Genomic DNA, 143,257 nt, shown 5'->3' on the forward strand with positions numbered 1-143,257 from the left:
TGAGGACTGATCATGTCTGCAGCAGCCACACTTGGGTCTCTGGGCTTTACTGCTGCATATGTCATTGGGCCGCCGTGCCCCTCCTGACTTCCCACCACCAGCACCCACCTTACGGCTGCCGTGTCCCTCACCCATGAGAGACTGCAGAATGCTCAGTGTGTTTCTACTCAACTTATGTCCTTGGTGGGTGTGGCTTTTGTGTCCCATGGGGCATTAAGCACCCATGACCTTGCGGACTGCTCCTCACCAGTGTTTGCTCCCTACAGCCATCCAGGCAGCTCGAATCTCAGGTGGAGGCTTTATGTCCTGCAGCCAGATGAGGCCCAGATCGCTGTCTGTGAGCACGTAGGATATTAGGCCACCACCCCTGCTTGGCCCCACAGTTGAGAGGATGGAGAAGCTGATGCAGAGCCCAGGGGAGGCTCGTGGTGCTCTCGCTCAGGCTGAATGAGAGCCTGTGGCTGAGACTTGTGGCAGAGTATGCGGGTCCCTCTTCTTCATCTTGTCCAGCTGAACTAGCTTTTCTGTCAGCAGATGTGACTTCCTGCTTGCGGCAGTCAGGCCAGCTGGAAACTGGGCAGCACACAGGCAAAAGGATGCGGCACTCTGCCTCCCAGAGCTGTGCTGAGCAGGGCCCTGGCTTCCCTGACAACCCTGAGCCCCTCATCTGCCACATCAAACTACCACTGATGGTGGTGCTTATATAGCAGAGATTTATTATCTCACAGCACTGCAGGCTGGAATCTGAGATCAGGGGTCAGTGTGATTGGACTCTGTAACAACCTTCTTACTGACTTGTGGAAGGCTATGTCCTTATATAGCAAACAGGGAAGCGGGAAGAGGTGCAGATGTTCTCTGACGTCTTCATCAAGGGCACTAATCCCATTACGAGGACCCCACCCGCATCACCTTTCTAACCTTAATTGCCTCCTAAGCCTTAATCTCCAGATAACAGCACAGTGGGCACTAGAGTTTCAGCATATGCAATGACAGGGTACTGATTCAGTCCTTAGGACTGGAGTTGAGTGCTTACAAAACACCAGGGGATGCAAGAACATCAGCCAGTATCCCAGCATCTCATTACCAGGAATTGGCCGGTTCTATGAGGACTCCAAGTTTCAGCTGGAGACGACCAGACCAGGAGGGCTTTGACTTCTGCGTGGAAGAGGCTTCACCTTGTTCTCTGGGGCTCAGGGCTGGCTTGGACAGCCCGGAGGTGCACCCTGGAGGGAGCAGTAGTGATGGGGCAAATACATACATGGTTAGCACCATCCACAGGTGATCGTCCTGCAAGTGCTGGTGTTTGGATTTGACCTCCAGAGGCAGGTGTGTAAAGGGAGGGAATGGAAGCAGAGGAGGGGGTGTACAAACTGCAGAGTGCCCTATGGATAGGAATGCATCATTAACATTCACAGCAATTGTATATTACAGAGTCCCAAGACTGGGTTTCTAGATCTATTTTTTAAAATAAGTGCAAATGAGAGATTTGTGCAACTTCACATCGGACACGTGTCCATGTGCCCGTCTCTGTGTACGGCAGACAGATACTACCTTGGCTTATGTGAGGTCCTGGCCAATCAGGTGCTAGAGCAGCTAGCCTGTGTCCCTCAGGCTGCCTGAGAATCCTGCTGTTGTGATCTCACACCCCTCCGATGGCTACTCTTGTTGGGTTCTGTTGACAGATAAGGCAGCTGAGGCCCAGGGAGATGAAATGACACACCACAGCCACACAGCAGGGAGCGGCAAAGCTACAGCTGAGGCCCACATTGGTGTACCACTGTCTCCCAAGTCTCTTTCTGGGCATATTTTAGTGGCAAACACTAACCCTAAGGCCCCAAAGATGAAGCATCTGGCTACTAAAAGACTAAAAACATCTGCTGAAGGGGGCATACCAGGCAGTGCCTCCCAGGGTCTGGTATGAAAAAAAAAAAAAAAAACCACAATCAAACGATAAAATAATTCTTTTTTTATTCATTTTGATTTGGATCATTGGAAATATTCAACAATAAATAAAACAGAGCAGGAGTTGAGGAAGCAGACTCACTAATGTCATTCAAAACCCATCCAGATCAGTCAACACTCAGCTGCGAAATAAACCAGAAGGAGGTACAGGGGAGGAGAAAGCAAACTTCAAATCACCAAGAGCCAAGTGAAAGAGATGGCAAGGAAGAAAAAGTGCTCAAGGAACTTTGGCTTTGAAGGGGACCGGGTGAAGGACTAAAATGATTGTGCAGGAGGGAGGGCTGGGGCTCCTGAGCAGGATGGGGATAAAGCTGCCACCCCCGGGCCAGACGCCTGGCAGGCGGTGAGCCCTGGCACCAAGGTAAAATCGAGGGACCAGACAGAGTCTGGATGGGCTGGGGGAAAAGAGGTGGCTGGCGGGGGCTCATTGCCTGCGAGTTTCAGGGTCCTTTGGGCGAGGAGGGAGGTTTTTGATTCCCCACTGGCCTGGCCCAGACGCTGCCTGCCTTACCTGTCCCTGCCGTTTGCTTCCTAAGTCAGTTTTCCTTTGCGCAGATGTCAGGTAGCGCCTCAGAGTACTGCCGAGGAACCGGAAGAGGAAAGCGCATCTTGATTCTCTCAGAACCCACCTCCCACGCCACAGAGGGGAGGAGCAGCCTGTTCTACATGGCCATGCTTGCTGCAAACCAGGTGTCCACAATGGGCACAGTGGTGTCCCTGAGCTCTCTGGAGGGGTGAGGACAGTTGCTGGTGTCAGGGGTCCCCCAGCTGGTTCAGCCTCTTTGACCGGACAGTAGCCACTTGAGGCTGGGCTTCCCAGGAGAAAGCATTTCCCATCAGCACCCGGTAAGGGGGAGAGCATTTCCTTTTTCATTTTGCTGGTTTTCAGGCTCCCTTGAAAAAGAACGGGCAAAGCAATCACTGAAGTCCTAAATGTTCTCTGTGGTTCTGTCCACTTCTGACCCAGAACCAGACTCGGGATTCTCACGGAAGTAGAACTGGCCCTTAGCCCACCCTTTTGGACACAGCAGGGATTGGGATTCCATCCCGGCCCCCCCAGTCTGGCCTGTGCCTAAAACAGCCCCCAGGTCTTCCCGCCCTCACTGGCCTTTCCTCTGGCTTCATTGTTCCTGTTTTCTGGAATCTGACTTCTCCAGCTGAGTTCAGCCCACAAAGTTTGTTGGATCACACCTGACAAAGCCAGAGTTTCAAAGGGCGCCCATTTGAGAATTTTGCCCCGGGTCCCTCTGGGCAGCAAATGTTACCAATCTGCCCTCCTTTCAATCCTAACAGTGGGTGAGGACCAGGGAGGTAGGGGTCGGTGATGCTGGCACTGGAAATTGTGCCTACTGGCTTACTGAGGGATTGAGGGCCAAAGCTCCGCTGAGATCTCCTAGGACCCCTCAGCGCCCCTGCCCAGAGCCCTCAGGTTCAGCTCTTTGAGACAAGGGCCCTCCACTTGCTGCCTGAAGCCCAGGGTGGGTCTCCCAGCTAGGGTACTCTCCTGCCTCCAGCACACCCTAGTTCTGTCACGCTCACCCTAGACTTAAACTAGTTGTGCATTTAATTCTAGCCACAGCCAGCAACTGTTTTTATTTGCTTAAGTATATCTTGCTAAGTAAGATGTCTGCTGAGATATGGAAAAGAGAAACACCACCCGTCCTCTCTTCCACCAGGAAGTATATGACATCAAGGAGCTTACTGAGAGCCACTCAGGAGGCCTGAGGACAGAGATGTGGCTGAGGCAGAGCCTGTATGAGACACCCACATCTGGTTTCTATCCCCCAAGACTGGCTGGGTGGGATCTTGCCAGGAAAGCCCAACTCTGTCCATTTTAAATGTGCAGCCAATACCATCCTAGTTTTGCTCTAGTTCTCTTTGACTTGTGCTCTCTGTCATATGGGATCACTTTTGCAAGTCACATCCCTTCTTTGGGCCTTGCTTCTCTCATCTGTAAAATGTAGTGCTGGCTCAGGGACTCAGGGGTGGGGCCCATAGCTGGACTATCTTCTCACAGCGGGGAGGCAGATGCAGGCAGACAGACTTCCCAAGCAGCTTCTAGCTCAGACACAGGCACAACTTCGCTTCTGAGACCTCTTCTTACACAGCGGACACAAGCAAGCCGATGGCTCCACCGGAAACTGTCCTCTCTGAACAGACTCAGCCTGTAGCTGAGCGGGCCACGGAGAGTGCGCACTGCTTGCTGTGCGCATGTGCACTTGTCTCAAGTTCGTCCCTGTGATGGATCGGACAGCTAACAAACATGAGCTGGGCTCTTCTCATTACAGGTGACTGATTTGTAACATTCGAGGACGCACATTCAGAATGAGGACCTCACAATTTACCCACCTTTATCAGGCATGAATCCTAAGTCTGGGAAGATTCTTAAAGCTGGCACAGGTACTACATTCTACACAAAAACGAAAACAAAAGCAAAAATACCTCTTCTGGATTCTGAATCTCTGAGACTCTTCTGAAAGCTACAGCAAAAATGCTCATCTGCGCATGCTCAAGGGAAAAACCAAACATGGCGTGCACTTCCCAGGAACTTTTGTGGATGGTCTGAAGCCCCCCATCTGTGGTCCCTGACTGAGGCCCCTGAGCTCCTGACCTCTCTCCCTCCTGGTCTGCAGAGGGTCTGACTCGGGGAGGGACCCAACCTTCTTTATCCAGAAACTGTCTCACCTCCTCGCCAAACATCTGCCTTTGGAAAATGTTCTCCATAGCAAGTGGCTTTTCTGATTGTCAGTGATTACAGCTAGCAGTCACTGTCCCTGTGCCTGCTGCTCTGCTCCCCCAGCCAGTGAGGTGGCGTGAGGGGGAGACTCCTAGCCTGAGAGCCGAGCCAGGAGGAGGAAGAGGGAGGAAGGTATGTCAGAGGGGAGGTGGCTGGGACCAGCCCACAGCGCACCAACCTTCACCCTGGAACCCGCCCTGGCCATGTCCAGCCTTAATGCCCTCTACCCGAAGTACGAGGATTCCTAGCAGCCCTCCTTTAAAATCCCTGCTCCCAGACACAGGAGACGAAACAGAAACTTAATGGAAACACCAGGGATGGTGGCACAGCCAGAGCACACACATGTCAGTTGAATTAAAAAATACCAATAAATAATTAGGAAGGCAGAGCAGGAGGGGAAAGACTGAGAGTGAGGAGACGAGGTATGTGCTGGTCACCATTCCTTGGAAGCCCCCACCCTGACCCCAGGACTCCAAGAAGGTAGCCCAGGGCTCAGGCACTCGGGGAAAACGCTGGCTGGGAGGTCCTACTTGGCTGGGGAAGGTCACAGGCGCTGAACCAAACAGTCCTGGGAAACAGCTGGATGCCACAGCCAGTGTATCCCCCCGTGTCATCTGAGCCTCGTTCCACTTCAGGTGCTGGCTCAGGAACCTAGCAAGAGGTTTCCAGCTGTGCAGCAGGGTGCTCCCTTCTTTGAGCGGGGGCTTTTGCCTCATCTCAGGCAGGGCATGCACTTCTTCCCCAAGCACAAAGGCACATGAAGTAGTCAGATCTGCTCTCGGCGCTAATTAGAGCCACGGAGATTGATGAGGAAAGAGAACTCGTGTAGGCAGAGGCAGCTGCTCCTGTTGGAAACATGCGGCCACATTTCTATGAAGACCTTGGGGTCGGTTGGCTCACCAGGTCATCATCAATGAGCCTCAGGAAGAAAGGGACAGCAGGGTTGTCACATCAAGCGAAGCCAGGCTTCCTGCAAACAGGCAGCAGCGTCTTGTCCCCATGCCTGCGCCGCCTAGCCTGGCTCCAAACTGGAGGTAACTCTCACTGACAAACATCCCAGTGAGAATGGGAGTTTCAGAGTCAGTGTTGGACCCTGCAGCAGCAGCTGGCCTCTGCCCATCTTTCCTGGGAACTCGTCTGTCTTCATAGAATCCAGGAGCTTTTAATATTGCCCTCCACTAGAAGCCAAAATAATTACCTCTCCCAGCATCTCCCCGCTACTCCAGCACTGAGACAGCAGTGTGGCGAGCTCTGCAGCCCGAGACAGGTCCTAGGACTTGCCGTGCAGCCCTGGCAGAGTGGGGTGACTTTGCTGAGTCAATGCTGCCTAAGGCGGGAGTGCAGGAGGCTATGAGCAGCACCTGGGCACCCCCGGGGCTGGCTCTGGAAGCTCCCAGAGGGGAACAGCTCTGGTGAGATGCCGGGGCTGAAACCGACAGGCGTGAGGTGATGAGTCCATCCTTGACCTTGCGGAGCATCATCTCCCCTTGAAGATCCGGATTTTGTTGATGGCTGCCAGGGTGGCCGTCACATTGGACTCAAAGTCACCATCATGCACTCCTGTCTTTCGGAAAGCCCCCGCAGAAGGGTTGTTCTCCCAGTAGTGGTGCCAGTTCCCCTTGCTGTCTGCCCCAAAGCCATACAAGTCCACCTGCAGGGGCGAAGCGAAGGTGAGAATTAGGTATAGAGATACAGTGGAGCTCCCAGGACAGGGAGCCTGTGGGCACCCCAACATCCTACAAGCAGGTCTACACCCAGTATTCAGACAAAACCCCTCTCCTCCTTCTTAGAGTTCCCAGGGCTCAGGGAAGTCAAGGCAAGTAGAGCAAAACTGAAGTTCCGCGCCAGCCCATAGGCACCAGGGAGCTGACTGCAGGTGGACGGACCCGAGGTGGGATGGCCTCTCTTGAGCCAAGAGCAACCTCTTCTCCAAGGCTGCAGCCCTGAGGCATGGGCAGCACTGGGATGGACAGCGGGCTTTGGAGCCAGGCAAATGGCCTCTTATGTGGCTGGCCCTGGTTGTGTCAAGCCACTTCTCTGAGCCTCACTGTCCTCATCTGAAAGTGAGGCCAAGAATCACACTCATAAGAGGCAGGCGACAGGTACTGATCCATTTCTTCCTAGAGGGCAATGTCTGTCTGGCTCAGTGGCCCTCAGTGAAGGGACCTGGGGCTTAATACGTTTGACAAACACAACAAAGCACTAATCAGGTGCCTGGCACTGTCAGACATGTCAGATACCGCCAAGACGGTGCTGGCGAAATCAGAAACACACACGGCTGGCCTCCGCCTTGGAGCATATGCTAACAGAGTGAAGCATATTCTTTTATATGGCCTTGAAGTATATTATAACAGAATGGAGTTGCTGCTAAGACTGAGCCACTCTTGGAGGAACAGGGGCTGAATTCAGGGCTCCATTCAACCACGAGGAGCTGAGGAGCTAAGTTAGAGGAGGCTCTTCCAAGCATGGGACACCAGAGTTGGGTCTTCAAGCGAGTAGACGGTGACCAGGAAGAAGCCATGTGGAGGGGCCTCTAGGGAGAACACATGCCATGGATTGAGGCCTGGAGGACGTATTGGAGGGCTGGGAACAAAGCAGAGGCAGGGGACAACTCCATGGAAAATGCAGTTTCTTAGTAAATGCCTGCATAGACACAGCCCACAGAGCAAGGACATCAGGCTGGACAGGATGAAGACCCCTCTTCTGAGACAGAACTCCAAGGGGTAAGAGACCCATGGGCTGGAAATTTTGGGTGGGAGCTGGGAGGGGATAGCAGGGGATGGGAGACTGTGGTCTCCCTTGCAGTCCCCTTGGCCTCGTCCGGGTTCTAACTAGGAGCCTGGTGGGGTAGGGGCAGGGATCTGAGTGTCCCCCGCTGAGCTCAGGCCCAAGGCAAAGAACTAGAGCATGTTCCTGCTCCTCTGCTCAGGTACCTGGCCTCGTGTACAACTTGGCAAAATCACCAGGAAGTAGTGGAATCCCCAGGTACCTGGTTCACACCTCCACAAGTTCTGGTGAAATTGGGCTGTGCTGTGGTCTGAGTGTTGAGCACAGCTAGACAGGTAATTCGAATATCAGTGTTACAACTGAGCCACTTAGGAGGCAAAGCATGCCCTTGAATGACTCTCCCTGCTGGAACCTGCTTTCATTTTGCTGCTGAATCTGAGCTCCCCCAGGCCTTGTCCTGGTTCGCCTTGGACAATGACCAGAGCATGCCAGACTCTTGTATCTGAAAACTTTCTCACAGAACACTGTCACTCCTCAAAATCCTATGAGGTGGGCCTCAGGAGGCCAAGGCAAAGACAGGGCAGCCGAGCTTCTAAAGAGTGGCAAGCCCTGGTCCGTAACAGTCTGCAGCACACAGAGATCACGTACCTCATCACAGACATGCATGGAGAAGATGACCGAGAGGATGCCAGTGGACGGATACCGCCCGTGGCCCTGCAGCCAGTTGTCGAAGACATACTTGATGAAGGCTGGGTGGTAGATCAGGATCTGCAGGAAGAGGATGGGCCCTGGGTGAGTCTGGCAGGCAAAGGATAGGGGATCCTAGTGGGTGCCACACACTCTTGTGGTCATGGGGCCATGGGGGTCCAGCCGAGAGGGACCCTGAAAGCCATGCTTGAACTGTAGGCTTCAGTGCTGGGGGAGAATGGGCCACAGCCTACATTCCACAGAGGGTGAAGACGAGGATGGGAGGAGCTGGAGGAGACTCAGATAGCAGCCATAGACAGCAGAGCAGGAAGGCTCAGGGGAAGGCAGTAGTTAAATGGAAATTCACAGAGGCCAGCAAGATGGCAGTGGGATCCTCTCTCTCCCTCTCTCTCTCTCTCTCTCTCTCTCTCTCTCTTTCTCTCTATCTTTCTATCTCTGTCTCTGTCTCTGTGTGTGTGTGTGTGTGTGTGTGTGTGTGTGTGTATGTGTGTGTGTCTCTTTCACACACACACACACACACACACACACACAGCCACTTGCTCTGCCTGGAACTGGTCATCTGTGGGAATCGGTTCTATTCCTCAAAATGGCCAACACTCATGCCCCCACCCTTGCTCTTGTCACCCAGGGGGGGCCCAGGCTCCGCAGCCCCTGCAGAGCTCAGGAAACTCAGGCCACTGGGCAGCACCACAGGGGCTGAGGCAGCAGGCCTGGGTGGCCTGAGGATTCCCACCCTACGACAAGTGCCTTCCCCACTGTGAAGACCTCTCCCATTGCTGACCTCTTTACAGGGAAGAAGCCAAAATGGGGACCACATCTTGCCTAGTGGAGCCCCTACTCACCTTATCCTGTTTCACTTTGATCTTCGTGGGGACCGGGACATAGGTGCTGCAATGAAGGGAAGAGGAGACGGTTAGTGTAGGGAGGTGTCTCTTGGGAATGCGGTGGGATGAGGAGGGGCCAGGCAGCAGGGCCTCCCCTCCTTACCCTCACTCCTCTTAATACATTCTGTCCCAGCCAAGTCCCTTCTGTGGGCGCCCCCTACAGACACAAGAGGGCAACCTTGACTCATTCTAGAATGCTACCTAGTTTGATGCCCCTCTTCCTGGAGATGCTGGGAGAGGTCCTGCTTAGCCCAGTTCCTTTCTGCCTGGGCTGCTCCCTCACTACCTTCCCACCTTCAAAGGCCCAACTGAATGCAGCCCCAGCCCCCAAGCTCCTGGGAAGGCCTGGCCTGACACCAGTGGCTCCATGGGAGCCACTCTTTTCTGGGAAAGCTGGGGACGAAGAGATTGGACCCGGATGGTTATCTAAGCTCTGGCTCAGGTTCAACCTTAGGCAAGTTGTCTGACTGGGCCTCCGGTTCTGAGAGCTACTGTACCCCCAGCCTCTCACCCCAGCCCAAACCCCTTTATACTTTAAAAGGCAAAGTTATTTCAGGGGGGCACTTGAAAATTAGGGGGGTTTTTGGGGAAACAAAGTCAGGGTCCATTTGGAGTCCTTAGTAGGAGGATGGTAAAGCTTGTGGCTTGGTAGATGTGGTGGGAGGAGAGGGGTATGGGTGTCCAAGTGGGGGCAGCAAAGCCTGTGGGGCATGGGAGGGCAGAGGCAGCCTGAGGAGGGGACTCACTGGGAGATGGTACCAGTGGTGGTGGCGCTGACAACCCACTGCAAGTCGATGGTCTTGAAGGGGACCAGGACCATGTTCACATTCTCCCCCAGCTCCCGGAAGCTCTCAGGATACACCAGATGATGCGTGGTCTTGCTTCCTACGTCAGCTTCAAACCCCACTGTGGGTGCCCTGTTCATCCTGGGAAGAGAAGGCAGTGACATACCACCCATGGCTTGGACACTGCAGGGTACTTGAGAGCTGCAGCTGGGCTGTGGCCCCAGGTGCGTCCCTTTGTCTCCAGCGCTCAATATACCACAATGGGGACAGGGGAGACACAGGCCGAAGCTTTGGGGTTTTTTTTGCTTTCCCAACTCATGTGAGTGTGATGCCATTTACCTCCTTTATGGGACCACACCTATAGCTATTATAGGATCTTTTTTAATGGTTCAAAAAGCTGAGCTGAGACAGGTTGTTCTAGGCAATGGAACTACCAAGTGCTGGCCTTGAACTTGAGTCTGTCTGACTCAAACTTGACTCTGGCCCTGGCCGTGGACAGGCACACTGAGAAGCCAGGTGAGGTGTCCAGGATATAATGTCAGAGGTACAAGGAATGACTCATAAGGGGTGATGGAGAGACAAGAGAAAGTTTACATATGAAGCAACTTATCACAGGAAAGTGACATTGCCGAGGAAGATGGGATCAGTGTTTAAGGTGAGGGGGAGTATTTTGACAGGGATCAATGGCAATGCGTCTTTTACTAGAATAAATTTTTAAATTTAAACATTCGCCGTGTTTTTTGATCACACTGGGCTGATCACACATGTATGGCAACTTCTGTCAAACAAAAACCATTACAATGTGTCCTTGTACACCTCATTCACCAGATCTGGCACTGTGAAATTTCTGGCTCTTCCTCAAAGTTAGAATGACCACGGAAGGTTAAAATGTTTGGCACTGATTCAGGATATCGAGGCAGCCACAGTAGTGCACCTAAGGACATGAGAGAAGACTTCCAGAACTGCTTCAGAGAGCAGCAAGAGTGAGGAGACAAATGCGTTTGAAGCGAAAGGAAAGATTCTGAGGGGGTATTAATGGCATTTTGTCTTTTACTGTAATATATTTTTATAAATGTAGACATCCACTGTATTTTTCTGTCACATCAAATAAAGTCACAGAGGTGGAGAAATGAAAGTCTGCTCTAGAAGATGGCGGGGGACATCCAGGGCTACGTCTGCAGGCCAGGTCCATGTCTCCACCCGGAGGCACGTGTGAGTAAATGGTAAGGACTGTCTGAAACCCAGGGCAGACCTGGGCTTCAGTGATGTCTGTGCTACTTGGAGGCAGAGTAAATACACCTCACAGTAAAAGCTCAGGCTTCTGTCATGGCCTGGACTGCAGACTGGAGGGAATGCAAAAGGTAGAATCAGAGTCTTCCCACAACCTTGCCCACTCTAAGGCTGACCGGACCACGCTCAGCCCACTGGGGACCTCTGTGCATCCAGAGAGGCCCTTCTAGTCCACCCCGTCCAGCAATGCAAAGATGGGGACAATGAGCCTGAGTGGGTGCCTGCATCCCTGTGAAGGTCCAAGGCCCCAAGACTGGAAGCTGGGCCTTCGAACCTGAGCCAGGATGCTTTCCATAGCTCCAAAGTCCTGCTGGGGGCAGTGAGGTGGGCTTGGGCTGAGGGCCGCATACTCACCTGAGCACAAAGTCATGGCTGTCTATCTCAGGCCCATACAAGGACTCCCGCAGATTGCCTGAGTTGCCCACGACTGCACAGCGACGGCAACCCACCGAGCTCTTCTCCAGCATGGGGTCCACGTTCCCCGGCACCACGCTGAACAGCTCCTTGATGGCATTGCTTAGGTTACTGGGTTTCTTCTCCCGCTGCAGCCTCTAGAGCGTAGGGGAGAGGAAGATGGTGGGCTTGGAGGGGCTGCCTTGGGCAGATGGGTGCCACTACCCGGCCACCAACAGCCAAGAGCCCTGCACTGTGCTTACTATGGCCTCACATGTGGCCTTTTGTAGGACCCTGGACACAGCGGCTTTGACACAGCTGTCCCACCTCCCCACCAAGGAGCCCAAGGGCTGCTCAAGAAACAGAAAGGACAGAAAGGAAAGCCTCATTCATTCACTCTGCCAATGTCCACAGAGCACCTACTATGTGCAGGAAGCTGCACAACTCTCTTGAGATGAGAACATGGCCTCACACAAGTTGGACACGTGGAGAGGGGTGAGAGGCCCAGCTGGGAACCTCACTCCACGTATGGCTCCACAGACCCCTCACACCGGGCATATTCCAGCCTGTTCCTCCCTTGAGGATCTCTCTGAGAGGCCCCCAGCCCCTGGGGATCACAGCCAGAACCTTGGGCGGGGCATTCACTCCCACTGGGCTCCCTGGGTCCTTGCAAACCCACACACAGCTCAGGGCTGCACACCACTATTCACGTCTGCACAGGAACAGCAGGGGGTGGCTACAGTGTAGTCTCTGGCTGGACCCTGCCTCCCACTGACAGCAGCAGGACCCCCCTCCCACCCCTACCTCCAATGTTATCACCTTCTGTTCCTCAGCAGCCCAGCATCTCTGAGCTCCAGCCAAGGAATCAGCCCTTCTCGGGATGCACAGAGGTCTCTGATATCTGCCTAGCAGACACTTTGCACCTTCTAAAATGCAGTCCAAAGGTCAGCGACTCCAGAACTCCCTGCCAGGCCCCAGAATCCTGCTTGCTTAAGACCAAGGGGTCCCTTAGATGCAGGAATATCAATGCTAAGACCAGGATGACTGGGTCACCCTACTGGTTGCTGCCCTAATACCAGTCTACCCAGTGTCCCTGGGGGAGCTCTGGCCAGGCTGTGAAGTGGCCCCTTGGGAAGCATAGCCTTTCTCAGCCACGGTGAGTTCTGGAGGACTCTGAAAGAGTCTGTCATCATGCCATGGTGTTGTGTCATTTCAATGAGACAGCTAGGTTCAGGGACTTGTCCTATCTGTTGACCAGGATCTGAATCCTGGCTTTCAGGAACAGACCTTAAAGTTCCTCCCAGAACACAGCCACTATCTCTAGCTCTTGGGCTCCTAGAGGAGGTGGGCTATAGGGTGATTTCCCTCAGCTACCCCAGTCCAAGGGACAGGGGAGGTTGGGAGAGAATGAAGTGGCTACAGGTGCCTTTGGGCAATGTTCATGGAGACCAATGACCAGGTGAGTGTATGGGAGATCTTTGCCTTGGATGGAAGGAATCTGAATTCCCTGGAAGGAGGCTCCCCAGGAGACCCCTCTGTTCTCTAGTTAGAACTATACAGTATCTTTTTTAGCACAAGGCCATCAGACATGTGGTATGGGTCACATGTGGGTTGAGGGACCCAAGGCCTCATATATTCAAATTTGATACCTACTGTGAAGTATTAACAAGGTGGGGAATTAATTTGATTATGATGTTTAGAGCAGGCTCTCTGATTAGGGTCAGAGGTCAGTGGGATAGAGCATCCTGTCTTCCCCACTGAATACTGGTAGGTTTATAAGGACAGAGAGTGAGAGAGAGAGAGAAAGAGAGAGAGAGAGAGGGAGAGTAGAACACACACACACACACACATACACACACACACGCACACACACACGGGCTCCTGTGCCTTGTCAAAGAAGGCCCCTCCCTCCTGGGGACTCTGCCAGTAGGAAGGCTATCACCAGATGCAGTCCTTCATCCATACATCTTCCAAACTGGAGCCAAGATTAACCTCTTTATAAAGTAGTCTGCCTCAGGTATTTCATTATGACAGTGGGAACCAGACTGATACAAGATGCTACAGGAAACACAGGGCACATTCTCCAGACCACACCTCACACCCACCAGCACGGTTTGCATCACAAATGGAAAAGAACTTGTGCTGGGAAGGAAGTGGAGGAAATGGAACCCTTGTGCATCATGGGTGGGAATGTACAATGGTGGAAAACAGTTTGGTGACTTCTCACAAGGGTAAGCCCAGGACTATCCTATAACTCAAGAATCCCCTTCCCAGGAATATTGCCAGAAGTGGAGAAATAATGCATGGCCCAGGACAAGGCAAACAAAATATATTCGGCACCAGCTTGGCGCAGCCACATGCCCACAAGCTGCCCTTTCTGTTAGACCAAAACTTGGCAAGGGCTAGAGCAGGGCACAGTGAGACTCTGGGTCCTTGTGCTGAAAAGGCAGAAAGAGAATCACCACAGGAATTGGTGCCTGCTCTGTTGTGCCATGTTCTCCAACGCTCTCATCTTGTCTGCCCCAGAGACACAGCCTACACTTTAGGAACTACATCTGCTCCTAGATCTGATGCCCAGACCTGGAGAAGGACTCTTCTGGGGTTCTCTCGTGACAGCATCGTGGTAGAGCCAGGGAGAGGCTGCAAGCCAGCCTGAGTTGTCTTTCTGTGGCTCAGCATCCTGATCCATCCACACTGCCTGCCTTCTTTGCATTTAGGTCTCAGCTCGGATTCTGTCTGCTCAAAGACCTCCTAATGACCCCAGTCACAGAGGCCAACCTTACACATTTCTCCTTATCCCAAGCTCATTTCGCCTTCCCAAGAGCGCTGCCAACTGTGCCCACCTTGGACACCCTGAGCCCTCTGATCTGTGGGCTTTGCACCCACCATCCACCATGTGTAAAGAACACTGTAGCAAACAAGCACAGACCTTCTTCTTTGCCATCCTTACCTAAACAAGTCAGTATAACAACATTTTCTTGGCACTGGAATTGTGTTAGATATTCTAAGTTATCTAGACATGATTTCAAGTATACACCAGGATGTGTGTAGCTTCTATGTGAATACTATGCTATTGTGATCAGGAACCTGAGCATTCATGGGTTTTGCTATCCAGAGTGACCTGGAACCAGATACTGAGGGATATTTACATTTGATTTGTTTCTTATCTGTATCAGCTGGCCAAATAAAAATTCCATGAGAATAACCTTCCTTCTGACACCTGTTGTAGGTGGCCAGGAGCCATTTGCAGAAGCTAAAAACATGGCCTTCCCTGGAGAAAGGGGCCCTGCAGAAGACACTGCCGAGGGAGTCTAGACCATGACAAGGTGGACCCAGAGATGCCAGGAGACAGGGGAGAAGGCTCTCAAAGGAGGAGGCAGCCAGGAGCTGTAGGATGCTAAGGATCACCAGGAACCAACCCTGGCCACACCTTCATTTTGGATTTCTAGTTTCTAAAAGTGTGATGGAATACATTTCTGTGGGTTAAGCCACCCAGTTTATGGCCATTGGTTATGGTAGTCACGGGAAACTAATTCCATACAACCTGCTCTGAGTTATACATAGCAGATGCTCAATGCACAGTTGTTGAGGGAAGGAATGAACGGTAGTCTAAAAGCTGCCAAATGCCTGGCATTCAGCTCTGGGCACCCCTGCCCCTGCCAAGTCCCGCCCAGGCTGCAGGCCTCACCAGCCACCACTGGTACGTGTCCTCCTCCAGGACTGCATTGTGGGCCGTGAGCAGCGGTTGCATGGTCTGGTTGAAGCGCTTGTCAAACCAAGCTGAGACCTTGAGCTGGCTGATGCAGTGTGTGCAGGTGCAGGGCCGGGACTTGATCAGCTTCCTGAGGTTCTGTGACAGCTCGAGGACCATCTGCTTGGGGAACCAGGCTGCGGGCACCGCAGTGTGCGAGTAGTTCAGGAAAAAGGAGGTGAGGAAGATGAGGAGCACCAGGAAGGTGAGCACTTTGAGGGTCTTCTTCTGTGTGGTCATCATCTTTGCTTCCTGCTGAGGGGTGGTGGGAGGGGGCCCTACTTCACTGAGTAGAGACACAAAGGAAATCTTAGATGAGCAGGCTCAGTTGGAGGGGACGGTGGATCCCCAGGAAGGCCTCAAGGGCAGCTTAGGCCAACTTCGTTCCCAGGGAGAAGCGGCCGGCCCTGTGTTCTGGATGTCCCTGTGTGGCACACAAAGGCCATCCGTGGTGTGATGGATTTGCTCTTTGGGATATAAGGTAGCCTGCCTCTTCTGCAATCCTGAAAGGGCCAATGACGCCTCTAGTCAAAGTTCTCATTAAACATAATAACAGTGATTTCCTGTCCCATTCAGTCTGGGGACCTTCAGGGCTGAGGACGTGGCAGGAAGGTCTTGGGATATGCAGGGACACCTCGGTAACACCCACTCCTCCGGAAAGTGTGGTGTGCGATGATCCTTAATTAGATGCTTGACTCTTCCATGCTGTCGCCAGGGAGGTGGCAGTTAAGCGGCTGTCTTGATGAGGACCATGGTCTGCCTGTGATGTGTATAGAAAAGAAGGAAGAAAGAAAGATAACAAGGGTTATAAAAGTGTTTCTCTTTCCATACTTCCAACCGTGCCTTCCACAGTCTCTTTCTCTCTATGGCTACCATTGCAGGAGCCAGGGGAGCCTCAGTGTGCAGTGTGTACGCAGCGGGGTGCTTGTATCTGTTTGCAAGGTTGCTAAGCACACACCCTATCCGCAGCCAGAACCCAGCATGGTGAAGCATTCCACACAAGTGTGGGACCAGTTAGCAACCCGCTGAGTTCAGCGTGGGGGCGATGATGACACCTGGGTCATTTGCCTCTCTGGCTCCTTTAGTTTCTGCTATATTTTGAATTTCACCACCAACAGCATGAGTAAGGACAAATCAGAGCCCTCCACTTCCGAGGAGATGGAGGGACCATTTGCCTCAAGGCAGCATCTCCCTGTGTGCAGGTGGGGACAAGGGGCTTTTATGGAAGGGAACAGAGGGAAGGAGAGTGCAGGGAGACGGTGCAGATCTCTACGCTTGGTTTATGGCTGTAGCCATCGTCAGCTTGTTTTCCTCCTTAGAAAGGACACTGGGCTCCTACCTTCTGCACCCAGCATCTGTATCTTCTGTCTCTGCTTTTGGGGTGAGGAGAGGAAGGGGTGTTGGCTTACGCATGCAGCAGAAGGAAGTCTGGAGAAGTTACTTATCTCTGTTTTGAAGTGCCGGGAATAACACTAGCCCATGGGAAGGACAGTGGTGCTGCATAAGGCCGAGATAGGCAGTGGGAAAGGCCCAACCCTAGCCAGGCCTGCAGCCAGCCCTGCACCTTGACTTTTCCGTTCCGCAGTCCATCTCCTGTATTGTGTACAGCATGTTGTTTGCAAGTTGAGGCAACATGATTTACCCATTGGTGGCAGCTGCTCCTGCCTCTAGGCCCCTGCCCAGGGTATAGCCCTCTCCAGAAAAACCATCCCACCTGGCACGGCTCTAATTCATGCTTCAGGGCTCACCTGGTGCCACTCCTGAGGCCTCCCTGATCCCTGAGGCCCTGGCTCTTTGGCCTGCATTGCTGACTCAACTCCCCTCCCCTCCCCAGCCTGGGAGCTCCCTGAGGACAGAAGCTGTCTCACTTGTCCCCTGGCACACAGGGCTAGTGAAGTTCCTGGTGGCCTGAAGGAATGCAGAAAGGAAGAGAAATCCATACCAGGCCTGCAATTCAGAGGCAAATCTGAGCAAGAAAGCCAGGACCGAGGGCCAGAAGATTTTCATTCTCAGCAGGCTGTGCCTCCTCATCACTGTGTGACCGTGAACAAGTGACCCGGCCTCTCCAAACCATTCTGTCCCATGGAGCTAACAGATTCTGATAGGAGCTCAGGCTATCAGCCCGTCAAGGTCACCTATTCCTCCAATTGATTCACTACTGATTTGCTGGTGCCCTGCGATTCCAGGTACTCAGCAGTGTTTGGGATCTTGAAAAGCTCTAAGTGAGAGCTTCTAGGGCATCCACAGGCCCCAGTGCTTTGAGAGAAGGGAGGCTGGTGTGGCATCAGGGACAGGATCAGGGAATTGGATAAGAACAGAGTAGGATGTGTAGGTGGGGAGAGAGTGTGTCAGGCTGTGGAAGTTCAGTCGAGGCTAAGATTTCTCCTAAATCAGACACAGAAGGTTAACTATCACATGGTCTCTCTTATCTGAGACACCAAAGTATAAATAATTGAGGAGCAAAATAAAAGATACAGTGATGAGAAAGGGAGATAGACCATGCAAAGATGGGAAGGGGAAGGGTCGGAAGACAGAGGCAGGGAGGGGAAGAGTAAGTAAAAAGGATTAAGATAGTAAGATATGATGAATGTGGTATTATTAGAATTTCTCTCTTTTCATTTTCATGAATGTATTTATCATGTATCACAGACCTATACTCAGAAAAAGAGGGGAGAGAAAAAATGGAAAGGGGGAAATTCTAATAGCTCTAAAACTCAAGAAAAGGAAGAAACCTGCTGGAGGGTCTGAGCAAAGGGTGATCTGCCTTCACAACATCTGTGTTTACAACGAGCAGGGCCACCTCCCCTTACTGTCCCTGTGCTAGTGCAGGGATGAGCTCCCTTTATAGGATGAATGCTGAGTGCAGGGACAGGCAGGAGGGACATCCTAACAGCATCCTAGCTTGGGAGGAGATAGGAGTTCTCTGGGCTGATGTGAACGTGGAGTGAGTATTGGGGATGGAGGGAAGGGTTGAAATGTCTGTGACAGTCCCCCCCCTCTGCATCCTGGTGGCAGCATCTCTGAAGCCCAAAGCCAGATATTCATGTGGATCCCACTTACCAGAGCTGCTGACCTGGTAATGTTTAATGCTTCTAAAAACCCTGGGGGAAAGCGCAATGGAAAAGCAAGCTCTCTCCATCCCTTCTCAGGCCCTAGGGAAGAAAAAAAGATTGTGGGACCTGCATATCTCCCTGCGTTCTCTCAAGTGCCAGGGAATCTGCAGACCTCAGGGTGGCCAGCCCTAGCTCTCAGAAATGGAACCCAGGCCACCTTGCCATGGAGCCAAAAGTGTCTATGTGCCCAACATGGGGTGGAGGCAGAACGTCCAAACACAAAAAGAAGGCAGAGAGCGAGAAAGTTCCCAGCTCTTTTCTGCAGAGTGACTGTCATCACCAGGCCACATGCTGGGAATACTGGGAGAAGCACAGAACCCATGCATGTGACAGAGCCCCCAGAACAATAGTGACCAAGGTTAGCTCTCTTCCCAGGACTTGGAAAGTAAGAGGTTGACACTGCTGTGAATAGGTAACCCAGGTAGGATGCCCCCCAGCTCTATAATAGCTCGGGGCACTTTAGCTCCTGGTGAAATGGCCCAGTGAACCGATCAGGCTGCTGCTATTTCTATCAGAGTGGCCACAACTATCCACTGTGATCCTCAAACAGTAAGGCAAGGTGGACAGTCACTCCACCCTCTTGAGATAAAACCACCTCATTCACCCTCTCTTCTTCTGTACCGCACCTACTGAATTTACATATTTAGTTCTTCGTTTCAGTGGTAGTTTTTAGTTCTAGAACTTCTGTTGGATTATTTTGCATAACTTCTACTTCTGTGCTAAATCTCTTCATCTCGTCACCTCTCTCCCAGTAATTATTCATCACAGCGATTTTAAGGGCCATGTTGGATACTATGTGGGTCTATTTCTGCAGTCTGCTCCCCCCGACCCTCTGGTTCATGTGGTTGTGCCACCTGCAGGGATGGGTGCTGTCCATACTGGGTGTGCCACAGATGCAGCAGCTCTGTGTGGGGCTCCCCTATGGGAGGATGGGCTGTGCTTTATCTGCCAGACACTGGTCCATTTCTGATTGGCCCTTACCCTGGGGGGGGCAGTCTCTCAAAGAATAGCAAAGTAATCCTCTCAAAGGGCAGCTCACATCTCCAGTGCCTGTCCCTTGCATGATGAGATGGCCGTTAGCTTAATGTTCCAGCTTTTTAGCTGCTGCTTCCTACTTGGTTTCTGAGGGTCTGGCCCTAGTGTACCTTGAATACTGGCAAATGCCTCAAAAGAAAAGCATGGCACAGAATGTGAGTTCTTCCCTCTGCGGTTTCCCTTGGGTCCTATAGGTGCTGGCTGACTTAGGTGTCCTAAATCCATTCACACACTCCATGCATCTCTCCGTCTAGCTCCATCCAGCTCTGTTCTCCTCCCCAACCTTGCAAGACTGCCACACTTTGAGCCGCTTGACTGCTTCTCTGGCCCTCTGCTTCCTACAAGTCAGTAATATGTCCTGCAGGAAGGGAGCAGGGACTTGTGGACTCGCCCCAATTTCTCTCCCTTCTCTCTGAAACCTTCACCCCTCCAGGCCTGGCTTCCTGGAGCACTTTCCATGCCTGCAGGAAGTGGGATTTCTGTATTTCCAGCTTCTAGGGGCCTTGGTGAGAGAGTTTTCTGATGCAGCATCTGCCATAGCCACATGTGGAAGCCATAGTGTGCCCCTTTGTTCCTCTGTGTTTCTGGGACCTGCAGTGGTATGCTCTACATGTCAGGGGCCTGACAAATACACATGAGGAGGGGACCAGAGGGGCCCAGAGGGTCTGAAGCCTATTTCTTCCCTGCAAGTATAGAATTATGCAGGCAGGAGGGGTAGAAAAACAGACTGCAAAGTGACCTTGTTGACCTTGTTGGACATCCTCTCTCAGCCCTAGAGGCCCAGTCCTAGTGGCCAGTTGTGTCAGAACATCCTCTGAACACACCAGCTCCAGACACACAGTCCACGACTTCTGGATCATCCCTTATGGGGATCTTGAGGTTGGCCTTTAAGGTCCTATCTGGTTGGCTTCCCATGGTAGTGTGGGGTGGCATGAATAAGAGCTGAGGAGCAGAGGGTCCTCGCACTTGCTGTGCAGAACAGTCTTTTCCCAAATTGCCTTCCACATCCTGGTCAACAGGCACTGGAATCCATCTAAAGAACCTGTGGATCTTTGTTGGACCACAGTTGTTGGAATGGAAAATGTCAGAAAGATTAGGACTCAAATCCCAGCTCTTCCTGGTCCTCTGTGTCACGGGCCAGTGCTTCATTTCTCTGATTGTTGGTTGTAGACTCTAAGACTAGGGCTCACTCATGTGCAGGGCTGCATAAAAGGAAGGATGTGCACAGAACGGCCCAGGTCCTGGGCAGAGCAGATGTACCCTGTGGGGCATTCTGTTCTTCCTCCCAGAGCTTCAGACTTTTCATCAGAGCCTTAGCATGCCCACTAGCAGGGTTATTTCAGCCAAGTGAAATCAGGCAGCAAAAAACACAAACCAGCATCATGGTGAGCATATTGATTCTCAGCGGCTGGACTCGTTGCCTTAGTTTTCATAGACACTGGGTGGCTGAGCCTTCTCTACTTTCTGCTTCAGTGGTCAGAATCTCTAGGACCTGAAGGGAAGTGGTCCTAATTCACTCAGGGAAGAGGAGGAGGGAGGTCAGGATTCCCAAGGGTTTTAAGACCCAGAGGGCTTAGCAGCATCCATGTCTCAAGTCAAGATTTGATTGGAACCAGGAGTGGGGTGTTGAGCTCTGGCCTGACCCTTGTGATTCTCTGTGACCACCTTCATCTCCTTAAGAGAACTTCCTCAAAGGGTCTCCACTCCTTCCAGTGTTCTAGTGCCTGATCACTGTAAGTCCCCTGCTACATAAGCCTGGAACTCAGGAACATTGCCTGCTAGCATCCAAACTTTACACCTCCCCAGGGAAGGGTGGCAGTGATGGGTGGGGGACATCCTGTCCTTTGCATTGTTCTTTGTAGTTTGCAGTTCATGACAACAATTTACCAACAATTTGAGCATGCTCTGTACACTGGATGAAGAACAGAACACAGGCTTTGGGGTTAGACAGTCCTGAATATGAACACTGAAGCTTCTACTTCCTAGTTGAGAGGTTCTGTGTAAGCCAATCTACATCACTGGACTTTACCATAAGATAGGGCTATGGTGTCATCTCTTCAAAAGAATGCATGAGGGTTAAGTGCAGAAATGCCTGGCATTAACAGTGGCTCAATACAAATTTATAGCTAGGACACTGAGGTCCAGAGTCTGTAGAACCAGGAAACAGAGCGTGGACTTGGACTTGGGTCTTTTATATCATATAGAATGTTTTTCCAGAATTGGAATCTATGCCTGGTTGCCTCCCTCCTTTCCTTCCTCTTCCTTTCCTGTACCCTGCACGTCTGCTCTGTGCTAGGCATGGATTTCCAGGAAAAAGAACTTGGCTTTGGAAACTGTGTACTTTGGGAAGAGTCCTTCTGGCCTACCTGTTATTATGCAGAGGTCTGTCTGACTTCAGCTTTAATCCCTCACCTGGAGAATCAGCCTAGCAAGAAACCACAGGCCAGTGAAACTGCAAGCTCCTGCCTAGGCACTTTGCTCGGCAGATAACAAGCACTTCCCCAGGGCTTCTGCTTCCTATGCCTCATACATTGCCTTGCAACTAAGAGTACTCCTGGTCTCAGGTGGCTGGGGCTGGGTGGCAAGCCTCCTTGCTGGCGCTCTTAATCCTTGTAGCTTTGTGGTTATCATACACTGGAGATCTTCCTGATGAGAGGCGTGCAGAAACCTTTAAGGAGAACACTGCAAACTGGTTGTTAAGATCAAAGACTAAGGCCCAGGCTAGGGAGGTACCTGCAGTTCTCATGATCCAAACTTCTATTCAAAGGCATAACTGCTGGTGATCAACTCTGTTTTTATCTGAGGCCTTTAGGGCATCTTGTTCCTTGTTGCCACAAGGTTCCTGGTGCTGGTCACTATTTACTGGAGTCAAGGTTTTCTCCTATCTCCTCCATTCTACCCTCTGTGAGACAGGGGCTGGAAGCCTGGAAACTACATTCCCCAACATTGGCAATCAGCCAATGACATTTGGATGAGCAGCAGGGAGAGGCAGGGACTTCCTCCTGCGTAGGTGCTGTGTGGATGCCCGGAGAACTGAGTTTTGGACTCCTGTTGGCTTTGGCCCAGGGAAGTAAAGGCACCGGCTGAGGGCAGCCAGGGACTGGAGGCATGATGCTCTTGCCAAATGGTCCTTGTTCCTACACTGGCTTTATCTTGGGGTCCCAGCAAGTCTTCTCCCTTGTCCCTACAGCCCAGGGTTGAATCATTCCCAGTGTTTCCATCCTCAGGGACTGTAGCACACTGTGATTCTGCAAGTAGCCCTTCCACCAAACGCTCCTTTGCTGTTCACCTTGGCGGTGTTGATGGGCTGCATCCTGCCACCAGGCTGGCCAGCCCAGTGCTGTTTATTGCATAACTCCAAGGGAACTGTTGCCGAGTGGTTTGTTCAGACTGTGCCCTGGAGGTGCCCCTCAGGCAGCTCTGAGTGCCTCCCCTGGCCCAGTACCATCCCTCCAGGGAACCAGACTGCTGTCCATCAGCAAGCTGTATCCCTGAGCCCTGCCTTTCCTCCCACCTTGTGCAGCCACTCTTTCTGGAATCCTCCCAAACCTCACTGCAGCTGCTGTAGACACTCACCTGTCATCAGGTAGAACTGCCTCGGCTCACTGATCTGGACAGAACCAGAGGCTCCCCTGTAACTCAGGGTCCCTCGAGGAAGAACTTCTCCCTTAGGCTCCTTGGTGAAAGCCACAATCTCCCCTCCAGCATGGTTTTCCCATAGAAACTGCAACCAACACCAGCATAAGCCACAGGGACTTTGCACTGGCTGCTCTGGGGGCTGACTGAAGCTGGATCACTTCCTACTTCTATAGTTTGATCACTCTCTCCTCCTGTAGTTTGATCACCCCCTACTTCTAAGCCCTGTTTACTGTGATCTGCCCACCCTTCCTCTCTAGTCCACTCTCACTCTAATTGGGCTACTGGAAGAATCCCACAGACAAAGTTTGGCAGGATATCCCTAACCAAATCTGGGGACCAGTGGTCCTATCCCTCCCTCCCTCTTTACTCAGGATCTAGCTGGTAGTCCCAACCACCTGCCCTTCTTATCCCAGACACTGTTACCATCTGACACAGCTCCCGAGTACCAGAGGGGTTGTGAAACAAGAGGATCAGGCCCAGTGGCAGACGTGGTGCAATCACCCCATTTAACAGAAGAGGAAGGGGAAGCCCTGGGACCTGGGGAGTTTACTGAAGGTCAATTGAGTGTGCTCCTCAGTGTGGCACTGTCTTTCCACTCACATGGGTACACAAGGCCAGCTGCAGTGCACCACTGAACACACCTGGTGCATGCCTGTCTTCTCTGCTAGACAGCAAAGCCATGGACTGGGCCAGAACCAGCACCTACCATGTGCCAGTTCATGTGTGTACCTCTCTTCCTGAGGAACCAGTGCCTCTGATTGCCTAAGTGATTCACAGGGAGCAGCTTAGTGCAGCTGATGGGAAAGCTCTGTGGAGCAAGTAGTCAGTGAGATGGACTTTTGCAATTGGGAAGCTGTGGTCTGGATGGGGAGGGTGAGAGAAGTAGGGGTAGCCAGGCAGAGAATCCCCTCCCAGAACACCACATGGTGCTGGTGATGGTACAGTAGGTACTGTTACGGAAAGACCACCCTTCAGCATGGCTGCAGTAGGCTACCTAGGAGTTGGACCTAGGGACAAAGGCAATGGGGAGCTACAGATGGTTTGGGGACACAGATGGTAGTGAATGCAGTGGCATATGGAGCCTGGACTGGAGAAGGGCATGCATGACCGCCCATGGAAGTCTGCGGAGCAGCCCTCTCTCCATCTAGGTGACTGAGCCTGGCATTTTGGGGCCCTCAACTTTCCAGCTCCTTCCTGCACCAACATTCGCCCATCTCCCCCACATGCACAAGGCCCCGGCACACTGGGAGAATCTTTGCGGTACTTACACACCTTCCTTGCCTGACCCTGGCTTCCATGCTGGGGACGCAGGAGACAAAACAAAGACGCCCTTGAATCCTAGTGGAAGTTCAGAAGGGGCAGCTGGACGATTGCCCCAGAGATCCTGAATTAACCAGGATTAGGGTCATGTGAGAAGGAGCTGGATATATTTTCATATTCTCCGCTTCAGAAGAGGAATTTAAATCCACAAATCTTCTTATACGTGTGGGCGGAGAGGTGCTAAATTAGGAGTCTGAAGGCATCCAAACAACATCAGAGTGTGAAATGTGACCAGGAACTTAAGGAGTCACACTGTGTGCATGTCCATGCTCATATCTGTCCCCCCAAAAGGAAGCACTTCCCTGCTTCAAGTGGTACAGAAATCACAACAAAGGGAAACCCACTGGGTGCTGTTAAGGCTCCACCCTCCTGCATCTTCCTTTGTGGGCTGGTTTGAAAGCTCTTAAATCCTGGCAGTCCTAAGCTGAGATGCAAAAAGCTGACGTGGCTGAGGGGCTCCTTTCTCCCCAGTCCCCTGACTGCCATGGAAATATTTCAACTCTGCTCATTTACAGAGGCACCTGAGAGGCTCGTGAGGGGGCTAGGGACAACCCTCATAGTATCTGCAATGGGGGTGTAGACTGCTAACACAGGAAGCTCCCAGCAGGTGCCTGGCATGAACCATGCTCAAGCACCAGTGTGTCATCATGGGCTCTCAGGACAAGGCTGCCCTGCCCACCCCCTGAAGAAGGGGTGGCTGTCATCACAAAGAATACCTATCCAGCTCTGTGGCAAACTGAGCCCCACATCTGCTTCAGCCTGGACAAGCTGCCTGATCACATCTGGCCACATCCCAGCCTTGCATGCAAAATAGAGACAGCCGCAACATACGCCATACTGGTCCTTTGCGAGTAGAAGGAGAGAACACAGGACCTTCACCTGTCTGACCCTTCTCTGGTAGGACCCACTGACCCATATGGTGACACAGACGTAGTGCAGAGCACAGTGCTCCTGCAGGTTGAGCAGGTTTATTCCTGCTAATTCACTGAAAATAGTAATGCACCCATTTTACAGAAGCCCAGAAAAGCAAAGCACTTAGCCAGCAGTGGCATCTTTTGCAACTGTGAAGCTAGAAGTGACCCATACAGTGTGGCTCCAGAGCGCAGGCTCCTTACGCTGCATGTTTACCTTCCAGCTGAGTGGACGGGCAGCCAGGGCCTGCTGGAGAGCTTGGCCCTGCGTGAGGTTACTCCGAACCTAGGGCTTTCTCTCTATGCCTTCCAAAGTGAGCACAGCGCTACTCACCCCCATCTAGCTGGGCGTACGTCTGGAGGAGAGGGGCGCCCTGGGCTGTTACAGCCTGGATGATGTGTGCTGGCCCAAGGTTCCGTGGGAGGGAGAGTCGTGTGCCAGCCCAGGCTCAGCTGGCCAACAAGCAGGGACGTACTCGACACTGGGAGTTCCCACCCACCCCACGCAGAGGTTGCTTCTGACCTGGAGGCAGGAGAACGAGACAGCTTGTCCCCGCTGCCCACCTCAGGGTCTCCTGAGTGCCCACACCGCACTTTACAACCTGTTCTGCCCCATTTGCTTTAAAACATACAGGTGTCTTTTCCCTGCCCCAAAATGTGGTAGGGAGAGGTGGCTGCTTCCCTGCTAGCCACAGGAAACACCATGTCCAGCAGGTGGGAGTTTTAGGGGTGTCCCTGGTATGGAAGGACACAGACAACACTGGGCAGGAACCCTGACCCCAAGTCCAGCTCTAAGACTTCGTCAGCTGGAGATCTTGGGGGGGTCTCCTCATCCACATGAAGGGTGATGTGGACCATTTTCTCTGAGCAGCCTGACATCGCAGCAGGGGCCAGGTGTGTGTGTGTGAGGGGCATGCACAGTACACATATGCTCTCCGCAGGTGTGCAGCTCTCCCAGGTGCGCCGCACTGCCAGGTGTACAGCACAGCCAGCATGAGGCACTCATGTCAACATGGACCAGCCCTCAGCCTTCCTTTGCTCTGTTCTTCCAATCTTTTTTGCTTTTCCTTCTCCCAGTGAATGACTAACACACCCCTTTAGCAGGGGAGACTCTGGCAGGCAAATTCTGCAAGTATTTGTGTATGTGTGTGTGTGTGTGTTGTATACTTGACCTCATACTAATTATTACTCTCAGTAAAGGAATCATCAAATACTAGATAGGGCGAATTACTAGGATGAACTATCTCTTACTTATGCAGGTAAAAAGCACAAGGTCTTTGGGCTCCGCTTACATTTAGGATGGTGTCCACGATACACTTGGACACCAGCATTCTTCCTGTGTGATAGACATGATATGCAGGCTGGGAATGAATCAGAGTCTCTGACAGGGTATCACCTGAAATCTGCCCATAAGGCCTTCACTCCCTTCTGCTTACTCAGCTCAGCCTCTGGGCATACTGATTGCGTTACAATCGCCCCATAAATTTCAGACTCTGCTCTGAGCTCAGGCTCCCTGCACTCAGGCTCTCTTGCACTTGATGGCAGTCCCTGGTTTCTGGCTCAGGATGCTTATGTCATGCGCCAGAACCGTGAAACACCAGCAGGCTGTCAGTAACCATAGGACAGTCAAGTCCCAGACTCATGTGGCTCCTTCCCTCCTCCACACTGTACTCTGCCCACATTCCTACCTACCCCAAAGGCTCCCACAAGTCCCTGCACAAAGTTCACAGCCTGCCTGCAAGGTCCTCCATGAACTGGTCCCTGACCACAGTCTGACCCCACATTCTGGGCTTTTCCTCTGTTCACTTTCTCGAGCCACAATGACCCCTCTGACATCCTCCAAGTACACCAAGCCCAGGAGCTGTGTACAATGTGCCCTGCCCAGGCTCCTCTGGCTACGGATGCTAAGATTCCTCCCCGGCTCAGTGTAGAGTGATTAGTCACATGCCCCTCCAGGGAGAAGCTTCCCAAGGACCATGAAGTATGTTACCCTGCATTTCCTCACCATTCTACAACCCACCAACATCATGGCTGTGCACAGAGCTGAAGGAGCTGCCGTGCAACTAAGTTTCTTGAAGCCAAGTGTGGTGTTGCATACCCGTAATCCCAGCACTCTGAGAGGCTGAGGCAAGAGGATTGAAAGTCCAAGCCCAGCCTTGGTAACTTAGTGACTTAGGGAGACCCTATCTCAAAATTAAAAAAGAATCTGAGAATATAGCAATGGAAGGGCCCTTGCAGGGAAAAAATAAACAACAACAAAAAAGCAAAAAAACCGTTTCCAGAAATTCCTTTTGCCAACTGTAGTGCTTCTAGAAGAGAGCTCACATGCTTTCCTTAACAGTCACCCAAAAGGGGGGCACTATCAGTAGCTCATAGATGGGGAAACAAAAGCTAAAAGAGGTCTGGCGGTAGCACATTGCCCAGCCTCACGTTAAGTAAGCATGAGGTCCAGGACCCAGATCCAGAGTTGTCTGATGCCTCCTGTTGTCAGCAGATTCTCATTTGTGGCTTTGCTCTGTGGCTTTCTGGGTCCCTGGCACAGCGCTCTGCCTCTGCACCTGGATGTTTGCAGCCATCAATGCTGAGATGGGAGGCAATGTCTCCCTCTGGAACAAAAACACCGGCTGCTTGCTGTGGGCTGCAGCGTGGCGGGTCCCCCAGGCGTGGCTGGGGTTCCTGGTCTACACTGCAACCTGCAGCATGAGCTGGCATCAGCGTGAGTTCTGCCTGGCCCCCAGAGGACCTAGAGGGCAGAGGGAGCAGTTCAGGCTTTTTGTAGCTCAGAGAGTAACGAAGTCCCTGGCCTAGGACCAGGAGTCTCATGCCCTCCACCTGCCTCCAAGAAGCATGAATAGGCTGACATGTCAGCTCCTAAGTGGGCTAAAATCAAATCCCAGGCTGTCCACTTCTGTTCCTGTCTGTGTATTTTCCAAGGATTTTATTATCAGTGAAGTTGCCCCTGCAGGTGAAGGGATTGTCTGTGTCGTGCCCCCGCTGCACTGGGACCTTTGTGTCTTAGCCCACCTGGCCCCCAGCCCTTGCTTCTTGCTGGAGTTCCAGGACGCACTGCATGGAACAGACCAGGAGAAAATGAGTTTGATGGAAGGAGAGAGTAGCCTGAGTTAGTAAACAAGTGAAACTAATAAATTTAGGGCAGAAATTGGGGAAAACAGGCAAGATAGAGAAGGGAAGTGTGTGAACATTTACGTGTGTGGGTGAGAGCAGGAGGCAGGCAGCTGAGCCAAGAACTCGCTAGAATTCGGCCAATAGAGCCCGAACTGTCCTTAAGGGCACACCCTGGGCCTTATTAGTGCTGTCTGTACTCCCAGTACTGGGCCCCTGCCCCTGCCCCTCCCAGGGGCCTGTGTAATACTGGACAGACAGACAGGTGGCTGAGTCAGTGATGTTCACTGACCGCAGGACGACCACCAGCTGCCTGCCCCTTGGGGTGGGAGGCAGTGCCGGGCTCCACGTCTCCCAGGCTGGACTTCTGCGGCATTCCTTATGGGAAACCTGCAGGCGCTCACAGCCTTGTATTCTGGCAGAATTGCTTTGTGATGATTATTTTTCCAGCTGAATGAGATTCAGTTAATGGAAGACTTAATAAGTCCTTCTGGGGCCTGGAGGAGAGAGAGCTATTCTGCGGCTCCCAGAAAGGAGTTTCAGGGTCTGCAGTCACAGGTCTGGGTAGGGGAGGTGGCAGGAGTTCTGGCCTGGAGTCCGCAGGTGGGGTGGCCAGGGTAGTACCACCTTCATAGCCATCCCTTTGTTAAGAGCCAGAAGCGTGCCAATCAAAGGGAGCTGGCCCCACCATGCCTGCTGCCTGTCTTGGAGGCAAGTTTGTTGCACTCCAGGATCGCAGGGGAACACACAGAGGAGTTTTTCTGCTTCATCTTCTGAGGCAGAGTGAGTGGATGGATGGGACCCACCAGGCTGTGGGTCTGCTCCTGGATCCTTGACTTCCCAAGCACTTCCCTTCCAGCGTGCCCAGCCCAGGGCTGCCCAGCACAGCACAGCAGGTGTCAGTAGCACCATATCACCACCATGCGCCTGATGTGGGGGCTATGCTCAGGGCAGGGAGCCTGAGCTTGATGCCCAGGCCAGGACAGAGGGCTGCCGGCCTCTGCAGCCCCTCCTGGCCCAGACCCTGCCCGCTGGGCCTCCCTCTCTGAGCTCAGTGCAAGCTCTGGAGCTCAGGTACCAACACCACTTTTTACTCTATTTTTGAATCTAGGCTCCTGCTCTGCTTGGAAAAATGGTCTTGTAATAGCAGATTATAGTGTGCTGGAAATTTACCGTCCAAATCATCTGGAGATCAATGCAAGGCAAAGGTACGAAGCTGTTTCAAATTTCACCAGAGCGGCATGTGCAAAAGATTAAAGCCAGTAGTTCCCTGTTAGAAACACATCTTTCCTCTGCCCTGTTCAGTTGTCTGATTTTTTTTGCTATACAACCTCAGCTCCTGCCTACAGGCACAATGGGGATAACAGATGGAAGAAAACGAATGGGAAGCAGTCCTGTTGGTGGAACAGTGGGAAGGACAAACACACAGAACCAAACTCGAAGAGCACAAGTGTTGGCCCACAAGTCCATCCGCTGCCTCAAGGTCTTAGCACACAGATTCCTCCTCGAGAATCTCCTTAGCTACCCCTGAACCCTACGGTCGCTCCTTCATGGCACTCATGACTCTGCCCAAATGCCCTCCTTAGCAAGGCCTGCCCTGGCCACCCTTAAGCAGGATTGCTGCCTCTCTCTCTTGCTCTATGGTATTTCCCTTCACAGCTTGTTATGGTTTATATCTAACTGTCCCCCCAAAGACTCATGTGTCCTTAGGTGGGGTAGGGTGAGTCCGCTGGTGAGTATATAGCTAAATATGCTGGGACATGAAGCCTGGTGGGCGGAGGTAGGTCACTGGGGATGTGGCCTGGAACCATCTCCCTCCCTCTTTCCTTGATTGCTCTCCACTTCCTGCCCGCCAGGCCATGATCTGTTTTTCCTCCGCAATGCCCCTTTGCCACACTGCCCTGCTTTGGAATGAGCTCACTATGGACTGAAACCTCTACACACGGTGAGCCAAAAGGAACTTCTCCTCCTTTGTGTCTGGAACTGTGTCTCAGCAACAAGGAAAGAAGCTAAGACACAGCTTTCACCATGAAATGACACTCAATTGCATATTGAATTACTTGTTTGTCTGCCTCCCTCTTCCAGGAGGGCAGGGAATTCATCTGTTTCCTGTCACTTGCCCTCATCATGCTGGGAACAGTGGTAAAGCCCTCAATAAATATTTGCAGAAGGGACAGAGACTTGTGACACAGTGGGGCCTTCAGAGCCCAGGGAACAAAGGTGTCCTGTGGTTTGTGCTACCCCGCAGGAGGGCAACTTAGTCATTCCTGGGCCTCAGAGGCCTCAGGTGGGAAATGAGTGAGTGACAATGGCGAACTCAAATCAGCCGGTATGGGGCATGGGTAGAGCAATGGCTCCAAACTTCGGCTTTTGTGTTAGCGAGTTTCCTGTCCCACCGCCCTGACTGAGCAGATCAGCTGTCCTCGGGGACGGGAAGGCAGAACTCAGCCTACACACTTCCGCTGGTTTTTGCAAAAACGACTAAACCCAAAATATACAAAATGCCACAGTGTAACTGCTCAACCACCCAGGGAGAGCGGGGAGTCCTGTGCCCTGGGCCTCTCTGTGGCCAGGGCAGGATGTGAGGCAAGCAGCACGGGAGGGAGGAGACACCCGGCCTGCTGTCTCCAAGACTCTGGTTCCTAGAGAGCCTGGACCCCAGAGAGGAGCCTGGGCATCCATCAGCCAGGGGGCTCATCCCTGAACCCACAGTGCTGGGACCCGGCGTCTGTCTTGATCAGGGCACCTATGGGTTTTTTCATCAAACACCACGCTCCTTCTCCATTCTCTTCCCCAGGGGATCTTCCCTGTGGACCCAAGGATTGGTGCAAGATTATCAAAACATAAAACAGTCACTAGAGTCCCCTAGAGAGCGCTCAAAGCCTTTGGTGCAAGAGGACAATCAAGTCAACACAGTTTCAGGCAAAGGAGTAAGGCACGTCAGAGCAGTTTCTAGAGTCAAAGAGAGCTGCGTGCAAAGCCAGCTCTGCCACTTACCCGCCATGTGAGCTTAGTGGCGCTCTTTAACCTCTGAGCCTCAGTCTCTCCATCTGAAAGATAAAAATAAATGCTCAGATTTACCACCAGGAGAGGGCATGAACAGCCAACAAGAGAGCTGCTGCAGCAGGCCTAGCTCAGACCTTCAGGTTATTAACGGCCAGAGTGAAGTTGCTTCACTTCATCACGCAGCTCAGTGCGGGAAGAGAATGCAGTTACCTAAAGGGCACCGGACGCGAGTGAGGGTGCCTGCAAGTTTAAACTTCCTGTTCTAAACCCCAACATGAAGACTGCACACAGACCTTTAAGATCATTTCCTGTTCTGAAATGATGAATTTGGAGGGCCTGCTCCGAAGACCTGCAGAACTCCAGGAAGTGAAAGAGAGGAGTCAAAGCTGCCCCGGGAGGATGAGTACAGAGAAACAAGAAGGGACACCCCTTTTTTGGGACCTGTCACACACTAAGCCAACTTTCCACTGGCCCTGGAACAGCCTCGTACCTGCCAGGCAGAGGAGGAAGGCCGCTCTGAGAGGCAGAGCTGGCCTGGCCCGGTGTGGGGGTAGGTGGGAGGGTAAAGTCAGAGGTCAGCGCCAGCCTAGAGCTGGATCCTAGGACAAAGGCCAGTCTCTCTCCTGACAGAGGCACCTGCTACAGGTCACAGATGGCACCTGGGTGAAACAAGCATGGGCTCTGACTCTGGAACATTCTTTCAACTGGCAGGAAGTAACCGGGCATTTGTGCAGGGAGGGAAAACGTGAATCTGAGAATTTGGGAGGTGGTATGAGTGTCACGTTGGCTCTGTCCTAAACAAGGGGAGGAGGGAGCTCATTAAGCAACATCGACACAATACTGTTTGTGGGCTTGCAGCAGCTGTGGTTACAGCTCCTGTCACCCGTGAGGCATGTATGATGCTTTCTCCCTGGGGAGGTCATAGGCAAAGAACTTTGTGAATACTGGACTTCTGCCTGTCCCTCTCCCTGTGGCTGTGAACCTGAGCTGGCTGTAGTCTGTGGCCAACAATGGACGACAGCCCAAGGATGCTCCTGTGACATGCGAGGCTAGCCCGCCTGGGTCCGAGTGCCAGCTCTGCCACTTGGTGGTTGTAAATCCTGCAGTGAGCCCCTCCACCTTGCTGCAAGCCCGCTTCCTCAGCTGTAAAGGAGGCATGACAGAACCTACTTCCTGGATGCTGAGCCAATTCAAAGGGTTAAAGTAACTGAAGCGCTCAAAGGAGGCTGGACGTGTAGTAAATGCTCTCTGGGGTTAACCTACCATGACCACTATTGCCAGTGTCACCACCACTGCCACTGGCATCACTGCAGTCACCATCATCATCATCACAACTGTCAGCACCACAACCACCATCTACTCTGAGCCAGATAGTCGCATTTTAGGGGAGGCATCTTTGATCCCATTTCCCAGATGAGGAGCCTGAGGCTGAGAGGGTCAAAACACTCTGGATTAGTCATCACACCAGCAGGTAATGAACTGTGAGCTGAGGAGAGGCCAGCAACTTTACATGATGCTCAACTCAAGCCTGCTGTGCAGGGCCATACCAGGTGGAGGGCTCAGAAAGGCCAGTTTGTCCTTACACACTCTGATCGCCCCCTCTCCAGCTGACAGAGGCTCTGCTAAGCAAACAGCCTCAGACACACCCGCTCCTCGGCAAGGCCAGCTGTGGAAACGGAAACATGAATGAGGATGGCAAAGTCCACGGAGGTTTCCAGCACTGCCATGGAATCCCAGAGCTACTGGGGCCAAGTGCTTCTGTGTCTGCAGGTAGCAATTTGAGTTCAAGAAAACACAGCCTCATGGACAAGGCTCCGACACTGCTGCAGACACTGGCGGAGAGGCGCTCATTCATCCCCAACCCTGCCACAAGAGTCATCACCACGCTTGATGAGGACACCATGTCTGTGGGAGGGGTCTTGGGGAGACACAGTCACCTTGGACCTCACAGGAGCATTTATAGAACTATCTCTGAGCTGCCTCTGGTCTGCACACTGCCCAGCTGCTCTGGAAGAGGCAGAGGGCCAGAGAACATGAAGTCTACAGAGACTGCTGTCAAAGCAACCTCTGTCCCAGCTAGCCTAAGACAATGATGTACTCTGAGTCACAAAGCAGGTCAGCAACCTGGCGGGGAGCACAGCCCAGGGCTCCGCCAATGCTGGCTGCCTCCTGCTAACTGCCTTATGCCTCACTGTATGAGTCAAGACTCTCTTTTCCAACTACCTAGTGTGTGCCAGGAGTTGGGATGGATTTCAGAGGATATATGAACTCATTGAGACCTCACCCATGCAGAGAGGGCCAATCAGTAAAAGGTGGGATGCACTGCAACCAAAGCACTAACTGCAGTCCGGCTTTCCTCAGTGCATCCTTATAGGCCAGATGCTGTCCTTTCGGCCTTACCCATTTCAATCAAGATGACACCTTAAGGAAAGAAGATCTGCTGTGCACTGTACTGCATCCCTCCTCACGCCTATATATTATAGGCCCCATCCCCAAAGTGGCCGTGTCTGAAGATGGGGCCTTTAGGGATATACCAGGGTTAAATGAGGTTGCAGTATTAGGGTTGACTCTGGTGAGTGGAGTCCTTGTAAGAAGATGAGACACAGAAGAGACCCCTGACGGTGGGGAGAGAAGAAAGAGACCTGTGAGGATGAAGTAGGGAAGGGCATCTGCATGCTAGAAAGAGCTCTCACCCTCTGACACCTGGATTAGCCTCCAGAGCTGTGGGAAAATAAACTGTTGTTTGTTAGCACTCCCCCATGGTGGGGTTTTGCTATGACAGCTCCAGTCTACACACACAGGGCTGTATTTATCCTCCCCATTTGCCAGGCAGAGAAACTGAGGCACAGGGTAGTGAAGCACATTGATGAGGCCAGACAGCTACTAAGTGATACTGCCTGAATGAGATCCAGGCATTTGTCTACTCAGCCCAGCAGTTGATAGTCTATTCTACTGTGCATATATTTATTTTCAGGGCCCTCTCCTTGTGAGAGTATGATACTTCTGCGCCCAACTCATATGGCTTGGCCATATCACTAGCTTTGGCCACTGAAGTGTGAGCAGTCAGCTGAGTGCCCTTACTGAGCAGAAGCCATGACTGTGACTGTGACTGTGACTGCATGATCCTTTAAGTCTGACCAGAGCCCTGGGGAGTGACTGCCTTCATCCTGAACATGGGCCCGAGAAAACTCACACCACAATGACAAGTTATAGCTGGCCTGTAGTAACCCAAAGCTTGTTTACCTGGAATGTGAACCAGATCTGCTACAACTCATTGAGCTTTGAGGATTGTTTGTTATGCAGCAAAGCTGACAAATACAGGGCTCCTTTTGCAATGACTTTACCTCCCACTAGCACATGTTTGATCTCTAAGAACTGAATAGGTGGTCAGAATACCTTCCTGCTACTGAGGCTTTGCACTTAATAAGTAGGTGGCCATGAACAAGCCACTTGACTTCTCTGAGCCTTTGTTACTGATCTGCAAAGTGGGAATGCTAAGAGTATCTGCATCCTGAGACTGCTGCAAGACTTTAGCAAGAGATGTAAAGTTCTTGGCACAATTCCTAACACACAAGAGGAGCTTAGTATGGGTAGCAGCCAGGGTGGCAGTGTGATGTGTGAGGGCTGAGGATGGACAGAACTGGATTGGAATCAAATGCCGCTCTTTTGGCACATCTTACAGCAGGCGTTCCCTTGGGCACGCAGCACAGGAGTTCTGCACTGTTGTGGGCAAGGGGCAAGGCTGGTCCCACCCAGGGAGGCAGCAGGAAGTAGGCTGGGGAGAAGCAGAAAGGAGAAGCAATGGGTTGTTGGGCAGAGAAGGCCAGGATCCCCCAGCCACAGTTGTACAAGCACAGAAGAGAAGGCAAGACAGGAAAGCATGTGGAGGGTTGCATGCTTCTCCCCTTCCTCCAGTCTCAGTTCTCAGTGGGGAAACTGAGGCCTGGGAAAGAGGAAGTGCCTTCCCCAAGACCACACAGCTGGGTAGTGACTTTGGGCTAGAACCTTAGTCCCCTGAGGCCAGCCTGGGCATCATTCCACTACCGCCTGCTCACTTGGCAGGAAATGAGACTCATCTTTTTGCTGCTTTGGAAGCCAATGTCAAATTCCACCACCCCCGTGGGTGGATTTACCAGATCTTGCACAATTCAACAGGCTTTTCTTTGAATCACTTCAGAACATCTCTCCTCCTCTCTGGGAAGAGTTGAACCTATTCATATACTTGCTAGATCTGGTAGGGAGTGGGTGGCAAGCCGGGAAGTCAACTGAAGCACAAATAAATGAGAACTGGTAACCCCTGCTTGTTATCTTGGGTCCTTCTCCCTCCCCAACCCTGTGACAGATGACTTTTAGAGAACATGGGCACAGCAAGCCCTGAGCTTTCCCCTGAAGACCCAGAACTCCATAGCTTGAGACAGGGTGCTCTACGGTAGAGAAGCTGGGCTGGGTGGGCCTGAGGGAGTAGGAGAGGCTGGCAGGACCAGGGAGGATGGGGAGAATTCCACAAGGCAGGGAGCACAGCAGTGAGGCAGCGAGGAGGACCAACACTCCAGGCACTGCTTTCTGCTTCTGTCTTGGGGAAGGGCAGCTGGTAATGGGTAGCAGAGTCCACGCCAGGAAAGTTGGAGGGGTGGGAGCAATAGGGCCTCCATTTTTCATGTGAAAAATGGGGGAAGTGAAGCTAGCTCCGCAGACTGCTGGGCACAGCCAGGAGACATCTCAGAGTAAGCACTGCAGACATGTCGGCCTCTGCTGGCCAGAGCACCTGTGGCCGCAGAGAAGGAAAGTCTTCAGAACAGCAGTGCCTGCGGTGGCCTCTTCCTGGACTCCGCTCTCCAGAAAGTACACAACAGCAGTGCACAGTGTCTCCCTCTGTAGGCTGCTCAGGCTTGCTCACCTGCTGCTGTAATTCTCCTTCCAGAGGACAGGCTGCATGAGTCTGCCGGCAGCCCGTATCAAACAACCCCACGGGATTCTGGGTAGCCAGACCCCAGCCACGGAAATGAAAACCTGAAACCTCCTGTCCAGTAAAGTGCCTCCAGAGGTTACTAGGATTTGCTACCCAAGGAAAGGGAGGCACGTGCCTCATGATTACTAACCCCTGCTTCTCTGTGCCACTCTCCGGCCCTTGGGCCAGCCAGAAGGCCAAACAAGAGCTGCTTCTCCTAGGAGGGGACCACTCCACCACCACCCACACCTGGATATCCCACAGACAGCGGATTGAGGGACACAGGGTTGCATGAGGCCCTGCACCTCAACATGAAATCAGCCCACGACCTAGTCTGTGCTCCAAGGTGGGATCTGGGTGAGGTCAACCCCAACTGGAAACAGCTGCCCCACCTTCTTCCCCAGTCCTTCTGGAACACATCCATGGGCACTGAGTCCCTGCCTCAGGCTCTGTGGAGAGGAACTGTGGCCCCTGCTTGAGTGTGTTCTGGGCAGTGACCATCAGCAAGAGGCTTACTCAACAGTAAGATCCTCAGCAAATACGTGGTCCACGCTCTTGGCTTCACAAAGGGGAACCAGAATCCTTTGATCATTCAGTAAAGAATCACTGGGCCCCCAATACATGCCGGGATCCATGTTTTAGATGCTGATAATACGAACAAGACAAAGTCCTTTCTTTGGAAGCTTATCGATCAAAATGGAGCCGTGAACAGTAAACACTTTTGCAGAAATCCCCACAGGACTTGGGAGGCAAGCAGAGAGGATGCAACCAGGAAGCTCAGGCTGCCTGCTGTGCTATGTGGAATAAAGTCTTTTGTCTCTGATCCAAGAAGCTCATGTCTTCTGCAGCATCTGCCAGCAGGCAAAATGTGTTAGCTTGCAAGGAAGAGGGCATCTCAGGCTTTCAGAGTTCTTTAAAGCCATCAGCCTCAGGTAGCTACTTCTAATTAAAATTTAAATTTAAAACAGTTGCTCAGGGCCACCAGGTAAATTTTGGGTGCTGAGGAGCCTTATGTCGTTAGTGGCTACTGGAGAGGATACTGCAGATACAAAACTCTCCCCTTACTGAGAAGTTCCACTGAAGAGCATGGGGCTCGCAGGTAGGAGTGCAGGTCTCAGAGCCTGGTCACCTAGGTGCAATTTTTTTTGTTCTTCAGACAAGGTCTCACTATCTCGTTCAGGGTGGCTTTGAACTCATTATGTAGCACAGGCTGGGCTTGAACTCATAGCAATCCTCTTGTCTCAGCCTCTTGAGTGCTGGTATTTCAGGTGCGCATCACCATGCCCAGCCCTAGGTGCAGTTCTTAGTCTGTAACTTGCTGCATGTGTGATTTTGAGTGGGTGATTTGCCCTCTCTGAGCTCCATTTTTTCACTTTTCAGAGAGCAAGAGGTCCAACTTTTCAGGGTTTGTGAACATTGCAAGGTGGGCAGGGCTCCTGTGAGAAGCCTGAATTCCATCCTGCATGGGAATGGGGGTAGGCAGAGAGCGGGCTTCATGGAGGAAGGAACCAGGCAGCACCAGGGCAGGAAGGCGTGTGGTGCCTGGCCAGCCTGGTACCTCCGGTAAGCAGAAGGAATGGTTTTAGTCATTGAGAGAAACAGGGTTGCCCAGGTCAGCTGAGAAGGCAGTGACTGCACACCCAGCACATCATTATCATGGAAGGACAGTCTCCTCTCACCCGCCCTCTCTAGTGCCTGCATCTGGTGACACTCTGCCCTTAGGGCACACCTGTCCTCCAGGCTAAGGCTGTCTTTCATGATGGATGTTTCAATGCTAAAGATGAAGCCTCATCAATAGGCCTGTCCTGGCCTCTCAAAGAGCAGCTTCACCTTGATGTCTTCACTGGGCTAAAGGTGAAAGCACTGAAGCCACAAGCACAGGATTGAACCATTAGCCCTTCATCTCCCGCGACCAGGAGGTGGGCAGTGGGCAAGAAGATGAACTTTCTGAGACACTCACTCCTCCCTGAAAGTAAGTCTGCTGTGACTCACTGGGCAACTGCAACCACACTGCAGTGTGAGGACCCTCAGGGGGGCCCTTAGCGATACCACCAGTGCCTGTGACAGCTCAGCCAGGGTGACTCCCACACCAGGTATGTTCTCAGCACTGCTCTCAAGCTGCCTTTCAGCACGCCAGGACAGTGTGATGGACTCAGAGGTCCCCTTAGGCCAGGGGGTGCCCATCACAAGCCAACCATAGCTGGGGACACAGGGAAAACCAGCCATGGGGAAGGACACAGACAGAGTGGGAAGCAAGGAGAGATGGCCAATCTCCAACTTTTTCTCCCTAAATCCTCATGCAAATAACCAGTGACCTTTCCAAATGGGATTTTAAGTGATAAACAGAAGCACTTGCAGCCACAGCAGATAGAGGGCCAAGAACCAGAAATCTTGCCATTTTCTCTCTTTAAATCTCCAGCACTATTATCCAGCAGATGAATTAAATCCTTTTTAAAGACTTGCACATTTTAGAAGTAAATACTCATTTCAGGGGTTTTAAAAGATTCACAAACACATTTTGCAAATGCTTATCAAGCCAAAGCTTGCTAAGAACAGAAAAGCAAGGTTATCAGGGCTTGGGAGCTTTAACTAACAGTGTTTATGGGGAGGCAGAGATGCATTAAGTCTGCAGTCCTAGTGAAAGTGGCATCGGTGAGTGGAGTGGAACTTGTTGGGCATAGCTCGTAGCACAGGGGGAATGGGTTTACTGAGCACTTCCTGTGTTCCTGGCCCCATTCACACAAGCGCTAATGCTCACTAACTGCTCGTAGTGTGCTACTTCACACACTAGGTGGATGGAGCCACCCAATCCTCCAAACCTAGTTGTAGGTGCCTTCTGTTACTATAGACAGCTATGGGAGGTGGAAATATTGTAGGGAGTCTGACAGGGCTTGGCCCTGGAAGAAGTCAGCGTCAAAGAGGAGAACACATCACAGCTGTGGCTGGAGGTGCATCTGTTGAAGGTCAGGCCTCAAGATAAAGACGGAATGACCATACCTACTTACTTCCCAGAGGGATAAACAATAATGATTGATATTCTAAATAGACATCAGTCCCCTGGGTGGGGGACCCAGACCTCTTTGACCCATCCTTTCTGGGAATGGTCCTTGTTCTTTCCAGGTGTGCTTGCTGTGTGACTTCCTGCCCCACTGGATCAACATTACCTAGGAAACTATACTTGTAAACATTGGCCGATTGAAGTTTTGTCGCACCTTATGATCACCTCATGATGTCATACCCACCTCATGATTTTGCTCTATAAACCTTCCTCTACAAGTAGAGTCCACAGCAACTTCCTGAGCACCCCTTTTCCCTCTCAGGAGCTGTATCTCTGCCCCTCAATAAATATTTCCTCCATTGTTCCTTAGAATTCGTTCTTCGATTTTGGGGAACACGAACTTGGCATACCGGACATTTAGCAGGTTGGGAGTTATAATGTTTCCCTTGGACACATCACTTGGAGATCCTGATATCATTCTTATCACACCATCACCCCACATTTACGCAGGCCCAGAAAGGTGGAGTCACTTGTCCCAGGTCACACAGATCATAGATGACAATGCAGAACTGAATCCAGGTCACCTGGCTTTGAAAGCGACAATGATACAGGGTCTCGAGTGGCTGCCCTTTGCCTTCCCTACAGATCTTCAGAGCCACAGTCATCATCTCCACTCTTCTGAGGAGCCCATGGTTGGTGAGTGTGTGCAGGGTCTGTCCAGCCCCCAGACCTGTTTCTTTAGACCAGTGTGACAAAAGGGGTCCAGAGAACCAAATGCCTCTCCCCACCTGGTTTAAAGCCAGTTGGGTGTTTGAGTTTACAGTTAAAATTCAGGATGGAAAGTTATCTCACAGGCACTGGGTAAGAACACCTTTGAAACCAGATCAAGAGAAAGGGGAGAGGAGTGTCTTCTACCCAGTGGAAAATTCATGAGTGATTCTCAAAAGATCAGGCCTGAGAACCCTGTCCATAAAGGGTCCAGACTCTGCAGAGGAAGAGGGAAGGGGTGCCTGGTGGCTTCCACAGCTACAGGCTGTGGGTCTTCCCTCATGGTTCCACTTGGGCTGCCAAAGACCAGATAGTGGACTTCACTGTCTCTCAGTCCTCAGGGTCCTAGGCCCAGGGTCCTCTAAGAATGCATCATCAAGGTCACTGCAACAGCAAGAGTCATGGAGAGGCACAAGGTGAGGGACCGGGGTCCAGTGATCTTGGCCTTGGCTCTCCTTGGCTCTGCCTCCCTCCCCTCTCCTCCTGGGAACTTGGGACCCAGCAGATGCAGGCCAGCAGGGACAAAAGCCTTTACCCAGAACTGTCCACCAGAATTCCCCACCAGGGGCTTGTCCCTGGAATGCTTTTGAGTATATTTTTCTGCTTTATTTATATTTTTCCTTTTTTTTCATTTAGTTTTGGGGTTGGGAAGGCCTTCTTCATTTACATAATCCTAAAGTTACAAAAACAGAAAACACTGAGTAAATATAAAGAAACTCAGTGGCTGAGATTGGCAAAGAACCAGCAGGCTGGTTGCGTGTTTGTGTTAATAAAGTTTTATTGGAACATAGTCCCGCATATTCAGTTGTATGGAGTCTATGTCTGTTTTCATGGCAGTTGAGTGTCCATAGCAGAGAAATGCTGGCTCTCAAAGCCCGAACATATTTACCATCTATCTTTGCCTAGAAAAGGGCTATGAGAGCTGGGTATGAGACTGATTTAGACGGAGAATGCCCGCAAAGCTCACGTGCTCAGAGGTGGAGCTTAGGGAAGATGACTGGATTGTGAGGATTCTGTACTTGCTGGTGGATTAATCCAGGGATGAGTTCAGAGCTTAATGTGCTGTTAGGAGGTAGAGCCTGACAGAGGTGGTTACTGCACATGTGACCTGGAAGGGTGTACCCTCCTTTGTCTCTCTGCTTCCAGGCCCCTAAGTAAGGGTCAAAAAGCTTTCCTCTGCCCTTCCACCAGGCTGTTTTTGCCTGGGAACCAGATGACTATGGACTGAATCCTCTAAAACCCATAGGTCAAAATAAATCTGTTCTCCTTTATGTTGTGTCAGGTGTTTTGTCCCAGCAAGGAGTGACTAAGATAGGGCCCTCTGTCCTGTACCCTCACACCATATCTCTCTCTGCTTCTCCCCATGTCTCTTTCTCTCTCTACCTTCCTCCCTCCTCCCCTCCAGTCATGTCAGCTCCATATCTGCTCTTATTTTAAATTGTTACTGCTCCAGGGCCTTTGTATTGGCTGACCTCTCTAGCACTCTCCTATCATTCCTGTCCCAGCTCAGACATCATCATTCAGGGAGAAAAAATATAAGGCCTAACACAGTCTACATTTCTCTAATCCTTTCCTTGGTAATTTAGATCCATCCACTCAGCTAGATGCTCACAATAGCTCTGCGATGCCAGCAGGGTTACAATTACTCAAATAGCCCAGCTTAAAGCCATAGCTAGGACATGATGAGCTGAATGTGCTCAGAACTGTCAGAACTCCAGGTCCAGGCTCCACTGCTACACCATGGGGCTGACCATACCAGAGAATATCTGTCCCTTCTCAGGCTGAGACCTGATCATTGGCAAGAGTAGGGCCTTTGATCAGTCTCCAGCATCTAGTTTGACAGACCCTTCCGAACGAGGTCAGAGCTGCTGTCTGCACTTTTAGGAGCAAATGCATTAGTTCTGCAAACACTCACCACTTTTTCTGGGCAGAATCAGCCACTGGCAGCTTCCTGCCCACTGGCCTGAGAGCCATTTCCTGCTGGTTGGTGGCAAGTCAGAATTTGCCCTGTGCCAAGTTCCTGGTTAAGCTTCTATTGTAACCATTAGGAGGTCATTTTTGGCAGCACTGTGGCTGGACAGTCTCAGGGATGAGAGCTCAGCAGTGCCAGCCCTACTCTGGACTGTGCCACCATAAACTGTGTGACTTTGAGCAGGTGCCTTTCCTTCTCTGGGCTTTAGTTCCCGCCTTGAGAAGAGGTGGTGGGGTGCAGCCCATCCAGGTGGTGGGCAGCATGCCTGGACTGAGATGCACTGGGCTCATGGTTTGTGTCCAGCACATTCGGTAACTCCCTGGAGACATCCGGCCAGACTTAATTCTAAGCCTCAGTTTCCCTACTTGTTAATTACTGGGCTAAATCATAGCTGTGGAAACCATGGCCGCATCAGCAATAGAGAAACTGAGTTAGCTGTAACACTGAAAAAGAACTAGAACATCTCACATAAAAATCTAGGCTGCTGGCTTCCTTTGGCAAAAGAAGGGCAGACAGGAGACCTGGGCTCACATTCCTGGGGCTCAGCACAGCCACCTCCTTGGCTGGCACGGGTTTGTTTTGAGGTTCACCTCAGACCCCTGCCCCAACAGTGCCCTATTGTCCTACCCAGACCTATGTACCCATTCCTAGCTGATGTGAGCCCTGTGCAAATGTGTCTTCCCACCCCTGCTGTCTGGATTTCCTGATGCAGTGGTCTGCCACTCCCAGGACAGATAGTCAAGAGCTACCAGCTTAAGGCCAAGGACTCTAGGACCTAGGGCACTGCCAGGATCCCAGTGCCCTGATCAGTAGAAAGAGGATCATCACAAAGGCAAGCCTGGTGATGCATGCCTATAATCACAGCACTTGGGAGGCTGAGGCAGGTGGATCCCTGCAAGTGTGAGTCCAGCCTGGGCTACAAGGTGAGTCTAAGACCAGCCTGCACTGTATAGTGAGATTCTGTCTCAGGAAAAAAAAAAAAAAAAGAGGATCAAAAAGGATCATCTGAGAAAGCACCAAGCAGCCACCAGGCCCGCCTCAGAGCTCCCTGCTGGCGTCACCACAGCCTCCTATAATTACCTGCTGTGTGGAATAAAGGCCCCATTTAGAAACCTTAGCAAGGCCGGAAAGGAGAACTTTCCCCTGGTAATTTCCTGATCACAGAATTTCAGAGTTGCAAGGGACTTTTAAAAAGGCATCCAGACCAACCCATCATTTGGAGCTTATGTCTCCGGCAGGGAGGCCAGCAAGGCTCACTCAAGGTCTTTCTGTTTGCCCAGTCCCTGTGGAGGCTGCAAATACAGCCACGCAGCTACAGCTCCCCGGGGCCCCAGACTCGGAGGCCAAGCAGGGAAACACAGTGACCACAGAGGCCTGTAAAGGCCCCCAGACCCAAGAGCTGCCATTTGCTAGTGGCCCACCTACCCCTGTTCACTGCTTTGATTCAGGTCACCTATGGGGACCACACAGGTGTGAGGCCAGAGGCCATGTTCTCTCTACACTCAGAGGCAGTAAAGCCTAGTGGTTAAACTCCACAGGCTGAATCTTTGCGGGGCACCTTGGGTAAGTCATGTAACTCTTTGTGGCTTCCCTTCCTCTTCTGCAGAGTGACAATGATAAATGCTGAAACTAGCACCTGGCTCAGGGGATGGGGTGCTGCCAGAACCATCCAGGAGTGCATGCCAAGCACTTAGAAGGGTCTCATGCAAGTAGAGGCAGAGGCAGGTGGTGGAGACCATGAAAGCATGGCCGGTTACTCTGGGTTATAGGCGTGGCTTTGACTCAGGGTGTCCTTGAAGGTCTGCAGGGAATCAGCACTGTCCCAGGGTGACAGATTGATGACGACTCAGAAAACATCTGCTGAGCTGTTTGCAGAGTGCATGTGTGTGTCAGGAAGTACAAACAGCACATTTTGCAGAGTCCTGGGAGATAGGCAAGGATGTCCTGATGGGGAACAACTACATCTGTGCTAGTGGGAAGTGGATGTGGGAAATGATAGAAGACCCATCTGTCGGGCGCAGTGTCTGGGTGGGAGTAGGGGCTGTGGATGTGATCCTGGGTCAGCAACACCATTGCAAAGGCTTCTGGGAATGCTGGGTGTGCAGCCTGCTGCTCTGGATAATCTCTGGTCCTGGTGAGCAGGGCAGACAAGAAGCATCCCAGAGCTTGCAGAGAGGCAAGCCTGAGTGACAGCCTAGGAAAGGCGCTTATCCCATCTGGGTCCTCAGGGACACCCCTGGATGCTGGCAGAGAAACTGGCTGCCTTCCACATGCCCAAAGCACAGGGGCCCAGGAGGCATTTTCAAGACACAAGGAAACACCTTGTTCATTCAAGCTCATCCATGTTCATTTTACAGGCCAAGGGGAGACTCTCACATCTCTGCTTTCTTTCAGGGCTGAGGGGAGAATCAAATATATGTGCAGTTCCTCACCCACAGCCATGGTCCTTCAGCATCACCTCCTGTTTTCCCCCAATGCTCCTGTTAATTTGGCTGTGATGTGCTTTGATTCACTTCAGCCAGAAGAAACCAAGGCTCCAAGGGCAGCTGGAGCTGGGACTCAAATCCAGCCCTGGATCTTGCCCTGAGCCTATAACCAAAGCCCAACTGCTTGTGCCCATTCTCCACTCTGCCATCCCAAGGCCAGCCTGCAGCCCTGCACACCAGTCTCTCCTCAGGTTGCACAGTCCAGGACCCATAGCTGTGGTGACCATCTGCTGACTGTTGACTCCTGCTCTCCCCTCTCCCGCTTCACTTGTCAACTGAATTGCACCTTACTGTCTTAGTGTGGTGTTGGTGAAAGCCAAGCTCATGGCTACCACATGAGCAATCCTGGAGCTTGTTGGAAATGTAGCTTTCTTAGGCCAGCCCCAAACCTTCTGGATCAGACACTGGGTGGGGGAAAGGGGCCACAATCTGAGCTTTTACAGCCCTCAGGGAATTCTAAACAGGTCACTGTCTAAGCAGCAATGGATTTCATGATGGATGGGCAAATATTTACTCCTGCTTTCACAACTCAGAAGTGGGAGTGTATTTCTTCACCTCATCAATGCTGTACTTGGTCATGTTACTTTCTTTGGCCAACAGAATGTATGAAGAAGTACCAGGGTTGCATGTAAGACTGTGGTAAACTTAAGGGGCTTGTGTGCCTATCTCTCTAAAAGCATTAAGCCTCCTTCACAAGAAAAATACCCTTCAGGTAGCCTGGGACCATAGAGTCTAGCCAGTTCAACTCACAGGCTAAACCAGAACCACCAAATGACACACAGACCCATAAACTCAAAAAGACAGTTTTATGCCATCTTGTGAGTAGTTGTTACTCAGCAGACACTGACTGATATACCCTCTCTGCTCCACCATGCTCATGTATTATTTTGGCTGATTGCTCAGCTTCAACAGTGAGTCAGTAGACAATAATAAAATGCTACCTTTTAAGCTTTGAATGAGGGTTGAGTAAATTATCTTTGCCCTAATTTTTCCAATGAAATTTTAAACAGAGAGCTTGCTAGTTCAGTGTCACCCAGCTAATAAATGGTGGAGCTAGGACACAAATCCAGTCTCCCAGACAGGCTTCTTGACAACCAGGGAACACGGCTAGCATTCTATGGGGAAATGGATTCCACCCCCATGAGGGCAGCCTTGAACTGGAAGGTTGACTTAGGCACCAAGCGGCCTGCATTTCAGCAAAGTCTCCAGCCAAGGATACCTTTCTGCAACATGACAAATCTACCCAGCCCTAGTCTCTGGGTGTCAGGACCTTCAAAATCTGTGTCCATTCTGTCCATACTCTTTCCCCAGCCAGGGCCTGCAGATTGCTCTAGATTAAGAAAAGAGGAAGTAGAAAGAGTTGAGAGGACCCTGCAGCTTGCTGACTATTCACGGCCACCAAATGCATTTGTGAGCCTCCTTGTGTGGTTGGTCTAACCATGTAGCAAGCTTCAGTCAGCCCTGGCTTTCCTTCCATCTGGGCCTCGTCTCCATAGAAGAAGCTGATGGCTTTAGTTCCCTGAGGTATCAGCACAAGTCAGAGACAAGCAAAGGGGATGATGGGACTTTCAGGTAACAGAGAAACCACCCAGAAGCCTGCAGTCACAGGCAGGAGTGGAAGAGTGAGCTCCAGGGCTCCTCCGGGTGGAAATAGCCCACGGGCAGTTTCCCAGACTTGGAAGGCCATGCAGGATGCTATCAGAGTGGCTGCCTGGCAGGGGGAGCTGTGGACAAAGTTTCCAGCTTGGGGCGGTGGGTGGGGTGCATAGCTGTGTCCTGGCTCAGAGTGCTCCAGGGAGCCAGAGGAAAGAAGAGGAAGCAGGGACAGGAAAACACATCTGCTGGGAGCCGCACGGGTCTTCAGTGGCTGCAGCTGGTGATGGCTTTGTTCTCAGGAAGGCTCAGGCAGGCCCTGTACCCCCAGGCGCCAGACGAGGAAACAGGGTCAGAGAGGTGGTCAGACTTGGCCAAGCCCGCCTGAGAAGTGGCTTTTGATCCCAGATTTGACTGATTCCAGGCCCAGGGCCCCATCTATGCTCACTAAGGTACATGACTGTATTATCATCTCTGGGTGAAAGGGCTGCACTTAAACAAGGGTAAAGGTCAGTTTACCCTAGGTGGAGGTGGGCAGAGTGGGAAAAGGGGAGACTTTGCCTCTGTTTGCCTCCAGGCACCAAGCCAAAGAACAGGCCTGGGAGTGTGGAGAAAGCACTGAATTAGGAAATCAGACAAACGACCCAGCTTCCAATCCTGCCTACACGATGCTGTGTGAACTTGGGTAAATTATTGTCATCTCTGTGCAGCGGTGTCCTCTTGTGGAGAAAGGGGCAGAAGTGGTGGGGTGACGTGAACCCAGCCCAGTTTCACTTCTAGCTCTGAATTCTTTCCACGCACATCAGCTCAGCATGGTGGTTTGAGCGGGGACCCCAGAGTCAGGGTGCCACGTTCAAATCCCAGTTTCCTCCTGAGCTGCTCTGTGTCTCAGGCCTATAAACTTCTCTGTGACTCAGTTTCATCTGCTAAAATGAAGATAACAGCTACACAATTAAATGAGATGATGTGAATGGTGCCCTTTGAACAGCACATACCCAAGCACCGCAGAAACTATTAGGACACGTAGAGCCCAGGCTGCCCCGAGGCCAGGACAACTTGCCCCTGGAGGTCTCAAAACTCAGCACCTCCTGTCCTACACAGCTGTCATGGCTTCTCAGGAAAGCTAATCCACATGGGCTCTGCACACAGCTAGTGATTTAGAAAGCTGAGGTTGGCGCCAGGAATGAGGTGTTTCCGGGTGTTAAGAGGCTGCAGGGCACAGCCACCCGGCCTTACAAGGGGACCCTCGTCCTCACCAGAGCTCATAAAATCACTCCAAAAAGATTAGTTTAACTCCCTGGGGACCACCCCCAGCCCCTCCTCAGTGTTTTGTGCTGGAGGAGGAGGAGCAGGGCCAGGTCTGGCTCACTGGGCGGGGCACCCACAGCATGCTCATTCACTCAGTCACTGATGCCGTCATATGCGCTGAGGTCCAGCCCTGCGGGCGCTGTGCTGGGCAGACAGCAGGTGCTGCTGACCACAGCAATGCCCTGAAGAGCTCCATCCAGGGAGGTGGATGCAGCAATTAGTGAGCACACAGGGCTGTTCAAGGGGCTCCCTGCACAGATGGCTGGCTCTGAGTCCAGCCCATGTCATAGGAGAGCACTGCCCACTGGCGGGATCTGGGGGCTGAGCTCCACCTGTTTTTATGAAAAGACTGATGTTTTGGGAACACAGTCACACCCGTTTGTTTATGTGTTGCTATGGTTACTTTTGTGCCACAGTGGAAGAATTGAGCAACACAAGAGGGCCTGGCCCATAAAATCTAGACTATTTTATTGCATGGCCCTTCACAGCAAACTGCTGCCCCTGCTCAGCTAGAAGGACTCCAAACTCCCACATATCCATCCTCTCCATCCAGAGCCCTGCATGCCTCAGGCAGACCAGACCCTCTAGTCCAGGGCAGCCCAGTGAAAACATTTCATTGAGACAGGGCACAGGGACCACTGGCCCTTGTGTAGAGGTGGTGAAAGCTAGCAGGTCACCTGGTAGGTGACAAAACAAGGCAGAGGCTTATGCGAAGGCACATGGACAGTTACAGCCAGTGAGGTAGGGTAGTGCAAAGGCAGAGTGGCCAACAGGGGCGGGGTGAGGACACAAGATGCGCTGGGTGCTGGGTAGGGCCACACTCTGTGATGCTGGGTCCTCACACTGACTGAACAGGGCCACCAGGAAGGCTGGACGGCTCTCTCTAGCCAGGGTGCCGTGGCGCTCCTGGTGACACAGACAGAGTGCACGATCGGTTTCTGAGGCCCACCCAGGCCTTGCGCTGTGGAAGTTGGTGTCTTTAGGGGAAAGTGACAGCGTGTGAGCAGACTTCTGATGGAGGGGAGAGATGGGTGCACTTGGGGCAGGATGAAGAGGCTGAGTTGCAAAGTGGCCTCCAGAACTTAGAGGTGAGGGGCTGGTGCTTCCCAGCAAGGTAAGAAAATCAGGAGCAACCAGCTGTCCCATTCGGCAGGACATAACACTGAAAGGCCTGGCTAATGGGGGACACAGGCTGGCAGCCTGAAGAGCTTCCCTCTGCAGGGGCAGACACGAGGCTGGGTCCACATAGGCTTCCATGGAGCCCAGGGCAGAAACTCCAGCCAGCTACGGGCTCAGAGGCAGTTCCCCAGGAAGTCACTGGAGAACAGCAGGTTATTCTTGCAGATGCAGAGTGTCAGCAAAGGCCACCAAGGCCCCTTTCACCTACCTGCCCTCTTCCTTTCTGACTCACCCACTTCCCGCTGCCAGAGGTTCCTCAGCTGTCTGCTGTTCACGTTTGCTAGGCAACTTCCTCCCACCTTAGTGCCACCAAGAGCAATGGCGTCCCCTCTGCTCCACTGCCCTCCCCTGGCACCCATGTGGATAACGTCCCCATCTTCCATCCCTGCTCATTTTCCCTTCTCAGTGTGGCCAACCCTAGTCACCCCCCAAATCCTCTCAGCTTTCTCTCCTCTTCCTCTTCCTACTTGTAGAATTTCAGAATGACAGAGAGGTCTGCCCCTCTACAACGTGGGTTTCACGAGGGATTTCATTCGTGACTTTCATGATTTCGTTCTCCAGCTCGCTTCTTCCCACTGGCCTCTGAGGCTCTCCAGGTTCATTGAATGATGAATTGAATTCAACCAATTGCTTGACTGAATTCATGAGTAAACAGAGCAGGTGTGACACAGTGATGGAGCACGGTGATGGAGCGCCAGCCTCCCAGTGTGCCTTCCAGGGGAGGGTCACAGAGAGGACCTCACGTCCAGCCAGCATCACAGGAGAAGGAGTAGCATGCAGACCTTCCTGCTCAGCTTGCACCAGCACTGCCTGAAGCCACAGAAGCCATTCTTCCTTCTTTCCTTTGAACCTGTGCATTTTCAGAGGCTGAAGGAGTGCATATGTTCTGTGAGTCTCACACTGACAGCTTCTCGACAAAAGTTTTTCAGGAAAATGCTCCCCTGTGTGGGATGAGCAGCCTCAGCTTTCTGGGGATCCCTGGAGACAGTGCTAAGCAGCATTCACACTCCGATTCCTGTGGTGCCTGTGGCCAGATGCTCTGCAGCCAGAGCAAAATGAAGGCAGTTTCTTCACTCCCAGAAAAGAGGAGGTAGTCAAGGTTGTCACCACAACTGGATCTGGGGCTCCAGGAAAGCAAGGGACAGCAAAGGGGCCTCAACTGCTGGCCCTTTATCTGGACCCCTGCATTTATGACCAACCGTGCAGCACCCCTGAATGCAACGGTGGCTGTCTCCTCAGAGTCCCTCAGTCTGGGGTGGGGACAGAGTGTTGCCTGAAAAACTGGTTCTTAAATATTCTGATTCTCAGAAATATGTGACACGTGTGACTTGCTGCAGTAACTCCTGAGTCTTTGATTGGCTTTGTTCTATGTGTATGTAATATATGTAGTATAAATACACAAATATACAGCATATGGTCTATATATAGTGCCTAGACATATGCACATATGTAGTATATGTACACAATATGTATATGTACATATACTCATTTGCGTGTATGTCTGTGTATGTCTGTGTATGCGTGTGTAGATACAGATCTATAATGCACACAGAATTTCTGGTATACCTGGCTCTAAGAGCTTTATAATGTTAACTCTTTTAACCCCCATAATAATCCTATGAGTAGGTACTACTACCTCATTTTATAGAGGATGGCAGTGAGCTACAAAAAAGTTAGTATCTGGCTTATAGTCATTCACGTCACTGAAGGTAGATCAGGAATGTGACACATCTCCACAGATCCCCAGCCTGGTTGGAAAACATTATTATTGTTATTATCATTATCATTATTGTTGTTGTTTTGTGGTGCTGGATATTGAACACAGAGGCTTTACACTGTGCTATTTTCCAGCTCCTTTCTCTTTTCATTTTGAGATAGGCTCCTGCTAAATTGCCCAGGCTGGACTCAAGCTTGGGACCTTACTGTCTCAGCCTCTTTGAGTGCTGGGATTGCAGGTGTGTGTCACTCTGCCTGGCTGAAAAGTCCTATACTTAACCACCGTACCTGTGGTTCTTAAACTTCAATCCTCAGCACACAACGACAAAGTAAAAGGTCAAATTACGTTCTAGGCACCTCAAAGTGCCATGGAGGCCTTCCTGGGAGTCCGTGATGTCAAAGTCACCTTTACAATACTGCAAGACATGCTTTTCTTCTGCACTCTCTTGAGGGTTAGGGTTAGGGCTAGGGCCAGGGGCATCTGATTTCACAACAGACTGAAGAGGCAGAGACACAGCTCACTGTGGTCCTTTGAGCCAGACACTGAAGACATGGCTAAGACAATACCGATCTTATTTTTGTTTCAGCTAAGCAGTTATTTTTTGTTAAAATGTTATTTATGTTACCATGTGATGGGTTTATTGTTGTTTTTCACTGGCTAGATAAATATTTCACTAATGTTTCAATGTGAACATCTGGCATGGTAGGTGTTAGCAGATGTGGACCAGGAGAACAAGAGATCTGTGAGTACAGATAGTTACGGTGGGAAGGGGTCATCCCAAGACCTTCAGGTTGGAGAGATGCTAAGTAATCACGCCACACTGCCCTTGATACCAATGTCCCTGGTGCTCATGAAAAGGGTTCCCTTGGGAAGTTGCCAGGGCTGTTCTTCCTCCCAGTGTAGGACTACTGCTGTGCCAGCAGGTAGAGTGGCCTCGGTTTCCACTTACAAAATGCAGAAAAGTGCCCCAGCACTAACACTTAGGAAGCCAGTGCACTGGGTGCAGGGGCAGGTGCTCTGCATGACTGAGAGACAGGCTTCCAAAGGGTCCCTTCTGCTGCACCGCTCCCTTCAGTCCTCATTCCCCGCATCCATCTTGCACGCTTTCATCACATCACCAGGGAGCTGAGTAAGTGCCAGGTGGCAGCTGAAATGGCCACTTTCTGGGCTACTTCACCTTCAGGGAAACTAGCTAGAGCTGCATCTTTCTGCAGTCCCACAGAATATGGTCACCTGGTCCCCTCTTGACCCAAAGGCAGCTCAATTCCATGGGGAGCTGGGATCCCTTTAAATCTGAAAGTTCTGCCAAAGTCTACATGGACTCTCACTTTCATGTGGACTTGAGGTGAACTGTAGGCTCCAGTATGGCTCCTCAATAGCGGCTGGGGTTCATCCCACCCCCAATGAACACACTGGAGCTCAAGGTGTGGGAGGCCCAAGAACGGACTCTCCTTCATGTCCCTTCACCAGGGCCTCATCTTTCCCAGCTCCGATTCCTCCTTGACCCAAATACTGGGGTGGTGGAAAGCAGATCCACTTGCCTGTCACATGATCTCACTGCTGCCGTGGGATCTTTGGCTTTTGCACCAATCCCCCTCTCTGCAGAGATGACGTTCCAACTCCTGTCCCCCAACTTCCTTGCCTCATTTCTTTCCACAACAAAGTCACAACTGGGAACAAGTGGCAAGAAACTCTCAAGACGTTCCCAGTGTCCCTCCCCTGGGAACTCATCTCAAGGATACAGTTCTAATACAGATATAGGGAAATGCTAACAGCAACCCAAGGTGGTAAACATTGACATTGATGTGTGCTACATAAAGACAGCGGCAACTGGGAGGGGTGGTCAAGGAGATATGCTGCTATCACTGGATGGAACAGTACACAAACTCACAGAAGAATCACTCAGGGCAAGTCCAGCACATTCCCCAAGTGGCCCTCTTTGCCCTGAGCACTCAGATTCCGTAGGGAGGCAGCTGGTCCTTATCCATGTGTCAGAAGGCTTGAAATGAGTGAGTGTCTGTCTAAAGATACTGCTAAGTGCACGGTGCCAATTCCTTTCTATCTGTCCAGCAAAAAAAAAAAAAGCCATTTCCCACCTCCAAGAGGCTTTCCATCCTTCTCTTTTTCTCATGGCCTAAGGATAGTTTTAGGGTCTGTGACAAAGTGTTAGCATGAAGATTGTTGGCCAACATGGTGACCTGTCTTCCCCCAGTAGCCTCTTGGATGTGAAGGGCACACAGCATAAGATCTGGCCTAAAGATTCCAGGCAGGCTGACTTTGATTTCTCCAGCCTTCTTTCTCCTCTTTGCCAGGCCTCTGTCTTCAGAAAGGGCAGTAGCAATTTGGGCCTGGTATGTTTGCATAATTTAATGCCAGGCATGCAGATGTACAAACCACAGGCATCCTGGGCAGCTCACAGATGAAGCTATGAATAACACAGAGGGGGCCAGTTCCAAAGTTAGAGGACCCTGAGCCTATAGATATGCCATCTTCCCATTTTTAGGTCTCCAAAAACACAGGCAGAGGTCAGAGGAAGTGCACCAGGCTGGCGGGGGCCTGAGATGCTGAAGATAAGAGAACTGATCCCCAGGGTCCTGCCCAGCCCCCCACTGTCCAGCTTACTGCACAGCATGTTTATCCATGTGGCTGCTGGGCCAGCTTCATGTGACTGAGGCAGGGAGACAAACTGTGCCTGCCTTTAATGGCTTCTTGGTGTTGGAGATGCAAAGCTGGACCTGGCCTAGGTGAGAGCTTGGCAAGTCCTAAGCAGAAGGAAGTGCGAGGCTGCCCTGCCAGGAGAGAGGGCTTGGGGATGACAGCAAGGCTTGTGCTGGGGAACTGAGGACAGGCAGAGGGAGAAGTCCTGGCTGAGGATGAGGTGGCAGAAATGGGAGGAGATGTTTATCAACCGGAGATGATAAACAACTCACTAGGAAGGCAGAGAAGGCCCTTCCAGGTCAGAGCAGCACAAGCAAATCTCACGCGCCACATCCCACAGATGCCATTTGGACGGGGGTGTTGTCAGGGCTGATGAGGACACGGACACTATCACATCTACAGCCACAGCCACAGCCACACACGACTACATATCCCATATGGAATGGTGGCTGTGGAGATTGCTGCATCTAGTAGCGTTTTGAGCACTGTCACAGTATGAGCTTCATTTAATACTTGAAGTAAGTGCTGTTGTTAACTATTCTGTCCATTTTGCAGATAAGCAAGCTGAGACCAAAGGAAGGCAGTGTATACAGGAGGGCACGATAAAGGGTAGAAGTGTGATTTGAATTTGAACCACACTAAATATTGCTCTGAAGATTACTCTGTGATCAGCAGGAGGAAAGGGGCAAAGCGCAAGATGACACTGGGGACCTCGGAGGAGGTGAGGTCTTGGTGAGTCTTGTCCCTCCTGCTACAGATCTTGCACAGTGACCCCAGGCTGTGAGGGCTGTCGACACCAAAAGGAGGAAGGACATGGACAGAAGCCCTTTGGAGGAAAGGTTATCTGTAAATGCCCAAGTGCTTATCAGCTGGGCATGATGAGAATACAGATTAGTCTTCAAGGAAGGACTGGATCTGGGAGCTGCCTCCTGGAAGGACATAGGAAATTTCCATGGCTTCTAGTGGTCCTCTCCTCCCATGATGTCTAAGCTGACCATGGTGGTCAACTTGGAAAGTCTGGTCTTTTTTGGAAGACCCTCTCTGCTGCAGCAGAAAGTGCCTGAGCTGCCAGGGAGGGAGGCCCTCCTCTTGACTTCACAGTTTACCCAAGTCCCCTGCGGTGCCACTCAGTGTAAATATCATCATAAATGTACCCAGACGGTACTTAGCATTCACTATGGGTCATCACATCACTTAGGAAATCCTGAGCAATGAGCCTTAACGTTTCCTTTCATACAGATAAAGAAACTGAGTCTCAGAGAAGTTAACTCTGCCCAACCCAAACTTGTGGAGAAGGAGGGAAGCAGGCAAAGAAGCTCACCAAGCTTGTGGAACCCCAGACCTATTCTGAACCCTCTGTAGCTTGTGCATCTGTCTCCCCTAGCAGCTGGGATGAGCCCCCAATTTATTAGGAAGACAACCCTTGCAGGTGAAGTTGATGCAGCTGACGAGTAGCAGAATGATGAAGAACCCAGTTCTCAGGAACCCGGGGTCCTTGCCTCCTCCCCTCCATCCCAACTAGAGCCACACCCTAGCGCGTGCAGGGAGGGCATTTCCTGCCACATTGGCTGCCCTGGCCTCAGCTCTTTTAGGGGAGGGTGGCAATGAGCAGGCTGACTATGAAGCCTCCGGCTGACAGCTGAGAAGAGTCTCCACTCTGAAGTCCGGAAGGCCTGGGGCCCCCAGGTCTGTTCTGCAAATGGTGGGGAACTGAGGACAGGCAGAGGGAGAAGTCCTGGGGAGGGCTGGGATGTTACAGCCTCTGGAAGTTACATCTGGTGAGACATGAATAGAGCAAGTAGAGGCAGAGAGCACCCGCAAGTTTAGGCACAAGCTCCACGAGCTCAGAAACACATCTCTGTTGTTCGCTGAGGGATGGAACAGGGACTCAGCAACAATCCCAGTAAACAGACTCAAGGGTGAAAGAGCCTGTAGTACCCATCCAGGAGAGGGCGCAAGGGCCAGAGGGAGCTCAGGTGATGGCCACACTCATCACGCTTGTTCTGTGTATACCTAATAGGGCATTCCACCCTTGCGCCTAAAACCAAAGCATCTTTCTGTCTTGCTAAAAACTCTTTGTACAGATCAAATAGGAACTATCACATTCCAGGGCTAGCACTGCACTGGTCATTCCCCTAATCCTGGCCATTCAAGATGTTTCCTGTATGCTGGAAACTGACAAGGAATTAGGTGGCAGGGGGACTGGCTCTGGAGATGACACTGTAACCTCAAAGCCCAGCTCCTCTATGTACTAGCCTTGTGCTTGTGGGTGAGTTACTCATCCACCTTGTGCCTTATATAACCAGAAAATGGCAGCAGCAAGCAACCAGGGTGATTATGGGGGTTGAATCTGTCAAGGAGTGTAAAGCTGTTAGAAGTGAGTGCCCAATAGCTGACCTTAGAGAAATACTCACCAACTCACCCCCAGCACTCAGCTCGGGTTTCTGGAGTTCCCCTGCTAGAGTCCAGGAAGTGGGACCATGGGGTCAGCCTGAAGCACAATGCACTGAGTGCCTTTGAGAATCTCATCAGCACTAACAGAAATAAGGGTCTTCATCCCTATTGGCCCAAGAACAAGGGCCCAGAGGACCCAGAAAGTAGGCCCACCCTCCCAGATCACTGGTATCCCAGCATCTCTCCAGCCAAGGGGATACCAGCATCCCAGCATCTTTCTAAGCATCCCGGACAGAAAGCAGCTCTCCTACAGCCTACAAACCCAGATAGGCCCATGCACAGGACACACAAGCTCCAGCCCTTCAGCTGCACGCTGGCATTTTATTTTAATTCATAACTTTGTATTTTTTTTCTCCAAAGAGAGCCTCCCTTTGCGTAAGTTTCAGGACCCAGAAAACCAGAACTCCACCTGTGCATGTCACTGGTCTATTTGTCTGTTTAGCCCACTAACGTATCAGCATCTTAAGGACAGTGCACTTGTCTTCTTGTTTTACCTCCAGTGCTCAGCTAAGTGCCTGAGACATGGGGCACTGATGCTGCTGGGTGTGTAAGTGAGTGCATAAATGAATGCATGTGAAGGAAAGGGAACAATAGCCTGACCTGAAAGCTCTCTTTCTTCTTTTCCTTCATTCTGCTTGGATCCCGCCTTCAAATTCTCCTTACAAGTTGATCCTTCCCCACCCAACAGCCATTCTACTACTGGCTCTCCCAAGCTCCCCTCTTCCTGGACACACCTCCTATCCCTGCTTTTGTGGCTTGTAAAGGTTATCGCAGGGGAAACTCCACCAGCTCTTCCCTGCCAGGTTTCTATCAGACAACTGCCAGCAGGTCCGCTTATCTCCTCTGCGGACCTGGGCTTGCAGTCTGTCTTTGGGCTTGCTGATAACACTGCTCCGCCCAAGGGAATGCCTGAGTTCTGAGAGGGGTGAGGGCAGTCACGTACGTGACTGTGTTACTCTGCCATGGGGAAATAAAAAACAGGCCTGGCCACAGCCCCCTGTGGGGAGGTAAAGTGCCCAGCCAGCCCTCTCCAACCCCTGCCCTCCTGCTTGCTCTCTACTGTCAGCCCACATACCTGGGCTTATCCTCCCCTCCCTGCTGTCCCCACTCTGCCACTCATGTGTATCGGTTCCTCCTCCAATTCGCACTCTTGGCTGGGATGTGATGCTGAGCAGCACCCAGGAGACGGAAGGCACTCAGAAACACTTGTGGACACACGAAGGGAGCTAGTAGTTACCAAGTATGCACGCTGCATGTGTTCTGCCAAAGGACCAAGGGTCCTCTGGACTGTAGGAAGCTGCGGTGCAGGCCTGTGGAAGCTGAAACCTTGGCACTAGTGTAGCTCTGCCAGGAAAACCCCAGGCTAGGGGGAAGCACTGGCTCACCTGGCAGAGAGGCCCCGTTCTGCAACCACACACCCCTCTAATCCAGGGCTTTGCCATGCGCGCCCCAAGAAACGCTCACTCCCACATGCAATTCTATGCATGTATGCCCACATACCTCTATGTATCTCACACACCCACTAGAAGAACATCAGGGAAATTCAGACCACACAGGCTCCAGGGAAGCAAAAGATAAGGAGCCCATCATCCTTACATTTCAGCTGCCCTGCTGCTGCAAGGACCAGAGACCTTTGATCACGAGGACAAACATTCCCCATTGTTCTGGTTTTCCTCCTGAAACTGATGTATTCTGGAGCTTGTGGTGACATGCCAATAGTCAGATGGATGCTTCCTGTGAACTACTATTCTGACCAGCCAGGTAACCTGGCCCAAGTTTATCAGCTCTTTAAGGTCTTGGTTTCTTCATCTGTACTTGGGCCCCTGGGTTGATGGCAGCAATAACAGCGAATAATGGGCCTGAGACAGTGCCGATCCAGTTTAATAAAGGTGGCGATTGGGCTGGTATTGAGCTGGGAGTGGGGTGACCGTTCAACATCAAGACAGACCCAGATTTCAAGAGGGTTCTAGCATCAACATGTGAATGCATGGTGGTTTTAATATATAAATAGGGCAATTAAGAAATGATCCAGAGATGTGTATGGATCTATGTATGGGTGGATGTGCATGTGATGTATACAATAAGGATATGTGTGTGGTTGTGTGTCCACATGTGTTTGTTCCACAGACATACACATAGTCCTTGGCTCTGTCTGCTCAGAGGGCTAGAAGCAATGCTACCCCAGAAACAATGAACTCACTGGGACCAAGATATAAGCTTCTAAATTCCACTCTCTCCTGAAAGGGACCAAAGTGCTTTGACAAAATGCTGATTGCACAGAAAATCTTGGTCATTTTCAGATCTAAATGTACAGAATAAGAAGTAACTGCATCTTTGCTCATTAGCTGACTCTCTTCTTTGTTCTTGTATCTTCCAGGGTAAGCCAACCACAAGAGATCCCAGCTCCTAAATATCCAACCTGGGAGCTTGTGCCTAGACCCAGTGCCCATCTAATCTCTTCTCTCTTCTGTCTGGGCTGTGACCAGCTTGTACAACGCCTCACTTATCTAGCTGTGCACCAAGTGCAACGTCTGGTTTTGCCCCAGTCTTCTCCCCTCCAAGATGGTGGACCACTGCCAGGGCCAAGGCTGGTCCACCTGTCTCTTACGTGAAACTGGCTGTGCTCAGCCTCCTGCTGAGATGTTGTGAGTTCCCAATCACTGATACATAGTTCAACAGGCTTTTTTCCAAAGTATGCCCATGACCGTGACTATGACTCCAGTTCTCTACTGTCTCCATCCTTCCTCATCAGTCCAAGGTTCACAGACACCTTCTCTTGGACACATTTTTCTCCCTCTCCTTGTTTCTACCTCTCTTGCTCATGTTGGAAGCACTGTGGCAATTGATCCCTTCCCATCACACAGAAGGATGCATCCAACACCTAGACTGCCTGTGATCACAGAACGACTCAGGCTTGTGTTTCTCTGTCTATTTTAATCTATAAAACCAAGAAACCCCAAGGCCTATGTGGTTTTATTTCTACATGAATTCATATGCAGAGACCATACGCCCCAAAGAAACTGTAAAAGTAATTCTATTTTTAAAGACAAAGGTAGGGGTTGTGATCATAGCTCAGTGACCATAAAAAAGAAAGACAGAGATTTTCACCAATAATCATGTCAAAAACCCCAGTTGTATAGATACTCACTCAGTCACTCACTCACACATACCAACCTTCTTTCTTCTTCTGAAATAGTTGCAGTCATCCCCAAGTGGGTTAAGGACAGGCAGGGTACAGTGACACATCCCAGGGTGATGACCTTCTTTCCAACCCACTGTTCTCTAATGATGGAAATATCCCCAGCCCCCTCCACCCATTTAGTAGCCACCAGCTCTATGGGGCTCCTGAGCACCTGACATATGTCTAAGTGTGACTTGAAACTGAAGTTTTAATTCTGTTTAATTTTAATACAGCGGCTCCAAGTGGATAGCTCAGCTCTAGACCACAGGGTACCTACTCCAGGCTCTGCAGCCACAGGTCTCTGTTACTATGACTGCTCTACTGCAAAGAGGTGGAGCCACCTGCCAGATGGGTCCTCAAATGTGGCTGTGTCAGTCAGCTTTCCCCACATAATAAATAGCCCAGACCTTAGTGCCTGAAGACAGCACACAGCCATGGCTGAATTTGGTTGATGGCACATTTCTTCTGGTCTGGGAGGCTTGGCTGGAACTCATGTGCTTTATTTGTAAATCCAAGCCTGGCCAGGTGTGTCCCAAAGGTTGGGGTTTAACTCTTGCTCCAGGACACAGCGAAGCATTATGCCTGGCCTTCTTCGGGGTGGCTGGCATCTATTCTAGAAGATTGTTCCTGCTCTAAGCGTCTGCTTATCAGTTTTCATGAGAACTTGACAGGCACTCCCTTCAGGATCACGAGAGGCTGCTTGAGACTTCATCAGAGCTGTCCTTCCTCTCTGAGTGACAATTCTCCCAGAGGAGCTCTGGCAGAACAGGCAGGATCACAGAGGGACCAAGACACAGCACAGCATCTCCCCTCTCCATGCAACATAGTCCATGGAAGAATGTGGAGAAGATGGTACATCTCACAGCACTCACCTCAGAAGGCTGAGAGGCTGTCCATTCCCAGTCACAGGTGGAATGGTCCCTTTGCTCAGCAAAGAGCTCGGACCTACTGATGGCCTGTCCCTGGCATTTCCAGCCGAGGGAAGCGGAATCTGAAAATGGAAAGAAGACAGCGCAAGTCAGCTTTGACATTTACTTCATCCATTGCCTTTTCAGTATGACTCAAGGCGAAGAAGATAAGCCACCCACTTGTCCACTCACTCGCCCCAACACTCACACCTCACCCAGGTCCTCTCCATGCACGGCTTCTGCCCCATGCTCAGAGTGGAGACAGGGGCGAGGCGCTCACGACTCCTGCTCTCAGGGGCCAAAGCCTGGTGCAGGAACAGGACAAAGCACAGATGCATCAGGTCACTAGACACAGGGAGTGAAGGTGTTTGGGATCATGGGGGAAGAAGAGGAAGGGAAGAGGAACATGATGAGGAGAAGATTTTTAGCCATTACTCGAAGGAGGTATGAATGAGAGGCCATTTGGCAAAAACAAAAGGCTGTAGAAAGCATTTCCAAGGACCAAGAAAAACAGGTAAGATGCGAAAGTGCAAGTGTGAGCCAGGCCAGGAACAAGCAGACCAAAGCCACACAGGAAGGGGTTTCAGAAGATTTCAGCTGGCAAGAGTAACAACAAAGCCAGGTGAGTTCTTGTGGCACCCAGGTCATCAATGCACAACTGTGCCTTTTCTCATGTCACATTCTACCAATGTCACAGAGATTGTCACCCAATCATTCCTTTATTACTGATAAGCAGTTGAGGCCCAGGGAGCTGCTGTGAACACCCCTACCCTGATGGCAAAGGTGGAAAGCAGCAGAAAACAGCAGAGAATAGTGCCACTGTGTCTGGATCCAGAGTCGCCATGATGCAGTAATGGGCCTGAATCACTTAGGCTGCCTCTGTGCATAGCTGTCTGCTGGGTGGCTCTGCCTCCCCTCTGACACGAGAGGGGTCTATTTCTCCATGCTCAGAATCTGAACTTGCAGTAGTCTTGCTCTGGCCAATGGCATAAGAGCAAGTGTGACATGAGTAAAGGCTTAGAAAGCATGTGTGTAGGGGTTCTGGTGTAGCTCAGTGGCAGAGCATATGCTTAGCATTTGTAGGCTCTGGTTTTGATCCCAAGCTCTCCTCCAAAAATGCTTAGGATCTAGCGTCCCGTTCTTGCTGCAGGGAATCATTCTGCTGCCACATTTGCAGGCCTGCCAGCCCCACAGAGTATGAGAAACAGCATGGAGAAAAGCCTGGAGCATCCTGCCAGGGTGGCCAAACCCTCAGATTGGTGCATGTGGCCATCACAGGCAATCAGACCCCAGCCAAGCAGCACAGACCAGAAGAAATGCCTATCAACCCACAGGGTCGGGAGAAATCACGAATGTTTGCTGTTTTAAAGCCCTGAGGTTTGAGGCTGTGAGTTCTGCAGAGAGAGCTAACTGACAAGACCACCAAGGTAGCCGTGCACCATGGCCAATGTCCATGTAACCCAGCCAGTGTGCACGTCAGAAGGAGGTCAGCCTGTGGTGGTGACTGGCAAGGACAGGATCAGATGCAAGGGGAGGAGTAGGAGATTCCAGAGCTGTTTCAGATGTAAGGTCACAGTGCTAATGACTGACCGAAGACCCCAGATTTATCTAAGGCTGGTTCTGGAAACTATGCACTGCATGATGTTGAGTATAAACAGATTCTATTGGGAGCTGGTTGACTGCGCAGGATGTTTACATGAACGACACAGCAGTGGCCAGAGAGAAAGCGAGGCCTGTGCATCTCAGAATGGAAAGCCACAAGAATAACTTGCTTGCTTTCTAGCCCCTTGCTGTTTCAAGGGAGGAGGGGAGGGCACCACAGCCTTCTGACCCACCCACCATCACCACCTCTGTGCTAGTCCTGCCTGAGCAGCAGCCCCAGGGATCCCTGCCACCTGTGACCAGACCTCCCTCCTTTATTCACCAGCTCACACGTCCCGTTTCCCTTTGTACTTTCTACTCTTCCTTTGGTTCTGACCATAAACAGCACCTCCTAAAGGAAGTGCCCCTGAGGACCTCAGTCTAAGATGAGCACTGGCCATGCAAGGTCCTGCATGGCTTGGGCTCCTGTGGACCTCTTATCCCTGGCCTGTTAAGGAATAGGGAGGTAGGGAGGTGTCAGTCCCTTGCCACTGTGTCATCCCTGCCACCTAGCACAGTGCTTGGCATGTGGAAGAAAGTCAGTCACTATCTCTGTATGATAGAATGTGCAAAGCAAGTCAGGAATTACTCGCAAAATGTTTTTTCTGACTCACACCCTTCCAAACTCCACGCTGAGTTAGAGCCAGGATCTTAGGATGCCCATAGCTCCCTGGGGTTGTCTCCATTCAGATGTTCATTTGTCTGTTCTTTTGTTGTTTTGTTGTTCATCTTGTGAGAAAGGGTCTTGCTATGCAGTTCAGGCTGGCCTTGAGCTCACTTTGTAGCGCAGGCTAGTCTCGAACTTCCAACAATCCTCCTGCCTCAGCATCCTGAGTGTTGGATTCTAGGCGTGTGCCACCACACCCAGCCTTGTCGGTTCTTTTAGTTTTTCAGTACCAGAGATTGAACGCATGGCCTTTGCACTAAGTTGCGTTCCAGCCCTTTCTTATTTTGAGACAGGATCTCACTAAGCCACTAAATTGCCCAGGAGGGACTCAAACTTGCCATTTTCCTGCCTTGGCCCCCTAGAGTGCTGAGATTATAGGCATGCACCATCACAACTAGTGATCCTGTCTTTCACTTAACACAACTTTATATAGCACCACATATCACCTCTATCCCTCTGTCTGCTGTTCTCACTAGACTTTGACCCTAGGGTGAGGCAGGGGCTGCCCTTTCCCCATCGTTGCTCCCCTACTGGTTACTGCCTTGGTATAAGAGGCACTTAATAATGACTGTTGAATGACAGAATGAATGAATGAATGAATGATCAAGAGATGGGTCTCTGAGTGCCAGTTGGAATGTGGGTGGTTTATAATTTAGAAAGAGCCTATTTCTGAGCTTGGGCCTTAACGATGTTCCATCTTACTTTATAATGAATAATAATCATCATATAGAACCTGCATGAATATACACTGTTTCAGGGATATTTACTGTAACTCTCCTATTCCCTAGAACATAAGAAAGTGTGAGCAGTTGATTAACATGGAGCCCTGCTTGCTCCTAATGGAACCATGGGTCTCTCGCTCCTCAGCCTGGCACATGCAATTTCAAATGAAAGCCCAGAACTCTCCTTGGAGTCATGTAAAATTCTGAGCCAATTCTTTCACTGGCTCTTGAGTTGGATTTTTTTGAAAAGTAAGTTGGCAATTGCCCTGGATTTCAATTCCCATGTGTCCAGCAACCAGGGGGCATTTAAACGCCAGGTCTGCACACCTAGAGTGTAGTTCGCCTCCTACAACCTCAGTTTCTCAGCTTCTCCAGCACAGCCTTGGGGTGTTACACAGAGAGAAGACAATGATCCCACTGTCTTCCTTCTGCTGATCCCAGAAACAGTCTAATTAGCTGCTTTCCTTCCTTTGCCTTTTATTTTTTAACATGTGTCCTGGAAACCTTTTCTGAAGTGCCATGTTGCAGCGCAGTTCCTGTAGAGTCCTACTGCTATGCCTCTTTCTGTGTTAATTGCCACTTCCCCAGCCCTTCCAAGACTCTTCCAATTAAGAAAACAACTAAATTCTTACTACTGAAACATCTCTGGGCTGCATTCAGACACAAGAGCCATACAAGGTAGACAAATCAGATATAGTCCTCATCTGCTGGGAGGCCCAGGAAAGTTCCTGTAATCCAAGAGCAAAAATCAAGAATGATCAAGTCTCACAGAGATGGCTCTTCCAATTCCAACAAAAGGTCCCTCTGTCCCCTGGCTGGAGAGCAATAGAGTTGAGCTGTGGATGGAGGCTTTAGATTCAGTGTTGAGTTCTTCCCACTCCTGAGCTGAGCTGTTCTCACCTTCCTCAGCCCAGCCATCCCCTCCATTTCTGTCCATCAAATAGGCAACCTAGGACTTCAGTAGGGAACTGCTGGACCTAAACCATGGAGTCTTGAAGCAAGAAAAATGTCTACCAACTCTGCCTGGAGCAGAGATTAAGGCAAATTCCAGTCAGACAAGTCACAGTGATGGTCTTACTTTTCCTGTTCTGGATGCACAAATCATTCCTCCTTTGGCTCTATTAGTACATCTACCATTCACAGTACCCACTTGCCATCCGATGTTCCTTTCTACTGCACAATATAATGCAGTAAACCTCATTGATGATTTTATTCTACAACGTGGTTCCTTCTTAGAGTAGGGCTGGGGACCTGAAATAAAATTCAACATCACTCCTGGAGGAGCAGAGCCAGTTTGCTTCATAAATCATAGCTTTTCCCCTCTAAGAAGAAAATGACTGAATAATTGTTATCACAGAGTTTAGCTGAAAACTATCACTACGTTTGTAGGTTACAGAAATCTTTCCTCAGAGACTTGTAGGCATAGCGTATTCTAAAACAGTGTGGCCTGCTTCTGTGTGTGTCCACAGAGGAGGCTGGTGCAGTCAAGCTGTGTGATTTTACAAAAACAGACTTTTACTGAGACTTAGTCATTGCTGAGGCACACTTCAAAATCCAGGACTGTGTTGTACAAAAATTAGCAAAAATTTCCAACAGGAAATCACTTTGATAATAATAAAGTAAAACTAGCAGTAAAAATAGCAGAAGAGATTTTTAAGTGCTACTAGCACTATGCTAAACCAAGTCCCTTGTGCTTTATTATTCATTCTTTTTAGGGGATGTTATGGTTTGTGTCTGCATGTCCCCCCAAATCCTCATGCAGTCATAAGGCGGGCTTCTAGAGTTTATGGTTGACTCATGATCCAATGTTGGAATTACGGGTGTGAGTGCTACACCTGCCCCGTGGTGGATAGTTCGCATACAATGTAAGGGAGGGAAAGAGGCTGCCTGCCACCCCTCCTCCCTTTTGGTCATGTTGTTTTGCTGTTCCACCATCATGAACTGTTGCCCTCTGCCATGCGCCACCCAGCTTTGGACCCAGCCAAGATGGACTGAAACCTTCACAAACTGTATGCTAAATAAACCTTTCCTTCCTTAATTTTGGGCGTCAAATATTTTGTCCCAGCAATGAGAGAAAAGATGGGGGTTGGGGGTGTGAGGAAATGAACTCAGGACCCTGTGCTTGCTAGGCAGGTGATTGTGTAGCTGAGCTGTATTCTCAGCCCTCTTTGTGCTTTACTGAAAAGCTCAGTTAATCCTCATAATGACCCATGGATGGGCATTTTCATCATTTAAAGATGAGTACATGGAGGCTTGAGATTATATAACTTGCTCAAGGTTATACGACTGGCAAATATTGGAGCCTGAAATATAAACTAATTTTTAACTAAACTCAATCATAAAGGGTCTGGGGATTTAGCTCAGTGGCACAGCACCAGCCTGGCAAGCGCAAGGCCATGAGTTCGATTCTTGGTATTGGAAAAAAAAAACCAAACAAACAAAAACCCCTAAACTCAATCATAAAGTGCCAAACTGATATAACTTGGTCATATGAATATTTACTGAACCTTGGCCTAGGCTGGGCTAAGCACTGAGCTTTGCCCTGGCAGGGATATCAGTACATTCTTACAATCTGTTCTTGAGAGGCCCACTCTCTGGGGAAAGGAACACAGACTCAGACACAAGGAACCACAACACTTTGGACCACACAGAAAACTCTAAGTGTATAGGTGGCTGGGTGGGTTTCTAATCAGAAGTCCTGTCCAAAACATGACACTTGTGGAGAATGAGATCACACTGAGGCTGTCTGGCCAGATCAGTTTGCAAAGTGGATAGCAACAGCAGAAGGAGGAAGCAAAGGCAGCTAGAGAAGTTGAGTGAGGGATGGTGACAACATGTCAAAAAGTCCATGTAAGTGTCCACAACAGGTCTGCTGAGATGGCTCTGTGTCAGAGATGGGTTTAAGGGCAGAAATTCTGGGAATGGGAACGAGAGAGGACAGGGCTAATACTGAGATCCAGGACACTGAGCAGAGAGCCAAATGACCCTTTTCTGGGTGTGGTCACATCCATTCCAAGAGGCCTAGCAGTTGCCAGAAGCTGGTTTTCAACTGCAAGTCAACAGAGCTTTGGGGAGAAAGACATTTGCCTGTTAGGCTGGGAAAGCTGTTCTCTAATTTGAAGTTTCTCTTTCTATATGAGACTCTACACATTACAGTCCTTATGATGAAGTGGATTTCTGAATCTGAGAGCCAAAATGTCCAGGTCTGGCTGCTTTGCTGGGAGAACAATTATCCTGATCAATGGCCACTAGGAGAGGAGTTTGGACAAGGAGGCTTATAACACTACTAAACGTGCCATGTTCTTGATTTCACTACTAAATGTGCCATGCTCTTGATTTCACTACTAACTGTGCCATGCTCTTGATTTCACTCAGTTTTCACAGAAGCTCTCTGAGGGTGGTAGTCAGCCCTATTTCATAGGGCTACACAGAAGGCCACCCAAAACTGGCAGAAGTGAGGGTTCAAGCTAGGGCTATCTTGAACATAATATCCCAACTTCTGTGCTTAGAAGGTGCACACTGAGCGGCACCCTGAGTTCAGATGCAGAGACATTTCCACAGAACATGACCTTGAAGTGCACCTCATCCAATCCCCAGTTCATGGCCCCAGCCTTGTGTAAGGAGCAGTTCTTGCTCTGCTCACTCTGTTGTTATAGGCTCTCAGCACCTTAAAGCAATGGATAGCCCAAGTAGCTGGACAGTGGGCAATGACCACCCCTGCAGGACTGAAAGAACCAGTCTCCACTCCACCTTCAGCACCAGGGTGGGATCCCCTAGACCCCATTTTTGCTATACCAGCCTTGACTTTACCTCTGTAAGTCTCAGTTTTCTCACCTGTAAAGTGGATCTGATAGCAATGATGCTCATGAAGAAGACAAAGGAGTACTTCACTGTGCCTGCTGGTCATAGGGACAAAGTAATGACCAGGCAGATGACTGTGCCATCAAGTCACAGGCAAATTCTCTAACCACTCAGTACTGAGGTCTCCACCTTCGTTGATGCAGATGGTAAAAATCCCTGCCTTAAGAGATTTTGAGGGTGACTGGATCATTTACAGGAGCTCAGAGGGGGTTGGTATGCTTGTGAAGAAAGGGCAAGTGTTCCCTTTCTGCTGTCCTCAGCTCAGGGCACTTGGTAAAGCCTGAGGCATGGAAAGCACAGGCTATGAGTAGGACCATTTTGTGCCTCCCTGGGGGCTTCTCCCAGGGACATCAGACCCCTGGAATTGGCTTCCAGGGGTTTTCTAAAGGGGCCTACCATGAGGGTGCAGAAGCACCAGTGAGCATAGTGGTAGGGAGGCCAGGAGCAGGGACAGAGGAGAAGGCACAAGGGGGCATCAGCACCTTCCTTGATTGTGAACTGTGACCACATTATGGGTCTGAGAACTCACTCTGCTCTGCATAAGGGAGAAAACATTGATTGTATCTATTACTGCAGGAATGCAGGCTATTTTGGATCCATTTGGATCTTGCCAGGCCCTCTTCCATCCAAGCGTATGAGTGGGAAGGCACCAGCTCAGTTGGGGGTGTCCCCATGGGTCCCCTGTTCACCCTGCATTGCTGCATGTAGAAAGTGTTACTGCCTTCTGTGTCCCAGCCTGAAGTCTGTCTTCTCTGCACTTCTCCTTCGATGTCTTCTTTATTTATCTTATCCCCAAGATACAGAAGTCACCTGCTCCAGATCCCACAGCCAAAAAGCAAGGGCCAGGGGCTCCGGAGGCGGTCCTCTCTCTGTGGACACAGGGCCCTTGGCCTCGCTGTGATGAGCACGGAAGTCCCTTCAGGGGACACGAGGTGCATGCTGAGCACCTTTCTCCTCGGCCTCATATGCTGCTCTGTGCCCAGCATCATTCCTGTGGGATCCAGAGGAACTGTGAGATATGGGTGTACTTGTTTTTTAGTAAACTGATCAAGTAACAAGGCACTGCTATGTGCTTTTGATGCGATATTCTGGCTATAGAAAAAGAAGGAAAGAAAGAAAAAAAGAAAAGAGAGACAGAGGGAAGAAAACTTCCACTCACCATTGAAACTTTGGGCCAAAGGGCAGAGCTGACATCATCAAGTCTGTCCCTGGTGAAGGTGACCCAGAACACCATCACTAACTGTCCTATTAATAGCCTCTGAAATACCATCGTGAGCATGTGTGTCTGGGGGCACACCTTGTTTTTCTGCCCTCTTATCTGATTCCCAGGAATGAGGTGAAGGGAGATGCAGAAGGGAGGTGGACAGGCAGAGGTGCTGCGAAGCCAAGCAGGAGTCCAGCTGCCTGGGTTCCCAACCATAGACACAAAGTGAGATGAGGGAAAAGGCATGTAACAGCCCCCCATCCAGACCTGGGGACACCCTGGGGGTGCTTTTCAGGCAACAGGCAGCTTCCCCAGCTTCGGTCATCTCAACTGTATAAGTACCCATGGTCAAGTGGCCTCAGAGCCTCATTTAAGGTGAAATGTCCAAGGTGTGGCATTCCGTGAATGGACATCAGCAGAAAGAGGACAGACAGATGCCAAGACTGCAGAGGCCAACATGACACGTCCTGCTCAGAGGGGAGAGGAGGTCAAAGGAGACGAGGTGAGGTGCTGGGTATCAGCACAGGAACCTGCAGCCCCCATGTACAGAAGGAAACAGGAGGCAGGGCAGAGAGCTGTGAGGCTGCAAAGGTGCTGAGCAGTTGCCAGTGGGGCTGGCCTGGGGAGCTTCTGAACATGCCATAAACTTTAACCGCAAATTGGGATGGGCTGGGGGTGCAATGAGACCTTCCAGTGATAGCAAGTTACAGAGGTTGCACATTTAGATAATGTGAAGCCAAGAATTATAAAATCTTAGTGTTTACAGGGAGCCTGAGCCAAGTTCCTCCTTAACCTTCTACTCCCAGACGTCAGTTACTCACCTGCCAAGTCATTCACTGATTCCCTGACTCATCAAATACAGTACTGACTCTCCTACTTCCCAGCTTTGTGACCTTGAACGAGTTGCTTAATGTCTCTGTTCCTCCACTTCCTCATCTATCAAAGAGGGATCATAACACCACCCAGGAGAAACGAGCTCACATTGGAGCAGAGTTGCTAAGTATGTGCTCTCAGTAACCTACCACCATGCCCCATCCCCATTCCTGTTTGGAACCCTTTTATTTGGCCTCCCTGGATCAGTTTCCTGACTGAGACTCTATGTGGTCATCCCCCATTTGCTTAAATACTCCCTGTGATGGGGAGCTCTCCACCCCACACAATGGCCTGGAGGAGGCAGAAGTGGGGCTCTCTGCAGCTCTCCCAGTTTAAGGCTGGGAATGCTGCTGGGCTATGGCTCTTTAGGAACATAAGATTCTGTAATTCTTGGCTTTACATTATATAAATGTGCAACCTCTGTGACTTGCTATCATTGGATAGTCTCACTGCACCCCTACCCTGCCCCAATTAATGGGTAAAGTTTAGAGCATGTTTCTCAGTCCATCTGAGGGTCTTAAGCATTCCCACATTCAAAACTGGCTCCAAGGTGGGGCCATTTCTTCTCCTAGTTTGGACATTGGGCATTATAGAGAGATTAGTTTCATTGATAAAATCCTGTCACTCACAGCTTACAGCTGCTGAGCTGAGCTTGCTCCGTGTCACAGGTAGACAGAAAAATAGCAGCAGGCTTGAAGTTCGAACTGATTCTTCAACCACTGTGAAAGGCATGTTTTTTCATTTGAAGCTCCTGTAGGTGGGTGGCAGGGAGAATCACCTTATTCCCTGCCTAATCATCCCCTTCATTTTAATTTCCGTTTTTTGCCAAAAGACCGCCTTTTAAAATTTAAGATTATGCTTTAGAAACAAGTCATATGCCCCACAAAGACTTTCCTGTCCGTGGCAGCTAATATCTTTCCCAAGCAACAGTCTTTATTCATCAGACCCTCCACCAGGTGGTAGGATTAGCAGTGTTTTCCAGTAACAAGAACAACAAACTTTCCTCTCCATTGTGAAGTGTTATTAAAAGGGAATTTTCCAGTGTTGCAACAACTTTTACTATTCAGTTGACTGGAAGCAAATCACCCCCAGGAGGAGCCTATCTAGGGAGCTACTTACATTTACAGGCCTGATCACAAACACTGTACCTGGCCCTGTTGCTGTACCCTGTGTCCAAAGCCCCCTGCAGGCTCACAGTGGCTCCCCTGCCTGTTTCAATCCCCAGACACCGCAGGGCTCTTGGAATTCAGTGTATGCTAACAAGCCAAATGAGGAGTGCTTGCAATCAGCAATGTGGGCATGGGAGTAGAGATCTCAAAATCAAGCCAGACTGTAACGGGCTAAACAAACCCACAGAACCAGCTTGAAATGTGAATCGGAGAGCAGATTTCCTTCAAGTTTGTGTTAGTCAGCTTTCTGTAGCTGTGATAAAATATGAGATAAATCAGCTTCAAGGAAGAAAGATTTATCTGGTGCTTTGTTCCAGAGGGTTCAGTCCATGACTGAGGAACATCATGGTCACAGGGGGCTGCTCACCTCATGGCAGTCAGGGAGCAGGAAGAGACAGAGGAAAGGATCAGGGTCCCCATATTCTATCCCCTTCAAGGGTACACCCTCAATAATATAACTTATGCCCACCATGCCCCTGTCTCTAAGTTTCTACCACCTCTCTATAGCATAGTTGTTTAACCTTCAACATATGAGCTTTTGGGGAACATTTCAGATCCAAAAAGCTCCAGCCTTTGGGAGGATGAGGTTGCTGGTCTAAGACTTCGGAAAAAGTAAGTGGGGAGAAACTAATATTTCCTTTCAAATACCGTGTTAAACAACTGTAATCAGGGCCATAGAGGACATGGATGGGTGCGGACTGGTTTGGCTCGTCTGTCCAGGGGCAAGTGTTTCATAGTGAACCTCTCAAAAAAGATGTCCTTCCCCGCAAGACTCCCCAGGATCTGTTGACCTAGGAGAATCCTGTGAATTACACAGCATGCCGAGCAATTCTGGGCTTTGGACATCAATGGAACCCTTAGGAACCCTAGTTCTTCCTCTTTCTAGCTATTTGACCTCAGTTCACTGACTTAACTTCTCTGTACCTTAGTGTCCACACTGGTAAAACAGGATTAGAAAAAAAGTGTAAACACAGACTTTAGAGGGCTGCTGTGGAGACAGGTACACAATGTCAAAGGATGAGAAGCACTATGAAGCAAAGCTGAGCATGCCACCTGGCCCGGCCAAGGTGAATGTGTGAAGGGCAGGCCCTGGGCAGGCAGATGAGATGCTAGGGAAACTAGAGTGTAGACTGCATTCTGAATTTGTGTACAGCAACCTCTTCGTCCACTCTGGCTCATTAGTTTACCTCCGAAGCCGTGTGAGCTCACCCCAGACTGTCTCCAGGCTCAACCTCCCCTCCCCTTTCCCAATCACCCCCACTGAGTCTGTCTAGGCTCTGGCTTGGGGCTCTGGCTGCATTCTACAGCCCTGAGAAGTACCCAGAGTAGCCACATAGCAGGGACCAACTAGACCGAAGACCTCTGAGTTACTCCTTGAGCCTACCTCTGCAGCATCCCTGTGACAATCACCTGGCTTTCACAGGTAGGGCCCTACACCCTACCCTGACCCTGCCCAAGTCTGCTCTAGGTGCTGAGCTCCAGGACTCCCCAAAGCAAAGCTGGCTCCTGGTCATGCCTACTTCCGGCTCTGGGTCTGGCTCTGGCTCATCCAGATCTACTTCACAGGGACTGTCTACAGTGGCACACTGGTCACGTTTTCTTGTCTCTGTGAATGTTTTTCACCCTTCTTAGACTCAGCTGAGCAGTGGCGGTGTCTGGGGTAAGGTGGAAACAGCAAGAAGGTGCTAACATACAGCAGTGACTTCCGGGTTAGAGACCAACTGTGCCTTTTCCTGTCACAGGGCCCAGTGCTGAGCATCACCCAGTAAGTGTCCTTCCTCCTTGTCTGTGAGGTCTGGGGAAGGGTGAGGTCTGGCAGGCTGCTGAAGGTTGGGGTGTAAATCCCCCAAGAGTGGCCGCTACTTAAGTGCCAAGGGAACTGCAGGCCCAGAGACTATCTGGGTGCCCACTGGAGCTATGTGGCTATAGTAAGTCATTTCTCTTCTATAACTCTTGCTTCATCTGTGACACAGGGAGCACCTCTGTCCATCCTAGCCCAGAAGAGCTGAGTTGAGGGCTAGCTGTGTCTGGTCACAGAGGTTGATAGCTGTGCCTGCTGAGGTCCTTGTTCCTGGGGTGTGTGGACTCAGACCACTGGGGGCTCTGCCCTATGTGGGGGCCACGGTACATGAAACAGAGGGAGGGAGGGGCCTTGAAGCCCTTCATTTTTTGTCCAGCAAATTCAAGAGACTTATTTTGGCCTGTGGTCTAGTTTTCTAAGGATCTAAGGAAGGTTTTCTTTTTTTAACTTATTTTTTTCTTTTCTTTCCACGGAATCTTTTATTTCTGAGAAGGTAAATGCCCAATTAGATGGATTTCCGTCTTTCATGTGGACTCATTCTCGGCTTGTTGAGCATGAAATAAGATTTTGGAGTCTTTCCATTTCTGTAGTTAGAGAAATAGCTGGGTTTGCTTTAGTTGTGTTTTTCTCAAGAGCTTTCTGCTAAGTAAATATGTGAAAGAAAATTTTAGTCACTCTGGCTTATTAGTTCACTCTGGACTCAAATGGATTTGTGTTTTGCTTTGAATGCAGAAAAATTTATTACAATGTACCTATTTGAGTTTGGATTTTTTTTTTACTTTACCTAGTGAAATTCTGAGAAAGGAGTTTCTTTGGACACTGGACTTTCCAAGTCATTTGCAAATGTCTTTTGATGTGTACCAAATAATTTGGTTTTTGTTTTGTTGTTTTTTTTTTTTTTTGGTTTTTCTCCGGTACCAGGAACCGAACTCACGACCTTGCGCTTGACAGGCAGGCGCTTTTGCCACTGAGCTAAATCCCCAGCCCCTCTACCAAATAATTTGGAATGAATGTTCTTTTTGTTTTTGATTTTCAGAATTATTCTGATTTTTAATTTTATTTTATGTTCTCTTAAAGGTTGTAGGCTCATTCCTTGTTAGATAATTGTTGCGTATCATGGAGGAGAACTTATACACATAAATTATATCTCTACAGAGACAGAAAGTGACAGAGAGAAATGTTCCAAAAATCCTCAGACTAATTCGAACAAAGAAACTATTAACAAACAAATATTCCAATAACATCATTTGAATACTGAATAGACCAATAATACAAGGTTGTTGTAGAGCACAGCCCAACTCCACCCGACCTGTCCCTGTCTTGACCTCCTCAGAAATAAATATTAACATTCATTGTGCAATGCTTGTGCATCAGGACGTAAGCTGAACTCCTTAGTGAATAGATTTGTTTATTTTTCCCATCAACCGTATAAAGCATATTCTGAAAACTGAGGCACAGAAGTAAGTAATTTGATCACTGAGGAGGACCCAATAAGGCTCAGACAGAAACCCTGGCAAACCTCCACAGCGAAGCTATTCTGCTTTGCATGGAGACACTAGTGATAATGTCAGGGCTGTCCTGGTTTGGGTGGAGTTTGTCCCCACAGGGTACATGTGTTCATATGGCTCACATGCTCCCCAGCAGAGTGGAGCTAAGAGGAGTGGGCCTTGAAGACATGCAGCCTAGCAGGAGGTTACAGGACTGCTCCTCATACCCCCTGGCCTCCTGTGTCTCCACATGATCTGTGTCAGAGATCCCACCCACAGCGCCCTCTGCCATAAGGGGATACAGTCAGTGGGCCTCCCCAGAGACCATGGCATGCTATTTGGACTTTCAGGCTCCAAAACTGAGCTGGTAAACTTATTTTCTGTACAACTTACCTAGCCCTAAATATTTTTTGAAAATTTGTATTAGTACATATTTGCAGCACACGATGATTACATTCACAGCAACAGAAAACTGGCTAGTAAAGGTGTTGCTAACACTTTATGTCAGATGTGTTTACTTTACGAGGTGCTGTCCGGCACAGTGGGTGAAGCCCTGGCCTTCCACCAGCTAGGAGGCCTTTGGTGAGAGACTTACCCTCCTGTTTCTGGGCTTGTCACCTCTCCACGGGAATCCAGTGACGGATGATTTACCCTTGCTCAGCGCTGGTGCAGAATCGCTGTGATCCCTTCATGTGTTTCCCTACATGCTGATGCCCTGCCCCCACGAAATACTTCCTAATTCAGCTGGGATCTGTGAGGCTCTAGGACTCCCATGCATAGCTCTCCCAAGCACCCTACCATTTCACCCTCCTAGGGTCCCTGCAGAACTACAGACCTGGCATAAGGGGTGCAGGGCCTGCCTGTCCAGTCACACAGGTGGCCTGTGGCAGCAAATGCCTAAGACCTGACACTTTCTCCCTCATGCCGCCTGCCATGCTCTTAAACCCCGCCCTCCTACATCAGCTATTCAAACCAAAAAAACGAAGTGTGCAGGCAAGAATGCAAAACACAGCCTTAGGCCAGGTGTGATGGTGCACATCTGTAATCCCAGCAGGGAGGGAGGCTGAGGCAGGAAGGCCATAAATTCCAGTTCCAGCCTGGGCAATTTAGAGTCTCAGTGAGACATTGCCTCAAAAAACAAAAAAAGGGCTGGGTATGTAGCTAAGTATAAACTGGGATGAATCCCTAGTACAAGGAAAGGAGGAAAAAAGGAGAAAATGAGGGAGGGAGAAAGAAAGGGAAAGGGAAGATAGGCAAGAAGGAAAGAAGGAAAGAAGGAAGGAAGGGAAGGAGGGACAAAGGAAAAGCATTCTGCTTTGTACTGTGGGAGGCTGATCACAAGATCAAGACCAGGCTGGGCAACTTAGAAAGATTCTGTCCCAAAATAAAAGAATTCTTAAAAGGACTGGGGATGTTGTGCAGTGCCCAGGCCCGATCCCTGGTACCACCAAAAATCAAAACCAAAACCAAAACAAAAAAGCAGCTCAGAGGAAGGTGTGGGCCCACATCCTCAAGAGACCTTTTGCGGCCACTTGCAGCAGCAGGTTCTGTCTCCCCAGCTCACCGTGTATGCTGTGGCCTCCTGCAAGGGAGACCCTGCTCAGAACAGGCCTGCCTTTGCCTGGAGGGCACCACACACAGCGACCTGAGGAAGAGCACATCTCCCACTTTGCGGGACATTTGAAAGTCAGGAACAGCGGCCCGCGATTCATTCTTTTATTTCTTTACTCTGCAGAAACCATGTGAAAGAACTGTCTCCCACACCTGGAATCAAGTCACACACACACACACACACACACACACACGTGCACAGGCAGGCACGCGTGCACGCACACACCGTGTGAACACGTGAGCACACAGCACACATCTGCACGCACACTCACGCACTTCTGTGCAATCTCTGTCCTACAGAGCAGCTTCTGGAGATGGTAATACTGACCCGACTTTACAGATAGGAAAACTGAGGCTGAGGGGCCGTCTCATGCTCAATGTCGGGGACAGGCAGGGTATGGGAGACTAGCCGACCCCCTCTTCACTCAGCACCCGGATCTGGGCACAGGCAGGGGGCATGGGTGAGCTCCACTCCCTCATGTCAATCAGGAGATCTGAGACAATGGCCGACCCGGTGCCGGGGCAGGAAGGGTGTGTGCTGTACTGGGCCTCCAGGCCAGAGGCCTCAGTCCCTCTGTCCCACCGCGGAGTCAAGCGCCAGTTCCCAAAGCAGCCAGCAGGGGGCAGTGCACCTCGCCTTTTCGAGCTTCCAGGCGTGCTTCTCCAGCACTGGGTAAAGAAAACCAAGGGGGAAAACCGCAGCTTCTAGGAACAGGCCCGGAGCAGAGCGCGCACGTAGTAGGTGCTCAAGGCACAGCTACAAGACGCAAGGGCTGGCCTGGGTATACGAAGTTTAATTCAGCAGTCGCAATAGCAAGGGGAAGGGGATTAGGGGCTTCGCACCCTCTGCTAGCATCCTCCGCGCTGCAGGATTTTTCCCGATCCTGGCCTGAGCACCTACTACCTGCCAGGCGACACCGGCGACACCAGCGACACCAGCACAGCCTTGTTCCTGGCTCAGGCCGTGTTCCCTGCTTCTGCCGAGCTTGCTCCGTCCCTCTCCTCTTCCCCAACACAGGCAGCCTCAGAGCGGGGGTGGGCGCGCGCTGTCTCCCGGGAAACATTTAGGCACAAATTGGCTAGGCGCGGAGACCTGAGAGGGACATGCGAGGGAGAGGCGAGGAGTTCCCAGAAACACACGTGAGAACCCAGCCAGTGCGACACCACGAGCTTGTCCCGGCCTTCAGGGTCACCGCTGTCTCCTGCGGGGCTCGCTGTGACCGGCCCAGATCCCATCCACTCCGCGCTGCCCGGAGCCACCAAGCCACGCGCGAGGCGGGCGCAAACGGCCAGGACCCGCACGCAGGAGGAGCAGAAGCTCGGGCCTCGCCGACCAGGACGCCCTTTCCTGGGGACCGCTCCGGCGCGCTCCGGCTTGTCGGTGCTGACCCGGGCGCAGCCTCAACCCCCATCGCAAGTTCAGCCGCTCTTCCTCCTGCAAGGTCACGCTCTAACTCTCAAGCGTAGAGAAACCGGGAGCAGAAAGTTGCGCCGCCGTCCCGGTGCTGAAGGAGCTGGATCGCTCCCGAGCTGTCTCACCCGGACCCATCGTTATTGAGAACGTGCGCTCCCCGGAGGGGCAGACCCTGCCCGCGCGGATCACTCACGCTGCAGACACACACAGTTTCTAACTTTTGTCACATTATTTCTTGGCAGCTGCGGCGCCTAACGGGGCTGGGGCGGACTTGGAGTTTTGAGTTGCCGCCTCCACCACCCCTGCCGTGCTCCCTTCGCCCACCCGAAACCTACTCTTCCCTCTCTTCCCCTACTCCGCGTCCAGCTGCCCTGTCCCAGGCGCCAACTTCTCCCCCTAGGAAGCAGCGCAGGCTGGAGGCGTCCCGGGCGCCGACAGCCTCTTCCCGGGTCTGCGCCTGCTCACAGCGGATCGGGATTCCATCCAGATACCATCCCATGGCCTCGGGTCCGGACCACTGACCGTTTCCACGCATCCTGGCGGAGTCCCAGCCCGAGACTCTGTGTCCCCTCCAAAGCGCCCGAGATCTCCTTCTCCCGGGTAGCGCCCCACAGCGGCCCAGGCCGGTGAGACCCACCCGAGTCCGGGACGCAGTGTCACTGGGGCCGCTCCGGGGACCACTGCCCCGGCCGCTATTAGATTCCCGGCAGCACCTCTGGTCAGCCCCAAAGAGCCCTGAGCCCGAGCCTCACTGGAGACCTTCCTCTCCCGGGGACTCCAGTGGTCACCACAGCAAGTAAAGGGGTCTTTCCACGGTTTTATTTCCTCCCGGGGCGGGGTCTTCAGTCCCACCTCCACTGTCACACCCTCCTGGTCCCCTTCCCACTCCTGGGTTCCCGGGTCGGACAGTCACCCCTGCACTCGGGGAACACACGCGGAACTGCCAGTGCTCCAAGTCGCGCGGACACAGCCCCCCGCGCACCCCGAGCAGCGATGGCTCCGCGCGCGCTCACCCGGCTGGAGACACGCTGGAGTTCCCTGGCTTTGGGCAGGGAGGGGTCTCGGAGGGGTAGATGGGGGTACCAAACACTCACCCCACGCGCGGCTCACCTCGCCTCTGGCTCCCCTCTCTCCTCTTCCTCCTCTCTCGCCTCCCTCCGGTTGAGGGCTCTTTGTCTTTGCAAAGTGTCGAAACTGTCTGGCATAGTGGGGCTCCGCCGGCCGAGGCTAGCGCCGGGGACGCGGGAGGCGGGGTGAGGCTGGGAGCGGCCTCGGGAAACCTTCCCCCGGGAGCAAGGCGAGTGGGAGGCGGGGCCACCGGGGAGGGGCCGCCTTCGCTGGCCAGCCGGGGCTCGAGCCGGGCGCCCCGAGCCGGGTCACCTCCTCCCCGGCGCACGGCCCTCCCCTTCCTCCGCCCCGCGCCCGCCCCCGGCGCCCGCGTCCCCTGTGCCCCTCCCGCCGGCCTCGGCTCGGCTTTCCCCTCGCTCAGGCTTCCAGCGAGCCGAATATAGCTCTGCCGAGCCACGTGGACCGCAACGGGCTGGGCTGAGGCCGGGCCAGGGTGACGCTGGAGGCCGCGGTGGCGACGCGGGGACGGATCCTTGGCCGAAGAGGAGCTCGGCGGGGACAGCTCCGAGACTGTCCGCAGCGGGCCGCCGCACGCTGGCGAGGCCAGGGAAGAGCTCCTGGGCGGCCCGGGCCCCGTGGGGGCAGCCCGGGGGAGAAAGCAATGGGCGCTCACCTAGAGAATGTGCCAGTGCCCAAAGAGGGGCGGCGCCCCCAACTGGCGACCCTGCAAAGCCACTGACTTCCTCTAAAGTCGCGGAACTCCAGGTGGGCTTTAGGGAGGTGGAGAGCAGAGCATGGCGGGCCCTGGGACTGGTGAAGCCAAGCACCAACCCTTCCCTGCCGCCCGCCACGGAGTTTTCCCGCTGAGGAAGAGGCTGCAGCAAGATCTAGGGCCGCGCAAGGCTTGGCCCGTAGAGCTGGAAGGGGCCGGACCGGCCTACAGCAGCTTGGGGCTTTCGCTCCAGGGTTTGAAAAGGAGGTTTGCGTCCCTCTTTTGAGAACGTGAGAGCTGCAGAGACTTATTTTGCTGTAGGGCAGAATGCTGGCTCAATGCTGTACACAAGATTTAAGAGGCGTTTTTAAAAAAATCAGGTTTTTCCATTATAATCCTCTCTATGGGATTACCTACTTCTTTGACAACTTTTCCGTGGAATGTTAAGCGGAAAAGGGTGCCCAGGGCTTCGTTCATTCGTGCAGCTCTCGCTGCTCCAATGGGAGAGATGAACCTTTTGCAGGGGAGGAGGACAGCCCTGCTAGCCATTCCCTCACCAGAGAGCTGCAGTAGGGAAGGGACTCAACACAGGTGCAGACTGTACCGTGCTGTCAGTGGTGCACGGACTCGAGCTAGGTCCGAATCGTCAGGCATTGCTTTCCTTAGCAGCAGCTTTCGGAGAAGCGGGTTGTAGTAAAGAAGCGAATTGGTGTATGTAGAGCACTTCGAACTGCATTTGCATGTGCTGCGTGCTCAGTCCAAGTTCACTGTGAGCTTCTGCACAGAAGGTCCCTGCCCATTCAGCCAGGTGGCCTGCCCTAGAGGATCAGGTGGAAGTGCTAGGAAAGACTTTGGGAGAGAAGATATTCAGAGAAGAGAAATAGATTTTAGGTGAGTAGGGTATTAACCACGAGAAAGGGAAGGAAAAGAAAAATAGAGGTATTCTGAGAAAGTGAGAGAACAAAACAAACAAAAAGCACAGGGATATGCAAGCCTCCTCCCAGCCACCCTGGGAATCACGCTGGTCTTTTTCTTGCTCCCAGGAGGTGGAGATACCTGCCCTGAACCATCTTGTCTGACCAGTCCGTTTTGGTTTTGATGCTAAAGAGGGGATCTGAGCTTCCTGGAAAGAGCTTTGCTTTTTCTGAAACTCTGGTGAGACTGCTGCACCTGACGTTCTCCAAAATGCTTTGTTCGGGAGAAGAAGGGCAGAGTTCAGGAGCACCAGCACCTGACCTCCCCAGCATCTGCTAGCAGCATCTTCTAGCATGGATCATTGGGGTTATTAGCACCCAGAGGTGCTGCTTACACTCATTACCAGGCACATCACTTGGGTGGCCACCCTCCTGGCCTCACAGGGACCACTGAGGCCCATAGATTTGCACCTCTCCGTAGCTGTGTGGCCAAGCTTGCTGTGGATGGGACTGTGCTGTGTATCGCTCCCTACTGACCAAAGTCCTTGGCTGGTTACAGGGTAGACCGTCAGTAAAGATTCAGACAATGGATGGATTAGCAAAATAAGCGTTGTTGCTTGCAAGAAGAATGGAAAAATACTGTGCTAATGTTAAGACTACTGTATCCTAGTACATTCTATGGAGGGAAGTTCTCATTAGGCGAATAAGTATCCCGAGCTCGTCCAGCTGTTCCAGTTTACACCCAGCTCAGTTGCATCCCTGGGTTCTTGGCAGGTCCCCTGGCTGACTGCACAGTGAGGTGGAAGTTCCCTGTGAAATGATGCTGTGAAAACACCTCCTTATCTATATGAGGGGAGGAACCTCAGGTCGATCTATTTTTAGTCTGGTGCTTCCTCCTTCTGTCCTGCCTGTTTTATTTTTTTCCTTCTTTTTAGTTGTGATATTTTCTGCAAGCAGCATTTCTGATACCTGGAGCATTTCTGTTTTTTGGCTTAGCTGGAGCTGTGCCCTCATCCCTACCAAGACCCCCTACAATCTGGAGCATTTCTAAGAGAGAGCTGGACACATGGAGCTGTGTGCCAGAGGTGTGTGCCTGCCTTCCTTTCCGTCCCCCTGAATGTGCCTCCCAGCCCACCCTGCCGGAGAACAGCTGGTAATAGTCATTGTGGGGAGTGCCTGCAGAGGGGGTCCCGAGGGAGCCCTGACATTGATTCAGTGCTCACCACCACCTCCCACGTGTTCAGAGCTCCAACCCAGCTCTCAGTAATGACAGTTAAGGAAATTGATTGCATCCTACCCCCCTTTCTTGGCAAGATCCTAATGAGTTCAGATCCCATTTGAGTGATTGCGCAGGAAGGGGTGGGGCTGCCTGGCTTGAGGGGAAGAGTGCAGAGGGGCCTGGCACATAGTGGTCTGTGTTTTGCACAGTGCTATTCTTAGTTCTTGGGGATGTGTCCAACTCATTTCCTTAGGAAAAAGAGGGTGAGCTTGGCGTGTGCAGACTGAAGCTATCACTGAGAAACTGAAGGATGGACTGCTGTCTCCATGCGTCTGTCTGTCTGTGTTTGTGTGAGGGTCCTGTGTGTCTCTGTTCTCTCCTTGTCCACAGGCTTTCTCTGCTCAGTATTGGGACAGCCCCTAAAATTTCCTGCCTGCTTTGTTGCCACAGCCCCTCTCTATTGTGGCAACTGTTGAGACAATCCTTTTAGCTTCACTCCTCCCTGTGGATCCACTCCATATTTTGGTGGAGTGGAATCTGATTGACAAGCCTCATCCTCAGGGTCATGAGTCACCAACCCAACCTGTGTAGGCTCCCAAGAAGCATGTGTCCGGCCACTCTGTGGGTGACCCTGTGCATGGACAGCTATCCATGAGATCTTGCATTGAGATTAGGGCACACAGCCTTAAGATTCTCTGCCAGAGGATCTTGGTGGGCACTCATACAATGTACATTCCTCACATATATTAGACCCAAGATCCATGCTCAGCCAGCCCATTAGTCTTATTGTCTCATGACCACCCTAATCTCTTTGCCAGAAATTGGCTTGGGAGTGAGACTTAATCCCTATTTGGACCACCAAGGTAAGGAGACAAATATGCTTGAGTTTTCTAAAAAAAATATTCTTAAGAATAAGCCCTGAGGCAGGTATGGTGGTCCACATCCATGATGCCAGCACTTGAGGGGGCTGAGGCAGAAGGGTTACAAATTTGAAGCCACACTGTGCCATGTAGCAACTTGGCAAAACCTTACCTCAGGTTTGTTCCTGTGAGCAACTTTCGCTAGTATCCCTGTGCAGTGCTCATCCTTTCCGTGTATAAAACCCTACCTTCTCTTAGGATCTGGTGCTCCCTTATACCTCTGTAACTGCTTGCTTGTTAAGTAATATTTCTCATTAGGAAGGAAAGATCCTGAAGAAGAGGTACAATCTTTCTTTCCCCATCTAATAAAAATTCAATGGTAGCCACTCTGCCAGATTCTGTACTAAGTGGGACATGAAGGTAAACATCACATAGTTCCCATCCTCAGAGAGTTCCAGGTTTGTCAGGGAACCAGTCACTTACCCATCTTAGGGTAGTGCTATGATATGGCACCTGACATCATCCAAGGGTCTAGGGCTCTCACTGTGAACTAGGTGTGTGTCCTCTAATCCCACAGAACCCTTGAAGTCAGATGGAAGAGCAGATGCTTTGAGAGTAAGTAGAAGCTCTTTAAAGTTTTCCATGGTAGATGTTAGCAGTGGAAATGTTTTCAAATGATTTCAGTCATCTACAAGATACAGGGATCTAGCCAAAGGAACTGGCCTAGGAAAAACCTAGGGGATAGATGTGTTTCTGAAGTGATAATGCAGATTAGTCATGGGACCAAAGAAGGTTGAAGCTAATACTTCTGTTTTCCAGCACAGCAGATGGAGGCATTGCTAGTAACACACTCCCATGGTCCATCTCCTGCAATTTCCAGCAATAGAACCACTTCTTTTGTGGCATTTCATTGTGTTGTAAACACACTTGATATCTAGAGAGGGAGCAGCATCTTTGATGGCAAAGTTAAATCTTGAGAGATCTTGATCCCTGAAGGCATCTTTGAGCAGTGGAATCAGTGTCAGCAGGATCTTGTCTTGGGATCTCTTGTGAAGAAAATATGTGACAATACTTAGACCTCTTCCTTGTTGAGGTTCTCTGTTACTGCAACCCAAGTGGAATCCTGACACTGGGTAGACAGTGACTGTCTCCAAACTTTGGCACCTCCTAGGAGGAAGGAAGAGAGATGACCACTATTTCTGTATGTTCCATTTCACCTTTCTGTGGAATATTCAGTTGTAGCTCTTTTCCAGTTACCAGTCTCAAAAACCAACCATGCCAACAATAGACACATAAGACAGTTATTTCATTATGATCATGGGTTCTGTGGTTCAGGGATTTGGACAGAACTCAGCAGGGTGGTTTGTCTCAGCTCCACCGTTGGAGAAGATTGGAAGCTGAAAATTATTGAGATGTCTGAGGGTTCTTCACTCATGGCTGTAAGCTCAGGGTTGGGCTGAAACAAAGCCTGGGCACAAGAGGTTCTGTCCACCACAGCACATCTTTGTGACAGTGCTTGGGGCTAGAGCCTCTTCAGGCCTGACAGCTAGATTCTGAGAGTGTCCCAACAGAACCAGGCAGAGGCCACATGCCTTTCTAAAGCTAGCTTCAGAAGTAGGATAGCATCACTTCATCGTACAGTCATTCCCTATTATCCACAGCAGTTGATTCCAGGAAACCTGCTCAGATATCAAAATCTGCCAATGCTCAAATCCCTTATATGAAGTGGAGTAATATTTGCATAGGACATACATACATCCTCTCATATACTTTAAATCATCACCAGATTGCGTGTAATACCAAATGCAATGTAAATGCTGTGTAAATGGTTGTTATACTGCATTGTTTAGGGAATGATGACAAGAGTGTACTTCTTTAAAACAGACACATTTTTTTCCAGGTATTTTTGAACTAAAGCTGGTTGAATATGTGGATACCCACAGGAGGAGTGGCACAGAATTTGAGGCACTTTTTAAAGAAAGCCACAGGCTTTCAGGCATTTTCAGGATTGGGTACCAGACTAAAGGCACAGCCAACAGGTGGTGGCGGCAGCCAGGTGTGAGGGAAATGGTCTGGAGATATTATAGGAAATGCAAAGAGCCCGGGAGGGAGCCCAGAGAAAAGGCTATTCTCTGTAAAGGCTGTGGAATGAATCATTTACTCCAGCACAGCTCTCTCTGAAGGTACTACCCCTGCAGGGAGTGATTCTTTGATCTGGCCCAAGTAGAAGAAAGATCTCAGCTCTCTGAGCCTCTAAATACCTTTTGGTATCAGGCAATGAACCCTCAGAGTCTGTTTCCCAAACTTTAAAGTGCATGAGAATGACTTCAGGAGGTGTATTCTAAATATAACCCCCTGGGCTCTCACCCAGAGAGTCTTGAGTCAGTGAACCTGCACTGGGTTCAGGCTTCTGACTTTTTAAAACAAGTTGCAGCTGTTCTCTGACTGCAGGGCTGGGCTGACCATATTTAGAGATGTTGGTTTTCTTGTGTGTATAATTAGAAGGTTAAATTCAAGCAGGATTTTCAAACTTTGTTCTAGCGGACATGAGGAACTCTACGCAGGATAACCATGATTTAGCAGACAGTCACTGAATGTCTGCTCTCTGCCTGGCACAGGGCTGGATATTGGCGATACTCAGTCTTCAAGATGGGTTCCATGTCTGCTGCCTGGAGTTACGACACTGAGGAGCAATGGTCATAGTGAAACGTGCTTCGAAGGAGAAGCACAGCCCTATGCAGGGTCAAGGCAGAAAGACAAAGCCAGCTTAACTTCTTGCGAGCTTTCTCTCACACTGCACTGAGGATGGACTCTTTCCAGATTGAAACCCCTGGCTTGGGAGATCTGGAAGAGTCTTTGCAGCTGGAAACCTTTTGGTTTATGAGTCCACTTGGGAACAGTCCAAACATCCAGAATGCAATTACTGTGTTTAAAATCTGCCTGAGATCACAAGGTTACTACCTTCACTCTGGTAACTGTGGGGCTCTTTAGCCGTAAAAAGTGTTTTGTATCATAGTTTGCATATATTTAAAAACAAACACCTTAAAAAAAAAAAAACAAGCACTTAGAATCTGAGCATTGTTTTAATTTGCATCTCTTGAATGACCAGTGGTATTGAACATTTTTTCATAAATTTATTTTCTGTTTCTATCTTCTTCATCTGAGAGGTATGTATTCATCTCAGATGCCCATTTTTGGATTGGGCATTTACATTTGGGGAAGTCTGATTTTTTTGAGTTCTGTACATATTCTAGATAGTAGTCCTTTGTCTGAGGAACAGCTGGCAAACATTTTTTCTCACAAGGTGGATTGTCTCCTCACTCTTGGTGTGCGAAAGAGTTTAATAACAAGAGATCCCAGTTATTGATTCTTTGTGATAGTTCCTTTGCAATCGGGGTTTTATTCATAAAGTTTTGCCTACACCTATGTCTTCAAGAGTTCTACCTGTTCTATAGTCCATCAGATTTAGTGCCTCTGTTTTAATATTTAATCTTTGATCCATTTTGATCTTAGTTTAGTGCATAGTGAAAGATATGTGTCTAGTTTTAATCTTCAGCATGTGGAAAGCCAGTTTTTTCAGCACCATTTATTAAAGAGGCTATCTTTCTTCTAGTGAAGGTTTTTGGTTCCCTAAGGTGGCTGAGAATGTCTGGAATTGTTTCTGCATCTTCTAATCTGTTCCATTGATTCTCAAGTCTGTTTTTTTGACAGTACCATGCTGTTTTATCACAGTAACTGTGTAGTATAACTTCATGTTAGGGATTGTGATGCCCGTTGCCTTTGTCTCACTCAAAAAGGGCTATTATCAAGAAATCAACCAATACCAAATGTTGTCGGGGATGTGAGGAAAAGGAACCCTTCTCCACTGCTGGTGGGAGTGTAGACTGGTGCAATCACTGTGGAAATCAGTGTGGAGATTTCTCACAAAACTAAAACTGGAGGTTTCATTTGACCCAGCTATTCTGCTTCTTAGTATCTTCTTGAAAGAATCAAAAGCATCATACCAGAGCAATATATATACGCCCATATTTATAGTGGCATAGTTTGTAATAGCTAAATCTTGGAAAGAGTCCAAATGCTCATCAACTGATGAATGGGTAAATAAGATGTGATTTTTTTTTTATGCAGTGGAGTACCACTCTTCCATAAAAAAGTGTAAACTTGAGACATTTCTTGGTAAATAGATGCACCTTGAGGTCATACTCTTAAGGGAAATAAATTTGACACACATGTATAAATACCACATTGTTTCTCCAATGTGAGAAATGAAAAGCATCAGTAAGGACCAAACTGTATAATAGATACTGTGAAAGAGGAAGAAAATATTCAAATGGGAAGGGGAACTAGGTATGGGGGAGGGGAAAAGAAAGGAATGGAAAAGGAAAAATGAGAAAAGCAGAGAAAAATGAAAAGAAAGCTGTTTTGTAAGTAAGGAGGGGAAGAAGGATTGAGGGGAAGGAAGGGGAGTGGAGAAAAAATAATCAAGAAATATCATGTACAGGTGCAAATTCCCTATGATGAAGGTGATCATTATGTATACCTAAAATGTACCAATAAACTTAAAAACAAATAACCCCAAGCATTTTATCCTTGGAGACTGAGAAAAAGCTCAGGTGGTAAGGACTGAATCCTAGCACTGCTGTAGGCAAGAAACAGCAAAGCAGAGGGCTGGACTGACGTGTATCCCCAGGCAACAGTGCAGGTGCAGTGGGGGATAGCTTCACATCCCTGAAGCTTACACATCTGCCAAGTGTGGACCTTGGTACTCTCCTCTTAAGAAGGAAGCTTACATACACTTCTAGTTCAGTGCCAGATACTTAGTGAGCATTCAATAAATGATGGCCATTACTAATTTAAGTATCTTTCCTATGTGTATTATACTTGTCAACATCTCTGCAAATGTTTTATAAATGAGAGTAGAAAATTGCATAGTTTAGAAGCTGCCAAATATCAGGGCTTTGCCAGGCCAACTTTCTCTCTCTGAGGAAGTTCTGTAATCTTTTTTTGTCCGTATATGCCTGGGGGATGACCTTAACATTGAAGTAGGAAGGTAGATTTTGCACCCCCCTTGTTTTGTTTTGTTTTGTTTCATTGGTTTTTGCCAAAGAGAGTTGGTTACTTTTTCCAGTGAAAATTATGCATAAATATCCAAATTTGACATGTAAAATTTCCATATTTAGAATAATAAAAATGATGTTCATATATGTTGAATCTGCAGTTTTTTCTTTGCATCTTAATAAATTAACTTTTCTTGAGGCTAATCCACACATTTTTTCTGTTTTGATAATTAAAACACTACACAACACTATTTCCACTGAGGGAGCACCTCCATTGCTTTGTGGTTTGTGGAGTGCAACCATCATATAAACTTAGACAAGATGTTTGGCTTCAGTTTCCTTGCATCTACAATGAAAACAGTGAGAAGATTAATGTTCAACATTGCTTCAGAGGTTAAATCCAGTTTTGTGATGCATAGTAAGTGCTCACTAAATTACTCTTTTTTTTTAGTCAACTTACGAGAAACTTCAGTGTTGTTGACTTACATGTTTTAAACTGCAGACTCATGTAAAATACAAACTAATTTTAGTTTCTTGCATTTGATGATTTTAGAGGCAACTGCATCTATCTTGCATTGGGAGCTGTTGATGTAGGGCATGCCATCCTGCCACAAACTTTAGGTGTTAATTTGGTAAAACCATTTGTCTACCCAGATATGAGAAGGCTGACTTCTATCAAGCAGTAAAATGGCTGACTGTGAAAAGAGGTGGTGACAGGGTGGTGGTGGTAAAGTGTTCAGAATTTTATTTATGTAACTCGGGTGATGATATCTCAGCAGTTAGAATTAGATTTCCTTGCAGAAAATACAGAATAGGGACTTAATCATGTAGAAGTTCAACTTCCCCTGTCATAAATCCTGAGAGCAAGGCTAGCACGACATTCTACAGTGTCAGGGACATAAGGTTGTTGCACCTGTTTCATGACAGTAAATAATAAACCTGCATCCACTCCCAAGTTAACCTCGTAGTCCAAGCTGATTGCTTCAGCTCCAGCCATCAACTTCAGTACAAGTGCAGGCATTCAGAAAACCGAAGAGTGCACTGTTTACCTTTAAGGACATTTCCTACAGATTTCCCACAGCATAGCACTTCTGCTTACTTCTCTTTCTCAGGCCACTCCTAATTACCTAGCTTAATGGGATGCTGATAAACATAACTTTTATTCTGGGAAAGGGTGCTTCGGGAATGTGTATTTGAGAAGGATTAGCAATCTGTGGTTCCAGATACAGGGGTTAGAACTCTGAAACTAGATCAGGGCCAAATATGCAAACACTAGTGCCATCTATAAAATGTGGACCTAGAGTTTTCTGTTGTCATAGTAGGTAGAAAAAAGGGCTGAGAATGCCCAACGGTGATGAAGAAAAAATGGTCCTTCAGCATAAGCCCTGGGGCTCTGAGGAGAAATCTCTGGTGGTTATAAGTTAGGATGAAGCTTCTCATGGTGTTAAATACTATGTGCTTTTCTCCATCCTAGGCACCAAGTTCCTTCCCACTCTGAAAAATACTAGAATTATTTATAGAGGAAGCAAAGTAAATCATAGAGATATTACTGTGGTGAAAACCAACCAATGTCTGATATTTGAGTAATGTATAATAAAAAATCATTTGAAGTATTAGATAGAGTTGTCTTATAATGATAATTTAAATATACCTGAATAGTTGTTTAATGTCAACTTAATTTTTCTTCAAGAAAACTTACAAAAAATATTTGAAAACTTACTGTATTTGATTATTTAAAAGAATCTGAAAGTCATTCAGCTTGTAAATTTACTTATTGCTTAATGATTTGAGTACATTTTGCTTATCATATTAGTTTAAACAATGGAGGGGATTTAATGACTCTGTCACTTGGCCTCCTTCTTTAAAGATATTTAAGTTTATTGCAACATCCAATGAGAGACTTCTTCAAGGAAATGCTTAAAATGTAGTCTATGTTTAAATGGACTTGAAAGTTAACTCCAAAGACCTATAGAAAACTATCTTAGTTATTTTCATAATTATCTCAGTTACTTTTCTCTCATGGCTGGGACAAAATACCTGACACCCAAAATTAAGGAAGGAAAGGTTTATTTTGCTTACAGTTTGTGGAGGTTTTAGTCCATACTTGGCAGGTTACAAGGCAGAGTGGCACATGGCAGAGGGCTACAGCTCTTGGAGGCAGAAAACAGCAAAAGCAACAAACACTAAAAAGGAGGAATCGCTGCAAGCAGCCTCTTTCTTTCCCTTACATATGCAAACTATCCACCCCAGGGCAGGTGTAGCTCTCACACCCATAATCAATCAAACTCTAAAAGCCTGCCCATGACTGCACGAGTCTTTGGGGGGACACACAGACACAAACCATAACAATAATATAATAATCAACCTTAAATACTTTTTCTATGAACAAAAGCTACCTCATAGATGACAATGTATTTTTAAATATATACTGACATATTAGCATTTATCATTGTTTATTCATATAAAATGAGAGGTTCTGGGAGAATTTTTTTGCTTTATTAACACGAATTTTATTTGTCTGTTTGCTATTGCCTGTTGCTCCCATGTGGAATCCCTTTTGGGCCTTTGTTTTGGGAAATGACTGCCTGGAGAGCTTATCAGCCAGGGGACCCTCCCCCTTCCTTTGGTATAGGGTAAGGAGTCCTCAGTTAAGCTGGTCGTGCATGCCACTTACAGGAAGAAACTGCGATTTATCTCCCCCTCTCTAGATCGCTCACTACCCTTGCTTCCTGTATTCAGGGTAGTAGTTAGTAAGAAGCCCTGAGTGAGAAGACAGGATTTGTGTGTTCAGATCAGGCTGTGATGTTTCCCCTGCTGTGTAACCTTGGGTTCCTTATTTAACTTCTGAGTCTCAGTTTCCTCTTCTGCACAATCAGGATCTTAATTGCCTCTTCTATGAGCATCATTGTGAGGGCTAAGTAAGTTAACACATAAGACTCTTAGGATGATGACTGTCCATGGGAGAATCTCAGTATGTTGCTTACTGTCATTTATCTGTTCATTATCATGGATGTTCTTTTTATTATTAAGATAGGGTTGCTGAAGTTTTTTTCAGTTATATAAATGAAACTACATCTGTCCATTGCATCCCTTTCTTTCTCCTTGCATTTGAACTAGGATTAGCTTCTGTCCCTTGAAAGTAAAATTATCTAGCTATAGCAAGCTCAGTTTAAAAAAGATTTGCCCAGGATGGAGAAAAGAGCCCCTGGGCTCGCTGCTATGACCTCCCTTTGCCTGCTCCAGCAGCTTATGCTCACTGCTATGGACTGGAGGCCACAGAGGACATGGTTCAAAGCACACTGACTCCTTGGTTGATGGTGCTGATGGTCACCTTCAGTTATGGAGCCTCCTGGGTAGCAGGATCACATGCAGAATTGTGACTTCAAATACAGGAGTCTTGTCCAGGGGAATCTATGATACTCACAGGAGTCTCTGTATAAACAGGTAAGTAAACTAAGATAATTCACAAAGGTCATTTGAGAAAGAAGAGGAAGAGGAAGACAAGGAGGAGCAAGAGCAAGAGGGGAGGAGGAGGAAGAAGAAAAGGAGATGAATGAGAACAACAGCAGCAACAGAGAAGCTAGACTTGCATTTGACCACTCAGCAGGTTCTTCGACAGCTCCCTGTCACATGAGAAGTGAAGGTGGCAACTCTTCAGCATGGAACTACAGACTTTCCTATCTGGGCTTGACTTCCCCATCCCCAGTCCTGCTCCTCTTCCTTCCTGAGCCCACCTCGGGTGATGCCTGGTAGTGGCAGACTCCTATACATCCTGTTTTTCCTGGTGCCCTTCAGCCTCCATGCTTCTGTGAGGTCCTTTCCTCCTTACCACCTTGTCTGGCCGACAGTCACCATCTGTGCTGAAGCCCCAGCTCCTATTCTGTCTTCCCTAGAAATAGTTCCCAGTGTCTCTCCCACTGCCATCTTCCCCCACTTCCCACGGCACCTCAAATGTGGCCCCAAGTTAGCACTCATCACTTTCAATCTCTTTGGTAGCAGAGTCCATATCTTCTCCTCATTCTCTGCCCACTGCCAGCCTGGTGCCTGACACAGAGCCCATGTATGGCACTGAATACTTACTATCTTAGTTATTTTTCTCTCCTTGCTGAGACAAAATACCTGATGCCTAAAATTAAGGAAAGAGAGGTTTAGTTAGTTCACAGTTGGTGGAGGGTTCAGTCCATAATCAGCTGGCTCCAAGACAGGGTGGCATGGCAGGGGTGCAACAGTTCAAGGTGGTAGAAGGTAGCAAAAGCAGCAAGAGCAAAAAAGAATGGCAGGGGGAAACCAGCCTCTTTTCCTCCCTTATATTGTATGCAGGCTATCTGCCCACCCCATCTCCATACCCTCCTCTTCCACAAGCTCAGGATGTTTACAAAGTGAGGACCCTGGCCCCCTCCTGAGTTAAACTTCTAAACTTCCCAAGTTGACACCATGTATCAACCATTACACTTACCAAGCTCAGGCACACTGTCCCTGGGCTTGGCTGGTAGAGTGCTGCTCCTTGTAGGAATGGCTGTGGATAGAAGTATCTGTTTAGTTTCCGTAAATCTTCACAAACATGCTGCATGAGAGAACAGGCTATCTCCCTTTTTTTACTGATGGGTATCAACACCAACATGAGGACCTTAGAAAGATGCTTAAACACAACTTAGACAGGAAAACAAATTCATCCATTCTTGGATGACGAATATCTTGGAGGGCAAGCCCACCATGAACTTAAAGGAAGAGGTGACCTCTGCTACATGGAAAGGCTGCCACATTCTGTTGTCTCAGCATGAAGGACTGTGTGAGCTGTCCACAGAAACAAAATGATGGTCCTTGGAACGTGTAGATGCCAGGGCTTGGTGTCAAGATGAAATGATTCAGGTATCAATTCCCATGAGCAATGTAAGCCCTGTGATACCAAGGTGAAAAGGAAATATGCCAGTGTCATCCTCTGAGGACAGTGTGACAGCGTCCAAACAACTCACAATCAAATGCCCTTAGCTTGGACTGAAAGAAAGGAACTCGGCGGAAACAAGACCTGCAGCAGGGAGACACGATATGGGTACACGACTCTCTCCACAGTCTCTCCCCCATCCCATGACCTCTCTTCCTTTCCCTCCTCCCAGTCTATGGAGGAAATTCCAAGGCTCTGAAATTCCTCTCTTGCTGTTGTTCTATGAGGGTGACAAACCATATATTGTTTATTTTATGCAGTTATTTCTTTAATAAAAAATGAAAGATTTCACAATAACACAGAGATAGCATATTAAAATAAAAACCTCAAAAAAGCCCTTACCTGTTCAGAATTGGGCCATGCAGGAGAAGTCTTCTCAACCCTGTGGAGCTCTTGTAAGGACCAATTATGGCACCATTGGTGTAAATGTATATCTATATCTATATATATAATATATATAATATATTATATAATATATTATATATAAATTATAACATTATATTTATAATATAAAGTATCTATCTATCTATATATATATATAATATAGTATGGGAACTGAACCCAGAACCTTTACACTGAGCTTGATCCTCAGTCCCTTTTTAATTTTTATTTTTTTATTTTGAGACAGCATCTTGCTAAGTTGCTAAATTTCCCAGGCTGGGCTCAAACTTGAGATCCATCTACTTCAACATCTCAGAGTGCTGGAACTGCAGGCCTATAACACTATGCCTGATTCATCTGTGCAAATTTGAAGCCCATTCCTGATGCACAAGGTGCTGGATTCATAGCTGCACCTGGATTTTCTTAGAAAACCAGATTCTGAAAGGTCGTCCTTCAAACTTTTCATTTTATGTTTAAAGAAATCATGGCCCAGTGAAAGTCATGGACTTTCTGAGTAAGTTTATTAATGTGGACAGTCATGTGTTGGTTTGCATGCTTCATACACATGAAATGCTTATGACCTACTCTAAGCATTTTGCAAATGTTAACCCATTTAATGCACTTTCAAACCCTGTGACTGCAGGGGTTGATGTTAGCCACATTGGACAGATGAGAAGCAGGAGAGTAAGTGACTTCCCAGCTGTCACTGTGGAGTTACTGGGAGAGAGCAGCAAGCCTCAGTGGCTGGCTCCAAGTCTCCCCTCCACCTCTGCTTGGTCCAAATTTCTGGAGCCCTCTGCCTGGTGCTGTCTCTCTCCCCTGCGCCTTTCTCCCTTGCTCTCCTTTTGGCCATCAGAAGTGTCTGTGAAGAGAATAAGAATTTCCCACATTATCCTCCTGTCCCTACCTGGGCTCCTGGAAGCCACGGTGGATGAAACGCTAGGAGCAGCTGCCGTTTCACAGGGAAAATGTCCCAGAGAAGCTACTCAAGAGAGATAGCAAGAGAAAGATGGGGAAGGAGGTAGAACAAATTGAGGTCACATCACAAAGCGGAGCCCTGATGGCTTCATCTCCTGGGATTCTCTTACAGGATTTTTGGCAGCCCCTGCCCCTGGCCCTGAGGAGGCCTGCTGGATGGAGGATAGAACGGGATGGGGGAGGACATGTCCACTGATTCTGCTTCCCCTGGGCAAAGGCTCCCCGAGGACACTAACTTCCCACCATGCTCAGGCTCTTGCTGTTAACCATGAGTGGGGTGTGGGGATCTTGGACCTCACCAGAGCAACAGCTATCAAGGTCAATGGCCAGGTGTAAAGGTGGAATCCATGAGGAGCAAGAGCTCCCGGGGCAGTGGGCATCTGCGCTAGTGCCCCACAGGTTTGGGGGCCTTTCTACTCCAAGATCTGGCCAACAAGTCCCAATCTAGAGGATTCTCCTCATTTCGGTGCTATGCTTAGGCTGTCTGTAACAGGGGGTGAGTCTTCTTATCTCTGTCTCTCTTCCACTGATTAAATATGATAGTAGGAAGATCAAATAAGAAAATAAGCACCGGTTCTTGTTGTGAAATGGGATAATTGAGCCTTTAAAGTATTTGGAAATATTTGATAAAGTTTGGTACTGTAAGAATGTTTGTCAATCATCAAGCACTTCTTAGGTATCTCAGGCTGTGTGCTAGGAGCTACAATAGTCATCAGAATGGTTAGTGATTTCTATGTCTCTCTTGTAGCCCAGCCACATGTGTTCATTGTGGAACAACAGGTGCAATTCTTCAACCTTCCCAAACCACTGGGAAAGAGGCGCCTTTGTGAAAGTCTCTATTTTGTTTAAGTGAGGTTCTGTAACTTGCCCAATCAAACTGCTATGAGATAGAACAGCGCTTGTTCTAGAGTTCACTCCTTAGGCTTGTGCTGATTGCTCTTTATGACTCACAAAACCCACGGATCTCCATAGGCAATGTGCAGTGATAAAAATGTGGGAAAAATTTAAATACATGAAATAAAAAATACAAAGTATTTGACATGAAAATTGAAAACTTTGTAATGTAAATGCTATCATCAGGAAAGTAAAGACAAGCTGCAGGAGGTAAAAAATATTTACAAATCACGGATCTGAGGTAACCAGACTATATAAAGAACTCTTACAATTTAATACAAAAACAAATCAACTTAAAATGGATAAAAGTTTGATTAGATATTTCTTCAAATAAGATATATAAATAGCCAAAACACAAAAATATGCCTAATATCATTAGCTCTCACTGAAATACAAATCAAAAGCACAATGAGAAATCATTTTTATACAGATACTAGGATGCCGTGAATCAGAAAGAAAGATAATCAGAAAGAAAGGTGTCAGTGAGAAAGCATAACCCTCTTTAATTTTTTTTCTTGTTTTTTTTTTTTTTTTTTCCGGTACTGGGAATCGAACTCACAACCTTGCGCTTGCCAGGCAGGTGCTGCGCCGCTGAGCTAAATCCGCAGCCCCAGAACTCTCTTTATTGCTGGGAATATGAAATGGTGTAGCCACTTTGGAAAACAGTACGGCAGTGCTACAAAGTGTTAGATAGAGTTGTCCAGCAATTCTATTCCTAGGTACACACCCAAGGGAAATTAAAACAGCTATCTACATAAAAACTTACACATGAATGTTCATAGCAGCATGATTCATAAGAATCAAGCAGTAGAAATAACCATGAGCTAAGCAGTGGATCAACAAAATTTGGAATGTCTGTTCAATGGAATATTACTCATAATAGAAAGATATAATACACTGATATATGCTGCCACATAGAAAAAGCTTGAAAACATGATGCTAACTGGAAGAAGCCAATCACAAAAGACTATATTTATCACATATCCAGCATAGGCAAAGCTATACAGACATAACACAGATTGGTGGCTGGCTGTGGCTGGGTGTGAGTAGGAATGGGGAGTGATCGCTAAGTGGGTGTGGGATTTCTTTTTAGGGGGATGAAATATTTTAGCAGTTCATGGTGGGAGGTGCCCAATGTGCAAATATACTGAAATCAATGAATTAATTATATATTTTAAATCAGTGAAGTCTATGGTATGTGAATTATATATCCATAAACACATATGTTCAGTGATAATTTTTTGAAAAAGACTCTAGTTGCTCCCTAGTGTAAGAACCTGAAAAAGTAAATAAAATCTGAAAGGTACAATAGATATTGTAAAGGGAAAGAAACTGCTCAAAGGGAAGGAACAACTGGGGTGAGGGAAAGGAGAAAAGAAAGAAGGAAGGGAAAAACCAAATATATATGCATATATATATGTATTTGTATATATATATATACAAATATATATATATATACATACATATATACATATATGTATATACATATATATACATACAAGATGGCTAAGATAATTGCACTGCTAGTTTCTGTTGGCTCACTGAAAGGAAGAGTTAAGGCTTAATATTTTTTGACCAATTTTGCATGTTTATATTTGGTAATCTGAACAACTACTTTGAACACAACAACATGAAATGTAACAACCATTGTTGAATTCATATCATCTTATTTGTTGAAGTTCAGTTTCATATGTAATATTTTTTAAAATTATTTTTTATTCTCTTTAATAAAAAAAATTTAAAAAAGACATCACAACTCCAGTGTAGCCCCTGGGCTGCCTAGGTGCAGTCTTACCTGAGGATAAAGTACAAAGCCTTTGCAGGATGTACCGTTTGCCTAGGTTCCCAATCCTACCAATCCCCTTGTACCCTATGTTCTTCTGTCAGGAAAACTACAGTTTAAACCATGAATCTGTGACATTCCACTTTGGTGACCTTGAACTTGTCATCTTCACCTCTTGGAGCTTCTGTGTCATCTTCAAAAGGAGGAAAAATCCTGCCTTTCAAAGACCTTGGAGATAATGCCCAACTGGATGCCAGGAACACTGTGAAGTTTGGCCAATGCCCATTTTCTTTTCCTTTCTCTTTGCAACTTCTGAACTTCCACTGACATGAGTTTGCAACTTATCGGCCTCTCTTCCAAATGCCCCAGCCATGATGCCTTCTCATATTTTGCACATGCCTCAGCAACGAGTGTACCATACCATGCTTGTCATGCTGTCTATTTGCCCGCTTGCAGAGTTATTTCAAAGCTGGGCTTCTGATCTTATCCCTTAGTAACTGGGCCAAGCACAGTTCCCAACATGTGCAGGAACTTAGGAGATACATGCATGCCTTTGAATTAAGAAGGAAGCAATGAGGGCAATATTTTCTGATCCATCATAGGAGTTCAATAACTAGTTGGTACTTTGGAATTTGACTTGGTTTGATCTATGTGTGCCTGGATTGATCTCTAGTACACAGTGGAGAGGGGCTGCTTTTAAACTTTTCCCTGCTTAGTTTAGTTCAACAAATATCTCATTAACACCCTGATGATCCTGAAGCAGGTTAGGGCAATGGATTATGGTAATGAGTAACACAAGGCCCTCCCTTAATTTCTGGCCTTTTTGAGCCAGCTCTTCAAAATCCTGCTCAGATTACCTACTTGAAGAACATTTTTAATGGATACACGTTTGCCCATGTCCTCTGCTCAGTCTAACATCTCAGCAGAAAAAGCACGTGAGCAGGCTCTGAGGTAAAAGAGACTTAGGATCTCTGTCTCTTTCTCAGCTCCTGCTCAAGTTTTGACATAGTTTTATTCTCCTTAATCTGGGTTTGCCATGGACCATTTTGCACTGAACAGGAAGAATGAGCCCTGCATCCTTCTCAGAGCTGAGCTGCTTTGAGGCAGAAACAGCAGGCAGGGGAAAAAAAGCCCTGGGTGCCCTGTGCTTGGATTCCTCTGCAGCCGCACAGCCAGCCTGTGGTTGACTTCACTGCAGACAGAGGAGTTCACCCCAAGTACCATGATGAGCAGCCACAGTGAGGAGGGAAGAAAGGGCATGGAGGCATATGTGTCCCACCTCCACAGGACCATGGCTGATAGAGGAAATACATTCCATAGAATCTGGTTGACTATGAGTCACTTTCAGGTGAAAAGGTGGAGTTTCTAGCAGACCGACCCAACTTGTGTGGACAAGCAGCAGGGCTGGCCCCCTCCTCTGTGAACTATGAATCATTTCACGCAGGAATGCTAAGATGATGGAATCAGACTAGTGGTGAAAAAGGCCTGTGGTAGAAATATATATTGCAATGACCCTTTTTCTTTCCATGTGTCTTGTATTATCTGGTGTGATGTACGTGGCATGCAAAGGTGAATGCTTTTTTACATGTGTGCATCTGGGTACAGAGCTGCCACCTCGATCACATGAGACTCAAGTATCAATACAAAACCCTCCCCTTTTAGGGATTCTTGATGTTTCTTTTTCTTCCTTTTCCTTCTTCTCTCAATGTGCAATCCCACTTCTCTCCCACTCTCCCTTCTTCTATATCCTACTTCACAGAGGTTCAAAAGCTGCTGGCATGGTGCTCTAATTTGGGAAGTACAAGGTGGCTAGATATCTTCCCAATTAGCTGCCACTCTTGTGTAGCAAGAGTTAGAAATCATCCATATTATCAATGGAGAAACGGACTCCAAAAAAGGTTTTAGTCCATCCTCCTGGTAAACAGTTATTACGTGCGCTTTGTGGTACTTTTGCACTGGCTAAGACAAAAGAAGAGAGCTATTAGCCTGGTCCAGATCCCAACCCGTCCCATGCTGGCTTTCTGATCTTTGGCAAATGTAAGACATTCTGGGTCTCAATCTCCTCACCTAATCAATGGGCAATAAAACTGTTAATTAGTGGAACATAATAAGTATACCATTCCCCTTATACATTCAGATACTGCAAATTCACATGTAAGTATAGAATGTATGGACCAATCCAAGCACAGCAGACTGACATCAACTTCCCATCATGAATATATGCTTCTGTAATGAAGTGGATGGAAGCAGAGTCTTTGGAGTGGAAGGGATGATGGCACAAGTCTCAACCATGTATCTTGGCCAAGAATCTCTGTTTATTGGATTTGCAGTTTTCTAGACTGTGGGTATCCTAATTTCCAGGTACTTAAGAAGTCTAAAAATGTATCCTTTCTGTGCAGCCCTAGCACCAAACCTGGTAGTTTAGCAGGACCTGTTAAGCAGCCAGTATCACAGTCACATCTCAGCAGAGGAGATTGATGCTTGTCATGGCAATTCTTAGAGGGACACGTGTTTCTTTTCTACATGCAAGAGAGATAACAGGAAACTCTGTCACACCAATGACATTCTATTTTTTTCTTTGGAATGTTGGAGATGGAACCCATGGCCTCATGCATACTGAGAGTGCTGTACCACTGAGCTACATCCCTAGCCCTACAACACGGTTATTGCTCATTCCTTTGGTGTCTTTGTTTGCATTTTGGTCCAACATTTACTTTTAAAGTCACATATTATAATAATCACTGCTCAGCAAGTCAGTTTTCATTCCAATCTATCCTCTCCAGTGTTCTTCTTTCACTCTGTCATTTCCATATTTCTCCCCAGGTTTATTTTCCTACTTACTAAAGAATATTCTTTATGGTGTGATTCTGGTTTTGTTTTCCTGCAAACATTTTCTTTATAAAGATACCTGCTTATTAGAATTCTAGTTTCCCAGTATTTTCTCTCTGCAATTTAAAGATGTCATTCCGTTATCTTCTAGCTCACATTGTTTCTATAAAAATGTAAGCTATCAATCTTATTGCTGTTCCTTCAATGGAAATTCCTTCCTTCCTTCCTTCTTTCCTCCCTGCCTTTCTTCCTCCATGCCTCCTTCCCCTTTTCTCCCTTTGCCCCTTTTCTTTCTTTCCTTCCTTCCCTTAGTAAAAAATAAAGTACAACAAACGTACAGAAAAGTACACCTGCCTTATGTATATGTTTAGCTTGATGAATTTCTGAAACTGAATGCACCATGGAGCCAGATGTGTACCCCACACTCCCTGATAGTAATGGTAACCTACACCTCCACCAACTTCCCTGTTACCTCACTTCACCTAACTACCCCAACTAGCCCTAAAACCAGGTTCTAATACTATCAGCATAGAGTAGTTTTTCCTCTTTTTCTTTTTTGCACTTCATTTGAATGGAATCACACAGAATCTAGAGCTTGGCTCCTTTATCTAAATATATTGCTTATGGGGGTTAACTCATGGACTTGATACTGTGTGGTTGTAGAGGTTGTGTGTGTGCTGGTGATACTCTGTGATGTGAAGTTTCCACAGATAATCTACTTGTTCATTGTACAGTAGACTGGCATTTGGAGATTTCCAGTGATGCCAAGTGGTGCTAAGAGTTTTCTAGCATATTCCTTGGGCAAGCATATGTAGGAGTGAAATTTCCAGATTAAGGTTGTCACACATGTTCAGACTTTGTAGGGGCTTCAACCAGTTGTAAAGAGCCTGAAATTTTCACCTGCAGTAACTAACAGATCCATTTGCTCCACACCTCAATGCAGAGGTAACTTTGTCTTTACATTTTGTCATTTGGGAAGGCACTACTTCATTTTTAAGCTTCATACCTGATTGGCCTGGAAACCACAGTGTTCTAGGCCATTGCTGACTTGAAACTAGGGTCAGGAAGAGAAGTGTCTGACAGCTACACGTCCTGAAGTCAGATACCATCATATTATTTCCATTTTATGTAAAGTGGGGCTCAGTAAGCTCAAGTATGTTTTGACAAGTCTGGACTCTGCCGCCTTTATTATGGCCACATAGTTTATGTGTGGTAGGCTCTGGGTTAGAGTGTTTTTCCAACTCCTCTGCTCACCTTAGAGGTTCATTCCTCTCTTCACTTCTGGTGTACTGTATTGCATGCTCCTCTTGTCTCCAGAATTTACTCTTTTGCACACACAAGCATACAAATACACACATACACACACACACACACAAATCATATATACCATACACATATACATATGCACCTATGCACCAGTGAAGGAAAGGAGGTGGAAATTCCTTTAGTGAAGGTCAGAGCAGTGAAGTGATTTTTCCTGAGTTCATGCAAATACTGGGAGCCCAGAAGAATCCAGGCTTGTCAAAACATTTGCCACTGTCCCTGGCTTCCTCTGTGTCCTTCAGGGCAGTACTGAGAAAGTACTTTGCTTTGAGTGTTAAGGTGAGAACTACTTCCAAACTGTATATGTGTGTGCACATTTGTGTGTGTATGTTTGTGTATGTGTTATCATACAGACAGCTTTGTTGAAGTGGCCCAAACATGTCTAATAGGGTTACTATTCTTTATTTTGATTTCTAAATCTTCACTTGAGCTTTCTTGACCACAGGACAACAGACTTCTATATTTTGCAAATAAACTGGTGACCATTTTGAGTGGATGTGGGTTACAGAGGTACACACACACACAAACACATACACACACATAAATACACACAAACACACAGAGTCAGACACATGTAGAAATGGTTGTATTAATACCCATCTTGAGCATGAATAGTCAAAGTACTGAAGAATACAGGCACTCATTGCTCAGGGTGCTACCTGAGATTCTTGGAATGTTAAAAAAATGTGTTCCAGGTTAGTCCCAGGTCCTGGACATGACCCAGAAATAGAGGGAAGGAGAGGAACCTGAATGACGATGTGTGTCTGTCTGCTCATCCTGTTAAGTTTTAGATAGAAATATCTGTCCAGAGGTACAGGCATTCAGAGATAGGGCTTTTGGAAGGGGACTTGATCCTGGTCTCACTGTCCTCACCCACGGATTAGCCCACTGATGAGCTCACAGCTGAATGTGCTCTTAGGAAGTGGGGCTGGGTGGGAAGAAATGGGTTACTGGATGGGTAACTCAGACTAGAGGGTACACCCTGTCCTCAGCCCATGCCTCCCTCTGCCTCTGCCTCTGCCTCTGCCTGTCTGTCACTCTCTCTAGCTCTCTTCCTGCTCTCTCCACTTCTGGCCTTTCTAAGGTAAGCAGCTTTCCACTGCTGTGCCCCATGCCACTAACTTCCTGTCTTGGAATGAGCCAGCTATGGACTAAAACTTCTGAAACTGAGACCCAAAATAAGTCCTTCCTCCTTTATTGTGTATTTCAAGTATCCTGTCCTGGCAATGAGAAGCTGACTGATACATTCGCCTATCCATCCATCATTTACTGATACCTGACATTCACTGCACATGGGTGGGTATGAATGTGAGCAAACCATGATTCTGCTCCTTATGGGGATTTCAAGTGATAAACATCAAATGGTACCTAACACTGCATGTACATAGTGCCCTGACCTACATCCAGGCAGGAACTTCATGAGGAAAGGCCTCACCTCCCCTGCCCACTTCTGTGTCCCTTGTTCTTGGTACAGACCCAGGAGCACTGTGAGGCCTCATCCTGGGCTACATGATGAGCACAAGGATGGGCTGGCTTTGCTCAGAGAAGCAAGACACAGGAAGTTAGCTAATGTGGGAGATTATGAATAAATACACTTAGCTAAGGGGAAACAGGAAGCCTGTGCCCTCGCTCATTTACTTAGCCATCAATCCTGCCCTCCGGCAAGGACTCACTGAGCCATTGCTCTAGGGCTGCTCATTGCCCAGCAGGGAGGATCATGAAGGATTACTAAGGTGCCACAGGACTTGGAAAAGGCTGCCCTGGGGTTGCAGTGATGAGGGGTTCCAGAGGAGGGAGGGTCAAACTGGCCAGGGAACAGTTAGGGCTTCCCAGAGGAGGTGGGATTTGAACTGGCCTTTACGGACAAATGACAGTTTGCTGGGCCTCAAAGGCCATGGGCAAAGGTGCTGTGGTCACTGAATGGGACCTTCCTAAGCCCTGAAATGCTGATCTTGATGCAGCCGTCACACACAGCATAGAACCATGTGTGAAGGAGTTTTGCAATGGGGAGGTCCCTGTGAATGACCAGGAGAGATTAACAAAGTAATCAATAATGTGTGTGTGTCTGCAGTGTGACTCCACACGTCTCTGGGAAAGCCAGGCTGTGGCAGAGACAGTGCCACTACTTACAGCATACCATGTGCAGAGTCTGCCAGTATTCAACAAAACCGAGTTATTAGACTTGAGAAAGGAACCTGGGAGCTTCCATCAACATTAGGCTTTGTATTCATTCATTCGTTTGTTCATTCATTCGTTCTTTCACTGACACAGACTCCTTTATAAGGTATCCTAAATATAAACTCTGTATGTGAACCAACAGAGAAGTGTGACAATGAAAGAAGGAAGGAACTTGGTCAGCACCCTGCTTTGTCATCAGCCTCAAGCCCCCGTGGCTCTCAAGTCTCTGTGGTGCTGCAGGACTTGCAAGAAGGCCTGGAAACGTGACCTTCAAACCAGAGTAGAATACGCAGGAGGTGTGTGAATCTCCCTTACACAGTCACAGAGCCAGGCCAAAGCCAAGCTGAAGGAAAATCCAGGCTCTTGGGTCCTAGAGCAAGAGAGACCCTTTCTTTTGCACTATTGAGAACTGAATTTAGGGACTTCACACTGAGCTATATCCCCAACCCTTTCTATTTGTTACTTTGAGTGAGATCTCCCTCAGTCCTCTCTGAGTTCCCCAGGCTAGACTTGAACATGTGAGCCTCCTGCTCTAGCATCCCAGGAGGCTCTTTCTGTGAGAGTACCAGGAAATCCTACTACGTAACAGAAAAGAATGGAAGCTGAGGCTCAGAGAGGCCCATCTCAGCTTCACCCCATGTTGCAGGTGGCAGGTTCTGCTTAGTGACCTCCCCTGCTCTAGTCCCAGCTCAGATAGCTGGTAGAGAGGGCTGGAGAGCATAGCCATGCACCTCTAGTGCCCCTCCTGCTGTGTGCTAGTCATCTTACCTTGGTGACCTAATTAGCTTCTCTGAGGCTCAGTTTCCTCATCTGTGAGATGGGAGCTCATAAAGATTATGTCAAATGGTGTGTGCCCAGCACAGAGCCTATGACTCACCCAGGATGGGCCTTTGGTGACATGGCTCTTTTATTGGTGCTTATCTCCTTCCTCCATGTACCATCAGTCATTTTATTAGAGAGAGATCTTTCCCCCTCGATGCTGCAATTTCAGACTTGCCAAGTACTAATTAGTCACAGGCATCTGTGGTCATAGAGTAATATTCTCCTTCCTCATACTAGCAACTCTTTAAAGAGAATCATCCTTTGAAGCAAACTAAAATGTCTCTGTGTCCTTCAGTCTTTGCCTCTTGCCTTAGGGAGGTTTGTGGGCAAGCCTGAAACACTGGGGCAGCATGGGACAAGAGGAAGGACCAGGAGCAAGTGGCAGAAACACTCCTGGATCCCTCTTCCCCTTCAGGTAAGGAAGGAGACATTTGTGGAGGGATAACGGTGGCATTAGGAGAGCATGGCCACTTACTTCTCCCTTTTAAATAGCAAAGAATGGGTGCAGCCAAGCACAGAAGATTCAGAGAACTGAGAGAAACTTTAATCATGTTCATGATCCATCACTGAGATCCTGCTCAGAGGGAAACCGCAGCCTAAACTCACCCACGTTAGAACCAGGCTTTTCAAATGTCAGGGACAACGGGGATCACTTGCTCAAAGCACAGACTCCAAGATCCCAGCCCCGCAGCCATAGTGGCAAGGATAGGACTCTAAAAAGCAGTGATGGATAGGTAATTACTACCCCAGAAGATTTACATCTCATGGGTGGGATGGGAAGACACAGAGGTGTCACCATGGTCAACTATTTTGACTGGACTTGGGGGGACCACAACCAGTCTCCACTGTGACACCTACCTCAACACCTCTGGGGCCCAGGGTGGCCTTTCATTGGGCAATACTCACACGGAGTCTGAGTCTTTAAGGGCAGGGAGAAGCTGGCAGTCAAAGGGGCCTGGTAAGATGGCAAGGGCGGCCAAAGTGTTCTGGGAGGAGGAAGAACCAGCCCAGAGCAAGAAGCCAGGCTTGGGGATCTCAGGAGCTCTGTTGGGAGTTCGCTGGACCTTTCCATGGCTGTTGCCATCCACTGGAGGGTGTTAGCAGGGGAGCGATAGGATCTGATGTTTATTTTGCTGAGGGAGCATTGGCATGAGCCAGGTGGGACAAAGGAAAGGAGCGAGGACCCTCAGGGCAGTGAAGTGGGGCTTTGAGGCTGTAAGAGTGGGTGAGTCACTTGATTTCCATCTTTGGGCCATGGGAACGTGGAGCCATCCCTGAGAGAGAGAGAGGAGGTGGGCAGTGGTGTGCCCTGCTCGACAATAGAGCCCCTTGACTCAGATGGATACACCAAAATCAAAGCCCTAAAGGCTTGCAATTAACAGTACAGAGACTGCGATTCAAGTTTCTTCTGGAAATGTGTGCTCCTAACATGTCAGAACTGACTGCAGAGAGAACCCGGGGGAGGAGTGCACATGTCTGGACATAGAAGGCCTTATGTCCTCCCCTGAAGCTGTCTCTACTGATCTATCTCCTGTCCTCGTGGGCTTCCTGTCTAATATCCTCTTCCCTGTCTTGATCTGAAAAAAATGGGACGTTTTTCCAATCTGTAGGACTGCAATAAAGATTTGGCCAGTGATTGTCCTGTGTTTCAATAACATAGCCAGCCCCTCTGAGCTCAGAAAACACCTCTTCTAGTTAATTATGGTGGTGAATATTTGATTTGCGAGCCATGCTGTCTGACTACTGAAAACACCCCAGGAGAATGTGGGTGACATTCCATATCAAACAGCCCTTTAATAGAAGTGGAGCTTTCAGTCACCGATTGTGCTGTTCCCGGGTTTTGAGTTTGCATGCCTCAAGTTGGGACTCACTGGGTCTTCTCAGCAGTTTCCTTTTTCCAAACTGAAAAGTATAAAGGGCTCTAAAGGAGTGCACCAAGAAGGGGATCATCCCCACGGGGCTCACAAGATTCCTGCATTTGTGTCTTCTTGTGGATAATGGATGAGAGCAACAACAGACACAATCAGCATGGCCAAGAGGTGGGTTTAAAGTTTGGATGCTCAAGGACCTTCTGCAAAGCCACAGTACACAAGAAAAAAAGGCTTAGCTGTTTGTACTGTCTTCACAGTACACTGCTTCAGTCTTCCTCTGTCAGCTAACAGACATAAGAGGGTCCATTCCAATTCCATCAGCACAGGTTACTAGCGTTCCTTGTGCACCTGCTCTGAGCGGATGGAGTTTTGGCCACTTCCTCTTCTTGTCCTTGTCCCATGTGTCCCACTACAGGGCTGAGGGACGCTATTTTGGACAGTGGAAGCAGAGGTGTGGAGTTGGGCAAACACATGCAGGGTTAGGGTGGGAAGTTGGGTTCTCCAGCATGACTGCTGCCCCTTTCTCCACCATTCAAGACAGAACTGACTGATCATTAAGTCATGCTAAGTTTACTCACTCAGCCATTCTGTTCCCCACACACTTCCTCTGCTGCTGTTTGATTGGCTCTGCACCCATTTAGCTGAGTTGTGGACAGACTGTCTGTGCCAGTGGACACAGAAATACTGATGACTCCCAGGAATCTTTCAGCTTTTGGAGAAGATGTTGCAGAAGGTGATAGCAGCAATTTGCATCATATTCAATCGAAACTCCCAGGATGCACTGCTGGTTTTCTCAGTAGTTAGAGTTTAGGCTGCTAGGGGCATGCCAAACAATGCGCCACTTGGGACAGACTGTCCCCTCCACCACCCTCCCTTCAGGTATGCCACTGGGTTTTCTCTGGAAGAAGAGTAGAAAATGTAGTCGCAGTGGAGCCTGGTGAGCCTTTCTGTGGGGCACAAAGGTTCCAGGCTGAGCTGGGTTAGGATCCCTCTTCCTTCATCTCCAGTGTGAACTCTGACAACTGTATTAACATACTATCATTAACTGTCCATTTCCACCACTGACAGTGACGTTGCTGTCAGCAAGCTCTCAGGGAGTTTGGTGAGGGTTATACATGATGCCTCTACTGAGCATGACATTCACATTCAACTCTAGAACTTCAGACACTAGGCAGCGAGATGGGAATACAGGCAATCATGGCACAGAGAGGTGCATTGTACCTGAAGAGGGGCATTGTGTCTTGAGCCAGGGGCATGGGATCAAATCCAGTCAGTGAGCTTGAAGCACTTCATTTGATCTAAATCTCAACATGCTGATCTTAAGATGGGGTGATAATAGCACTGACTTCACTGGTGATTCTGAGATAAATCGATGCAAAACACAGCTAGTAGCCCAAGAATGGAAGGTAGAAAGCAGATGGAAGGAAGTGCTGGATGTGGTAGTCCAGAATTTTAAAACAGGAGCCAGGTCCTTTTCAGCAAAGCACTGGAATTCTATAGACCTGGCTCGATTCCTGCTACACAGTATTAGGGTTAATGTATGAAGAGGTACTTCCTTGACTGTAAAATGTTCTTCAAATACAAAGGTCAGAGTTTAATTTTGTGGTCATTTTTTATGGTTTCTTTGTTGGCTAGAGGGCTGGAATTATGTTTCCTGCTTCTAAAATACCCTGGCATATATCAGAAGCCCAGTGACACTCAACAAATAGACCAGTATATGTCACATTGGTGGGGTCACCTGCAAGTTTGCAGGGAAGATGTAGTTTCCCAAACTTTGTTCCCTGCTCACTGGAGCTTCAGTCCGTGTCAGCTGCTGCTGCTTCTGCTAACAATGTGCACATCTGGATAATGCTTTGCAGACTTTAGTTCTTTGCATATGTTCATTAATATTATTACCTGCACAAGGAATTCCAAATGTCATCCGCCTTTTCCCATGAGGGAAAAAGAACTGGTTATCTGTTTGCAATATTCTTCCTCTCGCATTTGAAATATGCAGCATGCCATGTTTTCAAAAAGAAATGGAAATTAAACCATCTCTTGGAAATATCTTTTCTCTCTAACTTTTCCCATTTGCACAATGTCCTTCAATTAAACCTGAAATAAAACCATGTTCCCCTTGAGTGGTCATTTTAATATTTGCAAGTTTGCCAGGCAGGGAGATTAGAGGAGCAAATGATTCCGTGAGCCCTCTCAGGCCTCTGCAGACCATCTTGGACATCAGAACCATGCAGTGATGGGTCTGGGGCATAGTCTGGCCGCACACTGGCCTCACCTGTGTCTTCTTTGTGTGGCACCTGCCCAAACTCAGGCTCTTGTTTAACCCATGGACATGGTCATCCTGTTCCTTGCCACTCCTGATAGTAGGGACACCCCTCCCCATCATTTTCCTTTCATTCTAGTGAGTTCCTGGACTCTGAGCAGGACGTCACTCATCCTATCTTCCCAACATCCATCCTTGGGTCTCTGATCAGAGTGTACTGATTGTCCTTGGATGCCACCCCTCCTCTCATAGGCTCTGGACTGCAATTGCAATTGCTATCTGCATAAAAGCTGAAGTCCTCCTGGTGCTTTCCAAGGAGCCACCCACTCTGCCTCCACGTCCCACTTCTTCTGATGTGCTCTTCTCCCCATCACTTGCTGGGCTCAAGCTGGAGATATCTTACTGCTCCTCAAACTGGTCTTGAGTACCTGTGATTGCAGAACCCTTTTGTTTAGTCCCAGCAGCATAGGATTTGCATGATGCCTTCTGTTTCCTTTCCAGGGAGTTCTTCCAGTCACCCTTGATAATGTAGAAGCCACTGCCCCTCTCCCAGCACCATGTCCTCATGCCTGGGCCTAAGAACCCCTACTTTCAGTCCCTGCCTCACCATGTGTGCTCTTCATCTGCATGTTTGCCAAGGACAGGAGCACTGTCCTTTCTGTCCTGACCCAATGTCCCCTCACCATGTTCTCTAGTACATGCTTGGGAATGAATATAGCTTAGAAATGCTGGTGTGTCCCTCACTGCATCCTCTGACAATAGGGGTGGACATGTGGCCCAATCCTGTTCAGTCACCACTTTGACCCCCTGGCAGCAGGGATTAGCCTAGGGGGATAGAGACCCAAGCGCAGCAACTAGTGGTTGACCTAGGACTCTTCCTGGTGCTACAGAGAAAGAAGTTCCTTTCCTTCTCTGGAGTTGCTGAACTAGTGGGATGTTGGCTCTAGGGAGTAAAAGGTCTTCTTATGATCAATACTGAGCAAATACACCCAGGTATGAAGGTCAGTAAGAACACAATGAAACCGGGTATGGAGAGAAACCTGCCTCAGGACCTTTGCACGGACCTTTTCTTTTGCTAATTTCCTGGGCCACTCTCTACCTAAGTCTCAACCTCTGAAATTATGTTTACATAGGCCTATAAAATCCTCCCCACTTTTAAAATTTTGACCACTGAGTTGGGATGAGATGCTGACGACAGAAAGACTTCAGTAGTTTCAGTAAAAATGCTTCCTCCCTGGGGAAATGCCCCTCTCCTCCCAGAATGCCAGGTCTTTCCCCTTCCTTCTCTTCTTCCCTACAACTTGAATGCCTCTCTTTGGGGGTCCCCATGCTTGTGCTGTGAGGAATGATTGGTCTGTGCAATTCCTATAAACATCTTGAATAAGTTCAGCCTGTTTCATTTCCTTGGGGAAGTTTCATTAAGAGTTTGTCCATTTTCCAACATATCCAGCCTAAATACCTTGGCAAAGGGCCTCAATAAACTTCTCCCAGTGCGCGTGCCCTCCCAAAGCACTGACCCAGAGCAGCTACGGCGGCCTTTCGCTTCTCTACCGCACACCAGCCCGTGTCATTTAAGGAGGTGGCATTTCAAACAGATTAAGTTCAGCAGGCCGAGCCCTGCAGTGAATTAGAAATTCCTTTTGATTAAAAAATATCTTTTATATCAAACACATAGAATCCAAGAGTAAGGGCATAGTTTTAATAAGCTGTTCCATATTCTGAATTGGATTTGACTTTTCAAAGTGGAAGGAGAATAAGACTGGGATGGGGGATAATTTATTCCTATTTGTCCATATGGCCAAGTGTCTGTGAGTAAATTACCATGGGAGGGCCAGTGCAGTGGGAGTGGTCAGGGTCATGTGGAATCTTGGGGCCATAGGCAGCTCCTGGCTGGCGAGCCACACTGTCACAGCTTGATGTGACAATGGCCCCAGCCTAGTCCCAGGAACCCCAGTGCCCAACCCCTCCTGGAGAGGGAACAAGAGCGTGAGCAGCCTCCAGCAGAATTAGAAAGTAATTCTGATCACCAACATGTCTGAGTCTCTTGCTGGCCACCGACTTTGGGCATCCTTCCCACCAGGCTGGTTATTCCTGGGGTGACGGGAAGTGATGGACACCACTCCTATCTCCTCAGGGTGATTTTCTTTCTCATGGGGCAGGAACATCTCCAGCCACCCACATTTGTGCTCTCACCTACACATTCCAAGGTACTGTTTTGGAGGTATTCAGCTCTGATAGCTGGGACAGAGCATTGTGGCAAGAACTCAGGTCTCTGCCGGGGGATTCTGGAGACCAATTCTAATCTAGGCTCTGCCATTAGCCTTGTGTGCTCCTGGGAGGGCCCTGTGACATTTTCACGCTGGCCACGTAGCATGATGAGTTGGGAGGTGACCTCTGAACCCTGCCAGTGCTGATAGTATCAGCTCCTGTGAGATTCTCTCTCATAACTCACCATATTAAAAGAAGGGCTTTTATCTGTCCACTGTATGGAGAGATAACTGGTTCTGACTCAGATAATGCCACAGTATGAGGAGCTGGCTGGCCCATCCTATGTCTGAGAATGCCTGTCACTGTTTAACTCTAGCGTCCTGGCTTAGGTGTGTCCTCACCCCACAGATTGCAGCCTGACTTGTTCTCATTTGCTCCTGGATCTACTGAGCTGATTAGCTCCCTAACATCGTCCAGTTCCCAACATCAAATCCTTTCAAGCACCAGATTCATACCTGATTTACCACTTCTTTCCAGGTCTGGGTGCCACCTGCCTCCAGCCCACCTGCATTTCTAGTCACACCTTCTATAACACTTTCCTGGACGTGACCTATTGATTTGGGTCTCTGCACTTCAGCACCTTGGCCGCTTGGCTAGGAACACCCTTTCTCTACTTCTCTACTCAGTGAGCTCTTACCCATCAGGAAAACACAGCTCAAATACTCCCTCTTAGGCTCCTCTTTTTGATCCCCCCAGGTGCATTGAGTACATCCAACTTTAATTTCTACAGTGTACTTAATCTTCCTGATAAATTTATTGACAAAATTTGACATGGAGATTCAGATATATTCAGAATCAGTGGTCTCCACTGCAGTACAAGTGAGCATGTTACAAATGACAGCACATTATGCTCAGGGCTTTGGCAAAAGAAAGCCTTTAATCAGTTTGAGCAGTGATCACCGAGCCTACCTTGCAAGTGCTTCCTCATTGGCCACAGGCTCCTTGGGTCTGGCCTGATGGATCTTCTCAGCATGCAAGCACTTGGCTTCCAGGTGAACACACACACTTGGCTCTTCAATATGCAGTTACTTAAGAGACATGGAAAAGCCTGGGAAGTAGAGGGAGTGTTTCCCTTCCATTTCTACTGTTTCAACATTTTTTAAATTCAGAAGTGATTTTTAGCTTGCCAGCATCTCACGGAAGCAGTCCAGAGTGCTGCTGTGCATTCCCTTGGCCCTGCTTCCCCAGAGCTGATATCCTTCCGGACCACAGTGCACTGGCCAAATCTCAGGAGTTGCGGCTGGGGCAGAAACCACCAACAAACCAAAGACCTGAGTCTTGCTTCTTCTTTTTCACCGGTCTCCTTTCTCCAGGGCCCAAGCTAGAGTCCCACACTGCATTCAGTTATTATCAAGCCTCATCAGTCAACTCTGATCACTGAAGGTTTCTCATGCTTTCCTTAACCTTTCAGATTTGATGAGCACTAGTTTGGTATTTCGCAGCTTGTCCCTCACTTTCCACTACCCTGTTGTTTCCTCTGGTTAAGGCTGAAGTCATGAGTTTGGGAAGGAGACCATAGGCTTGAAGTGCCCTTCTCATTGTGCCCTTCTGGGGACACACGCTGTTCACTGTCACTCATTCCAGTCATGTCAGCGTTGACTGCCTGGTCAAGGTCTTGTCCGCTAGGTTTCTGTCCTGCTCTTTCCATTCTCTGTTGGTTTGTACAAGAGGACACTTTTGAGAAATTCACTGGATCAAACTGACCAATATAGTTTCCAGCAAGTGCTGTTAACAAAGGAAATGCCCCATTGTGGGTCAGGTACTCGGGTGGTACCAGCTTTGCTGCTGTGAGCTCTGAGGAAGACTTTTCATTATGGCCACTCCTCTCTCATCTGGGGCTTAAAGTTAACACTCTGGAAAAGCTAGAGGCTTTATGATCCCAAACTTACAGCCTGATGTCTAGTATTCCTTGAAGTTCTGTATATAGGTGTCCTTTTTTCTTGAATATCTTGGAGCTTTATTGTCTTCTGAACTAGTCCAAGACCTTCTTCTGTATTCTTACAATATTCTGATCTCTTCTAGAATGTTCTTGTTTACCAAATGGCATATCCATTCATCCATGCACCCATCTGCCAATTGATCTATCCCTCCTTCTCTCCACCACTCTATCCATCCATCCATCCATCCATCCATCCATCCATCCATCCACCCATCCACCCATTCACCCATCCACCCATCCTTCCAGTTTCCTAAGCCAGTAGTGTAGGAATCTTCTTTGACAAGTTGTTTAACCCACACAAACTTGACCATAACAAAATCCATTTTTAGGACATCATGGTTTTATCTGCTACATATTTCTTAATTGATAGGCTGTCTGCATTTCTATTCCACTTTCCTAGTTCAAATCACCATCATTTTCTTGTGCACCTTTGATGGCCCTGACCAGTCCCCATCCTTATCCTGATAACTCTCCCCTCTGTTTTCTGGTCACCAATCCCTTTCAAGTTTGCAAACACTCTCTGCTCCTTTCCACCTTAGAGTCTTAGCTTCTGTGGCACTCTCTATTCCCTGATTTTGTTAACTAATCCCTGTCCATCCTTTCATCTCAAATGTCCCTTGTGACAGATGTTTTCCATAGCATTTGTAGTTAGCACAGTTGATTGTACACCTTTCTTTTTTTCAGTTGGCTGATTAATGAGGGTAATCTCTGTTTGATTGTTGTTTTTATTACTCTATCTTGTCAGGCTTTCATCATGATATCTTGCACAGAGTAGGTCTTGTAAGTACTTTTATGCCATAAATAAATGGGAAGTGGAGCTCAAGATTTGGAGCATAGGCCATGGGCACCAGAGACTTGGCCATAGGTCTTCTCTGTGAATACAGAGCCCCAAAGGGATGAACTGCACTGATGATGTGAACCAGGTCCCTTTAGCTTCCTGACACAGATGGTGATAGGAAGGTGGAAGCAGGGGTGGGTGAATGTGGGGATGAGGTGTGTGTGTGTGTGCACGTGTGTGTGTGTGTGTGTGTGTGCATGTGTGTGTGTGACATCAGGCTAGTTTTCACTTTTCTGAAGGAGATGATTCCCAAAGCCTCTCAGTGACTCTGAGCAGCCACATGTGTACACAGCTTGGGGTCTGTGTTAGTTATTTTCTCATCCTTGGGACACATTACTATTCACCTGAGACATAAAGGAAGAGAGCTTTATTTTGGCTCATGGATTAGTCCACATTCTTCTGGTTCCAAAGCAGAAACAGCAAGGTGGGTGTTTGTCGGGGAGGAAAACTGCTCAACCCATGGGAGACAGGAAGTGGGGCTGGGGGAAGCTGGGGACAAGAATATCAGGAATACACTGTTGCAGGTCATGGCCCCGGTGACCCGCCTCCTCTGATGAGACCCTACCACCAAAAAGCACATTCTGCCATAAACTCATCAGCAAGCTAATCCACTGAGGAGTACAGCACCCTCACTATCCAATTGCCTTCCAAAAGCCCCACCTCTGAATACATGGATCTTTGGGGGAACTTTTAGATCTAATTCACAATGGGATGAAATCACTTGTGTCCTCATTCTCCAAATATACACAGAAATAATGTGTGCATGTGTGCTTCTATAATTTATTTTTACTAACTAGATATTGAAAGTATTTGTATGTACTGAAAGTATATAAATTATTTGTTTCCTTAAATTATAGATGGAATATTTATCACAAGCACATATAAATTTTGAGTGCATGTTATAAATATATAATCCCACTTGCTAACATTTATGGTCCATTTTCTGTGTGCCAAGCTCTGGGCTAAGCACTTTGTAGTCATTATTTCACTTACTCTTCATCACTATTCCATGGAGAAGATGGAATGCAGTGGTTTTTAACTTGCTCTTTCTGAACAGATTTTTAAAAAATGAAATATCCTGTGTCAACCTCACTGTACAGAAGATATGGAAACTTGGCTCTGTGGGTAGCAGACCTGGCAACCTTCTCAGCTTTCCTGCCCCTTTCACCACCCGATGGTCCATCAGAAAAGGGAGATGTAAGTGCTAAGCTCCTCATTGATGCAGTCATCGCTTGCCAGTTGTGTGGTCTGGGGCAAGTTGCTAAATCTCTGATCTTAGTCTCTTTACCTCCGAAGGTCTGCAAATGTTAATTATGAAAATTAAATGAGGCAATGTATTTTCTTTTTTTTTTTTTTTTTTTGGTTTTTCTCCGGTACCGGGAACCGAACTCACGACCTTGCGCTTGTCAGGCAGGCGCTTTTGCCGCTGAGCTAAATCCCCAGCCCCAAGGCAATGTATTTTCAAAAAGCCTCCTAACTCAATACACGGGCCACGGTCCATGCTAAATACTTGTCATGTGGATTGATTCTGTCTTAGGTTGGGCTCTCCAGAAGCATACCCTAAAATGACTCATGGGCAAGTGGTGTCTTAGAAAGAGCTCACATAAAAGCACAGGTGTTGTAAGGTCCTAGCCTCTGACTAGGGGAGCAGGACTAGTAACATGGTGTTGTCAAGCAAAATCCCACCAAAAGTGACTTTGGTCCAACCCACTGGCAGCTCTTCAAAGTTGTCCTAACCAGAGGTTAAGGGAGCTGGAGTACTGAATACTCCTGTGTCTATAAAATTCAGGCTATTCCCATGTACTGTGCTTTCTGCACAGACAAGTAGAGAGTATGCCATCTGTTTGGAGCAGCTTTCCAACCAAGTGATGGAGAGCGCAGGTGGTGTTGAGACTGAGATACACAGAAACCAGCATCCCTTGAAATGGAAGAATCTCCCTGGGGCATATGGCAGAGCCCTGACAATGGATGCCATAGCCCTAATAGGTGACAGCCTTCTGTAGATCCCCAGACCGTTTAGAAGCAGGATTTTCTCATCACCACTGCATTTGCTGGGCTCTAGAAAGTTCCAAGTGCCCCCAGGGACCTCTTTGCAGCTGGCTCAGCCATTTGCATTGGCAGCTCTTTTTTTCTTTAGAGACTCATATACCAAGGAAAAAGATCCTATATCTCTGAGCATCCTCAGGACTCCTCAGTCCAGAATGTCAAGCCTGGAGTCTTGGAGACACACCTGTGCCTTCTGCTGTGGATTAGAACTGGAAGAGAGCTTGTTCAAAGGAGGTGCACCCAGGACCAAGGGAGAAACCCACTCTAGAAACCCACACGGGGAGGGAATAGTTTCCAGGGGCCCTGCCAAGCCTTCAGGTGTTGATCCACCCTCTGATCTTTACCCCAATTCTAAGGAGCATCTCACTGCCGTTATTCCTGTTCCTGGAAGGAGACCTGAGCCTTTGAGAAGTCTTGCACCTTCCTCACATCAGCTAGCAGCCAAGCAGGAATTTAAGCCCTGGTCTTACAGACTTCACCTTGTCAACCTGCTCTTCAATTGACCTAAGACATCTAAGAGCTCAGAGAAGACTCAAACATCACAAATTAGAGACACCACGGGGACTGTGACCAATCTGCAAGACGCACTCTGAAATCACCAGGTGTTACCCCTGAACTTGTCCAGCTGCCCAACTCTGGAAGTAAATGAAACTTCAGGAGGAGCAATCCCTTGTACCTACTGCATTAAACTAGTATGTCAATTTATTTCCCAGTAAGCTCCAAACTATGGTGTAGAAGCTCTAAGAACTATTCAGAGCAAGGTTGTGTCCAATGGGGATGTCCAAGACCATGCACACATGAGTTTGTCCTCTAAACCCGTTCCTAATGCTAGCTAGCCTCACACCTCCTCTGAGGGCCTTTTCTGCTCATTTAGAACCAGCAATGAGCTCTGTCTCTCCCTAGCCTTGGAGATCAAGAACACAAACTTCTTTATCCAAATTAGCAATGCTACACCAGTGGATGAAAGGGACTGTATGGTTGGCAATGGCTCTGCATTGTCTAACAGATCAATTCCATGCCCTTCACAAACCCACACTGCCAGCTCTGCTCCCCTGACTGCAAATGTAACATGAGGGGATAGTCTGTGAGTGATACTGCCACAGCCTAGGAAGAACCTTGACCTCACACCGTGCTGGCCTCAGAAGGAACATTATATGCAGCATTCTTTGTGCACAGAGTTGGAGTTTCCAGCTGAAAAGACAAAGATCTCTTCCCAGTGGCACACTGTTTTTTCCCATGGAGTTTTAAAAAATTAGTTTTCATTTTTGTTTTGTTTTGTTTTTGTTTTTCTTCCAGAACTAGGAATTGAATTCATGACCTTGCACTTGCCAGGCAGGCATTGTGCTGCTGAGCTAAATTCCCAGCCCCTAAAAAATTAGTTTTCTCTACCTCAGTTTCCTTAGCTGTAAAACAAGGACTTCATCCTTATAAAGACTTACTCATCTTACACGATGGCGGTGAGAATTAAATAAAGTGAAGTACATGTAACATTTAGAAGAGTGCTTGGCACATAGTAAGTACAAAAATGCTAAAGTAAGGTCTTAGGCATTCCAACTTTACAGTTCCTGCCTGTGGTTTCAACCTCCCACTGAGTTCCCTACAGAAATTACAGCTTACATCCGTGTTCCAGAATATGCTGAGAATCCAGGCACTGAATCAAAGTGGTCACCTTATGTCTTAGTTACTTTCTCATTTCTGGAACAAAATACCTGTTACCCACAAGTTACAGGAGGAAAAGTTTATCTTGGCTCATAGTTTGCAGAGGTTTCAGTGCATAACTGGCTGGTCTCAAGGCGTGGTGTTATGGCAGAGAGGCATGGTAGAGAAGAAAGAGTTCACTGAAGGTAGGAAGCAGGGACCCTTCTTTCTTTCCCTTTTTATTCCATGTAGGCTATAGTCCTATTGGTTGGCGCCAATACACACCCAGGTAGTCTTTCCTCTTCAGCAAATCCATCATCAATCCCCAAAACGATGCTAAAATAATTAATGGACTAATCTAGTATGTTATCACATACTCATCAGCTAGTATCTTATATCCATCATCCATTACCTCCCAAAGGGCCCACTTATAAGCACAAGAGGCTTTTGAGGGGTCATCCAGATACAGGCCAAAGCATCTCCTCAGGAGTGTCCTGACTTATCTCTTGCTTCCTCTCACCCTGCATTGCAATGTCTTTAAAAATAAATCTTTCAATGTCACTATAATTACTTGGAATGCTGTCCCAGGTAACTACTTTCCAGTAAGGTCCTAGCCTCTGACTACCCTCTCCACCTCTTTTCTAACTGTACTCTTCTTGGTTCATGCTTTTGCAGAAATTGTGTTCCTTGCTATTTCTAGAAAGGACCAACATATCCCAGTGTCTTTGCACCCAACCCCTACCCCAACTTTCTTCCTTAGTTACTGAGAAAGAACTCACTCATTCCTTTCATCTCTGTTTTAAGCTTACATCATCAGACAGGACAGGGTGACCAGGAGATTCAAAATATAGCTGTCAGTAACAATTGCAGAGCAAGGGAAATTAAGCCCTTGGAAGAGGCACTGGGAATGGGAAAAAAGGACAAAGATTGGGTTCATCAATGTTTTTAAGGGCTGGAAAAGGGGAAGAAGCTTGTGAGACATCTGGCCTGGGGAAGGACTTACAGGGAAGCACTGGCTGGCTGGACTTGGTGAGTGACCATATCGAGAGGCCAAGGACGTGTTGGGCAGAGACTCATGCTCGTTGCCCGGATGGGGGTTGAATTTGCCATGGTCCTGGAGCTTGTGTGTTTCCTGATTTTTTTCCTGGCCACTGTGTCTCCAGAAGTCCTTAGTGAGAATGTCAGTAACCTTGGAGGGGGCACATCCATGAGCCTGTGATCAGACATCTCAACTCTTCCTGCTGCAGAGGCTCAGAGAGAATGTGGACACAGACCCCTTTGTTCTCCAAGATGTGCGGTCTTTCTATTCTCATTAAACAGAGATGGAGATATTTGGCTTCAGGGTTTTCAGAACATTTCAGAACACATCAAATCTCTTATTGAGGGCAGAGTGGTATCAGACCTTCCTGACCCCAGTCTCTCTGTAGAGGGTTCATGTGATGTATTGAGCTTCTCTAAGACATTTTTATATGCATGTAGAGTTCAGATCTTACTCATTTCTATATTCCTGGTTGGGCTCAGCCTGTGTGTATGTGTGTGTGTCTGCAAACTGTGTGAATGATGGTCACATGCTCCTTGTATTTCTTGAGCCCTTGCTGCCCTGTAGTCCTGGATGACATCTTGAGTGGGCTTATAGATTTTTCTGCTCATGAAATAACAACAGATCTTCCTATATCATTTAATTCTGGAATTAGAAACTCCCTGCAACCCCAGTCCTTTCTTTGTCCTTGGTGGCACATTCTTTCTTCTCACAACTTAAGGTAGATCCAAGTGGGGCCTATGCTAACAAGTAAGAATGTGCTTGGCTTCTCTCTTCTCTTTCTGCCTGATTCTGCTGCTTTTTGCTACTTCCATTGCCAGTTTCTGATGCAAGCTAGAAAAGAAATTGAAAGACAGAAAGAAGACCCTCTGGAACCATCTCAATCAAAAGTTGCATGGTTATTGCCCAAAGCTCCTGCTTTCTCCTGTGCTCTCCAGGGGCCTCTCAGAGTCCCTGCACCCAAGGGACACCAGGCATGCATCTCCATTGCATCTCATTCTACCTGCACGCCCTTCTGTAGCCCCCCAGTGATTGCCTGTAGATCCCTGCTGCTGGTCTTTCTCATCCTCTATTGAGGAAAGCCAGGCAGTTCTGAGCTATCTCCTCCAGCTTTGCAGAGTCACTGTGTGGCCAGAGGGTGCATCTGGCTTCCCTTGGCCTCCATGGCAGATATATCTAATGGCACAGGGCAGCCTGGGCTTTGCCAGGCATTTGCTCATTTTCTTCCATTTCTCAAGAAGAAGCTCTACCTGGTTTATCATCCCCTGGCCATGGATAGCTGGAGCAGCTTTCCTCCAGCTCCCTGAAAGCCCTTCTTTCTGGAGTTTCAGGTAGAGATGACAATTGACCTAGACTATAATTGGTGTTGCAAAATGGAACTTATAACGCTATGTTTTTTTTCTTTTAGAGATAAACAAAGTTCTCCAGACTTCCTCCTGCTGAGCCCCCTCCTCTCCTCAGCCCAAAAGAAGTGACTGAATATGCAGATGCTTGCTCCAGGAGGCAGGTAGCCAGTTTCCTTTCCACCAGAAAGGGGAGAAAGAGCTGAAGATGGCTGCAAGTGATAAACAAGTGTGGAGGTCTGCATTATCTCTGTCATGGTTTGTGTCTTGATGTGCCCCCAAAGCCTCATGCAGTCATGGAGCGGGCCTCTAGAGTTTATGATTGATCCACAGACAAATGCTGGGATTATGGGTGTGAGTGCTACACCCACCCTGGGGCAGGTAGTTTGCATACAGTATAAGGGAGGGAAAGAGGCTTGCTTCCCCCCTCTTTGCTCTTGCTGCTTTTGCTGTGTTGTGCCACCTTGAAGTGTTACCCCTGTGCCCTGCCACCCTGCCTTGGAGCCAGCTGATTATAGATTGAAACTTCCACAAACTGTGAGCTAAATAAACCTTTCCTTCCTTAATTCTGGGTGTCAGTATTTTGTCTCAGCAACAAGAGAAAAGTAATCAAGACGATCTGTCTCTGCTCTCATCCTTACTATAAAAGACTCTTGCCACCTGTACAAGAAGGGAAATGGTGATTTGAGGCAGATGGGCCACTGCATCTCCTCAGAGCTAGCTTTGAAAAATCCCTTTTTTTCCCTTTTTGCTTTGTACCAAAATGTATGGCCTCCTGTGATTTGTTTAATTGTATGCAAATAAATCTGGGTGTATGAGTCTAAGAGGCCTGTAACAACAGGGAGAGGAAGTGGGGAGGGTTGTGTCTCCCCAGTGTAGAGTCTTAGCAAATTGTCGTTATTTCTCTCTTCTTTGAGGCCAGAGAAATTACAATTGATTCACTGTGCCTTTTGGACAAACCTACGAGGTGTGATTGAAACCTACAGTGAATGTTTAAGTTTTAAAAAATGTATTACTATCAAAGACTCTTTGCAAAAGAACCTACACACTTTGCCTTTAATTTGCCTCACAATAATTCCCTCTGTGAACACACTTATTCATTGTTCTTGCTACTTTCTAAGGCAGTTGTGGAAGTCCTCTTTGTGTCATTAGCTGCACTCTTGTGACTGCCTTTATGTCCTAAATTCATTTAAAGCACTTACCTGTCCTGGTCACTTTGACTTTGGGGAAGAGCCAGAAGTCACATGGCCCCAGATCCAGTAAATAAGGTGGATGAAGATACAGCATAAAGATTTTTTATGAGCCTGCCCTTCTGTTAGATGGTAACCAGCAGTAGCATTCACCGAATATTTTATTTACACTTCATAAAGACAGTCACGATATCTCTTGAAGTAGATTTTTTTTTTTTTTTTTTTTTTTTTTTTTGTACAGGGAGTTGTACTCAGGACCTTGCACTTGATAGGCACGCACTGCACCACTGAGCTATATCCCTGGCCTTTGAAGTGGATACTTGTACACTGGTGTGTGTACACAAACACAGCTCAATATTTATAATGCTTATTACTGAATGGGTTATGTATAACAACATGCTGCTCTTCCAAGGTACCTGTCTGGACCATTGGTGGGCATTGGTCCTGTGCACAGCTTGGCACACCACATCACCATTCTGAAAGCGAATATCCAGCCTGCTTTTTCCGATATCATCCACATGTGATGTGTTTGTTTGTAATAAGAAAAAAAGTATTTCCCACTGTCTTAGGACTTGGAAGGGAGAATCAGTATGGAGAATTCATGACAGCCAGAAAAGAAGGACAGGTCCAGGCATGAGAAGGCAGACTTAGTGAGTGGGAGAGAGGTTGGAGAGGAAGTAGCAAGAGTCAGGCTCCAAGACAATTTCCATGGAGATGGGAGGGAGTGTGGGAGAGGAGAAGGGGTTGTATTGGAAAGCCAAACATAGGTCCTGGGGCGAACATGAGGGAAAGGCATGGTCTCTACCCCTGCAGAGAGAGAGGGTAGAGGAGGTGATGGTTGCAGGAAGAGAAGGGAGGTGCAGGATGAGTTTACAAGAAGGACAAACAGAGGGTTTCCACATGGAGCCCACTGAAGACTGCCTCCCAGGGGCTGTGTGGGCCAAGAAGACCTCTGCGTGGAACTGGAGGTGAGGCCTCCACGTCAGTGCAAGGCTTGTGTAGGGTGTCAGTAAGGGTCTCCAGAGACCAGCTGGAGGGACAGCGGTCTCATGCCTGATGAGCAGCCACTCCCAGTGCCAGCTGCCTCTTTATTTCCAGTCCTCTCCACTGTTGCCTGCTGGCCCTGGAGGGTGCAGAGCAGCAGAGGGTGTGGGTTCATGACTGGCCAAGGCAGACCTCACTAGTCCTCGCTCTCTTGCTGCTTGTCTCAAGTCCCAGGGCAGCCCAGTAGATGGTATTTGGACCAGATGGATGTTCATACCTTACTCAGGCTTATTATTGTTCTTGAGGGTGAACTTAAAGCTATGGCTTCTACTGGTAGTGTTATTCAGGGATGGATAAGGGAGAGACAGTGGACTGTCAGAAGAGGTCCATGTTGTATCTGACCAACCTTAGTTGCTCAACAAATTGAGGAATGATCAAAAGGAGTGATGACCATAAAAGTGTCTAGTCAGAGCACGTACACTAGATATTTTTCCTAATGTCCACTGATAATACATAATTTTGAGATTATCCTTCCTCTCCTCCCCACCTGAGCCATGGCTTCAGTGACTGCTGTGTGGTATATGCATCCTTATGCATAGTTACAGAGATGACAAGGGGATTATCTGTTCCAGTGATCTGAGATCTGTGGGCTCATAGAAGTCACCAGTGGAAAGAGCTGCTGGATACTAAGGGGAGAGTGCTGTGAGACACAGAAAGAGGGTCTTTAGCCAAACCCAGAGTGGCCAGAGAAGTCTTCTTGGAAAGTAAATTTTGAAGCTGGTTCTTTCCCAATAATCAGAAATTATCCAGGAGGACAGCAGAGCCCCTTTGCACCTGCAGGCAAAACAGCCGCACGACTTTGAGGGAACCACCTGTGTGGTGTGGCTGTAACATGATGTGTGAGGTGAAAGGAACAAGAAGCAACAGGAGTGGTAGGCTGTGCATAGGTACTGGGTCTTCCTGGAGTATCCTTTCTCAGGAGGCATGGGAATCCTTTCTATCCTGGATGGAATGAGGTGTGTGGTATAGTCAGTGGCATTGCCAAGAGAGAATCCTAATGATGTCTTAGAGGGTAGATGGTATGACCTGGAGAGAAGGATGGTGATGTGGGTTCTAGTGGCTGCAAGCAGGAAAGACCACATCGGCTGCAGAAATCTAGGAAGGAGAATGGTCTTGAGCCAAGGAGGTTGGTACACACAGGCGAGGTTAGGAAGGAGGGTGACTGATCCCATTTGCAGAGCAGAGATGTGGTTTCAGAGAAAATTGACAACTTAATTGTGGTCAGAAAACTAAAGCAGATTACTTCGTTCTTATTCCTGTGGTCTTTGGAAATGAAAAGAGAGGAGAAAGGACCTAAGAAGAAACAGAACTGAAAGGAAAAGACAATAGGATGACACCCACAGGGGGACAGGTTCCTCAGTGGGTCCACACACTGACCAAGAGCCTTCTGCATGTGGAAATGTGAAATAGCAAAGTTCAGTGCAAGTAAAACTGGGCCCAGCCTTTGGCTGAGCCCATCTCTGACCCATCTTCTTCAGTTCCACAAGATTCATTATTATTTTCGTGTTGTCAGATGTCTATCCTAATGAGCAAGAGCATCTGTGCAAAAATGTAATATAAATGTGTTTTCCTGCGTACATAAAACATCCCTCTCCTTAAAGGTCTGCAAGTGATGCTGAATTGTGCAATCTTAATGCTATCCTCTTGGCTCTAGATGGTTTTGTTCCATAGAGAGTTAGATATTTGGAAAGGAGCGGCAAGAGCAGCAAGCTGGGCTTCAGGAGGGGAAGCCACACTACACTTTGCAAGTCATTACTTTTTAATATCAATCTACTTGCACTTCTAATTGGCACCACAAAATGTCTCTGGAGAGAGAAAAGCCCAAAACACTTAGTAGCTATCATAGTCCTGGATAAAAATAATGAGCTGAAAAAAACCTTGAGCTGAGAAAAAAATGCTTTTCCTTAAATGGCAAAATCCAGTAGAATAAATGAGAAGGCGCTCCCATTTAATACACAGCATCTATGGGCCAGATGCTTTGCACATCATGTTGCTCTCAAAATAATTGTCAAAACAGGATTTTAAGGACAATACTATTACACATTTCAAACAGGAGAAATTTGAGGCTCAAAAGAGTTTAGTGATACTGCCGGGATCAAGCTAATATAAAGCAGATGTGTGTGGCCCCAGAGCAGTGCCCTTTTCATGACACTGTATGAGTCCAGGCCAGGGTCATTGTCACATGGTAAGGTGTTGGTCTGTGGGTTCAGCAAAGGTAAAGAAATTTAGATGGGAGAGAAGGAAGGACTCATCATGTAGTGGTGAGGAGGGGTGAGTTACAACGGCCTGCAGTCACTCTGTCCTTTAGTTATGACTGTAGGTGTTTGCCAGCATCTGTTCCTTACAAAAAGGCTTGCACCACTATGTTGTGCCGGTATATTTCTATCATCATAATAAACACTGTGCTAGCAATCTGTATCATGGAAACGATCAACTATGTACTAATATGAAACGTGTTAATACTCAGTGTTTTCCCAGGTGCTCTCTTGCCATCCTAACATGCTCTTTGAAGCATGTATTATAGTTTCCATGCACATGATAAGAAATTTGCATCTTAGAGACACGAAATGACTTTCTGAAGATCACATCATTTGAATACAGCATCCCCATGCTGAGAGCTTCGATTCTTTGTAACAGCAGGAGGGTCTGAATATGGACTTTTCACTCATGATGGGAGGGAAATGGATAGAATGACCTTACTAGCTGTCCATCAAGCCTTTGTTCTCTAAACAAAGATGGTGGCCATTAAGGGACAGTTTGCAAAGAATGAAACAAAGTTTGGAAGTTAGACATTAACCTACTTAACCTGGGTAGAATACTGATGGGTGGTTGCTTCTTCTGACCTTTCTGCACCCACAGATGACTCTGGCAGCCTTTTCCTAGGAGTTGTTCTCTTCTGGCTCTGGCTCCTCTGTACTGGCCCAAGATCAATGCCAACAAGCTGCCCTTCCTTCCACTCTGCACCAGTCCTATCAAATCTAGATTAATATGAGTTTATCCAGGCTGTTCCTCCAACCCATGGCTACTACCCTGGCTCAGTCTCCATTCCCTCTCTCTGATCCTATGTCTCTAGCCTCTGCTCACTGGAGATGATCTTCCCTTTTGTGTCCAGAATATTTTTTTCTTTTTAAGAAAGTATTTTTAAGTCTCATATTTAATGAAAACATATTCATGCTAGGAAAATTGGAACATACTAGGAAATGTATCAGACCAGAGAAAAGAGAAAATTAGATTTTGGTCTGTCTCCTTGTCACTTTTCCCATGTGAAAGTCTTTATGATGGTGGGAATTGAACATAATTTGTCACTTGTGTGAAAGGGACACTGGAGCTCAAAAAGATAACATCAGAGGACGGCGCTGGATGGAGAAACCAAGTAATCTTTTCCTTCCCCATCTAGAGAGGATGAAGAATTGGGTATCACAGTTGCACATTGTCTTCTTGGTACAGCCAGAGTCCTTAAAACCAAGTTGTAGATCTCACAGTAAAGACTGTTATTTATTCAAAATACTCCTTGAATCCATCCATGCAAGATTATACTTCCCCTAACGTGAGGTTTGGCCATGTAATTTGCTCTGGCCAATCAAATGTAAGTGGAGGGATGTGCAGTAACCATGGTGGATGTTTTAGAGTCTTTATCTGTTTTTTTTCTTTCCTTCTGCCATCAGTCAAGTTTGTTTGAGAAAGGGGCTGCTCCTGGAATGAAGATGTGTGGAGCAAAGATGGATCCTACTTGCAGTTTGAGGTGAATATTGTAGACTTTTCTTAGCTGTTGTTTCCCTGCCTGTGGATTAAGTTGCCCATGATCAATTGTGGGTTAAAATACCAACTGGAAAATTCTAGAAATAAAATATTCTTAAATTCAAATAATTTTTACTGCACTATAATATAATCATTTTATTTTACTGTTAGTCTTTGTTGCTTACCTTTTAGTGTGCCTATTTATAAGTAAAACTTTGGCGTAGGTGTGTATGTGGGGAAAACCAGGGGATACAGGATATGATACTGTCTGCACTTTCAGGCACCCACTGGGGTACTTGGGTACATTGCCCTTGGATAAATGGATGATACCATATGATTTCAAACAAGAAAAAAGCTTTAGTTGCTGCAATCTGCCAGGGTTTTTGAGGTCATCTGTCCACACTATCATCCTGCTCTGACCCGTGTGCCTCTGTTACGGGCAGGAAGTCATGCCAGGTAAATAGTCTTGGAAGATCTAACAGCTGAGGACCAGGAATGTCATAAGGAAACATGTGTGTTGTGCAGGTCAGGGTATGTGGTGGTTTTGGGGATGCAAAAGTAGAGCATGTTAAGAGAGAGCTTCCTGTTTAAAGAGGCCATCAGTCTAAAGAGGAACAAAGAAGGTAGCGCTCAGCTTTGGCAGTGGGAGCCATCATTTGTGTGCCAGAGACTTCTGAGTGAGTTTATAAGCATCATTTGCTTGGATCCCCCCTCAAGTTCTAAAAGGCAGATGCCCCTTACTAGCAACATTTGAAAGCTTATGAAGTTGAGGCTTAAGGAATTATGGCTATAAATTTTGGTAAGTCAACTGGAAAGGAGAAAGAAATGCCTATCAGAACAGCAAAACACAGTTCTGGCTGTGTCTGTGGATGAATGACACGTAGGTCAGCAAACTGAGGGGAGAAGGCACCAATCAATAGCTTTACAGTCAGAATGAAATAAAAATGGAAAGAAAAAGAAAGTGTATCAATTTTGGAAGAGCTCCTATCTCACCATTGCTTTTAGACATCAGTTTCCATTTTCTTTAGTGTTCTGATGCAGACTTTCTGGCCTCTGATCCTGTAAACCCACCTAATATACTTCCTGGCATAATTATGCATATATTTTCTGTTGATTCTTTTTCTGTCGAGAACCCTAACTGATACAGGAAGTTAGGAACTTCCGTACTCACATGGTTTGCAAGCAGTGGAACAATTACTCATGTTCAGGTCTCTGGCTCCAGTGTCTTCCCACTGACACAGAAGAGCTAGATTCCCCAGGTTACCTCCAGGCTGCTACTGAAAGGGTAGCTCCAAGATGGACTGTTTTGGGAAGAAGGTGGTGGTGGATAAGACTGGAGGGAGTGAACCTCTGTACTGGTCGGCCCAGAAAGCACTGTTGTTTTCCACTATTCACCCGAGGAGCTGCCTAGAACAAGACTGTTGATTTGTCACAGTTGCAAAGGAAGTGGTCAGAATTTGGGGGTGAACAAAACAAGACTGTACCTCAATACAAATTATATTTACCCACACTCTCAGGGGGTTTCCCTGCTTGTAAAAATAAAACAAATTGTGTCCGTTATGGTCAGTAGTGGCAGAAATGGAAAGAACCGTCCTTCAGCTTGTTTAAAAACAATAGAAAGAATTGTTAGGGAGAAAGGGAGGTGTTTCTAGAACCACACATAGGAATATGGCACAGCGGAGGGCAGTCAGCAGCCAGAGTCTGACACACAGGGAGCTTCCTTCTACCTCTTCACTTGTCTTGGGAAAATTGCTCCTATTTTCTGTGTTCCTACCTCAGTCCATTGCCGTAACCTCTCACACCAGCCATCCTTATGTTTTGACCACCTGGAGAGAAATGTTTCTTCATTTCCAGAAACCTGATTAAAAGACTAAGATTTGGTGCCATTTGTTTCAGGTGTCTGTCCCTCAGTCTCACCTGTTTGGTGATGCTGCTCACACATGGCACCTCCTCTATTCCTGGGCACAGGGGTTTAAAATCTGAGAACACCAGACATAAGATTATTAATTCCTATCATTTTGTTTGGAGGACATGTATCATTTTTGTTGTTTTTGTGTTATTTTGATTTTGTCTTTATTGTAGTTTTGTTAGGTTTTGGTTTTCTTTTTTCTGGTACCAGGAATCGAACTCACAACTTTGCACTTGCCAGGCAGGTGCTGTGCCGCTGAGCTAAATCCCCAGCCCCTTGTTAGTTTTTTTTTTTTAATCTTTAAAATAAAATCTGAGAACAAAGCAAGCCACTATATACAAGTGCAATGGACACATGCACTAGAGAGTATTTGATCCCAACCTGAAGGAATAAAAAAGGAAGTGGAGAACAAAAAGTGCCCTGTCTCCCAGAGGCAACCAAGGGAATAATCCAGTATATTACTTTCTTATATGTTTTGAATTTGATGTTCAACTATGGGACTGAAATTATAATATATATACCAACTTAAAGCACAGTTAATAGAGACAAACTGTAGTCTTAGGTGGAAGATGACATAAAACAGATTCATTTTTGGATAATATTGAGAAAGAAGGGTTTCACTATTTTTCCGGTGAAAAACCAAACAACCAAAGCAGAACATAAAAGTTTAGGATGTTGATGATGATTTTTACTTTTAAAATGTTCAATTAGTTGATATACAAAATGAACATGTTTGTGTAACACAATGTTATATTTCAAGACATGTGCATTGATCAGATTAGGGTAACTGACATAGCTATCATTTCAAATGTTTATCCTTTGTGTTGGAAGCATTAAGCAATCCTATCTACTAGGCTGTTTTGAAATAAACCATTAAATGTTGACCCCCATCATCAACCTTCTCTGCTGTGCAACGTATCCCTCCAAGCCTCCTGCAGGCCTTGGTTGCAACTTCACAGCTGTGGTGGATTGACTGATACACAGGGGCCTCTCAAACGCTCAGAGTTAACTCTTGGTCAACTTTGGTGCTCTTGCATAAATCCAATTTCCTGAACATAGCAAATGTGAATGTTTGTCGCTTGGCCTTTGCCTTTTGCTTGCTTCAGTCTGAAACTCTGAGCAGATGCATCTGCTTGTTGCTCACTGATTCACTCCTGTGTTTGCTCATTCATCACAGGATTACTAAAATCACAGGACTACTAGGCACTGAAATGAATAAGACACAGTCTCTAAGGGAGGGAATGAGTAACCAGGAAATGTCTGCAATATAGTAAATAACTTGAGGAGGAGAAGGCCCAGGTGTCTGGTAGGACTCATGACCTGGGACTCAGAGGGTGTCTGGGGGTAGTGGGAGGGATGATTCCAGCTGTAAAGATCTGGCTCCTGAAGTGAACAGCTGGTGAATGGCAGTCTCTTTCTGTTTTTTTTTTTTTTTCCCAGGAAGTTGGCATGGAAAACATTAGTGCCACCTCCCCTGTGGGCTCTCCCTCCTCTTGGCTGCCCATTTCTGCAGAGGTGACAGTGAAGCCAGGAGACAGGGAAAGTTACACAGATAGGCCACATGGCCTGAACAGTTAACTTAAAATAAATGAAAAGTTGGGGCCTGAGTTAGCATTCAGAAAAAAGAATATCAGGGTTTCTTTAATGAAATGCAAAGGACAACAAACAGATCCTTACACGAATGGTGAGACCTGGGAGGAAATAAAATGCAAGTAAAGCCGTTTGGACTTCTATCTTTCACGTACATTAGTACCAAAAGCTATATAAAGACTTCTGAGTTTGAACTTGCACAGTTTCAGCCTTCCAGAACACCCCTTTCCGACTACTGGAGAGCTTTATTTTGTTCTTTCTGAAAACACCCTTTTGCTGTTTGCTGTTTTGACCCAGAGAGCTACAGAGGGCTGGTTACAATGGCATGGAAGAAAGAGGTGGAAACTTTTCCTCACAGCCCTTTCCCTGGATGCCCTCTGGCATCTCTTCCAGCTCACATTGCCTGCTGGGCTGGCATTGTCCCCACCTTGTGCTCCCTCCAGTCCCAATTCCACTCTCACCCACTGAGAGGCTAGATTTACCAAGTAGCTGCAGGGTTATTTAGGCACTGTCAAAATGGGCATTTCTCTCTTTGAGTTGTCAAGTTGCTTTTTGTGTGTGTAGTTACAAAAAAGCCTCTCTTGGGGGAGGTCTTCTACTTATTTAATAATGGAGCCACAACAGAATAATGTATCTGGTCAGTGAAACTAATTTTGGAGAAGACTTAAGTTACTGCTGGTGTGGTGGTGAGGGCTTTTGTGCTGAGGTTGTTCTTCCTGGAGCAAGGCAAAGATGTCTCTTCTGCAGAGGGTTTGAGTTAGGCATCTGGGACGTACAAATGAATGAGTAATTGAGTTTTATACTCTCTACAGTACATGCCATCAAGAAAGAGACTTCTCAGCCTGGCATTATTGGCATTTAGGGCCAGTAAATTCTTTGTTCAGGGATCGACGTATATGGGGCATTATAGGATGTTAGCAGCATCCCTGGTCTTTGTCTACTAACAAAAAAACTGTCCTGCGAAATGCCAAATGTCAGTAGAAAACAAAATTGCCCTCACTTGAAAAGCATGGTTACCAATAATGTTGAGGTAGATAATTTTAGTAATGCAAAGGGAGTCGTCAGCTCTCTGGATCTACAGATTCTGTATCTGTGGATTCAACCAAGCATGGGTTGAAAGTATTTGGAAAAACTGTATCTTTACTGAACATACAGATTTGTTCTTGTCATTATTCCCTAAACAATACAGTGCAATAACTATTTACATAGCATTTGCATTATTTTATGTGTTATAAGAATTCTAGAAGTGATTTAAATTATGCAAAAAGATATATGCAAATCTTGCACCATTGTACAAGAGATACTTGAGCATTGGAACATCTTTGTATCCGCATAGTATGAGGGGGTCCTAGAGATAATCTATTAGGATACAGAGGGACTGCTAGAGTATAATACGCGTTGGTTTTAGTGCTGTAAGAGCACATTGGAGAGGACTTGAGGAATCTGAGGTTTAAAATGACGAAGACTTTATCACAGGCAACCTTCATCCATTGGCAAACCCAGTTCCAAATCTACGTGTCTTCTGGTAAGTTCAGATGGGGTGGTAAAGGCGTGCTGGGCTGGAGGGTAGAGGGTCGAGCAGGAAGTGAGAAAGGCGGGGGCTATCTCATGGGAACTGAAATTTCTGCTGCCTCTCAACTTCATGATGGAGCCTGAGGTGGGGTGGGAGTGCAGGAATAAAAGGGGAATAGAGGATCATCACTGGAATAAGGCCAAGTGAAAGAGGACATAAGACCCGAGAGGGAGAAGAACCTATGTCCCTCTGCTACGGAGTCCAAATGAACTTTATGGGAAGTAGAGGGACAAGCAGGACACACATTGTACCACCTGAACAATGATTGCAGTGGACTACATTCCTGCAGATGTGGGTAAGCGAAAAGCACATGGCTCATGGTAGGTGGCCATTGAACCAGAGAAAAGGGTTGAGTCAGTTCCAGGTTCCCCAGTCTAGACACTGGTGGGGGTTTTCCCCTTCCTTTAAGAAACTGTGTACAAAATTACCTGATGACTGAAGACTGGACAATAGCCACTGTTGCCCTCTATGTGTTCCACTTCTCTGTCCTGTGATCAGAGCTTCTATTTTAGTTTTCCTATTTTACTCTGCCTCACATCCTGTTTTTACCACTAAGCCTGTGAATGACCCCTCCCCTATCGCTGCCTGATCCTGTTTCCTACATTCCCTGATTATGGCATCACATCAGAAGGATTTCGCTTTTAGATCTGTAAAGGACAAAGTCATACAATTGGCTGCCTGGGGCTAGGTGTCACCTTTTGGTCACTGGGAGAAAGGGCAGATCCCCTTGAAGGAACCAAGCAGGAAGAAGTGAGAAGTGGCTGGCTTTTCTCTGTTCTGCATTTTCGTTTTTTCATGGCAGATTTCTGGGTTTTACAGAAAGAAGATAACATAAGGACCACTCCCTGTGGTGCCTAGCTCTGAATGGGGCCTCTCCCTTTGAAATGCCATTTGTGATTTTATGTCTTGGATAAACTGGGGTGAGGGAAGTGTACATAGTTTGCTCCTGGAGGCCCCTCAAGCTTGGAGGAAACTCGCTTTCTGATCCCAGAGCTAATGCTGGTATCAGCCAGTAAGCAGGTCTATTTTAGCTCACAGTTTATAGAGGTCCAAGGCATGGCAGAGAGGCACAGCAGAGGAGAAATAGCCCATAACAAGGTGCACAGAAGAAAAGCAGGAAGCAACAAAGCAGGGAGCCTCCCTTTCCCTTTTGTTCCCTTCAGGCTACAAGTCTATTGGTTGGTGCCACCCACAGCTAGGGTGAGGCTTCCAATTATTTACACCTCAGGATGAGCTAAGACAAATGTGGGGGATTTGGGGAAACTGACCCTTGGGAGTGGCTGGGAGCTGTGCATTTCAGTGTACTCACAATAAAGTGGGGCCCACATCCTGGGAGATACCCAATCTGTATGAGCCAGGGGCCTCACTGTTTTCATATCTGTGTCCACTCATGGGAACAAACTGTATCTAGCATATTCCAGGTGCTCAAGAAATATTGCATGAGATGAGACAAACTGAACTAATCTCCTGTATGCCACTGACTCTTTGTATAATCTTGGAAAAGCCTCACTGTCCCCATCTTTGCAGTGGGATCCATTACTCCTGGAGTCTATTGAAGATTTTTATCTTTACTCTCACTGCTAGACCTTAGAGGCTCACAGTTTGTCTCCAGTAATGGAGGCTTCATTTGCTCACCTGTTCTCTTTCTCCCCATTTCCATGCTTCTGGAATGGTCCTCAAGGACAGATAAAACCTCTCATCTTCTGCTTACCTACGTGGGGTCATTCACACATCATGAGATGAAACCTTTTGGGCTACTCTTTGAACCTTTAGGAACAGCTACCATCATACTCTACTACCACCTGACCCTTATTAGCATTTCCTCTTTCATTCATTTATTCCCATATTTATTGATGGATATTGTTGGCTACTTACTCTATAGCAGGCACTGTTCTAGGGACTGGAGATCTTCATGGAACACAGCAGAAGAGTACTAAATATCCATGCAGTGAGTGCACACACTAGTGACAGTCAAAGTTGTTAGAAGAGCTTTGTTCTCTAAGATCTCCCTGCAGACACCCATAGCACCAGTAGGGACCACTTCTAAGCCACACTAGGCTTTGCCATGGTGGAGAGAGCTTCAAAAGCCTCCAAGTCAAGATGATTTGTTCTCTGCCCCCTCTCTATGACCTCAGAGGCCTGCCTCCTTCCTCTGTATCCTGTGTCTGTTAGTCTCTTTTTCCAGCAACACCAGGACACTCCACTACAGCCATAGCCACAGGGCTTCAGAATTGACTCCAGCATTTTGCAGACCTCTGGTGGTACATTTCTCGCACTTGGCTGCTGGGTGGAGGGAGGTCCACCTGCCTCATGTGTTAGGGTCCCAGTGCTACATCATGGGCTGTGGCTCCTAGTGAGAAGGAACTGGCACAGTGGGGCCTGAAGTTAGCATGACCTAACACGGAGACTATATTCTGTCACTCAGCAGGTTGCGTGGGACCACAGACAAGCCACTCCAGCTCCTGTAGGACACTGGGTCTAACCACTTTTCCAATTGTTGGGTGAATGGCCTCCATTTCCTCACCTCTCTGCAGTGGGAACCACAAATGTTTTCTTGGGATGAGTAGTGGGAAGGTTTGTATGGTATCTACCATATGGGAAGTACTCTATTCACAGGAGTTGCGATTACATTGTTGTGTTTTACCTTCTACCACTGGCCTGAGCCTTTATCTACAGGCAAGGTGTCCAACAGCCTCACCAAGAGTTGTATGGCTGCATCAGAGGTGATCAGGCTAGCCTCTTTAGGCCTGAGTCAGGACTGGTCACATGAATGTCTGCCTTCTTATATTTGTACAGATCATGAGTGAAGAGATGGATTCCTTTTCTGGGCAGTGTCTAAACCATCACATGGTAGCAAGAATTTTCCCAGTCTGTGCTCAGAGAACATATTCACTCTCAAGATCCATTTTGATTTTACTTCAGCTCTCAGGTTCAGGGCTCTTGGGAGACTGGCAAACGCTGTGGGATTCATGGGCATGACATCTGTCTCACCCTCAGATCAGACATCTGTCTCACCCTCTGACAGATGAGGAATTGGACCTGCCAAGGACAAAACTCTTTCTACAGGCTTTCTCTGGAGGGGGCAGCAGACGAGGCCCAGGGTGAGTGCAGCCAGGAATTGCTGGGGGAACTTCCTCTGCTCTTGCTCATGATTTCAGACACATAAAAGTCTACATCAGGAGATGATGGGAGTGCACTTTTTAGGTGGGATGACTTGGATTTTCTCATTTATATAACCAAATGAAATGCATTTGTTCCCACACCCTGGTGAGCATGGTTTTCACTTCTTTCTTTTAAGACTTTTTTGGAGTAAGAGGCATGTAAGATTTCTCATTGAAGTGAAAATTCCAAGAAGGCTAGATGGGAAAGCATTTGCCGGGCAGAGGGCCACTTCCATGGTGGAGCGGTCTATCTACTTGGGTGAAGTGGAGACCCAGATCCACACTTGTGTCACAGCAGGGCTCTTGGCCTTTTGGGGCCTGAGAGCACACCTGTTGCCCACAACACATGCAGAGAAAGTGATGCACTCACCGTTCCTAGCCTCAGGCTTTTGTTTGGAGGGATAAAGAAAGACTGCTATTGTACACAGAGAGCAGCTGACTCAAAATAGGCCCTGTAAAATCCTAGCGAGAAACCAGCATTTACTGCAAGAACAGGAAAGAAGGAGGCACAAAGGGAATCATCTAGAAACCATGCAGCCAGATAGATAACTGAATCGAGCAGGTAGGAGGTAAGGGGCTCCAGTCAAGGTGTGCAGCCAGGTCACCAGGTTGGAGTCCCTCCCATACTTCCCGAGGGTTGGCCTCAGGGAAAGGACTTGCCTGGCTGTTTTTCTGTGGACTTGTCAGTAAAATGAGTGAGTCTGAGTCCTACTGGGTGACAGGGCTCCCTGTGTTATTCTGAGGACTGTAGAAGAGAGAGTTTAGGAAATGTGACCCATTTCAAATAATGTCTGGCATGTAGCAAGTTTTGGAAACATATGAGCTGCTACTGAGGGAGTTACTGTACTTCTGTGAAGATGACAGGAGTTAAGAGTACTTGCCCTTACCCTGGTTTGTCCTGTGTACATGGGCACCAACCAGCTTGGAAAGTCACAGGAAGAGGTCAGAGGGAAGATTGTGTGTGTGTGTGTGTGTGTGTGTGTGTGTGTGTATGTGTGTTTGTATTATTTTTATTGTTTTTGCTTTGTTTTTGTCTATGTTGTTAGCATTTTGCTATTGTTCTTTTATTATTCTCTTTAAAATAAAAAAGATGTTTCTTTAATTTAAAGAGAATCAAAAAAGAGAACAATAGCGAAATGCCAGCAACATAGACAAAAACAAAACTAAGCAAAAACAATAAGAATGATACAGAGTTTCAGAACAAAATGATGGGGTTAACAGTGGTTGTTATATTGCATATTTTTGTCTTCACTGAAGTTGGGCAGATTACCAGATGTAAGAATGAAAGATCAAGAAAATGTGTTTTTAAGGGCTCTTCCTCTGTGTGAGAGCAGAATCAGGATCCTAGTGTAGAGGATAAAGCATTAGATTTTGGACAGTACCCAGAACTGGAATAAATTAAGATCCCATCATGGCACAGCGTGTCACTTAACTAGCACTGGAGGGCTCCTGGCTTAGCCTGTACTCCGTCTCTCCTCTGATTTCCACCCCATGACTCACAGGTGTTGAATGCCAGTGCAGAGACCCAGCACCAGTGGGCAGATGGGTCAGAGGCCAGACTCTGGAACCCTCCACTGTCTGAGTGCATGGTGCTTGGAGGACTGAAATCTCTTTCCCTTGTAATTCTGGATTCTAGAGAGACAGCTGTGTTTCGCTGGCTGGAACCCAACAACAAACCCACTTTCCTGATGCCCTTTGTCCTGTGTTATCAGTGGGGTGCATTTGGGTATTAAACAAGACACAAGCAAACAAAAAGGCTGTTTCTCTTCCACAAAGGTCCTCACTGCTCCAGTCTTTGGATTGTGTCCTGAATCACAGTGGTTGGGGTCAGAGAATGGGTACTCGAGGGTCAAGTAGGCAAGAAAGATGCCCAGGGATCCCATGATGGTGCTTGTCTGGATGAGGAGATGTCTCTGGGTACTTTACATGTAATGCTGGACAGACAGCCTCCCTGTTGCCCGCTCAGCATCCCATTTCCTTTCTGGCCATCAGCCTACCTCCTGCATATCCTTGGCATCACTATGTGCAGAAGGTGGCCCTGAACACTAAGCTGGCCTCCCATCTACATGTAAGATGCAAGCAGCCCAGGGCCTGTGACAAGGCTACTCTGCATGTTTCAGGGACTCTGAGGCAGCAGCACCTGGCAAATTAACTTTGCTCTTCCAACTATCTCACACTGAATAGGGGATGTTAGGACAGATGGACCCCTCCAGCTTTGTCTTGACTCTGACCTTCTCAGCTATCTAATTTTACTTTATTTCCTCCTCCTAGAATGGTTTTGCTCTTTAGATGTGGCATTCCATGTGGAACTGTGGAATTGGTTTTCTGTGATAGGTAACAGTACTCCTCCCAGTGCCAAAAAAGGGGCATAAAGTCATTAAAAAGAGAGAAAAGTATGATTCCAGAACACAGACCTTTGCAGGATGAAAGAAAACAGGTGACTGAAGTTCTTGAATGAAAAGATGAGTTCCTTTATATGTCTAATCTAAATGTCTTAGTTGCTTTTCTCTGGTAGTTGACTCAAAATAACCGACACCAAAGCTAAAAGAGGAAAGGTTTATTTAGCTCACATAGTATAGATACAACCACATCTGAAAAAGTCCCAGCTATGACTGCATGAGGTTTTGGGAGGATGTCTAGACACATACCATAACATTCTGACCCTGCCCTGCAAAGAATCACACACATCCCCTTATGCAAAAGGCATTTAATCCATCTTTAAGAGCTGCCAAAGGCCTAACATTTTCAGGATTGCTGAAAAGTCCAAGTCCAAAGTCTCCTCCCAGATTTGAGGCAAACTCTTAGCTGTGAGCCTGTGTACAAACAAAAAGGAAGCTAAACACTTCCAACATTGAATGGCACAAGGTACACATTTTTGTTCCAAAAGTTACACGCAGGGGACACAAAGGAATGGGAACAAAGCAGGACCAAAATCTAGTAGGCCAAATATTAAATACCACAGTTCCACTCCCCGCATCCCCGGCAACCTGTGGCAAGTTGTGAATTCCAAAGGGCTTTGGTGGCTCTGTCCCTGTGGCACTTGTGGTTGTCGTATCTCCCATAGCTTCTTTCTGGGGCCTCTTCTTCTCCTTCCTTGCAGTTTTCTTCAAATGATCCACAATTCACATTCCTAGTTTCTCCAAACTTTTGGGGTCTCCACAGCACCTTTGGGTTTGCACTCACAGTTTCACGCACTGTCTTCTCAGGGACAAATTGCCTGGCCTCCCAGGCCTTGTTCTGAAATCTGGGTTGAAGCCTTCCTGATCCCACAACTCTTGCATTCTGCATGCACCTGAAACAGGTACCTGGTTTTAGTGGATGATGCTAAGGTCTGCCATCAGCTGGAACAGTAGCCACACTTCCTTCTCTTTTGGCTATAGGGACTGAGTACCTGAATCACTGAGCACTCTGCACTTAATCCAGAGAAAGAAATTCTCTTGGCTGCCACTGTTCTGGAACCTGATCCTCTGAGATTCTTTTCTCAGAGTAAAGTCTTTCACCTCTGCAACTCTGAGGCTTCAAAGACTAGAGTCCTACTGGTTCTTGTGATGACCTCAGGCCATCTTTTCTACTGTCTTCTGAAATACTTGGCTTTTTCTTGCTAGTCTTTTCAGTGACCAATTTCTCCTTTGTTCCTTACTTGCAGGCGTCAATTTTATTGGAGTTTCCTTTCTGGCCAAACTCACAGCATTTTAAATCATTCTGCTGGGCTCTTTGGTCTTGACTATCAACATAAATCTGTCCAAAATCCCCCAACAGTAGCCATGCCACTACCTCAACACTATATTGCCTTGAAATTTCTTCTGATAGATTAGTTTTCAGCTCTTAATCTCAGTCTCAGACAGCCTCTGTACATGAGCAAAATGAGGACAAACTTTCTGGCAAGCCATAACACATATCATCTGGAGTCCAACATCCAATGTAGTCCTTCTTCCTAGCAGAAATTTCCCAAGCCTGCTCTTTACTGTCAGGATTTTTATCAGCCTTCTGGTCTTCTGAGCTCTGTCCTAAACCTCCCATCAAGGACAGCATAAGGCATTCCAGCTCTACTTATTCAGTCAGGATCTCCAAACCTTTCCAAACTCTTCCCAAAAGCCATCTCCAAAGGTTCTTAAACCCTATGACCAGGTGCAGTCACAGGAGCAACCCTACTTCTCTGGTACAAATTCTGTCTTAGTTACTTTTTTTCTGGTTGCTGAGACAACATACCTAACATCCAAAGTTAAAAGAGGAAAGGTTTATTTAGCTCACAGTTTGTAGAGGTTTCTGTCGATAATAGTCTGGCTCCAAAGCATGGTGGAATGGCAGACAAGCACTGCAGAACAGAAACACTTCACAGTGGACAGAAGGTAGCAAAGCAACAAGGGATGACCACAGCTCTTTCTATTCCTTATATTTTATTTAGCATACTTAGGGCAGGTAGCATTCACACCCTTACTCCTAGTGCCCTTGAACTTAGCATTGCACCATGAATCAATTCCAGCATCACACACTCTAGATCCAGCCACCTTTGAAAAAAACCCCACATACGACAGCATAAGGCTTTGAGAGGGGAGGGGATTTAAACACAAGCTGTAACACTAATTTAATTTAAATTTGTTGAATTTAAAACAGACACACATTCATATAGCTAAAATATTGTTAGGCATTTAAAATATATGTGTATATATTAATACAATATTACCAAATGAAAAGATGGACTTTAAGTAATTGAAATGTGAATGAGATTTTAAATACCTTAAAATAACAAAAACTTAGTTACATAGTTGATGCTTACTGTTACAGTTCATATCTAGAGGTCATCCCAAAGTCTCATGTGCCCACAGGTGGGGTTTTTGGGAGCAATTGGATCATGGGTGTGATGCTGGATTAGCCCACTGATTGGTTTAGCAGAGTTCTGGGTGTGACTGAATCGAGCTACCGAAGACAGAAGGCCCACCCGGGGTGCAGGTGGCACCAAACAATAGGCTGAATTCCTGAATGGAATAAAAAGAAAGGAAGGCTTGCTACTTTGTTGCCTCCTGCTTGTGATGCTATGTGCTGTTTCTCCTCTGTTATGCTGCCCTGCCTTGGAGCCAGCAGACTGTGGACTCAAACTGCTACCAACTTTCTTCCTTTAACTTGCGAGTGTCAGGTATTTTGTCCCAGCAATGGGAAAGTAACTGAGATACTTATTTAGCATCGTTTGTGCTCCGGAAATCCTTTAGCAATGCCCTCATCTGATATGTGAAGATGTTTGTAAATAAGGCTTTGAGTAATTAGCATTGTTGTTCACCAAGAATTTCCAGTTTTCTACCCTTTGGAAAGATTGTGCTTCTTGAATTCTTTAGGTGTGGCCAAGGGACTGGTTTTGGTTGATATGAGTTGAGGTGAGAGATATTATTTCTGGGTGGAAAACTTTACCTCCGGGGAGTAATTTGCCAAATTTCTCCCCTGCCAATCACAGTTGTGGATCAGATAGGGGCCACTTCCTGAGCCTGGCCCTGGGTTGAAGACAGCTCAGAACCAAGTTTGTAGTCTGCTGTCCATGGACATCCAGTGTAAAGAAAAGTAGAAGTGTAGCCACTAAGATTTTTCATATAAAATGTTATACAGCAGAACTGTGCTTACTCTGACAGATATACAACACTATTATGCTATTTTATGGACACCAAACTGGATATGGTTGGCTCATGACCATATGTTTATTCTCTTTATGGTTTCCAACCTATTTCTCTCTTAGTGATAAGGGAAAGCAAATATAGTAAAATTTCTCCCATGAGAGCTTAAGTTTATAAAGGTATTATTGTAGTTTCTTTTTTTCCTGGAGATGTGAATTTCCCAGGCATCTGTTGCCTTTCCAGAATCAAGTCTGTTAATGCATTATTTTCCCACATTATGCTGGTGGTCAGTGGCATAGAAAGCACCAACAACTCAGTTAGCGTTGAGCCAACTTTGGGGCCTGGAGTGAGAGGACACCATTGGTTGCAGTGATAGTATCCCAGCTGGAGCCCTCTGAAGGCAGAGAGCTGGATTGAGCACTTATATCTGGATGGTTTGTTTAGCAGGTGATCTCAAGAAGCCAGAATATAGAATTAGGCAAGAGGGAACAGTGAATGGGAAGGTGTATCACTGGGGTTCCTCATGTGGACACTTAGTTCCCTTCCTTCAGGGCCATTTGACAAACATGCTCGATATTACTAGAACTGCTGATAAGGAAAAACAGAAGACCTGTGGCAGTCACCTCCCTCTTTCCTTGAGGGTACTGTAGAGCATGTCTGTGCCACACTGCAAGAGGTGCTCACCAAGGGAAAAGGAAAACTGGGCATGCCATACAGACCTCAGGTAGGGTTCTGCCAGTGCTAAGTAAGTTAAATCCCTAGAAAATGTTTACTCTAGAGGCAGCTGAAATCTAACGTGAGGCTGAGAATGCAAGTTGCAGTGATGTTGTATCTAATTCAATATTATGATGTGATTTGCAATAAAAAACCAAGGGTAGCCAGGTGTGGTAATCTCAGCACTCTTGGAGGAGAGGCAGTCCCCCTCATAACCTTCAAAGCCATCCACTTAGTGAAGGGAGGCTCTGGGTGACTGTCCTCCTGGGAAGTATTTAGTAGGGCCTTTTCAGGGAGGAAAAGATCAAGGATGGTTTTTCTGCTTTTCTGCAGACACATAGAATCTTCCACATTGACACTGGAATGGGCGCTTGAAGCACCTGGCTTCAAACCACAATTGTACCAGAACATTTGCATTCTTGGTTGACCAGAGATGCAGCCAGATGATTGACATGATGTAGCTCCTGACACAGGCAGAGAAGGCAGGATTACAGGATGACCTCATGATGGTTACTTCTGTGTGTCACCCTGGCTAGAAAGGTTATACCAGCCCCATTTAATCCTACCTAATCTGTTCCTGGGCAGATATTTTGCCAATGTGGTTAAGTATACAATCAGCTGACTTTAAATAGAGCAGATTGTCCTTGTACTGTGGGTCTCATCCAATCAGCTGAAAGCTGAAGAACAAACTCTGAGGTTTCCCACAGAAGATGGAATGTCTCTAGCATCCACTCCTGCCTCAGTTTCCACCTGCACCTACCCTGTAGATTTTAGAATAGTCAGTCCCACAGTCACAGGAGCTTTAAGTACTATGATCCCTTGAAATAAATCTCTTATATGTATATCTACTAAATTAGTTTCTTTCCAGTCAGTGAGACAAAACATCCAATAGCCACAATTTAAAGGAGGAGTTTATTTGGATTCACAATTTCAGTTGGTTCAGTCCATGGTCAGCTGGCTCAAAGACAGAAATTTTAAGATAGAAGGGACTAATGGAGGAAAGCTGTTCACTCCATGACAGTTAGGAAGCAGAGAGAGCAGAAGAGCCAGGGACAGGAATACACCTTTACAAGTCACTCCCCTAGTGACCAGTTTACAACCAGGCCCTACCTGTGAACATCTGAGGCTTTTTGAGAACATTTTAGATTGAAATAATAACATTACATACAGGCAAGTATAGATATATGTCCTAATAGGTACATCTAAATTTGTATTTATCTGTATATCAGTGCAGACATGTGTATCTCTATATCTCTATATTTTCCCCGTCCGTCACAGGCTTCTCCCTCACCTTCCAGGTCTATCTTTTTTTATCTGTACTCACAATTTCAAACCCCCATTCTTTGCTGTTCTGGACAAGGACTCAGCATACTGTGCTTCTGGAGCCACATCTAGCTTCCTTGTAGTAAGTTCATTGGGTATTAGCATGTCAAGGGTCTCCATGCTATCTGCAACTGTTTCCAAAGATAGCAGCGGGGCAGAGTGGTGGTAGCAGAGGACTACATAGCCTGAAAAATGAAATTAACTTCCTGACAATTTCCAGAAATGGTTTGCTAACTTCTGCCCTGTATTCAAATATCCAGCTTCTCTAAGATACTTCTTTGGCCATTCCATGGGACCCAAATCACCTAAGGCCGTCTAACTTCTCTCTATTCTCTTTTAGGAGCCTCTGTTTCACAGTGACTCTATCCAGACCAGAAACCTAAGTCACCTTTGACTTTCCCTGCTTCTCTTTTCAATCCAACAGCCCATCCTGTGCAGTGCCCTATCCCACAGATATAGTTCCTAGATTCCTCTAGTTACTGACTCCATCATAGTCTTCTCTGTGATAGCCTTCTGAGTATCTCCTGTTTTCCATCCTGGTCCCTCTCCAGTCTGCCACTACAAACAGGACCTCCTTATCCCCATATGAGAGATCTCATGCTCTTGGGAGACTGTAAATTCTCCATGAGCCTTCCCTGCCCAGCCTCTTACCTCCCTCCTGAGCATCTTCCCTACTCACCTGGCACAGTGTGCTCTTGGATTTCAGCCATTGTCACAGTTTCTGGAACATAGTGTGTTCTGGGGACTCTGAGATGTGCACATTCTAGTCCTGCACTGTTGTGCTTTCATTGCTCTTTGTTGGTTAACCCCAGGGGACCATGGGCCCTCTTCACACCTCACTCTCTGTGGGACTTCCCTATGTCCCTCCAGCCTTACCTGGGACTTGGGCTTCTTTTGTTATAGGCTTTCTGCACTGCATTTTAATGTCCACTCTTTAGCCTGAGCTCCCACTGGGCCACCAGCCCTACTAGGACAGGGCCCATATGTTTGTTTACTTTGACACCCATGAACATCTTTTGAGCTCATGAATGTGTGAACAGATGAAGATCAGCTCTCCTCAGCTTCCAAGGACCAGACCTAAGGATGACTTCCATGTCCTGGAGTGCAGAGGAGCTCAGCTGGTCTTTAGGGAAGATGGGATGGAAAGAAAGATAGAGAACTTGACAGCGGAGTGCTGCGGTACTGAGGAAGAAACCAAGGAAGGCACAGGTACCCCTCCTTCCACCCTCCTCTCCAGCTCCACTATCTTTTGTACTGAGGCTCCTCTATTTGTCCTTTGGTCTTTTCTTCCCTGTTCTCCTTTCCCTCTTCTTTCCCTTGCTTCCTTCTACTCCCTTCTTCCTTCCTGTTTTCCCATCCCTCTCCTCCCTTTTGTCTTTCTTCTTTCCTGTTTCTCTCCTTGTTTTCCCTATCTTCCTTCCTTCTTATATCATTTTCCCGCTTCCTGTCCCACTCCTACAGGTGAAAAGCATTAAAATATGTTCTCCACTACCAAAACATTTGCTAATTTTGTCGCCTTCAGCAATTTAGCAAGAGTTAAAAACTTTCGTTAAGTGTCCACCAAGACCCTGGCTGTAGCTCTCAGCCCACAGAGGCAATGAAGCAGGAACTCAGCCTCTACAATGCATGGCCTGACCAGGTTCACAGCATCATTTGTGGTGGATGTTATCTGTCCTGGGAGAGCAGGTCAAGCCACCTGGGATTCGATGTGTGCAGGATCCTGGAGAATGGAGGAACTTACTGAACACATGGTTACTGTTCTCAAAGGAAACGTTACCCATTGGAGGGCTCAAAAATCAAAGTGTAAAGCTCCAGTTCTGTTTTTTATACAGTTGGCAACAATCCTCAGCTGGACCCTCCACACCAAGCACCATGCTGATTCAGTTCAGCTGGGCAGTACAAGCTGACCACCAGTTGTGAATCCACCACACATATAGATCTTGCAATTTTGCCTTCAGTAACCGCCTCCACATATAATTCTTTGAGCGAGCATGTCTGGCTTCCTATTCAGTTATGGTGAGTCTCCAGGAGGCATCCTAACTCCTTTTTGGCATGATGATTATGAATTAATAAATGAGAGAAACATCATTCAGTGGTCAGAGTGCCAGGTGTGACACCTGAGGTGTAACCAGGCTCTGGAGCAGTAACAGGGCAGGCAGGAGAGCAGAGTCCAGGCCTGCCGCTTCCCTAGTGAAATGTGGCCTTTGTGCCACAGCTCTGCATCCTGTCTGTAAGATGCTGTGCTATTTCCCACAGTTATGTTGGTGAATCAAAGACAAAATCCAGCGCCCAGTGCTTCTGTGGGGCACATGGTTAGATTTCTATTTATGTTGGTGTCTCTTTAAGGATTACCTCATTACCGATTTTCTTTGAGCCACTTTCAGTTGGACTATCTGAGTGAATGTAAGACTCTGGTCAAGTGGATGAAACCATGACCCCTTACAACAATCCTGTTTGCCGTATAACCCTGGCTGAGGGCACAGCAACTCTGAGCTGGGAGGGGAAGCTGCCTCAGGCCTTGCCTGGTGGATTCCGTGTTGACATCAGACAGACAGACTAAATGAGCAGAGCAGACCGCAACAGGCTTCTGTGCCCTGTGCTGAGGGTGCCTTTCAGTTAACAGGCAATTGCTATACCGCGCCCCTCCTCCAGCTGGTGTTACTGTCCCTGTATTTATTCCAAATGATAATTGCAGCAGGCAGCAGTGTGTATTTTTAACTACTCCTTATGTTTTTTAAATGGAAGTAACGTCATTCTTTTTCTACAGAAGATCAGCCTCAGCCTCATGGTTCCCATAGTAAATAAATAAATGAAGAAATTGTTTATTAAATACTTAAAATAACATGGGGCCATTGTCTTCTAACAAGTGGTCACATGAAAATATAGGTGGTCCATCTGAGGAAAGGAAAATGTGCAATGTGGGTGTGTGTTTGGAACCAGTGTCAGCAGCTTGCAGCTAGAGAGAGAGAGAGACAGAGAGAGTATGTGTGTGTAGGGGGCTGCTACTTGGGAGGGCAAAAACATTGTAAGAATAATTGCTGTGAGTTGTTTGGAATGTAAAGTTGCTCCCAGATATTCTTTTGGAACCCTCTTTTTTGGTGTGTAGGGGGGACTATAAGCTCTATAACACAGACAGTTTGAGTTTAGTGAAATGCTTGTTTTTATTTTTATAGTACTCTAAGATTTTCAATGCACCGTTTTTTTATTCCATATATTTAGAGGTCCAGATAAGTTGCAAAGATTCTAGTGAGTTCTTTTCGAGGTTTTACCCAGGTTCCCCTACAGTTAACCTCTCATGTAATAACCAGGGCGCAGGTACCAAATGAACACTGGGATGGTGCTCTTAGTTAAGAGGCTGCATGTTGACGTCACCTCCCTTCCCATTTGTTTTCTTCTTCTGTACATGATCCAACCCAGAAGCTCAGAGCACAACATTTGTCATGTTTCTGTATTTCCTTCTGGTCTGAGGCTACCTTAATCTCTCTTTTTGATGCTCTAAAGTTTTGAAGACAACTAGATATTTGTAGACTGTCCCTCAATTTGGACTTTCCTGATTAGATTTTCCTTAGGGATTTTTAAGATGAATGTTACAGACGAGAAGTCCTGTTGCTTGTATAATATTAGGGGTTCATGAAAGCAGCATAACTGGCTCATTTGGTCAAGGTGGCTTCTGTCCCATTTCTCCAACATAAAGTGATTATTTTCTGCATCCATTCCACATTCTTTGGGAGCAAGTCATTAAGCCTAACCCCCAGTTAGGAGGACTGAAATTAAGGTCCCCTTCCTGCTGAGGTTATGTGTATGGTACATTATTTAGAATTTTCCTGGACAGAAGATTTGGGGAGCCTGGGTTTAATGGTAGATTAGTTTGTTTTTTTTTTGTTTTGTTTTGTTTTTGTTTTTTCTCCGGTACCGGGAACCGAACTCACGACCTTGCGCTTGCCAGGCAGGCGCTTTTGCCGCTGAGCTAAATCCCCAGCCCCGTTAATGGTAGATTAGATGCTATGTTTTGAGGGGTCAGTAACACAGTTACTCTGTTCTACAAAAAGAGAAGTTACACAAATACACCTTCCATGGGAAAGCCAACTTGTCTTCACTGAGATACAACAGCTGGTACCCACAACTTAAAGGAGGAGAGGTTTAATTTGGTTTGTAGTTAAGAGGAGTCAATCTAGGGTCATCCAGCTCCAAGACAAAAACAGCATGGTG

At 48.0% G+C, this 143,257-nt stretch overlaps 2 protein-coding genes across 5 annotated transcripts; one reads left to right on the forward strand and one right to left on the reverse strand.

Moving 5' to 3' along the window:
- Positions 1–1,946: 1,946 nt before the first annotated feature.
- Positions 1,947–77,267, reverse strand: St3gal1 (ST3 beta-galactoside alpha-2,3-sialyltransferase 1). Of its 4 annotated transcripts, XM_013521329.1 has the most exons (10): positions 77,099–77,267; positions 59,519–59,637; positions 31,376–31,428; positions 18,298–18,389; positions 15,175–15,997; positions 11,448–11,644; positions 9,765–9,944; positions 8,977–9,022; positions 8,075–8,194; positions 1,947–6,350 (listed from the first exon to the last, which is right to left on the reverse strand). In XM_013521329.1, the coding sequence occupies exons 5-10, from the start codon at positions 15,478–15,480 to the stop codon at positions 6,177–6,179; spliced, it is 1,023 nt and encodes a 340-aa protein (XP_013376783.1). In that variant the 5' UTR covers positions 15,481–15,997; positions 18,298–18,389; positions 31,376–31,428; positions 59,519–59,637; positions 77,099–77,267; the 3' UTR covers positions 1,947–6,176. The 4 variants fall into 4 exon arrangements, with proteins under 4 accessions (XP_013376783.1, XP_013376782.1, XP_005398085.1 ...); XM_013521328.1 differs by lacking the exon at positions 18,298–18,389 and having other exon boundaries at positions 77,115–77,267; XM_005398028.2 differs by lacking the exon at positions 18,298–18,389.
- LOC106150025 (translation initiation factor IF-2-like) lies at positions 76,998–117,519 on the forward strand. Its single transcript, XM_013521304.1, has 4 exons — positions 76,998–77,073; positions 77,263–77,837; positions 79,695–79,783; positions 117,272–117,519. Exons 1-4 carry the CDS (start codon positions 76,998–77,000, stop codon positions 117,336–117,338), a joined length of 807 nt encoding a protein of 268 aa, XP_013376758.1. The 3' UTR covers positions 117,339–117,519.
- The last annotated feature ends 25,738 nt before the right edge of the window (positions 117,520–143,257 follow it).

This window comes from Chinchilla lanigera, unplaced genomic scaffold, assembly GCF_000276665.1.
Source record: "Chinchilla lanigera isolate Chin_1 unplaced genomic scaffold, ChiLan1.0 scaffold00060, whole genome shotgun sequence".
NCBI lineage: Eukaryota > Metazoa > Chordata > Mammalia > Rodentia > Chinchillidae > Chinchilla > Chinchilla lanigera.

What these genes read in the sequence shown, in the direction of transcription:
- LOC106150025 (XM_013521304.1), top strand. Translation starts at nt 76,998, where the DNA reads ATGGCTCCGCGCGCGCTCACCCGGCTGGAGACACGCTGGAGTTCCCTG. An exon ending in CAGGGAGGGGTCTCGGAGGG is followed by an intron (nt 77,074 to 77,262) that starts GTAGATGGGGGT and finishes AGGCGGGGTGAG; the next exon opens with GCTGGGAGCGGCCTCGGGAA. An exon ending in CTAAAGTCGCGGAACTCCAG is followed by an intron (nt 77,838 to 79,694) that starts GTGGGCTTTAGG and finishes TTTTTGGCTTAG; the next exon opens with CTGGAGCTGTGCCCTCATCC.
- St3gal1 (XM_013521328.1), bottom strand. Translation starts at nt 15,480, where the DNA reads ATGATGACCACACAGAAGAAGACCCTCAAAGTGCTCACCTTCCTGGTG. An exon ending in ACACGTACCAGTGGTGGCTG is followed by an intron (nt 11,645 to 15,174) that starts GTGAGGCCTGCA and finishes CCTACGCTCTAG; the next exon opens with AGGCTGCAGCGGGAGAAGAA. An exon ending in AGCCATGACTTTGTGCTCAG is followed by an intron (nt 9,945 to 11,447) that starts GTGAGTATGCGG and finishes TTCTCTTCCCAG; the next exon opens with GATGAACAGGGCACCCACAG.